The sequence below is a fragment of the Diceros bicornis genome, chromosome 35 (genome assembly GCF_020826845.1).
Source record: "Diceros bicornis minor isolate mBicDic1 chromosome 35, mDicBic1.mat.cur, whole genome shotgun sequence".
In the NCBI taxonomy this organism is placed as follows: Eukaryota; Metazoa; Chordata; class Mammalia; order Perissodactyla; family Rhinocerotidae; genus Diceros; species Diceros bicornis.
In genome coordinates this window covers 23,624,465-23,768,643 of record NC_080774.1, presented here as the reverse complement: position 1 = coordinate 23,768,643, position 144,179 = coordinate 23,624,465, and the positions used below count along the sequence as shown (strand labels likewise).

The 144,179-nt window shown below is 43.3% G+C and overlaps 2 protein-coding genes and 1 pseudogene across 2 annotated transcripts; 1 reads left to right on the top strand and 2 right to left on the bottom strand.

The window, feature by feature from the left end:
- Positions 1-5,490: 5,490 nt before the first annotated feature.
- On the top strand, positions 5,491-11,959 carry LIF (LIF interleukin 6 family cytokine). The gene is made up of 3 exons (XM_058531761.1): positions 5,491-5,565; positions 7,349-7,527; positions 8,257-11,959. The coding sequence occupies exons 1-3, from the start codon at positions 5,547-5,549 to the stop codon at positions 8,665-8,667; spliced, it is 609 nt and encodes a 202-aa protein (XP_058387744.1). The 5' UTR covers positions 5,491-5,546; the 3' UTR covers positions 8,668-11,959.
- A 55,710-nt stretch (positions 11,960-67,669) lies between these two features.
- Positions 67,670-143,067, bottom strand: HORMAD2 (HORMA domain containing 2). Its single transcript, XM_058532293.1, has 10 exons — positions 142,994-143,067; positions 137,218-137,359; positions 135,510-135,573; positions 134,952-134,988; positions 130,879-130,899; positions 130,153-130,179; positions 124,474-124,541; positions 121,280-121,431; positions 120,853-121,106; positions 67,670-67,971 (listed from the first exon to the last, which is right to left on the bottom strand). The coding sequence occupies exons 1-10, from the start codon at positions 143,042-143,044 to the stop codon at positions 67,867-67,869; spliced, it is 921 nt and encodes a 306-aa protein (XP_058388276.1). The 5' UTR covers positions 143,045-143,067; the 3' UTR covers positions 67,670-67,866.
- On the bottom strand, positions 97,841-98,474 carry LOC131398026 (Parkinson disease protein 7 homolog; annotated as a pseudogene).
- Positions 143,068-144,179: the final 1,112 nt, after the last annotated feature.

The following is a 144,179-nucleotide window of genomic DNA, read 5'->3' as shown; positions in this document are numbered from 1 at the left end:
GCCAGGCCTCTGGCCCTGCCACCAGGAGGGCTCTGTGGGCTGCTGCTTGCATTTCCCTTGCAATTTCTATCAGAGTTGAAGAAAAAATGCAGTCACTCTGATTCACCTCCAGGGGGGTGATTCCTGACGCAGACCTGGTTGGGAAATGTCAGAGTGATGCTGGGGGCAGCTGGCGGGAGGCCAGGGTGGCTTCTGGCTCCAGGGGGTATATCTGGTCCCTGTCAGAGATTTGATGGCGTGAGGGTAAGAAGGGGCAGACTATAGGCTCAGAGCCTGGGCCTCAAGAGCCCCAAAGACAGCTGGCTCTGAGGTGGGAAGCTCTGCTTAGTCCCCTGAGGCCAAGGCTCTGAGAGGCTGCCTGTTCCCCCAGGACCCACGCCACCCTCTGTGTACTGAGAGGACACAAGGGCTCTCCCTGGCCTAACTCTCAGACCACGGTGACGCACTGACCCCTGGATCCAGGCCCGACCCAAGCCCCCGACTGAGGCTGGGGTTCCAGTCCTGCCCGTGACCACCCAGAGCCCTGATTAGAATGGCCGTCGCATGTTGGGCACTTTATCTGTTTCCCCCTTAACATCCCCACGACAGCATCATGAGGCCGGCACTATAGCATCCGCACTTTCAGAGAGGACGTCGAGGCTCAGAGAGAGGAAGCCAGTTGCCTCAGGTCACACAGCTGGGAAGTAGTGTGGACAGGATTCGAACCGGGTTCACCTCTAAGCCACACCCTTATCCACGGGCACCACCACGAGCTGAGCCCCAGAAGACCCAAAGTTAACTTGCAAAGCTGAGCCACGGGCCACAGAAAAGTCCACGAGAGCACGTGGATGGCTCCGTGGTGCTGCGGGGTGGAGGGGGGTCCACAGGTGTGGCTACACCCTCATTTCTCAAGTGCTGAATAATGAGGTGCTTTTGCCTTTTTGGACAGGCCACCCAACTGCCAGGGCTGTGCCAGGAATTCCTGAGCTTCTCCCATCTCCTCTGGCTGCCTCTCACCAGCCCTGCTAGGCCACACCCTCTGGCCCCCAACTTCCTCCCCATCTGATTCCCCGGTGCTTGTTTCCCAGGTGGGAACATCAAGGCAAGCGGCTGGGCGGGTGCTGATGGCTAAGAGCAGCTGCTGGTTGGGTTTTCAGAGAACTGAGATCTTAGGTGGGCACAAGGGAAGGCGATGGTAAACAAAGGAGGGAGGCTGGGCTGGGCAGTGGGGGTTGCCCAGAGCACTCAATTTCTGGGTCACTGGTCTTGGGGAATTCCCCAATGCCCAGAGAGCTGCTTACCTGGTGAGTAACTGCTGCTGGCTGCCCACACAGGATGCCTGACTGTGAGGGGACCTCCCTGCCCACCCCTGCCAATGGCCACTGCCACGCTGCCCTCTCCCCTGAGTGCCCTGGGGGCCCGGGAAAGAGACAGACAGAGAGGCAGGGGGCTGGCCCCCGCCCCCGCCCCCCCCCACCGTGGGGCTCTGCAGGGGGCGGCTGGTGATTCAAGCCCCTTTGAGCTAAGCTGTGTCTCCTTCCTTCTCAGAAGGGGCCTGGGGGTGAATCAGCTCCTGGGGGCGGCGAGGCCGGGTCACCCGCTGTCCTCAGCTCAGGCCTGGGGTGGGGGTGGTCAGGGGCCAGGATGGGACAGAGGGAGAATGGGAACACTGCCATGCCAGCTCCCCACACGACCTGTCGGATCTTTCTGGGGCACCCCTGAAGCTGGATGATGTAAGGGTGTCCTGCCTCCATTATCCATCAAGAGAGGGTGGACGGGTTCCTTTTCTGTCCAGCTTTCCCCCTCAGCCCTGGAGTGAGCCCAAGTCTCTTCGTCTATAAAATGGGGACAAGACCCCTACTTCACAGGGCGGTGGTAAGGATGAACGCCGACGTGTAGAGGGCTTGCTGGGTGCCCAGAACTGCGCTGAGCTCTGAGCCCTCACAGCAAACCCACAGCGTAGGTGACATTCTTCCCATTTTACAGATGAGGAAACTGAGGCCAGGAGGTGCTCACTTCCTCCAAGTCACCCAGCTTATAGCTGGCAGAGCCAAACCTCCAACCTGGCTCTGACTGAGGCCAAAGTCCACGCTGCAAACCACCAGCCTCCACACCTCCTCTCCACAAGAGATTTGGCACAGGCAGCTTCTGGAAATTCTAAAATGCTTTTAGAAAGTACTTAACATCTACTCTGGTGTAACCCTGAGCCAGGTGCTGTCAAGAGTGCAAATGAGTATCAGATCCCATCCAAGCCCTCAAAGAGTGAGGAGTAAGACTCGTCCCCACCTGAAAGGAGAGTGGGCAGGACTAGGCAGACTCAGCCAGTCAGGGCTGTGGGAGGCAGGGAGGTCATCCTGGAAGAAGTGGCCAGAGTGCCCCTCACCATCCTTCCCCACCCCCGTGGCGTGAGGTGCTGTTGGCATCGCTGTGGCCTGCAAGCCAGAGGCCTGGGTTCCAGACCCCGCTCTAGTGTTAACTTTCTGTGTGGCCCTGGGCAAGTGCTTTTACCTCTCTGAGCCTCAGTTTCCGCATCCGAGAAATAAAACATCTGTGACATTCGAAGAGGGGCTTGTGGATGGCGGGGGAGAATCAGAAGAAGGGGGCTGGGTGGCTGCACACACCAAGGAGCCCTGAGGGGCCCTGGGAAGGTCCCAGGCCAGCACACGGGCTTGCTTCCTAGATGGCAGAGCCACCTGGAGACAGCACCCCCAGGCCCTGGCCTGGGAGCCCCTGGCCAGGCTGAGGGGGCTCCTTGTGGGCCTCGACTGTCCCCCTCACCCTGAGGCCGGTCAAGTCCCCAGCAGGCCAGTGTGCAGGAGCAGGACAGGCTGGGGATGAAGTCACCACTGAAAGGGGCCGGGCTGGGGCTGCCACTCCAGGGTGGGGCCTGGGGTCACAACCCCGGGGAACAGGCAGCCAAGAAGGGAGGATGCCTTCCGTGAGGAAGCTGGGGAAAACACACACACACAGCGTAGAGAGGGAGGGAAGAAAACAAACTCCAGGAGACCAAAGCCGGCCTGGAGTGCGGCCTGGGCAGTCGATTCTCGGGGACCGAGGCCACGTTGCAGGCGGCTCACGGCCAGCAGCTCCGAGACCCTGCCCGGCCTTCCCCCCAGAGGCCCAGCGCAGGTGGTGCCTGGACATGGACAGGAGAGGGAGGCTGGGCCTGGGGTGCCGAGGGGCCCAGAGCACTTGGGGAGCACGGACCAAGTCAGGTACCGTGAGAGGGGAAACTGAGGCACGGGAGGGGGCCAGTCAGGGCGGAGTTACGTGTCTTCTAGACTCTGCCCCACTTCCGGTTTCCTGTGGGGTGGGGCTGAGATTACACGGCGACTGGGGGTGGTTTATAGGGCTGCTGTAGGGTCTGGGGAGCCAGAGGGCAGCACAAGGCCCTGGAAGCCCATTTGTAAGGATGCAGGGGAGAGATGGGGGCAGGAGGGCAGTGGGACAGGGTGGTGGCCCCCAGGAGAATCAGGGCACTGAGTGGGAGACTTGGGGATGGGGGACAAGGGGATTGATAGATGGGCCACAGTGGGGCCCTGGTCGAATGGATCTGGGGTCCACATCAGAAGATGTGCGGGTGGGAGTGGAGGCTGATCCAGAGTTCAGTGCTCCGGGTGGTCAGGCCCTTGTGCAGGAGAGGCTGGGGGCGGGGGATTGTGAGAAGAGGGAGGTGAGCTGGGATGTCCTGGAGTGTGAGGTCGCCTGAGCCAGCCTGGGGTGGGTGGACCCCCAAGCAGGTGTAAGAGATGGGCAAGTGCCAGGTGGGGCCTTCCATGGCCCTCCAAGGAAGAGACAAGCTGTGGGAGGGCAGGGAGGAGGAAGGAGAGCCCGTCTGGGCTGTTCCAGCCTCCTTCCTGCTGGGAAGTGCCAGCTGGGATGGGCAGTTTTATCACCCCACATCCCAGGCCCTGCTGGGAGAGCATGGGGGAAGCCAGGCTGGATAGGGCAGGGTGTGTGGGGGGGGGGAGGGGGACAGAGCAGGCGTGAGGGCTCCTTCTGGCAAGGTGACAGAGGAACACGTGGCTGGGCAGGTCAGGAATGTGGCAAGATGAGGGAGCTGGGGGCATGGAGGATGGGTGAGGGGGTGGGCAGGGCATTAGGGGTCAGGGAAAGGCTGCAGGGGCTCCCTGGCAGTGAAAAACCAACTCTCTGACCTTGTTTTCTGGTGAAGGTCAGGCATGAGGGCTGCAGGGGGTCCTCCTCACCAGGGAGGGGAGGGGAATGAGACATCTCCCTGGACAGGGGGTGCCCCTGGCAACTTGTGGGATAGCATGGCCCCAGATATCCAGCCCTCTTCCATCTCATTTTTTTAAATGCTTATTACTGGGGAGGAGTCCCTACGCTCATTTTGCCCTAGTCCCCACCATTCCTTCCTGCCCCTCCTCACTCCTTTATGAATCCACCTGGCCACAAGAGACATCAGAATTTGTGACCTGCCTTAGAGACTCTAGAAGTATCTTTTTCCCATCATTTCCTGAGCCTGAGCCCCAAGGGGCTTCCAAGGCAGGTCTGGGAGGGGCAAGCTATTTCTGTTCTCCCCAGCCATCCCTCAGCATCCTGAGGAGGCAAGCTGGGTCTAATTTGCTAAATCTCTCTAGGTCTCTGCTTCAGGTGTCCCTCCAGAGTGGAGATGCTGGACCACCCACCCCTGAAGGGGGAGGTGGGGTTGCAAAGAGTTTAGGTAAACCCCAGCACACAACACCTTCCCAGAAGCTCCTCCCCAAGCTGTCCCCAAAGAACCCAGTCACATCAACACTCCCATCCTCCATCTTCCCAGCCCCCTCCCCAGCCTCACAGGTACCCGTGGTCAGCAAGGCAGGTTTTCTGATGGTTGTCAGGAGGGCTGACCCTGTGGGACCCTGGGCAACCGTTCCTTTGGAGCCCCACTTTGCCCAGTGGCAATGGGCAGTTGGAGGCCACCTCTGAGGTGGCTTCCAGCGCCCACGTTCAGTTCCGCTTTATTACTGTCTAAAGTCCGCACGGAGCCCCAGCCCCTCTTCCTGGAGCCTCCTTCTCAGCCAAGCCCCAGCCTGCCTCCTCCCCACAGCCCCCCAACCCCCGCCCCCATCAGAGGGCCACAGGTGCCAGCCTCCATCTGCTTGCCTAGTCTCAAGCCACTTCCCCAAACCCAGGTGAGTCAGGGCTGTCTGGGGTGCTCACTGCCCGGGGACCCCGATGACTCGGCCTGGGGACCCTCCTCCCTCTCCCCATCTTCAAACAACTCCCTGGGCAAGCCACTCAGGAAAACCACAGGGTGTTTTGTAGAAGAGTTCATTATAATTTTATCAATCAAATTCTTAGAAGAGGGAAAAAGTCTGCTCTCCCCACCCTCCCCCCTAACCGGCCCCCCCCTTCACTCTCACTTTCTTCCATTCATAATTTCCTATGATGCACCTCAAACAACTTCCTGGACGGGGATCCCTGCTAAATATAGCTGTTTCTCTCTCTGTCTTACAACACAGGCTCCAGTATATAAATCAGGCAAATTCCCCATTTGAGCATGAACCTCTGAAAACTGCCGGCATCTAAGGTCTCCTCCAAGGCCCTCTGGAGTCCAGCCCATAATGAAGGTCTTGGCGGCAGGTAAATCCACCCGCCCCGCGCCGACTTCCGCGCCCCGCTGCGGGTGCAGCGGCAACTTGGGGCACTTGGCGATCGCGAGCGGGACACCCACCCGCCGCAGACACACGGACGCTTGGGACGCCCGCGCAGCCGGCCGGGCCGCTGGAGGCGCTGGGTGGCGGCCGGGAGCGAGCGCCGGCACATGGTCCCGGCAGCGCGCGCCCAGCCCGCCCGGGGGCCAGCAGGTTGGCCGGCGAGGGAGGGGGCCGCCACAGCCTTCCTCCTGCTCCTGCTCCTCCTCCTAGCTCCTGCCACTCTCCCGTGCTGCCCTTCCTGCTCTGCTTTCTCCCGGATTCACCCTCCCTCTTTCTTTCTTTCTTTCTGTCTTTCCGCTTTCTCTTTTCCTACCGCGTCCCGGGCTGCTCTCTGGGAGGGGCGCCGGCCGCCGAGCAGCTTGCAAACTCCGGCCCGGGACGGGAGCAGGTGTCGCCTCCATCTGCTAGTGTCTGGAAAGCTGTGGTCTGTGCTAGGTGAGACGGGGGTGCGGGGCCCCCCCAGCCGTCCCGGGGACTCAGCACTGCCTGGGGAGGCTAGGAGGAACGGGGGACCCAGGAGAAGTGAACTTGACGCTGCCACTGCTCCAGCAGGAGGGATCCGAGCGGGAGGCTCTTGCGCCCCACCTCCCCACAACCTCACAGGTTCTCAGCCTCACTGGTCCTCTGACCCCGGCCCCTGCTGCTGGGCCACCTGGAAAGGCCCTTCTGAGGGGACCTGAGGGTGGAGAGGGGAAGCAGGCGCCCTAGGGGGAGGGGTGATCCGGGACAGGCCAGGACAGCTCCCAGCTCTCCTGTCACCTTTCACTTTCCTTCCTCCCCCACCTACCTGACTGCCTGCGACCTTTTCCCTTTTCTCTTTCCTGGTTGCACCATTCCCTCCCAGAGGCTCTGGGGGCCGGTGGGACCACAGGATTCTTCTTGTCCTAGCCAGGACCTGGGGCAAGGAGCAGAAGACAAGAGGGGGAGGGCATGGAGGTGAGGAGCTGGACAGAGCTGGGGGACAGGAAGTTTTGAATGACGATTTGGGGACCGAGGGGAGAAGAACTGCAGAATTTGGGGCAGAGTTAAGAGTCCTAGTTGGGGCCTGGCCACACTTGGAGAAGGAGAGCCACAGAAGACAGGGGAGAGGGTGGCAGAATTAGGGGGCAAATGGCCTAGGGAGCCAGGATCAAGTGACAGGTTTGGGAGGGAGAAGAGGGTCAGCAGAGGGGCCCCGTCCCTCCCTCCCCCTGTGGTCCCCATGGGAACCCGATTTGGGAGATTTGGGCTGCAGCGGGTCAGTAGGCATGAAGCAATGTTTAGGAATCTGGACCATCCTGGGAGGTGGGAAGATAGGGGCCTCTCTTTTCCCTGAGACCCCCTGGCCCTGGGGAGTGATGTCTTCCAACCAGAGCGCGAGGAGGCCTTGGGGGCTTTTTCCTTCCTGAGGGAAAGGGCTGGAGGGTTGGTGTCACCCTGGACCCAGCTTCCAGCTGGTGGGAACAGCACATGTCCTGCCCCTCTGCTGCTTCTCGGGAGAGAACAGGGAGCTATAAGAAGGTGGAGAGAAGCAGAGATCTGAAGAGAGGGAGACAGAGAGAGACACACGCGGTGACATCGTGAAAACTAGAACCGCCCAGGGGAAGACAGAGCTGGAGGTGGAGCCGAGGCACTGGTGTCCCTGCAGAGACGAGGCGCATCCTCTCCCGTGAGCCCCCTTGCCTGCCCCCATAACTCCGTACTCATGGCGTCTTCCCGCCTGTTCCTAGGAGTCGTGCCCCTGCTGCTGGTTCTGCACTGGAAACACGGGGCAGGGAGCCCCCTTCCCATCACTCCTGACAACGCGACCTGTGCCACACGCCACCCATGTCAGAGCAACGTCATGGACCAGATCAGGAACCAACTGGTGCAGCTCAACAGCAGTGCCAACGCCCTCTTCGTTCTCTATGTAAGTCCCCCCCAGGGCACCGAGGAAGGAGGAGGGCGGAGGGGGGTTTGCTGCACTGACCTGGGCCGGTGGGACTGGTCAGGGAAGGGACCTTTTGGAGCTGGGGGGAGAGAATGGGAGGGGGCTTGGGTTCAACCACACCAGACTCCCACAGCTTCCTCCCCATCCCCTGCCCAGGCTCAGAGACCAGACGCCACTTTCGTAGCATGCCCAGTTAGGTAGGGGCAGAGCTGGGGGTAGAAGAGGAGGCTGGCACTTTTAGTCTTGGGATTGCACTGCCACGTGGAGCGAGGGGCCAAAGAGAGACAAAGGAGAGAGACACAGTGAGGTGGACGGGAAGGTGCCATTGGGAGAGACAGTGGGCTGTGGGTATCTGGGGGTGCAGAGCCGCCCAGGAAGAGGGTGACTGTGGTGAGTGAAAGGGCAAGTGTGTGCGGTGCACCGCTGGAGGTGAGACATGACATTTTCCTTTCTGTTCCCATGTGGTCCTGATGATAATGGTGATGATAACCCCTTGCGTAGGCCTTGATTCTTTACCAAGTGCGTTCACATCCATGATTACTACTGGCTCTCATGACAATCCTGAGATGCCTTTAGGGCAAGTAGTTGGGGCCTCACAGCATAGATGGGAAACTGAGGCCCAAGAGTTTGCCCAGAGGCTTGGTGGCAGGGCTGGAACACCCATCCCTGGCTCTCACGTCACCTCCCTTCCTCCCCTCTGCCCCTCAGTACACAGCCCAAGGGGAGCCGTTCCCCAGCAACCTGGACAAGCTGTGCCGCCCCGATGTGACAGACTTCCCGCCCTTCCACGCCAATGGCACAGAGAAGGCCCGGCTGGTGGAGCTGTACCGCATCGTCGCGTACCTTGGTGCCTCCCTGGGCAACATCACACGGGACCAGAAGGTCCTCAACCCCAACGCCCGCAGCCTCCATTGCAAGCTGAACTCCACCTCAGACACCATGCGGGGCCTCCTGAGCAACGTGCTCTGCCACCTGTGCAGCAAGTACCACGTGGCCAACGTGGACGTGGCCTACGGCCCTGACACCTCGAACAAGGACGCCTTCCAGAAGAAGAAGCTGGGCTGTCAGCTCCTGGGGAAGTATAAGCAGGTCATCAAGGTGGTGGCCCAGGCCTTCTAGACGGAGGTCTTGAAGCATGCAGTGACCTGAGATCTTAGACTCAGGTGGCTCTCAAACTGCGGCCGGGGCCCAGAGCATCGCCAAACCCCAGCGGGGGCTGCTGGCAGACCTCGAGGGGTTCCTGGCCAGTCCGCTCCCCTTTGGGGTGGGCTGCCATGATTCTGAGCAGAGTCAAATCTCCCATAGGCAGGGGCTCTATACAGCGCCTAGAAGAAGGCGCCCCTTCCTCTGGGAGACTGCAGCCTGGCACCAGGCTGTCAGGCTGTCGAGGGGAGTGTGGGCTGGACTTCTGCCCCCACTTGTCCCCTCGGCCAGGGTCTTTGTGAGCAAACCGCACAAGTTGTCTCCAGCGACCCTGACCACAGGGCAAGACAGCAGGGGTTGGGGGAAATTTCCCCCTGTAGAATGACCACCATCAGTGCCTTTGCTGCCCCTCAGGTAGACTTCGGAAGGTTTGGTTGGGATTCAGGCAGGCCAGAGGGGCTGGGATGCCACAGGACTCCTTAGCCCCTACCAGTATGGTGATTGCAAGTTCGAGAAGGGAGCTCTGGTTTGAGATGCTGCCTTCTTTTGAGCATGACTGGAGAGCTCAGGCCTAGGAACTGTCAGGTGGAAGGTTCCAGAAGGAGGTCACTGGCATCCAGGCTCTTGGGGAGGGAAAGAGGCCACTTTCAGGCCTGAGAAGGAAAGCACTGGAAGGAAGAAAGGCCTTGAAAGCCTTGGCAGGCTCTCCTCCCTCTTCCCTGCAGTCTTTCCTGCAGCCTGGGATGGCCAGGGTCTGGTGCCCAGACCTGGAAGTGGGGTTTGTGGAGGTGGGCAGGTTGCAAAGTCAGACGAGGAGGTTCTGAGAGCACCCAGAGTCTTCCTTCTGGGCAAGAGTCTGGAAGGGAGGGGGCAGACAAGGTAGATCAGAGTGGAAGCTCACATCTGAGGCCCACGGAGGCCCTGTGAGGTCACACAAAGGTACTTGAGGGGGACCAGAGGCCATCTCTGGTCCCTAGAGTGAGAGGACAGCAGAACTTGAGGTCAGGGTCTCAGACAAGCCTGAGATCCAAGAGTGCTGTGTGTCTGACCCAGCATGAATGTCTATTTATTATGATGTCCTATTTATATTAACTTATTGGTGCTGTAAATGGCAAAGTTAACTCCCCTTTCCCTGATCCCTACCCAACAGAAATAATATGATGGCTCTCTCCGTTGGAGCCAGGGCCAGGCCTTAGCAGGGCCTGGTCTGGAAGTCAAAGATGTTACAACTGGGATAAACCTTACAGGTGAAGCTGAGAGAAGGGTCAGGATCTGAGAGAGCTGGTCAGCCTGGATGGGGGCAGGGGGCCCCGCTCCATCCCCCCGCCCCAAATGTGTCTCTGTTTTGCGGGTATGGGATCCTGGCTGCAGAGCATGCCAGGCAGGTTTGTGGAGTGGCCAGGGCCTTTTTTCCCAGGGCCGCCATGTTGCTTGGCTCCAGGGGGCTCATTCCACACTGTGTTCTCTGGCCCCCCTGGAATTGAGCTGCAAGGGGCAACATTCGTGGTGGAAATGGTGCCCCAGGACAGGGGGCAAGGCAGTCCTGGTGGCCCAGCCTGCCTGTCTCCTTGTCTCCACGCTGTGTCTAGACTAGCGGCGGAGGGGCCCTGAAACAGTCCTGCCCCAGCACCCAGCGTGCTCACACACGGGAGGAAGCTCCTTCTCGGGTGGCCCGAGAACACCCACAGAGGGGCCTGGCTGGCCCTCAGGAAGCTGGGGCAGTGCAGGGAGGAGCCCCCTGCTCTGGAGGGAGGACCACGAGGCCCTGGGACACAGACCAGGAAGCTGTGGTCCCTCCTGCCCCACCTCCCCCCACGCCCCCACCCATGTCTGGGCTCCCAGGCAGGGAATCCGATCCTTTCCTTTGTGCCGGGGCCAGGCTAGTGGAGAAACGCCCTCCAGTCTGGGAGCAGGGGAGGAGGGCGCAGGGCTGGGGCAGCTGCTAAGAGCAGCGTTCTGGCTTCTTCTCAAATCCTGTGCAGGCGGCAGTCCGAGCAGTTCAGCCAACGCGATTATGGTACATTGCTGTCACTTCGCACCTCGCTCTGTCTTCTCTAAGCACTTTACCCACGCCCGCTGATGGCAGGTGGGCAGGCAGCAGGCAGGACCCAGGCCTGGGGTGGGGGTGGGGGTGGGGGCTGGAGTTGGGAGTTGTCCCTCGCATTGGCGAGACTATTTTGTGGCAGGTGGTGGAGGAGACCACGAGGCTCACATGTTTTCTGACGCTGTCTTAATGTGGGTCACACTTACCCTGTCCGGGACCTCCGCCTGCTGCCCTGCCATCACTCTGCTTCTTTGGTGAGCGTGGTTCAGAAGGCTTGGGGCCGGCTGAGTATCCCATCATCTCATCACCCCGTGGACACGGACTCCCCATGCCAGTCCCACAGGGGAGCCTCTGAGGCTCGGGGACCAAGAGAATCTCCTCCCTTGGGCCCCACACAGCCCCCGGCTCCTCTGTGCTCTCGCTGCCCACGCCCACCCCTCCCTAGCCCGGCTCTGCCCCTCAGCACCCATCCTCAATGCTCTTTCTAGAACCAGTCTGGCAGATCGGCACCCACTTTGCACAGCATCCCTGAATGATGGAACCTCTGTGGAAAGAGCTTTGCAGGGCAGGAAGCTGTCCTCTTGCTCGCTTCTCATCTGCTGGTGTGGACCCACACCTGCATCCTGGGTCACCGGGAGAGGCCGTCAGCGGAAGAGGGGGTAGGGCAGTCATTTTGCAGTTTATCAAGAGAGGAGTTTTGGGGACCTTATTTATTTTGAAAATTTTTAAACAGGAAAGCACTGCTAGTTTATTTATCTCTCCTCCTTGTTGTCTTTCTCCTCCCCCTCTCCTTGATCCCTCCTTGGGGACCCTCCCACCCCAACAACAGAAGCAGTCCAGCTCTGCCCCGCTGGCTCTCCAGAACAGACACAGCACGTGGGGGGGGAGGCCAGAAGGGAAAGTTAATTTCCCTTGAGATGGTACAGATGGTCTTACTTTCCCATCCTCGCCAGCCCCCATCCCGATCCTGTACCTGGGCGTCTCTCCCGTCTACACTGCTAGCTCCCTGCCTCCTTCCCTGGTTCCCTCCTTCCTTTCTACTGGACAAGACTTGGCCTTGGGGACGAATTCCTCTTTGATGAATGTACCCTGTGGGAATGTTTCATACTGACAGATTATTTTTATTTATTCAATGTCATATTTAAAATATTTATTTTTTATATTGAAGGAATATCTTTTTTTTTTTTAAAGAAAAAAGAGAAATTAATAAAGAATCTGCTCTTGGCAAGCTCTCCAGAGTGTATTGATGTGGGGAGACGGGGCTGGAGGGGCTGGGACTGTCTCTGTCCTGGGCACCCCGCCGAGTGGGGCTCTGCTCGGCAAAGGGCAGTGGGGGCGAGAAGAGGGGGCGCTTCCACTGGGCAAGGGTGGGGCAGGGGTATGGGTGGGGCAGGTGGAACTTTGGCTCAGGCAGAGCAAGGTGGGTGGGGTTCCAGATCATGGGGTGCTGCCAGGAAAGGTGTGGGCTGCCCCAAAGTGGGGAACGTATTAGTTGATGTCTTAGTTCCTTCACTCCCAACTCCTCACTTCCCTCCCACTGTAGTCCCACGAGTCCCCAAGAGTCATCATCCCCATTTCACAGAAGGGGAAACTGAGGCTCAGAGAGGTGAAGCCACTTGCCCAGGGTCACACAGGCACAGTGTTTAGGGCCACCACTTTAGCTCTACATCTCATGTTCTTTCCCCTACGTGGAACTTCAGGGACCTAGAAGACAGCAGTTGCGGAGGCCTCTGTCCACGAGGAATGGTCCACTGACCATGCAAGGGGAGCTAAAGGGAACAGGCATGAGTGACTGTGCAGCAGTAAGTTTAAGGGTCCTGTCCAGAATCATGCAGGATGCTGGGGCCAGAACCAGGGCTTTTACATCGGGCTCTCCTGGGCCTTAGCAGCTCTCCTGCAGAGGACAGTGCCGTCCCTCCTCCTGCTCACACCTGGGGACCCCCTTCCACTGCAACCTTCTCCCCAGCCTCCTGGGCCCCCTTCCTTGGGGAACAAGCGGGGTCAGAACTGGATGGCCACAGACACAGGGGATCTGGAGCAGCCCCTAATGTCTCCCCTGTGCTTTGCTCTGGAGTTTGGGTCTGGGGCTCCCCCAGCCGAGATTCGTCTGGGAATCTGGGCAGTTTTTCTGAGAGTCACTTCCTTGCTTGTTCATGAATGTTTATAACTGTCAGGTCCTGTGTTGGGTTCCAAAGGTGAATAGGATACAGTCCACGCCTTCTGGAAGCTCACAGGCTCACAAGTGGGGACAATGAATAAGCAAATCCCAGAGGATGTGAGCGATGGAAGAGGCACACGGAAGGTGCGAGGCCAAGGTGGAGAGAGCGCTCACTGCTCCAGGCAGCAGCAGGGGCCTCGGCCGTGGTCCTCTCTGCTCTGTGCAATGAAGGGACTAGACCCACAACATCGGCAATGCTGGCCTCATCCGGGAGCTGAGCAGAAATGCAGAATCTTGCCCCCATCTGACCCCAGACTTGCTGAGTTGGAATCTGCCCTTTAACAGGATCCCAGGCGATCCATGTGCAAGTTACAGTCTGAGACAGGCCACCCCACACGCCTTCCATCTCTCACGCCTCCTGAGTCGATGAAGGCGCCAGGCGTAAATTAATCACCAAGGGCAGCCAGGCAGCCGCTTGAGAGGGAGAGGCCGGCTGGCCACCGGGAGCCCGACCCACGCTGGTTCGGACTCTTCCTCCCGAAGGCGGTCCGGCGTCTCATCCCCTCCTGGCTGGCTGAATCCCATGGCCAGGCCACACCCCATAGCATCCCCCACTCCTTCCCCCTCGCTCACGGGAGACAAGGTTGAAGCTTTTCAAAAGAAACGTTTACTAGGAAACTAGAGAAACAAAACAAATGCCAAAGCACAGAAATGAGGTTGGGTCCAGGGACGACAGGTCCTAACGGCTGTCCTGTAGGGCTGGCTGGGCGGCCCAGGCCCTTGTTCTTCCCTCGCCTCTCTGGGGGGGGGGGGGTGATCCGCCCCAAGGAGAGGGCAGGTGTTTTGTTCTCTGCCCTGCCCAGAGAGAACAAAGCACTGTTAATTGGTTACTGGGTCACTCTCCCAAAAAGAGGTGAAAACAATTCCTTGGTGGGAGGAAGGGAGGCCACCTGCTCTGCAGGGAGGGTTCTGCCCTTGAGGCCTGGGTCCTCTGGACCACGTGCAGCCCTGTGAGCTCAGCTCCCTTATCTGTGAAATTGTAGGAGCAATCGGTGATGAATGCTCTCCTATCTGCTTCACAAGGCTGCCAAAAGGAGCCCCCGAGCAGGGAGATGGAAATGCTGTGTGAATTGGGACCAGCCAGCCCATCCACAGGTGGAGATAGAGAAGGCAGAATGAATCTCAGACACTGGTGCCCTCTCTGCAGGGCAAAGGGGGGGTCCTTTCCCGCAGTGAATGCATAAGGGAGGAGCTGACAGCTCTGAGTCCAAGGCCGGGCGGCCAGGCTGATGGGGAAGGGAGCCGCCAGGGTGGACAAGCTTCCAGCTGATGCTGCTCTGACGGTGCCCTGAGCCCCAGGCCTAGAGGAGACCTGCACAGAGAGGCCTCCTGAGCTCAGCGATGTGGGGGAGCCAGGGGCAGCCTAGATACCCAGCTGAGCCTTCTCCCACCCCAGCTCTCAGCAGGTCAACAGGACAGGGAGGGGGACCTCCATCCCAAGAGGTTGACTGTCAACAGCAATCCCACTGGAGGCACAAGCCACGGGCTCTGCGATGGCCCTGCACTTCACAGTTTACAAAGTGTTTTCTCACCCATCGTTAGATCCTCCCAACTGTTCTGAGGGTGGGACTAGATTACTGTTTCCATTTTACAGATGAGGAAACTGAGGCGCCAGGAGGCTAAGGGACTATCCTGACATCCCTCAGCTTGTGAGACATGCTCTTCATGTTTGCTCGTCTTTGTGGTCGTCATCTGTCCACTTACCTGGTCAAGACAAGCAAGGGCCTCTGTGAGCCAGGCTTTATACCCAAGGAGCTCAAGGTTTAGTGTTAGAAGAAAGAGAATTTCCCAAGTCCTCTGCCCTAAATTCAGCTGATGCAGAAGAGGAATTCATTTATCATGCTAAACAGCCACATCTTCAGAAATAAAATTAATGTGATAATGGAACCATGATGTATTTATTTCCTTATATACTTCTTTGTTCTAAACAGCATGCAAAGCCGCTTACAACAGAAGGCACATAATAAAGGTACTGATAAAACAGATAAAGAGTATCAGCATCAGAGAATATATAAACAGAATGAGAAAACTGAGACTACAGAAAGAAAGAAAATAAATGTTTCATATCACGAAGGGTCACATAATTACCATGGCTGAGCTTCAAATTTGGCTCTGAGATTCCTGGCAGCTAAAGCAATAAGGGAAATGTGATCTGTTATGCAATTCTCATAGTCAGAAAGGATGAGGCTTTCTCAAGCCTCAGGGAAAGCAGAGCCTGTCCTGGGACTGGGTTGTGAAGGGGGTTTCTCCCTCGAGGCCCATGGCGGGTTGTGGGTGAGGCAATGGGCCCTACCTGCAGCAAGTGGATTCCTGGGGGTTGTTTCTGCAGTGGTCTTTGCAAAAGCTGATGCCCAGCATCCAATGCAGGGGATTCTACAAGGGCCAGGATGACACAGGGGCAAACTGGGGCTTTGGCCCGACCCGCAAGTGGACTTCAGAGTCCCAAGGGGGCAGCAGGGGCTGAATATGCCTCAGAAACTCCCCTTGTCCCAGGATTTTGAAAAACCTTTTTATTGATGCATAATATACAAAATGGGCAACAGATGACCTCCTTCCTCCTGGAGGATTCTGAGGGGCTGGAGTGACGGCGGGTGGTGCATGTGGGACGGGCGGGAAGGATGGCATCATGACGGAGGCAGGGATTCGGGGGTCAATGGCCTTACGTTTCTGTGTCTGTCTCACTCCAAGGCCACTTGGGTCCTCTGGGACCCAGCAGAAAGCCTTTTGCTGGCCACTGGCTTCAGCGTCCAGGACACTTCCCGCGCCCCCTCCTGCGGAAGCAGAGCCCAGCTTGAATCCATCCCTTTGACTGGGGGGAAGCACCGCCCTGCTTTGGCCTCACTTCAGGGGCCAAATATTTCAATTATGAGGACGTGGTCAAGTCCTGCCCACTCCAGCCTCAATGACGGGCGGCGAAGAGAGGGTGTCTCTGGGGGGAGAGGTGGGCGGGATGCAGAGGGAGCCGCAGACAGGAGAGGGGATGGGGGGCTGAGCGGGGGTTGGCGGAGCAGACAGGCCTTCTCTGCTGGCTGAGAGCAAAACCACGGGCCTGGAGGAAAATATGCGCGAGGCATTTTTGTAATTCCAAGAGGCTCGGTCCAGCTCTTGCCCAGACGGTCAATGAATCAAAGCTGGGAAAGGCTCTACCTGTCAGCAGGCTTTCTCTTGGCCCTGCTCACCAAGGCCCCACCCCTCTGGCCCCGGCAGGCCAGCTGGAACCCTCCCAGTTCCCCAGAAGGATGGTTCTTCGAAGAAGAGTGTGTCACCGGCAAAAGTCAAATGCAGGCACCCCACAGGCAGAACTCGTGGCATCTCCCTCTGCCTGTTCTTCTCTCCCTCTCTCCGAGAGGGGCGTGGCCTGCGTTGCCTGCTACAGTGGGTTGGATGGTGGCTCCCAAAAAGATATACCCATGTCCTGGTCCTTGGACCTGCGAAGGTGTCCGTATTTGGAAAAAGAATCTTTGCAGATGTAATTAAGTTAAGGATCTCTAGGTGAGATCATCCCAGATTATCTGAGTGAGCCCGAAATCCAAGGGCAAGTGTCCTTATAAGAGACACACAGAGCAAAGAGGAGAAGACCATGGGAAGGCAGAGGCAGAAGCTGGGGTGGTGCAGCTACAAGCCAAGGAACGCCTGGGGCCACCAGAAGCTGCAACAGGCAAGGAAAAATCCTCCCCTAGAGCCTTCGGAGAGAGCGCAGCCCTGCTGACGCCTTGATTTTGGACTTCTGGCCTCCAGAACCATGAGAGAATAAATGACTACTGTTTTAAGCCACTCACTTTGTGCTAATGTGTTACAGCAGCCCTAGGACACTAATACACCCATCCATTCCTCTCTAAGGGGCCCTGCATTTTTATTTGCAAATCATGTAGCTGGTCCTGCCCAACTTAACCTTCTCAGCTCACTCCTCACCCCAACTCCCCCTTCCTCTGGCAACGATGTGGCTTTGCGGTCTGTTAAATGTCACATCTTTTCACCTCTCCACATCTTCACTCTGGCTCTTCCCTTTGTCTAAAATGCCTTTCCTCTTTCACTATGTGAAAAAATTTTTTCTGGTCCTTCAAGGCCCAGCTCAAGCGCCACCTCTTCCAGGAAGTCTTCCTTGACTCCTTCAGTTTGACTCTTCTGAGTCCATTTTAGCTCCAATTACATGTTTGCACGGGGCTCTAGAATACACCAATCTCTTGCTATATGTGGTCATGTTTCACAGGGACAAGGAGACCTACCGTTTATTGAGCGCCTAGTCTGCACAGAGCATGTGAGAGGTACTTTCCACAGGTGTAGAAATAAGAGCTTCCACTTATTGAAGGCCCGTGCCAGGCACTTGACCCTGTCACCTTATGCAAAATGAGTAGAGCACAGACCAGCCGCGTCCACAGCCCTGGGAGCTAAGAAATGCAGAATCTCGGCCCCACCTCAGACAGGCCGAATTGGAGTCTGCGTTTCAGTGTGATCCTCAGGGGATTCTGTTCATTGGAGTCTGAGAAGGGCTGACCTACAGCACCTGGATAGCGCCAGGGCTCTGAATGTGCAAGTTCTCTCTGCCTCCCCCTATCTTGCCCACAAAGGCCATCCATTCTTGATTCATTTCTAGAACTTTCGAAAGCCCCCCAATGTGGTGACCCTCCTAAGGAAACCTCAGATCTCCTGGAGGCAGCAGAGCAGGTTTTGGGGTGTAAGGGGGCCTTTCCATCTTCCCCAAGCCTACCCCTGGCCCTAGCTGAGACCTCAGTACCCACCCCCCCCCTCAGTTCAGCCTGCAGCATCCTCTGGTTACCGTCCCTCCCCCCGTGACCCCCGGGAGGTCCTGCTTCCCAGCATCAGTGAACCCCCGAGGGAGGTGCTGGAGAAGGGGGAGCCGGGCATGAGGTCAGACCCACGTCAGCCCCTCTCACTTTCCTCGCCGTGGCTGGGAAGAGGCCGCTGAGTGGGTGCCAGCCGTGGGGGAGGTCTGTCCCCTGCTCCAGGGCCAGACCACAGGCAGCCACACTGGGCTGCAGCCAGGCGGGGGGAGGTGTTCTCAGCCCCCAAGCTCCTCTCCGTCTGGCCCTGGGGATCACTCCCCGACCCCAGATCCAGCAACCGCCAAGGGCTCTTCCAAGCAGGTGAGGTCATTCTCTCCACCAGACCGGCCTGATGCAAAGAAGTCAGCCACCCACATGGCAGGATTCCCGCACCCCCAAGTCCTCTGTCCAAACCTTTTCCCCCAACAGCAGCCGGGGCCCCCAATTCCCTCCACTTCATTCCCTCCGAGGGCCCTGAGGAGTTGGCTCCAAACACCTGTCGAGGAGTGCGGCCGGGTGGGCTGAGTGGAAACACAGGACAGATGCCCCGGCCACCCTCCCGAGTCCACGTGGTCCATGAGGACAGGCCGAGTGGGCCTTTGAACAAGCTCGGGGTGCTCTGGTGCACAGACAGGTTCGGGAACCTCTGGCTTCAGGCATCAGTGCTGCCTACAGAGCACAGGCTGCACCCACTGGGGTTCATTCTGTGCTCGCAGTGACTTTCATCACAGCTTGGCCAAGACAAACCCTTTCTTCTGCTTTTTAGGGTTTCCCAGTGGTACCATTCTGGATGCCCAGAATGCTTTTGCCGAAGGCCCGGGGAGGTTCGTGGGCCTCTGGAGGGTGGGTGAGTACAGGTTCCCCAGGGAGACCCCGGAGGAATCAGTAGTTCTCAGCTGGGGGTGATTTCGTCCCGACCCTCTCCTCCCTGCTCCCCGGAAGTTTGGCAAAATGTCTGAAGACCCTATTGGTTGTCACACACAACCGATGGGTGTGGTACTTACTGGCATCTGGTGGGTAAATGCTGGGGATGCTTGCTACAACGCAGAACCATCAGCCCAAATGGCGAGAGTGCCGAGGTTGAGAAGCCTCCGTCAAAATGAATCCATCCGTTAACCCATCTTCTCTCCGCATCCAACCTGCTCCCAGACAAGATCCAGCCCTGCCCCCAGGAATTGACTGGATCTGCGGCTTCAGGTTTTGTTTGTGTGTGTATGTGCGTGTGTGCAATGTGTACACACGCACACACACGCACACAGGAAGTAACCTGAGAGGTCAGCAACAATACAAGTTCATACACAGAAACGTTGGGCGGCCCCTGGAAAGCTCGGAGGACGGGGAGCCAGGAAGCCTCGGTCCTGGTTCCGGGCAGGCCTCCCCAGAATTACTGTGTGCCCTGGTTACACGCCACTTCCCCTCTCCGAGCCTCGGTTGTCGCATCACAAAACGAGATTGGCTTAAGAGAACACAGGCTTTTCGGCCAGGCTGCCCCGGGTTGGCTCCTGGCTCTGTCCCTGACCAGCTGTGGGGACCTGGGCTCCCTACTTTCCTTCTCTGGGTCCCCATTTCCTCGTGTGTAAAGTGGGGACCCCGCGTCTAACCTCACCGGGCTGCTGGGAAGATAAATGGAAACAATAAATGGGAGGCGCCCAGCGCGGTGCCACCATGTGGCAGGCATTCCGTGACGGTTCTCCTCCCTGTCACTTCCGAGGTTCACGCCAACCCAGAATCTACGCTGGGGTCAGCACAGTAAGGCCCACCAGCCTAGGGTTGCAGATAAAATACAGGACACTGAAATTCACGTTTAACTGGGTGTCCTGTATTTGTATTTGCTAAATCTGGCCTGTTGCTTGCTTTTGTATGTAAAGCTTTATTGGGACACAGCCATGTCCATTCATTTACACATTGTCTCTGGCTGCTTTTCATGCGACAATAGAGTCAAGTATCTGCAAAGCCTAAAACAGTTAGTGTCTGACCCTTTACAGAAAAAGTTGGCTGAGCCCTGGTCTATCTCAGGAAGTAATTGCCTCAGGGGCGGGGGGCGTGTCTAGATCCCACAGAGTCACTGCCCCCGCTTTTGGGCAGTGGATAGAGGAGCAATGTGCAGAGGAAGGTGGCACTCTCGATTACCCTGGGGACACAGCCTGGAAGATATTAGAGAGAGCCCTGGCCTGGGGAGACGAGGGCCTGAGTACTAGACCCGGCCCTTCGCTGACTTTCTAGTGACCTTGGCAAAGTCCTTTTCCCCTCTGAGCCCAGTCCTTAATTCCTTCATTTGTTCAACAAATATTTATTAAATGCCTGCTATGTGCTAGATGCCGCTGGACGCGGGTCCCTGTTCTCACGCGGCTTCAATCCAAGCTGGGTGAGAGAGGATGAACGAGCCCACAAATACGTAAGCTGGTGTCAGCAGGGAGGAAACGCCCCAGAGGAAGTAACGAGGATGCTGTGGCAGAGCTGGGTGGCCGGGGAAGTGACATTTTCCTGGAGATCTGATAGAGGAGGAGGAGCCTCGGTTTCCCCATCCGCTACCTCCTCAGGGCTGCCCAGGCTGCTTAGGGCAGGAACGGGTCAGCTGTGGCCAAAAAGCCACATTTCTCCTAAACCCCTTTGCATAAGACCCCTAAGAGAGGCGACGTGTGTCTCGTCCCCTAGTCTGGAGAGGAGGGGCCCGCAGGGCTGCCACCTGGTGGGGGTGAGGGTGGGGGTATGGGGAGGAAGAGATTCGGGGGAGGAAGGCCCCAAACTTGACTATGGCCAGCAGCTACCTCCCTTCCTGTTTCCCTGCACCTGCTCTCAGGAGTATCCTGTCCGGAGCCCACAGCTGGCCTATCTGGCCTGACCCCAGCAGCCAGGCCAGAGGACCAGGAGGGCCGTGCTGGATGGGCTTCCTGCAGAGCGCAGCTCAGATCACCCCCCGGGCCGACCACAGCCCTGGGCAAAATGGGCCAGAGGCTCGCTCCCAGATGCCTGACCCGGACATCCTGGGCGGTGAGGAACATGGCCCAGGCCTGCCTGGATGGGAGCGGTGTGGGGTTGAGGGCGGCGGTGTGACCGCAGTCCAGTCTAGTTTACAGCCACACCCCTGCTCCCCCCACCCCCAGGGCCCCCAACAACATCGCTTTATGCCCCACGTTCCCTCTTCCGCAGAGAACCTCCCAGTTCTGAGTTCTTTCATCTGGACCCGTTTTCTGGACTAATCGGCTAGACAAATTGCCAATGATGATGGCACGATGCCATGTCAGGGGTGCTGGTGGCTCCATGGAGACACCACCAGGTCACACGTTTACATTTTATTGGGGCCTTCAGTGCCCTGAGGCAAACGAGTGACTAATGGTGGAATTTTAGGCACATGGTGTGTCGGTGGCAGGTAAGGCCCCTTGGATTACAGTGTACATAAAAAAATAGTCCCTTCAGGTGAACAGGGCTATAAAGTTTACTAACGTTAAACTCATCTCAGAGGCATTCACAGACATTGACTCGTGTATTCATTCAGTGCCTGGCCCTCTACCGGGCTCTAGAACCCCAGGGTAGAAACACAAGCTCCTTATACAGAGAGGTCACGTGTCGCTGTAATACAGAAGACAACCCCTGAAAAGGAGCAAGGAGGGCATGGAAGCTCAGGGAAGTGGTGGGAGTCCCTGCAGGATTGACTCGACCCAAGCCTTCTGACTCCTGGTCCCGTGCTCCTTCCTTTGTACCAGTGTAGCCCAAAGTGGGTTCCACTGCTCTCCTTTCTCAAGGGAAGCTCATTGGTGTTCAGAGAATAAAAGGATTTTGCATCAAAAAAGTTTGGGAAACACTGGTTTAAACAAAATTAAAAAGATGTCTTCATTGGGGGACTTCTCAGAGCCTTTAGGACAGTCAAGTGGGGGTGGAGCATGCACTGTGTCCAGGGATCTTCCAGGACCACATTCCGTGGACACGGTCCGGGAAACGTTGATCTGCCCACATCTTTTAATGTCCCATTGGGCATCTTTCTCAGAGGCTTACCCCACACGAAAGCTGGTGCAGGGCTGAACTCTGTCTGCAGACCTTTCTCACTGCAGATTGGAGCATGACCTGGGCTTCTGGAGCAGAAGGGGAGAGGGAGGGGGGGCAGCTGGGTATAGGTCCTCCTGCCCTAAACCTCGGCTTCATCTCACACCTGCCAAGCCAGGGACAGGAGCTGAACTCCAGGTGCAGGCACACGGCCCCCTCAGGAGATGCCCCATCCACTCCCAGCCACATGAGGCCTGGCCCAGGGCCTGAGTCAAGCTGGGCCCCTGGTAATTTCTCTAAATCACAAATCGACCAATGTAGCTCCTGCTTGAAACCCTCGGTGGCTCCCCAGGACCCTCAGGATCAAGTCCAAAGCCTCAGCCTGTACTCTGCCCGCCCCTCAGCCTCATTCCCTATTGCGTCCTGCTTTATGCTCCACCAAAACCAACCTGCTTGCGGTCCCCAGGATCGCCACGCTCATTCCTGCTTCCCTGCTTCTGTGCATCCGGTCCCCATGCCTAGAACACCCTTCCCATTCTTTTTCCTCTGGATGATTTCATTCATCCTTAGGGAGCCTCCTAACGTGGGCCTGTTCTCCTGTAAGAATTCTCCCCGCACCCCCAGCTGGTGTCTCCCTCACACTCCAGGAAATGATCTTGTATGTGTCTATCACCCCAGCTCATCCCAAGACCCCTGTTCTATTCCCTCAAAGCCTCAGAGCCGCCCGGAGGCCCATTCCATGGCCGGCACTCACAAATGTATCAGGAGACACTTGGGGTCCCAGGTTAGAGTGTGGGGCCCACAGACTAGCTGTGTGGCCTTGGGCAAGTTCCTAGACCTCTCTGTGCCTCTCTCCTCTTCTCTAGAATGGGGCCACTCTGAGTTGATGGGTGCACAACATAGAACAATGTCTGGCCTGTGCTAAGCGATATGTGTGTTATGCTATGATGACAATGGTGGCATCAGTACCAAAGTCCTGTGCCAGCTCTGTCACTGACTGGCAAGCTGTGGGCAAGCGTCTTTTCCTGGCTGAACCTCAATGTCCCCAACCTCAAAACGAGGCTGTGGAATGGTTGACCCCTGTAGTGGGTTGAATGGTGGCCCCCCCACAAATATATGCACATTCCAGAACATATCAATGTGACCTCATCTGGAAGAAGGGTCTTTGTAGATGTAATTAAGTCAAGTCTAGATGAGGTCATCCCTGATTATCCAAGTGGGTCCTAAATCCAATGCCAAGTGTCCTTATAAGAGAAAGGCAGAGAGAGATCTGAGACACACAGAGGAGAAGGCCACGTGAAGACAGAGGCGGAGACTGGAGTGACACAGCCATAAGCTAAGGATTGCCTGGAGCTGCCTTCTGGAAGCCACCTGGAAGAGGCACGGAAGGATTCTCCCCTGGAGTCTTCAGAGGGAGTGTGGCCCTGCCAACACCTTCATTTCAGACTTCTGGCCTCCAGAAATGTGAGCAAATAAATGTCTATTGTTTTAAGTCACCCAGTTTGTGGTAATTTGTTATGACAGCCACAGGAAACTAGTACAATCCCTAAAGGGCTCTCCTAGCTCCAATGAGAACTGACTCAGAGATTCTCCCAATTATAAGACATGTTCCCCATGGGCAGCCCCAGGGTCCCTGAAGAATGAGAATCTGACTCTAGAAGGAGTACCCTTATTCTTTCTCTGAGATATTGATCCTAGGACATCTACTCTTCCTCCATCATCATCACTTAATGACCCACCAAAGTGGTTAGAGCTGGAGGAATCCTTCAAGATCCTCCCTCATGCCTCTGCGCCTTAGCATAGGCTGTTCCCTCTAGGGGAAATGCTGTTCCCCACTGCCTTCATTTGCCACTTGACCACTCAGCCTCCAAGTGAGCTCAGACATCCCCTTCTCGATGAAACCTTCTCCAAACACTCACCCACCAGCTACCTGGTAGAGTTAACCGTTGGTCCCTTGTCCCTCTGATGAACAAGGGCCAGGTTTTTATTCATGTCTCTATTATCAGCATCTATCTCCATCCTCAGCCCAGAGCGATCACTCAACCTGCGTGTGTTGATGGGAAGGCCCACTCCAGTCCCACACCCCCAGTTTCCAGGTTAGGAGACCAAGCTGGGGTTGTTCACCGCCACCTGGTGGATGTGTGGGAGGCGCCTGAGAGCGGAGCTGAGAACTCTGGCTTCAGCCACCTGCCTGTGACTCTACCTCTCTGAAAGTCAATATCTTCATCAGTCAAAAAGGGAAAAGAATGGACGGCAAATCTCAAAGGGATGAGAGAGTGCGTGTGCGGCATTCAGTCACAGCCTCGTGACGGCTGCTCTCTCAGGGCGATGGCCGCTGCTGTCAGGCTGGGCCAGGCCTGGGTGTCTCCACGCTGGGCTCCGTCATCCAAACACAGCAGGGCCTGCGGGTGTGCTTATGTCCTTGGCCTATAACCCTTTCTGGGCTAATGAGTTCCATAAGTTTATCTTTGCTGGGTACTGTGAATTCCTGTTTATCCAGGGACCCACAGAAGTAAACAGAATACTCGGATGACAGGAATTTTCCATCTCAGCATGTTCAAGTCACAGCTATCCCCGGGCCTGCAAGACCCTGAGGGGCCTTCGAGTCACCACATACCGCCCCCCTTTGATGTCCAATCGCATTTCACCATTTGGTGGGTTAGTTATAGAGCTGCAGACCGCGGAGCTAGACAGGCCTTAAAGAAACCTCGTTGGTTTCAAACTGGGCCCTGGGGGGCCGTATGGGGCGGGGAGTGACCCAGGGCTCTTTTGGGGTGGGGTGCGGAATGGGGCACCCCAAGAAGGAGAGCGCACGGTTTTAAATGTTGGGATATGACATGAGAGTTTCCTTTAAGGGGGGGGGGGCTTCTTTTGCTAAAAACAAAATAAAAACACCCACAGAAGCTCAGAAACCACCAATGTAGTTCAAATCTTCCTCATTTCACAAAAGAAACCTCTGGGGCCCTGAGGGTTGGAGCAACTTGGCAGAGGTCACCCGGCTGACTGCGCGCTGGAAGCCCAGGAAGGGCGGGGGGCTTCCCGCCATCCTCGCCACGACTCCCCCTGAATCTGGACACCTGGTTAACAGGAGGGCCCTCTGCCCTGACCATGCCCCGGCCGGGACTTGACTGGGCTTCCCTCATTTATCCCAAAGTCACCTCCCTCCAGCTTGGAAGAAAGGCACCCGCTCGGGGACCCAGGGTTTGCTGAACAAGTCTGTGGTCACTGTCCCTATCCAGGTCATCTCCTCCTGCAGGGGAGGGTCCTGCCCACAAGGCCCGCCTCTCATCTTTCCTGTGGAGCCCGCTGTCTGGACACCGGCTGGCGTCTGGGTCAGGGGCCTGTGCTCAGGAGGAGCCGAGGGGCAGCGGGGCAGCGGGTGGCTTCCCGAGGGGGCGTTCAGGGCTCTGCGGGCAGCACACCCGGGGCGGCCGGCAGCTCAGGCTGCAGACTCAGGCAGCCCCGCTGACGGCCGGGTTGGTGTTGTGCTGAGCGGACATCTCCACCTTGCTCCCTCAGTGCATATGTGTGGGGTCCCCACTGTGTGGGACCCAGGGGTGAGCAAGACCCGGGGCCCTCCAGCAGCCTGACGTCCAGCGAGAAGACGGACATGGAGGCACTCAGATGCTGTGCTATTTAGGGGAGAAAAGAGGTGCTGGAATATAATTAAAAAGGGAGTGGGGCTGGCCCAGTGGCATAGTGGTTAAGTTCACGTGCTCCGCTTCGTCGACGTGAGGTTTGTGGGTTCGGATCCTGGGCGCGGACCACTTGTCAAGCCATGCTGTGGCCACATCTCACATACAAAGTAGAGGAAGATTGGCAACAGATGTTAGCTCAGGGCCAATCTTCCTCACCAAAAAAAAAAAGGAGGGGGGGGGACACGACCCAGACAGGGCAGGGAGGGACTCCAGAGGGAGTGACACTTAATGTGGGACATAAGGAGGAATTGGAGTGGGCCAGGCAGAGGCGTGGGGGAGAATGGTGTAGAAGACAGACTGACCAAAGCAGAGCACGATATTAAATGAGATGATGCATACAAGACTCTCAGCATCATGCAGGCCAGAAGGGGCTCTAAAAATGACAGTGATTCTTGTGGTTCCTTGTCTAGAATGGTCTAGAATGGCAGAATCATAGGATCTCAGGGTATCTTTTTTTTTTTTAATTTTACTTATTTATTTATTCCCCCAAAGCCCCAGTAGATAGTTGTGTGTCACAGCTCCACATCCTTCTAGTTGCTGTGTGTGGGACGCGGCCTCAGCGTGGCCAGAGAAGCGGTGCGTCTGTGCGCGCCCGGGATCTGAACCCTGTCCACCAGCAGCAGAGCGCGTGCACCTAACCTCTAAGCCACAGGCTGGCCCATCAGGGTATCTTAAAGGTCATCTAAGCCAGAGGTTCTCAAAGAGGAGCGGGTGTGATTTTGCCCCAGGGAACACTTGGCAGTGTCTGCAGACATTTTTGCTTGTCACAAGGGTTGGGGAGGGCGGTGCTGCTGGCATTAGTGAGCGGAGACCAGAGATGTTGCTGAAAACCCCACAGGTGCAAAGGTCAGCCCCTGCCCCAAAGAATGTCCATCGTGTTGAAGCTGAGAAGCCCGATTCTAGGCTTGCCTCTCTCAGAAGCCACTCGCCTATGAGCTGTCTCCACTAACTGATTGTCAGGCCTGCACCTGAGCACCCCCATGACAGGGCGCTCACTCCCCTTCAGGCAGCCTGCTCCACCTGTGAGCTCAGAGCATCCACAATGCTCCCTTTCACAGTGCGCTGAAGCCCCTTCTCCACATTCCTAGAACCTCCAAGCTTTTGTCCCAGTTCTGCTCCTGGAGCCAGCCTAACTCAGCGTCTGCGTGAGAGGCCTTCAAATATTTGAGGACACGTTTGTGACTCTTGAGGACGTGTTTGCGAATCCTCTCAAGCCGAATGCCCTCCACGTGACCCAGGAAGTTTGACCCGGTCCCCTGCCTGTATGAAAAGCCCAAAGATGTCACCATCCCCGCTCAGGAACCAACAGGGCCACGGAGAGCAGGGCTGGCCGGTGGTGAGGTCCAGGCCCGAGGAGCCCCAGGTCCCCCGTGTGCTCCTGCCTGCTGCACCATGCTCTCAGTCATGCAGCTTCTCTGAGCTTCAGTCTCGTCTCCTGTCAAGTGGGTAGAAGGACACCCTGGCCTTGCTCGGTGCTATGAAGCTCAGAGGAGGTCACAGACGGGAAGAGGCTTTGGAAAGATGAAAACATGGCAAGAACATATCAGAGGTTAATTTCCTCATGCCCACGATTCATCCTTCCCCTAGATCTGCATCGTTGACTATTTTCACAGATGTGACTGTCCCCTTCTCCTAATTCACTGGGAGCAGAGGCAGAGCAGCAATGGTCACCCCATTCTACAGATGAGCAAATTGAGGGCCCGAGACCACAATTAAGACACAGCAGGACCAAAAGCTGAACTCAGATCCTCTGGCTCCAAATTCGGGACCGTGGTGGCTGAGGGAGGCCACGGCAGGGAGGAAGGGGCATGTGTCAGGGGCTGAGAGGAGGGGAGCCAGGGCCTGCTCCTTCTCCATACATGCTTTTTTGGCCCCTTCGAAGCTGCCAGTAGTCGGGTTCACCCGAACACGACCGGCAGGGTGGCCGTGGGCCACGTGTGCGTGGGCCGTGGGCCCACACCCAGGGCACCTGATTCTCTCTCACATCCCCCTCCTCATCCGCTTCCTCTCGTGGCTTGGGTTTCCTTCCTCCCTTCAAAGCTTGCAGGTTCTCTCCTCTAGAAGCCACTTTCTTTTCTTTCTTGGAATCTGCCCCGGGAGAGACACCTGTGTTTCTGTTTCGATTTCTCCTCAGGCGCCCATGTTTCCTGGGGAGGTCTGGGCGGGGGGACGTGGCTGATGGGCAGCAAGTCATCAGCTGGCTCCGCCAGGCTGGGAAGATCATGTCTGAGAGGCCTCGTCTCTCTCTTTCCAGGCCCTGACACCCGACACCCCCTCTCCTCCTGCCTCCCTATCTGTCAGCAGTTTGCCCTCTTCACTCCTGTCGCAGCCTCAGACTCACAGCTTCAGAGATGGGAGGGGTTTTGTGGGAATCCAGGCCCAGAGAGGGGCAGGGGCTTCCTGGAGGGGACACAGCCAGGTAGGGGCAGATGGGAGTCCCCTGTCCTTCCTATTATGCCAGACAGGAACTCTCTCAGCCTCTCCCCTACTCCCACGCAGCCCCTGAGGACATTCCCTGAGTGTGCCTCCGGCCCCTCCACCTGTGATTTCTTTTTCTGCCCGTCACTTTCTTGCCCAACTCATTCTTCAGGACTCAGCCCAGTATCGCCTACTCCAGGAAGCCTCCCTGGATTGCCTCTCTCTTTGCCCCAGCTTCTCAGGCTGAGAGATGTTCCTCTCTCTTCCCACAGCTGTAGACTCACATGGTCTCATGTGGAAAACTTGTAACTTTCACACTAGGACCCCAGTGACTGTTCTCAGCCAGCCCTGCCCACCAGGCAGTCCCCTCCCCTCACCCGGCCTAGGATTGCCTGTGTCATGAATGGAATTGTTTGCTTCTCTGCCCTCACTCACTTGTGAGTTCCTTAAAGTCTGCACCTTCAATCTTTTCTTTTTAAACAGCTTTATTGAGATAGAATTCATGTGCCGTACAATTCACCCGTTTAAATGATTCTTAGTGTATTCACAGATACGTGCAACCATCACCACAGCCAATTTTAGAACATTTTCATCACCTCTAAAAGAAACCCCAGAGCCAGCCCTGATGGCCTAGTGGTTAAAGTTTGGCACTCTCCACTTCAGCAGCCTGGGTTTGGTCCCCAATCACGGAACCACACCACCAATCTGTCAGTAGCCATGCTGTGGTGGCTCACATAGAAGAACAAGAAGGACTTACAACTAGAATATACAACTATTTACCGGGGCATTGGGGAGGAAAAAAAAAAAGAAACTCCATACCCTTTGGCTATCAGCCACCCTCAACCCTGAGCGCTAACCTCCTTTCTGTTTCTGTGGATATCCCTGTTCTAGACATTTCATATGAGTGGGATCATATAATCTGTGGACTTTTGTGACTGGCTTCTTTCACTTAGAATAACGTTTTCAAGGTTCATGCATGCTGTAGTATGTATCAGACTTCATTCTTTTTTTAATGGCTGAATAATATTCCATCGCTGGGATAGACCACTTCTGTTTATTCCTTTGGGTTGTTTCCACCTTTTGGCTGTTATGAATAATCCTGCTATGAACATTCGTGTACAAGTTTCTGTGTGGATGTGTGTTTTCATCTCTTGGGTAGACACCCAGGAGTGGCATTGCTGGGGCAGACGGTAATTCTATGATTAATTGTTTGAGGAATGGCTGACTGTTTTCCAAAGTGGCTGCACCATTTGACATTCCTACCAGCAGTGTATGAGGGTTCTGATGTCTCCACGTCCTCTCCGACACTTGTTATTACTTGACTTTTTGATTCCAGCCATCCTGGTAGGTGTGAAGTGGTGAGCCTTACATCTCCAGTTGCCAGGCAGCAAGGCCTGGGGATGGAGCCCTGGAGACATACCCGGAGCTGGAAGCCCAACTCTTCACTTCTGTTGGGTCTTTCCACCCTGCTGAGCCTCATCATTCTCTTCTGTGGAATGGAATAATAGTATATGGCTAAATGAATGTGAATATAAAGTGTTTAGCATAGTTGTTGGCGTACAACATATGCTCAATGAATGTGAATTACAATAACATCTACAATGATCACTCCCAAAGCTTTGCACAGTTGGTGGCACACTGTGGGCCCTCGTGGGTGTGGGTGGAGCGAGTGATGGCAAGTGCGGCCTGGGGAGGGCGCCAGCCGAGGGCCTGGGCAGGACTCGAGGGGCCCCAGGGAGGTGCTCACAGCCTCCCATTCAGGGGCCCCTTGGCCGGAGCCCCGTGCAGGCCAGCTCTGGTCTGGCACAGGGAGCAGTTTTCTTTCTACGGGCGTTTTGCGACTCAGCACATGTAAGCCTCCTCCCGATGGTTTGAATTAGAAAGCAGCTGATGCCTTCTGGAAAACCCAGGGAAAAACATTATTGTTGGAGGCCGGTCTCCTCATTGGCAGAGCAGACTGCACTGGCCTGGCATTCCGGAGCACAAAAGCCTTCGCTGGCAAAATTGGAGCCTTCCCACCGGGGGCTCCCCTCCTCCCCTCCCTTGCTCTCGTCCAGCCGTGGCCGGGCCTGGCACACGCTGGCTGCGGGATGGGAGTCAGGACAAGAATCCTCTGGCTGTCTGGGCCCATCCACTCCAGCAGCACGTTGGTGGACCGAGGTCTGACTCAACTCCCAGCCTGGCAAAGGCCCGGTGTCTGGTGCGCGGTAGGAAGGTGGTGACCACTGGAGAGGGAACAGGGCCAGGAGGAAGGCAGCAACAGGCTGGTTGGACGCTGAGCTCGGACAGGGAGAGACGGTGTTACTGCTTTCATGGGACAGATGAGGAAACTGAGGCTCAGAGAGGTGAAGTCACCTACCCACAGTCACAGAGCCAGCAAGTGGTGCCTGAGGACTGGTGCCTTTCACACTGAGAATGGGAGAAAAGTGCTTTGTGAACCAAAAGGCACGGTACACATGGGAGGGGTTTAAATATCATTCTTACTGCTGTTTTCCTGGGGAGGTGGTCAGAGCTGATGTGGCCTCCCTTCCAGCCGGCCATCGGCCCTGCTGTGGCTTCTGCTTGTCACCAACAGTCAGAGCCGCATGACCGGGGCTCCCTTATCTCCTCGAGGGCGGCAGCCCCTGCTCCCAGAACCCCGGCTTCAGATGGGCAGTGCGATTGTCAAGATCTGCAGGGCCCCGATAAAGCTGCTGCAGCAGGGGACAGACGGACGGAAGGTCCCCTTCCTTCCTTCCTTCCTTCCTTCCTTCCTTCACCGGCAGGTATTGCCCTGGCTCCTTAAGCTCCTTCCCCTTGTGTTCTTGTGAGGAAGTGGCCACACTGGAGCTCAGTGGGTTCAGGCCCCAGTAACCCGCCCCCATTTCCGGCAGCCCCCCTTCACGGCACTGGGTGATCTTTCCAAACCCTGCCCCTCCTGTCAGGGCGGGTCCGAATCTCGCCCTCTGCCCAGGCTGTCCCAGACCTCCTCTGTCCTGTAACCTCTCTGTGCTTCCTTCTCACAGCACTGGACTTGGCCCCTGCAGGGAATAAAAGGATAGGAAGGACGCCCTCTGATGGGTGCAGCAGGGCTATCCGGGTGCTGAGCCACAAACGACTCACATTTTTCTCCCGCTGTGTGTGTGTGTTTGCGTCCCATCTTTTCTCCATTGCACATAATCTACTTGTATAATTAGAAAAGAATCCCAAATAAATGCTGCTGTCGAGAAGGATCTGCTCCACTTGGCGGAAAGCTTCATCGAATGATGAGCCTCGTGTCTGTCACTGCTGTGTTGCCCATGGTGGTCCAGGCAGTGGGTCTCACACCTGATGCCCCATGCACACGCACTCACGTGCGACGTGGAGCTGCAGTTCAAGGCCCTTCGAGTGTGACCTTCACTAACTCACCAGCCTCACCTCTGTCCACTCCAGCCCTGAGGACACCCACCACTAACCCTCTGGGGTGTCCCCGGAGTCCTCGCCCACTCTCCCATTTCTGAGGTCCAAGCTGCTGTCACAGCGCAGCTCAAATTCCATCTCCTCTGGGCTTCCCCAGCCACACCTGCTCTGAGCCCGGCTCCTTCTCAGGTGTTTCGCTGGCTGCCCCAGGTGGCTAATTAACTGTCTCCCTAGCTGGACCGTCAGTTCCTTAGGAGCAGGGGACACATCCTGCACCTCCCTGCCTCCCAGCACCTGGCAGGGAGGCTGGCACACAGGAGAGCAGGGGCTCAGGAAGAAGCCGAGTGCAGGAACCTTAAGAGTAATGATTATGGTTATGATGATAACGATGGCAGCCACTGTTTCCTTAACAGTGACCTTGGGCCTTCACTGCTCAGCTCTTTACCTGGATTATGTCACGTAACCCCCTGGCAACCCAGGGACTCAGGTGCTGTTAAGTGCATCTTATAGAGGAGAAAAGGCCACCGTAAAAGGAAGGCCTGGACGTCAGACTGCGTGCTGGAGGCGCGGCGCTGGGGAGGCTCGCCACCTCCTCCTGCCTCAGTTTCCCTTCCCGTAGGGGGCCTGACACCTGCTCTCCTTTCCTCCTTCCAGGTGGCTGTGAGGGTCAAACAGGACAGCGAGCATGTTGTCACGTGCAAACAGCTGCATATATGCACTCGTGGTGGAGTGAATGCTTATTGGAGGACCCATCCACACCCAGCCGGCCAAGGGAGAAGGGGAATTTTTAACGCTTCCTTTCCCCCTTGCTCTCTAAGGATAAGAGCAAAAGTAAGGACGATTACAGTAGCCCTGGTTCCGAATGGGAGGACTCAGGTGCTGGGCAGGTCGGCCCCAGCCCACGTCCCTGGCACCCCCCACCCATCTCCTTTCCTCCTCCCATGCCAACTCCAGCCACACCTGCCATCTTTCCATTCTGGTCAGAGCCAAGCTGCTGTCCAGCTGTGCCCTCTGCTTGGAATGCTCTCCCACTCCGCTCACCTGACCCTGACCCACCCTTCAGCTTTGAACTGAGATGTCAGCCCCCCGGGGCAGCCTCCCCAGCTCCCAGCCCTGGTCCATGCCCATAAGAGGCTGGCAGAGCCCTAACCTCCTCGGTGGCACTCATCTTTGCTCGAATGAAACAATTAACCACATAATTATGACATCCGCCTCTGCTGCCAGGCCAGTGGCTCCATGGGGCAGGGAGGGCCCTGTCCTGTTCGGGCCATGTCCTAGGGCCAGACACTTGGCCGAGCACACAGGTGGAGCTCAGGGAAGGCTCGCTGGCTGACAGAATGAATGAAGGAGGGAATGCGTGGACATTTCATCCAGTCCCATCCCTCACCAAGGCTCAGCCCATCTGTGCTGTGAGCCTGTTGGGTTCAGCTGAGGATGCTAATTGGTCCTAAAATGTTAGCAGCGTGTGGTTTATGGGCTCTGGAGCCAGATGGAGTCTGAATCCCAGCTCTGCCGCTTCTTAGCTGTGTGATGCTGAGGAAGTGCTGAAACTCTCTGGGCCTGACTGTAAAACTGAGACAATAACAGTGCCTCATTGCTATTGGTATGAGGCTTATATGAATTAGAGATTACAATGAGCATGACTGTAATTATTATTATTATTGCTGGTAATGACTCAAAGGATTCCTCCTCCCAATTAATATCTTCGTCCTGTAACAGCAGGGGCCCAGGTTTTCACAGGGTTGGAAAGGCCTGGGAAGGGAGCCAGAAGCCCGGGGCTCCAGCTCAGCGGCTGGGCCATGTGACCAGGAGGAAGTCGCTCCATCTCTCCCGCTAGCCAGATGACTAACACCGGCAGCAATCATATTTCCTAATTTGCTCCCTCACAGGGTTGTGGGGGGAAGATCAAATAGCGACATGAACAAGAAACTATTCTCTCTGCAAATATTTGTTGAATACCTACTGTGTTCTGGGGCTCGAGGAGGACCAAGCAGTGAACAAGATCCCAGGAGCCAGAAATGTAGGGATTCCTACAAAGCGAGCAAGTTCCCTAGAAATGATTGTTCTGCTTAAGGGGGTGGGGGGGGCAGGCAGGTGGCAGCCGGGGCATCTCTGAAAGTCCGCAGTACAACTTAACAGTTCAGTGGAGAAGTACCTCCCTCCCTGCGTCCCTCTAGAGATGTGATCTGGGCACCTCCTTCCTTGTTGAAGCCTCTGAGTCTTCGTTTATGGAATGGGCTTTGAGGTGGGCATAAAATACACCTTCCTCACCATGCTGGTGTAAGGATGAAGTGAATTCACACTCGTGAGGGCTTAGCACTGAGCCAGACACTGCTGTCTCTCACTGGATGGTGGTTATTGTCAACACCGCGACCTCATCGCCTGGCCCTGAGCTGGCATCTGGGGTCTGTGAGTGAGAAGCAGATGTGACACTGTCCTCCAAAGACAGAGAGAGACCAGGAACGTGGCTGGCGCTGAGCACCGCATTCCCTTCCCACCTCGAGGCCGACTTTTGTTACAAGCACATACACGATTGTAGAAGAACATCAAAAGGTTGAAATTATTCCAAACTGTTAATAATAGAGGATGGGACATCTACCAATTATCTTTTACTTAAATATTATTTGAACAATAGATTACTTTTTCGGTTTGTGTTTCTTTATTGTGATAAAATATACATACTATAAAATTTACCATTTTAACCATGTTTAAGTGTACAGTTCAGCGGCATTAAGTACACTCACATTGTCGTGCAACCATTACTACCCTCTATCTCTAGAACTTTTTCATCTTCTCTAACTCAAACTTTGCACCATTAAACACTAACTCCCCACGCCTCCTCCCTCCAGCCCTGGGCAATCTCTATTCTACTTTCTGTCCCTATGATCTCGACTGTTCTAGGGACTTCATGTGAGTGAACTCATACAGCATTTGTCACTTTGGGACTGGTTTATTTCATTTAGCATAGTGTCTTCAAGGTTCATCCATGTTGTAGCCTGGGTCAGAATGTTATTCCTTTTTAAGGCTGAATAATATTCAATAGATTAATTCGCAATTGGAAAAAAAATACAGATTTAAAAAAACCAACAAAAAGAATGGTTGTATGAATGACTGAAGAAGGACCAAGTGGGTGCATGTGGGGGGCCTCCCAGGAGTGACTTCAACTCTGTGAATTCGGATGGGGGTCAGCAGGTCAGCAGGGTGATAACTGGGGAAAGCACCCTGTGAATCATCCCTGGGTTTCCTCTATCATAAGAGGAGGGTGTCAGGTCTCCCGTCAGGGGTCCGGCCCTGCTGTCCCCACGGCCCGGTGGACAATGAAGACACTCAGCCTGCCAGCCAAGGGCTGTGACTCACAGGTTGTAAGGCTGGGCAGGGCCCCCGCGCTCAGCCCCCAATGCCCCAGCCATTCAACCTGGGCAGCGAGCAGCTCGGAGTTCCCAGTCCCCTTCAGATACCGGCCCTGCTCCCGGGCTCTGGGGACGACCCAATGGGCCCGGTGAGTAAGGAGACTCCAGACAATCCCTCCTTTCATAAACCTCCACGGCTGACTAATGCCTGCCAGTCACGCTGGGCCCTTCCACCCCAAAACCAGTCCCTGCCCTGGAGCTAGCCCTGCGGGGTTCTGAGGGAGGCTCCTCTCTCCTCACTGGTGCTGCCGTCGTGCCCTGCACCCCCCAACCTCTGGGCCCCGCTGGTCAGCCTTCTCTCTCCAGGGCCAGTTTCCCTCTCTTCCTCCTTTCTTCCTGTCATCCCCAAGCCCTCCCAAGCCCTCCCGGCTGGGCCTTGCTGTCAGACTCAGGTCGGTCCTGCCATAATCAACCCTTTGCTGAGGGGTTCTTGTATATCCTCCTACCCATGCCTGGCCTTTCCCATTAGAAAGAAGCCCCTGGCAGCCCAAGGCTGGTGTCACCAGGAGATGACTCCAGTGGGGGGATTTCAGGCACTTGGCAGGCCGGGGAGGGGGTACTATTTCTGAGCATGCATGCAGGGGCATCTTGAGACGCCTCCAGCTCCCTCGAGGTGCACGGAGAGGCGTCGTGGGAAGAGATGGGCTTTGGAGTGAGACCTGAGTTCAAATTCTGACTCTGCCACTCATTAGCTGGGTGACCACAGGCAGGTAACTCAACCTCCCTGAGTCTCAATTTCTACATCTGTTAAAAAAAACGGAATGGGAGTGGGATTAATAATCCATCCCTTCCAGAATAGATAAGAAGCACCTTCTAGAGAGACTCTTGAGTCAGCCTGGGTGGAGGTGACAGTCCCAGCAGAGAAGCTCAGGAAATGGGGTTGGGATGCCTTGGGGAACACCTGCTCCCCAACGGGAGGCCTTGGCCAAGGATTGTGTGGCTGGGTAAGGGACAAGTTGGGTCCCTCTGACACCTTGACACTCATGGTGGCCTGATTCACCCGCTGAGAAATGGCCTCTTGTTCTCAGGGTTGACAGGAGGGTGAGCGACATTCTTTCATGACACCACGTGAGGGCAGAGAGCTGCACCCCTGGAGGAGAGCCTGGCATGGAGAGTACAAGACAACGGATGATGAGAAAAACTACCCCTGCTTGGTTCTGCAATGGAGTCTCTTTCCTCTTTTGTGAGGTGGTGGGAAGGCAGTGAGAAAGGGCCATGGCCAGCTTCTCTTACTGACGAGGGCAAACGGAGGCGAATGTGGAAATGACTTGGCGGGATCTGAGAGGCAGTTTGGAAAACCGGGAAAAGCTCCGGCCTGGGAGGCAAGAGCCACGGGGCTGTCCCAGCTGGGCCTCCCACTAGCCGTGTGGCCGTGGATGAGTCACAGCCTGTCCGGTGACACGGCCCTTATCTACAAAGGGAGGAGGTGAGATGTGAGGTCTTTTCAGGCCCTTCCTAGCTCTCAGATTCTGTAACTCTGCAGCCATCTCTTTAAAGATGAAGAGCAGAGATGCTGAGCTAAAACAGATGTGGCGGATAAAGCCAAGATAATCAGCCCCGCGGTTTCTCTCCCTCCAATGCCCTGCGTCAGCAAGGCCTTGGGTGAATTCTGGCATTTGCACATTTCGATAGGTAATCAAGGCAAATCTGTGGGCCCGAACTTCCGGAAGAGGGGCTGATCAGACAGTTTTTACCCAGCCCTTCCTCCTTCCTAAACGTCATGTGTGTGTGACACGGACCTTCTGAATCCACAGGGCTCCAGGCTGGCCCGAGGCACCGAGTGTTTCCTAATATGGTTTCTTTGCTCGGACCCCCACGTCCTGCCGACCTTCCACAGTCAGCGGAGTCTGGGGATGCCCATTCCCTGAGGAAGTGTGTCTCCCCAGCGTCTGGCACCAAAATGAAAGGTTCTGAGGCATGTGTTTCGAAGGGAATTCCCACACAGCGCTGGTGTGTGAGATAACCACACTTCCTGGCCCTAAGGGGCTCCCGAGCCAGGGAGAGAGATGAGAAGGTGGTCCAGCATCCACAGGGCAGAGCAGCGGAGCAGTAGCCCACACTGGGCCCTGGAAAGGTGGGAGGAAAGGGGATCCCAGAAGGGAACTGACATGAGCTAAGGCAGTGAGGCAGGTGATAGATTTTAGGCACACAGCTCTGAGGGTTGGGCTTTGTTTTAAAGTAACCCCCCTCATTTCCATCCTAGACCTTGTTGGTTTCCTTCCTCACCTGGATGAGATTCTGCGATTACAGATTCACTTGTTTGTTATCTGACACCCCCTCTCTCACTCAGAAGGAAAACTCCAAGAGGGAGATACCAACGCATCCTTATTCACCACTCTCTACCCAGTGCTCGGACAAAGCCCGGCACAGAGAAGGTGCTGGATAAGTCCATGTGCTAGGCACAGAGGCGTTCGAGCATGCAAGTGACAAAATCAAAGTCGTGTTTTCAGGATGGCGGAGTGGCAAGGCCAAGTCAGAGTTGGGCAAAGAGGTTGAACGTTCCGTCATTTAAAAGCCTGGGACGTTTTTTTCTTCTTGCTTCCCAACCAGCGGTTTCTTGCCCTTCACGGGAGCCCGGGGCATGGTGCACCCGGGCCGGGACGCGGACGTGTGTGGGAGGGATGCGAAACTGTGCCGGCAGCCCCAGAAAAGAATCAGGCTTTGTCCTCATCGTCGCATGCACCTGTCATCCCAAACCCTTGACAAACATTGTGTCATTCACCTTCCAAACCGCTCTGTGGATTCGGCCCTGGGGGCAGGGGCAAGGGGGTGGGGAGGCGGGAGCGCAGGGAGCGGCATTCCACGCATTCTTGCCTCCTGACAGCTCCTGGTACCACGGCCGTGAGCCCGGGACGTCCAAAAATTCCAGCTGACTCATCTGTGGGTGAGCGAGGCCAACGCAAGGGACGGGTGGAATCTCCTGGAGCTCTGCCTGTCGAGGGCCCCAAGTCAGAGGGGAAAGCAGGGTGGAGAGGAGGGGGATGGCCACTATTCAGGCCGTTTCTGCTTGATTGATACTCAGGTGTCACTTGAGGTGCCAGGAAGTGGCGACAGGTGCATCACGGTGTCGTGGGTGGGAGCCTGCGCAGGGACGTCAGGTGCCTGGATCTGAGTTCTGGCTCCATCCTTATCACTTTTGTAACCTCTTCAGTCCTCTCTGGGCCTCAGGGTCCTGGAGTGGAAACAGGGGTGGATAATGGTTCTGACCCCACAGCATAGCGGTGAGGATGAAGCAAGAGAGCGTGGGTCAGATACTGAGCACAGTCCTGGCACACAGGAGTTGCTTAACAATGGTGACTTGTGCTACAATGACACCCTTTTGATGCAATGATGTGCGACTCTCTTCCGGCGGGGCAGGTGAGTGTGTAATGGGCCCTCACTCAGTCCCACAGTCCAAAGGCTGCAAAATGGCATGGCAGAAATGTCCCTGCCCTGCTTTGGGATTCTGGGCAGAGCCACCCCCACTCTGGAGCTCCCCCATCTCGGCCGAGCATCCCGTGCACAGAGAGCTGTGATGGCACTCAGGGAATGAGCCCACACTGGACAGGCAGTGGCTTTTCTGGTCCTCACGCAGGCCTCCAGATGGCTTATGAGCGGATCCCTGCCAAATTCCTCTTACCTCCCCCTAAGACTTGTTGGATGCCAGAGCATTTCACAAAAGGGGGAAATACAGCCCTGTCGTCACCACCTCATCACTGCGTCACTAGAGCCTGGGGCTCGGCCCCACCTTCCAGCTGTCTTCCCCGGGGGTGTCTCAGAAGGTTTTTCCCCAGCTCTGTCCAGGGGCTGTGGGACAGAATGAAGTCTGGGAATGAGGATGGGATGCAGGGGGAGACGTGACCTTGGGCTAGTCGCTGGCCTTCTTCACTTTCCCGGTCAGCTGTGAAACCAGGAGACTGGCTGAGGTCATCCGTTTCCGGCAGTTCGGTCCCAGGGGGTTCTGGCTCCTGAGTGCGGGGGAGAGCCAGATGGGTTAACACTTGTTCCTCTTCGGTGGGAGAGCACGGGGTTAGGAGACAAGTGAGCTCTGGGCTCAAATCCTCACTTTGTCCTTTTGCTAGCTCTGTGACCTTAGGCAAGGCGCACAACCTCTCTGAGCAGTTATCCTACCTGTAAAATGGGCATACTAATCGCCACCTCCAGGGTTGTTGTAAGAATTAAGTGAGATGATGCATGCACAGAACTCAGCACAGTGTCTGGCACTCACAATGTTATATTTTTACTTTTTTCCCCAGAAATATGGGCTTGCTCATCCTCACTGAACTGCTTGCTTACAGAGTGAGAAACCAAGGCCTGTGATGGTTGGTGGGAAGAGAGTTCAGACCATGTTTCCATGTTTCAGCCGCCACACCAGGCCAGCCTCAGGAGGCTGCAATAACTCAGGGAAAAATCCCACAGTGTCTGCTCCAGCTCCCTCAGGCGGCTCTCAGAGCTGGTGCCAAGAGATGGCTTGGCACCAGGCTCTTTTCCTTCTTGCCTATTAGCGTATTTCCAGATGTTTCAGGCAGCAGCCTGTGGAGTTCTTTCAGGTTCTGTTTCTTTAGCTCTCCTTTCCTGTAGCTTCTCTTTCCTCTGCTTTTCCCCCCACTGGCCATCATAGATTTATAGATGAAAAACGACATCTTTCTCATCACCTTCGAAATCGCCCAACCACAGTCCCTTTCTCAGAAGATCCCCGGAGACATTTTGGCCAGCTGGACTTGACAAAGGGAGGGCAGGGCCCGCTGGATACCTTATAAAATGCTCCTTTTACCAGCAACAACATGAACTGCCTTTAGTATTTTGCAGTTGGATTTCATTAGTTCTGTCCCACATATGCCAGAGTCCCTGGGAAATAGCGGCTTGGGGAGTTCTGGTGACACAGGGCAGCAAAATGGAACAAGCTCTCTCCTGAACACCTACTATGCATGGCCACTGTGAGGTCAACTCGATCTTCCAAACCCCACTAAGGAGATGATATTAGCCCCTCGTTTTTTTAGATGAAAAACTAAGACTCAGAGAGGCTATATGACTTGTCCAAGGTCACCGAGCTACTGAGAGGACCATATTGGCCCAACTTCGAAGCCCTGGCTCTTCCCATGACAGACGGATGGGAGAGGCACGCCTGTGTGGCCTGTGCATGACCCAGGCTCTGGGCCTTTGCTATTAGTTGTCTGCCAACCTGGGTCCCAGGCCATGAGCTTCAGACTGAAATCTGGCCCAGTTAAGAGGTCATTGGCCTTGCCTCATCACAGAGGAGAGAGTCAAATCAGCTGCTGGAGAAGCATCAGCAAAGAAGGGGTGTGTGTGTGCAAGGATGAGTGTGCAACCATGTGTGAGGGTGTATGTTTGTGTAAGGATGTGTCTGTGCATGAGAGTGCATGTGCATGTGTGTGTGTACATTCAAGAAGATTGAGGGTGCGTGTTTTTGTATGGATGCACAGTGTGTGTTTGTGTGTGAGGATGTTTGAGGGTGCACGTATGTGTGAGGACATGTGTGCTTTGTGTAAGGATGTGTGTGCACACGTGTTTGTATGAGGATGCACACGTGAGGGTGGATGTGTGCACACTCATGTATATGCATATGCGTACATGTGTGAGGATGTGTGCGTGGAAGGGTGAGGCCTAGGGTGAATGCATGAACATGGGTGTATATGTGCATGTGTGTGCGTGCACGTGCATGCATGCGTACACATGTGAGGATGTGTGTGGAAGGGTGAAACACAGGGTGAATGCATGCACACTAGTGTGTGCACACATGTGCATATATTCGTGCATGTGCATACACGTGTGAGGATGTGTGCGTGTGTGTTCACATGCATTGGAAGCGGAGAACAGATGGTCGGTGGGGGCGAGGAACACTGTGATCTTGACCAGATGGATTCTTGGTTTTGCTAGACCTCCTTGGTGTTGAATACCAAGCATTTCCCAGCACCGACGACAGATCTTTTTAAAAAATGTATTTATCTTCTCGCATGGTCAAAGGGCAGCATTCAAGCAAAGAGGGGGTTTCTTTTCCTGGAGGACCAGACCTGCTCCCCCAGGCTTTGTGGACAAAGGCTTACCAGGGCCGTGTGTGGACTTGGCAGACCCAACTGCCTGGGCCCAACGGTGCCCGGGGCCCACACTCCCTCTCCACCTCAGGGTGTGGCTCCCCCTATCTCAGGGCAGCTTAACTTCCCTGGCACCAGCTTTGTTTTGGCTCATTAAGGAGGAGCAGCCGCTGAGAGCGGAGGCCTCTCCCTTCCACCCCCGGGCCTGGTTCTGCTGAAAACCCTTGATTTAGAGCTCCTCGCTTTGCTTTCCCTGGCTGGGTGTCGCGGGCAGAAGGGGAAACACCTAGGGCCCGGGCCGTTTTGTCTGCTGAGATTGGGGAGAGGGATTTGGTTTCCCCACTGAGGTGGCTCCAGCAGCGCCGGAGGGTCTGGGCTGTTTGTTGAGCATCTGTTCCTCAGGGTGGGCGGGGTAGGGCTGAGAACGCTGTAATGGGAAGCAGGAGAGTGGAGCCTCAGCCTTCTGCAGATGAGTTCTCCTCTGCGGGTGGACATGCATGAGGGTGCGAGGGAGCCTGCTTTTCTGCACGTGTCCTGCCAGGGAAAGCCCCTCTGTGTTCTTTAAAACCCTTTCTTAATTTTTTTCTTAAATTCATTCCACCCCCACATCCCACCTGAAACCCCTGCTTCCCTTTACATGTCAGCTTTCAGGGATCATAAAGACCATAGTGCCTTAGCTCTGAAGGGACGCAGTGGTCATCGGGCCACACCCTCTCCATAGTCTCCTCCATAACTTCTCTGAACATCATGCCCGCTCAGCCTGTCTGGACTCTTTTGGGGCCACTAGACTGTAAGCCTCCTGAGGGCAAGGGCTGTATGTGTCTGGAACCTGTCACTGCCCCAGCATCTGGCCCAGTGCCTACTGCCTGGCACTTAATAGGCCTCAGTATGTATTTGTCAGATGGGTGAAGGATGAGGTAACTTGCTGCTACTGCAGATAGACGGCCCTTGGTAGACGGCCTTAATCCAAAAATCCCTTGGATCTTTGAGTCAAATTATTTTGAGCCAAAATTTGCTTCCCTTTGAATGCCACCTCTGGAACAACACGGATTAGGTGTACTGCGAAAGCCCTGTAACTAAGTGAAGGCAGACATTATATTCCTCTAAATGCCTCCAGGATCCAAGCTGAATGTAGTTCCCATAACCATGCTTCATATCACACAGAGATGAGCAATTTTTTCAATGGGCATCTTTAAATATGGTTCATGAGCTGGACCCAATTCTAGATATAGCCTGGTCAGAGACAAGCACACTGGATGTTGTAGGATTGTGCCCCCCAAAAGATATGTTGAAGTCCTAACCCCTGGTACCTATGAATATGACCTCGTTCGGAAATAGGGTCTTTTTTTTTTTTTTTTTTGGTAAGGAAGATTGGCCCTGAGCTAACATCCGTTGCCAATCTTCCTCTTTTTGCTGAGGAAGATTGGCCCTGAGCTAACATCTGTGCCCATCTTCCTTTATTTTGTATGTGGGTTGCCTCCACAGCACAGCTTGATGAGTGGTACGTAGGTCCATGCCTGGGATCCAAACCGGCGAACCGCAGGCTGCCAGAGCAGAGCACATGAACCCAACCACTATGCCACCGGGCCGGCCCTGGAAATAGGGTCTTTGCAGATGTAATCAAGTTAAGATGAGGCCATATTGTATTAGGGTGGGCCCTAAATCCAGTGACTGATATCCTTACAAACAGGGAGATTTGGAGATATACAGACACACTCATGGGGAAGAAGTCTGTGTGAAAACAGAGGTAGAGATTGGGGTGCTACAGCTACAAGCCAAGGATTCCCAATGATCGCTGGCAACTGCTGGAAGCTAAGAGAGAGGCCTGGAACAGATTCTCCCTCAGATCCTCCAGAAGAAATCAACCCTAGTGACACCTTGATTTCAGACTTCTGGCCTTCAGAACTCTGAGAGAATACATTTCTGTTGTTTTAAGCCACCCAGTCTGTGGTAGTTTGTTATGGCAGCCCCAGGACACTAATACGCTGGACCACTATCCCCCTTGACTTGTACGTCAATACAAACATCATTCTTTGTAACCCTGTAGATGTATCCTTAAAAAACTTAAAGGGACTGGCTAAAAACTACTGGAATTAATGATAAAAAGATTCAGAAAAATGGCTGGACACAAGATAAACACACCAAGGTCAAAGCATTCTTGTGTGCCAGGAAGCTACTGAGAATCCTGATCACCCTGTTCCATTCACAGTAGCACCTGACGCCAGAAACCACTTCGAAGTAAACCTGCTAAAGAACACTACACAATTTTATTGGGAAATTTTAAAAGAGATTTAAATAAAATAGGTGTTAATAAATGGGAAAATTCAATTTAGAAAATTTCTTTAGCCCCAAATTAATTTGGTGGTTCATTATGATTCCAATCACATCCCCAGAGGATTCATTGATTTTTTTCTTTTAAATAAACAAATCCATATTTAATGAATGAATGAAAATGGCAAAGACAATTCTGAAAAAGAGGAGTGAGGTGGGGTTGGGAGAGGCCTGTCCTACCAGACATTAGAACATATTATTATTATTATTTTTTAAAACAGTCTTAGACATCACTTCCTTTTTTTTTTTTTGCAGGGGCAGATTCACCCTACACTAATATCTGTTGCCATTCTTCCTCCTTTTTTCTTCTTTTTCCCCCCAAAAACCCCAATATATAGTTGTGTATAGTTGTAAGTTCTTTGGTTCTTCTATGTGAGCCACCACCACAGCATGGCTACTGACAGACAAGTGATGTGGTTCCGTGCCTGGGAACCAAACCCTGGCAGCCAAAGCGGAGCACGCTGAACTTTGACCACTAGGCCATCAGGGCTGGTTCAACATATTATTAATTAAAAATACTCACAAGCATGATACAAAATAGTACCATAAACCAACAGATGCTGCTTCAATGTCTATTACCCCTTTCCAGAAATGAGCTCAAAGTGAGAGGCGATGGGCAAGATGGGGCTCAAAGACGACAAAATGGCAATATCAAGAATTTGGGGCAGTTGGGCACTTATACAGATTGAACTGTCTACTATTTATGATCTACAACGTGGAGTTTATAACCCCATTAGCTAAGTTGCTTTCTTGGTGGAAAAGGAAACCCCCAGTCGTACTTCTGCAATGACATAAAATGCTTCCCTCCCCTCCCCCAGGATGCATATCTGCCAATAGCTACTGCATTTCCTAGGCTAATTCTGCTACTTACTGCGTTCTCTGAGAGGGGGTTTTGTAATCACCAGTCTTTTCTTTTTTTCAATCCAGTCATTTGAATTTTGAGAACCAAATGAGGTTGGGGAAGCACCCTGAATTTGCAGACTTAATATGCTCAGTTTCATCAGAAGTTTGCCGTGAGCATGTATGACATGCCAAGCTCTGTGCCAGGCCCCGGGCCCTGAGGTTTATGACATGTAGTTATTTGTGCCTTGCACAGGATGGGTTTGCACCGGCCCCTTAGGAAGCTGGGACACGGACCAGCCAGAGGAAGGTTGCAGCCAGACGGTCAAGTGCCACTTAACACAGCTTGGTGTTGCTCACCTCATCACATAAGAATGACCGGATGCATTACAAATATAGGCATTTTTATTGAGTGTGAAAGAGTGACTTAGAATGTTAAATTATACTTGAGGGCATTTTGGGGAGAACTTTTTTGCCACCGTGACAAAAAATTTTTGGCGTTCCACAAGGAACGCCAGATCCCAGATGCTGAAGCCTGGGGTCTGAAGCCAGGGTTAGGACCAGGCAGAGGAGAGAAGCGCCAGTGCCCCAGTAAGAGAGATGTTGTGCAAGATGCTGGCAAGTTATGGCTGATCTTGTGGGCCAGTGGAGGGAGGCTGGGTTAGAGGGCTGGCCTAGTTCAGTGGGTGGTGACCCCGGATACACATTATAGTGACCTGCGGAGCTTTAAAAAAAAATCTGTGCCCAATTTATACGGTGACTGACAAATAATAATGTACAACTGAAATTTCAGTTATAAACTATTATAACCTCAATAAAATGTAAAAAAAAATCTGTGCCCAGATCCTAGCAGCCCAATTAAATCAGAATCTCTGGGGGAGACACCAGGCACTCAAGCATTTGTGTCTTGTGGCTAACGCTCTGCTGGTGACTCTAATGTGAAAGCAGAAAAAATAGAACTCGGGCCAGGAGTGAGGTTGCCCCTTCTTGCTGAATTGTACCTGACCTGGTGCAAATGAAAACACACACACATATGTACATACCTACACTCATGTAAAAACTGTGGTCAATACTGCCATTTTAAACAAAAAAAAATCTTTAGTCTAGATGCTGTCCGGTGTCATCATGACTCTTGTGGATGTGTTGATGAAGTCGTATGCAGAAGACAATTGTGATGGTATTTCAGCCTTAGGCTAATCTCTAGGGCTTATGCACAAGTGCTTAACTATTTTCTTTTTTCTTTAACCCATTATTGATTTCTTTTTGGATGTATAGGAAAAAAAGATTCTGGAGATACAGAACCAAACAAACTAGGGCTTTCTCATCCTACAAAGTCAGTATCCCTGTCATTCACCTCTTCATCATTCTTATCTGGTTTCCTCTCACTAAAAGTAATGTTATGAACCCCTTCTTTCTTTGAGGGTCTCTCTCTGCCAGTCTCTTGGCTGGGGGCATCAGCAAAAAGTTGAGAAGTTTCTTCTTGTGCCTTTTTTTAAGAGTTTGCCTACAGAGTATCTTGTGAGATGGGGGAGCCTACAAGGCTTTTTCTAGAAGTTTCTATCCTTCTCAGGGATTTGCTCCCATGGAGGGTAGGGTCATGGTTCTGAATTAGGCATCTTCTTGCTGATGCTGGTTAGTCAGACACGTTCTGACTTCAGAGTCCTAGCCCCCTGTTCCCAATGAGCTGGTCACCAGGTGATGTAGCCCAAGAAAAAAACATCATAAGGTTTGGGGATGGGGCTTCCCTCTCTCTGTGTGCAAGAAACAAACCTCGATCCAGATTGGAATTGAAAAAACTGAAACGAAAAAATCCAACCCTTTTCAGAAGCTCCAACCCTTCCCTGTCCCTGGGTGACCCTTAGCCCATCACCCAGTGTTACCTCCAGGGAAAACCCTGCCTAAAACCCTGGTCCTAAGAAAACCCCTACTCTGAGAAGGAACCTGGGCAGCACTGTTGGGCCACAGCTGTTCTCATGGAAGGAGCTAGTCTAGGGATGACAAGGCAGGCCTCTGAAATCTTCCAAGGAGGTAAGGAGAAAAAAATAAAGATTCCTCATTTACATTGAGAGTAAACTTCCTGCCCTATTCAACAATGAGGCATTCAAAATCCGCCTGAGTAAAAGTCCCCTGATGCAACTGCAAGGGTGAGCAATTTCATGTCAGGCTGTTGTTATGGGGTTTATACATGTTCTAGCTAGGGCTTGAGGTGAAAATCGGAGCCAAAAACAATAGCCCTAAACCCCACATGCACAGAAACCTCATTCCAGCCAAGTTTCCTTAAGAGAGAGCACAGCAGACTTTTCACAAACAGAGTGACTTCAAAGGTAGGCTTGCATCACTCGCCTCCCCCACTTGACACTTCCCCTTTGCCCAGACCTGGCTCTTGTGTTTCTTGGTTTACTTTATGAGGTTCTCACACACACATCGCAAAGCAATTATCCGAGCTCGCAGGCCAACAGGAAAGTAATTGTAACTGAGTACTTCCTTTGTCAGGCGCTGAAGCTGGCCCCTGCAATGGTGACAGAAGGTGTGCCGGGCAACTAAGCACCCAGCTACCGGCAACCCCTCCCCCTACAATGCTCTCAGACTGAATTCCCCAGAGAGGAGGACGCCAGTGGGATGGGGGAATGGGGGAATTTTCTTACATCACTTGACGTGCTTGCTTTCACTCCCAAAATCCTGAGTCATGCCTGAAGCCGTATTGCCTCGGGTCTCTGGCTGAAATCAGAGGTTATAGATTTGGAAACCTGACTCCATCAGCTGACTCTTGGCCAACTCATCAGAGGAAATGTGTATTATTTTAGTCGCCCCTCTTCAAGCTGAAATGCCTTCTAATTGAGGGGATTACGCGAGGAAAGTGGCTCTGTAGTGGCTTAGTAAGCCGATGCCACGCTAGTGAACAATATTTGACGTTTGGTGAGTTTACAGAAAGGGCAGTCTCTCTGTTTGTTTAAACCGAGATTAAGTGAAAGGAAAAGTTTTTCTTTCCCATCCCAGGACAAATGTGAAACACATGTTTTCCCTTTTGACTTTGTAGTACAAGCCTCACACAATTCTCCCCACCCCCCTCAGCTCTGAGTTTTCAAGGCTGGTAGAATATTTCCTCTCTTTGGCAGCCAAAGCCAATATAAGCCTTTGTATTTCCAGACAGTGGAGACCATGGTCATGGCCCAGTTGATTCCAGGTAACTGTGTGGGGGATTTTCCTGGGCCTACCATTTTACCGGTAGGCGGGATGGTAAGATCTAGTACAAGGAATCCTGTGTTCAAGTCATAGCTAGGCCTTTGCGTGTGTGACCTCCCTGAGCCCCACTTTCCTCAGCTGCAAAATGAAATTTGTTGAACTTGAAATGTCTCCGGTAATTTCCAACTCTGGAAAGACTGTTGGTTCAGGTTGGTTTTTCTGGTACGTGGGAGACATTCCTAGTTGAGGGCACCCTTAGCATGGGCTTGGGGCAGTGTGGGAGACCTCAGTCAAGGAGCCTGCCCTGCCACTGACTCACCGTGACCTTGAACAGTTCACTGGCCCTCTTTGTGAGTCCTTCTCCTTATCTGAGAGAGGAGGTTTGACAGTTTTGCCCCTGACATAGCACTTCAGATACGTGACAAGCCTGAATGAGATGAGGGTATAAAGTACTTTGGGTTCCTCAGACTAAAAGGATCATTCATCTTGGAAGATAAGTTTAAAAAAAAAATGCTAGCCCCAAAATATTTTTTGTATTATCTCAAGAATAAAATAATGAAAATCAATATTCTTTACTCTTGGCTTTCCTTCAATAGCTAGCTACTGGTTCAGGGAATGCAAGCATCAAATGACCGATGTGGGCTGTGAAAATCAGGATTTCTCCCCTCTATGTTAGCCAAAGCAGTGTTTTTTATCATGTTACTACTCTGCTCAGAAACCTTTGAGATTCCTCTTGCCTCCAGGATTCAGTCCAAACTGACATTCAATTCCCATTATGACCTGGCTTCAACCTGCATTATTTATCACCTCTCCTTCCTAAAATCCTAGAATTCACTGGAATCTCCACAATGATGCCAGAATCGCCGCTGTAAACCTCTCCTCGCAAGTGGGCAGCCAGTTGCTGCTTGGACTTAACGGAGGAGAGAAGCCTCTGATACTCAAAGCAATCTGGCCTTTTTCAAATCATCCCTAATCGTTAGAAACTTCTCCCCTATGTTGAATCAGAATCTGTATCATCATAAATCCCAGCCACTCATAGGTCCTCTAGGAGCTACTCCAATTCAGCGTCATTCCTCTTCCTCAGTGTCTGAAGACAGCCATCATGCCACCCCAGAGAAATCTCTTTTCCAGACTAAACAACTGCAGTGTCTTTAACAGATTTTCATTGACTTGGTTTTCCAATTCCTAAATGTCATTGTCCTTACCTTTCCCTGGACTTGCTTCAAATGGTCAATGTCTCTTAAAAAAAAAAAAAAGTGACGCTTTGGGGCCAGCCCAGTGGCATAGTGGTTAAGTTCACGCACTCTGCTTCAGCAGCCTGGGGTTTGTATGTTCGGATCCCAGGCACGGACCTATGCACTACTCATCAAGCCATGCTGTGGCAGTGTCCCATATATAAAATAGAGGAAGAGGGGCACAGATGTTAGCTCAGGGCCAAATATTCCTCAGCAAAAAGAAGAACATTGGCAACAGATGTTAGCTTAGGGCTAGTCTTCCTCACCAAAAAAAAATGTGACCCTTTGAACTAAATGCAATGTTCTAAATGTCAACTGGCTGGTGGAGCTAGTTTCTCCTTTGTTTTTATAATAGTTAGGTTAGGTAAGAGATGTGACAATAATTCAGTGGCTTAAAGAATATAGAATGTTTTTTCTCTCTCAGGTAACTGTCCGAGTTGAGTGATCCAGGTTATTGAGTGGCCCTGCTCTCTGCAGACATTCAGAGACTCAAGCTCCTTCCAGGCTCTGCTATTCCATGAGGTATTCTGGCCCAAGAAGGGTTGTTGCCAAGTCCCAGATGCAGCCAGCAAGAAAAGAAAAAGCACAAGGAAGGGGTGTGCCCAACTCTTAAGGACCCCAGCTCCCAACACAGACCATTGGTCAGCATTCCACTAGAGAGAACTCAGTCCCATGGCCATAGTCAGCTGCAAGGGAGCTTGGGAAATGTAGCACAGACAGGCAGCCCATCACTAAGGAAGAGTGGGACAATGGATGTTGGCAGCCACAGATATGGACAAGCCTCATTGGTCTTTCCAGGAACACAGTTTCTTCTACACTCAGGGCCAATGCACTCTCTATCCTGCCTGGAATGTTCTGCCTCCCTCCCTGTCCTTCCCTTCACATGGCCTCAGCTTGAACGCCACTTTATCAGAGAGGCCCACCCTGACCACCCCAGGAAAAGTGGGTCCCTCCTCACTCTCTTTCCAACCTTCATTTGTGTCCCTCCAGGCTCCTGTTGCAAGTTGTAGTGATTTTTTGTGTGTTTGTGTCTTTCCCCTAGTAAACCCCAGGCTGCACGAGGGCAGGAACTCTGCCCATTGTGTTCTCCAGTGTGTTCACTGACCAACCCAGTGCCTGACACATATGGAGGGCTAACTAAGGATTTGTTGAATTAAAGAATATAAGACACTGTATGTTTACTAAATACAGTCATATTGTGGTAGACTAAAAGGTCTCTTTTCACCTCAACTATTGCTGAGAAATATTTCTCCTGCTTCTTGAGAAGTCAATTTTTTGACCCCGGATACAGTAGTTTACATTTATACCTAATATTTCAGCTGCTTGTTTTGTCCATCATTCTAGGCCAAAGAGATGTCTTTTGATATATCAACTGATACATTTATTTTTCCTTTCCAGTTTCATCTTATCTGAAACACTGTTAGAGGCATCCTGTGTGTTTCCTTATGTCACTGGCAAACATCGATGAAGATGGAAAAAAGAAACGGGCCAAACGTGGAGCCCCTGTCAGTCCTAGAGCCCACCCTCCATCCTACCGTCAATCCATCAACAGCTCTCTCTGGGACAAACGTTTACTCAGACAAAGCATGCTCTTGACAAGAATCTCACTGAGGCTAGCTCTGTCAGATGCCCTGCTGAAATGCGATGCACGTAGAATTCAGGGCCTTCCATTCCACTCCTGTTCAGGACCATAGAAATTTCCAGCCAATCACAAGAATCCCTTTGACAACATCCTCTAGTTTACCAGTCTAGCAACCTTACAAAAAACAGGAAATGACTAGTTCTTGGTGAATCCATGCTTAGTGACTCGTAACAATTATTGTTCTCTCATAAGTGTTTACAAATCTTTAATTCATAATTTCTCCTGAAACTTTTCCAGGATCTACCTTCCTCTCCTTTCTGGAAACCCTGCCACATCAGTCTATTTTCTGTTTCCACACATCCCTCCATCCTCACACCTCTGAGCAGTCCCTCCTCTGTTCCTCCTGGGAGGAAATGCTCTTCCTACCTAACTCTGAATATCCAGATTCTGAGCTCCCCTCAAGATCTAGCTCAAAAGTCACCCCCTTTGTGAAGCTGTCCCTCACCACTCCAGGCCTCTCTATGCTCTGGGTCCCTGTGGTATTTGTTAACCCTATCCCTCCTCAGGGCGTGGCGCTGCCACTCGGGCAGACTTTCTGAATGGCACAGGCCTTCCTCTCCTGATGCCCATCCTGTGCCTTGCACGGAACCCTGTCCCAACAAGGTGTGTGGATTGAGTTGACCACTGAAAATCAGCATCCACTTATGCCCAGAGACTAGCTCTTCATTAAAACTTCAGCCTAAGCTGTGTTCAAGGGCCAATGATGTGGTCTTCCAGTGTGACTGGAAATTAAAAAAAAATTTTTTTTTTTGGTAAAAGAAAAATTTGGTAAAGTATTATAAAGTCTCAAGGAACCTGTAGAATTATTAGATTTTTCACACTAAGGGAAAACAATCTGTTTGATGTAACATTCTGGGAACTCAAGATGGGTAGTGAAAGATGATTAATCTAAACTACAACATTGACAACATCCTGAATGTTCCAGCGGCCGAGGAGACAAATCAAAATTCAGAGCTACAAGCAAAATATTTTCAGAAGGTTTACTTACCTTTCAGAAGCATATTTAGATTTACAAAAGATTTCAAGTAGGGCTTCTTTACCTTTGTAGATTTAAAATGATTTAATTTCCATATAACTTTGGAAGAATAAGTCAATGTTATAAATGCAGTCCACCTGCATTTACCTTCCCTCAAGTGGCATCAGAATCTGACTGAGATGCTGATGCCACAACCTACCATATTTGAGAGGAATAAGTTAGTTCTAGAGCCAGCCCTGATGGCCAGGTGGTTAAAGTTCAGTGCTTGCTGCTTTGGTGGCCCGGGTTTGCTTCCCAGTCGCGGAACCATACCAGCTGTCTGTCAGTTGCCATGCTGTGGCAGTGGTTCACATAGAAGAACTAGAAGGACTTACAACTAGAATATACAACTATGCACTGGGGCTTTGGGGAGGAAAAAAAAAGAGGAAGATTGGCAACAGATGTTAGCTCAGGGCGAATCTTTCCCAGCAAAAAAACAAAAAGAAAGTTAGATCATTGAGTCCAATTCCTCCCAACTGCAATTGAAAACTTTGTACCCTGGAGGGGAGGGGGCTCAGAAAGGAATGAATCTGCCACTGCTAGATCCCCTGGACCTGCCACAGCTCTCACAAAAGGAGCCCCCCCTCTTCCCAGCTTCCCGGGACCTGCCACCTCCCTCAGACCAGAAAGAAACTTTCCTTTCTATCGAAATGCCGATGACTCTCATCATAAAAACGTCTCATTATAAAACCCCTCTCTGCTGCTTGCTTTCTGAGCTTTGATAAATCCTGGATTAGTATGAAAACCACCCAGGCACTGACTCTCCACATTTCCCAATGAGCTGTCTGGAGCTGGCTTCTTCTTCATGAGTAACTTCCCCAAATGTTTGGAAAATTGCCCAATGCCATGAACTTACGACCACCAGATAAACTTCTCAGAGCCCGGGGAGAAAACTCATCACAATGTCAGTCTCGAAAGCTCGCTCATTTCTTGTTCGCTCTTTCTTCACTCTCTCTTGCTCACGGCAATTCATGCCCCTTTTATTCACTAGGAATGGAATTTGAGTTTCCAGCTATCACCAAGAACTTACACCAGGTGGCTTCTCAGCCTGCTCTTAGCTTTGCTCTTATGATTTTTCTGTGACAGGACATTCAGAGATTAGGAGGAAGCCGATTTTCCAGTTATTTCCATTCAGTGCTTCACTATCTTCAAACATGTCCATCCATATTTGTAGGAACTTGCCATGCTGCAGCTGTTCTCACAAAAGGGCCACATTGAAGTTTTCGATCTTAACACTTTCCCTGGCTTTTACTTCATCTGAGCTCGGGGCCTCTTTCACCATTTCCAGAGTTTCTTTCCAGCTTCCACTTTTCCTTCCCTCATTTCCTTATGCTCTTCTTTCCTCTGGGGTGAGCCTCCATGACACGAGCGCCTCAAGCCTTACTGGAGTGAGGTTGCCTCTGTTACCCCCTTAGCAGGTATTAGGCTGAGACGTGAACAGAGCAACGTGGAACTTTATAGCGGCATCGAAAGGCAGCACCATGGGAGTGGCCGCAAGAAAGAACCTTTCTGGGCTGGTCAAAGGCATACAGTTAAAGCAGCTGGGTGAACTTAATGTCCAGAACCCACACCCAGAAGCCAGCTGATTTGTAAATGTGCCTTCCCATCTACAGAATGGTAAATGAAATCTGCCTGAAGTGTAAAGAAAAATTTGATTCTTTTTTCTTATTGTGGTAAAATATATATAACATAACATTTTACTATTTTAATCATTTTTAAGGATACAGTTCTGTGGCAATAAGTACATTCACGTTGTTATACAACCATCACCATCATCCACCTCCAGAACTTTTTCATTTTCCCCAACTGAAACTTTGTACCCATTAAACACTAACTCCCATTCCTCCCTCCCACAGCCCCTAATAATTACCATTCTACTTTCTGTCTCCATGATTTTGACCATTCTAAGTACCTCGTATAAGCGGAATCATACAGTATTTGTCTTTTTATGACTGGCTTATTTGACTTAGCATAATGTCCTCAAGGTTTGTCCATGTTGTAGCATATGTCAGAATTTCCTTCCTTTTTAAGGCTGAATAATATTCTGTTGTATGGATATACCACATTTTGTTTATCCGTTCATTGTTGATTGATTCTGGTTTTTTATAATAGTGAAGTTTGTATTTTAACAATTGGGGAGTTGGAGAGGCAGTGAAGTATGGTGGGAAAAGCATTGAACTAGACATCGGGAAACCTCAGTCTTAGTTCTGGCTCTTCAGCTAGTGACCTTGGACTGATGGTTCTCAACAAAGTGGGTTGGAGGAACCACTACATCAGAACCAGCTGGGCTACCTGGGGGGATGGCAGACTCCTTGGATCCATCTTTGGGAAGGGAGCCCGAGAATCTGCATTTCTAAAAAGCTCCTCAGGTGTTTTGCATATTCAAGTTTGAGAACTACTGCTCTGGGCCTCATTCTTCCATCAGGGCTAGACCACAGACTTTTTGAACTGGGCTGCACCCTTGCTCAGAAGAATGCCAGGGTTTCATAGAGGGACAGTGGGGACTCTCAGGTGGACGGGTGTGAGGCCCAGAGCGAAGGGGACTCGGGTCCCCGCCCCTACGTGCTTTGTCTCTTTTGCCTCTAAGAGTCCATAGAGGTCTTAAAAGCAAATTTAAAACCAGTAGGATCAATATTAAAAACCACTTCTACTGAAATTAAATGAATTTCAAAATTACTAAATGTATTTTAGTAATACAAAATTACTACAAAATTACATTTAGTAATTCAAAATTACTAAATGTATTTTTGAAATTATCATTGAGTTTTAAACATGATTGTTGTATAAACTTAACTGGTTTTGAATTCTCTTGTTTGAGATTTAACATAAGGTTGTTTTAATTTCATTGTAAGCTCTGGCAAGTGTTTCCATAGAGCTTTGGCTGTCCCTCCTGCCCAGCTGCCGATCGGCCATCTCTGTAAATGAGCATTTGGTGTGTACATTTAGTTCTACATGTGCACTGTAGAATATATATTTTGGTCCATATGTCATAACTCTGCCTAATCTCAATATTTCTGATTCTTGATTGTAAAACATGATTGCAGACTTGAGGGCAAAGCTGGTGTCTGACTCCTACCAGCTCATCATGGCTCCACTTGGGCCTCGGTTGCTCGCAGACAAGTCCCTTAACCTCTTTGTAGGGGACCCCTCTCTTTGGGAAGAGCCCAGCCCCACTCCTCATGGCCGCAGGGTCAGGGGAATGGGCCCCTGTGCAGTGCGATTCCCACCCCTGCCCAGTCACTGCAGTTGCACCCCCACCTGACTCAGCTGGGCCATCAGACCATCTCCCCTGAGGACCTGTGCCTGGTCCAACGGACAGCCTGTCAGCCTCCTCCTGTGCCTGGGCCTGTGACTGTTGGCCTTGGAGCCATGGGCGGCCATCTTTGGCCAAGGGACTGGGTATCAGAAAGAGCCATTATGAAGAGAGAGAAGAATGAGTTGTATGTGTGGGAAGAAGCAGAAACATGAAACCCTGGCTTTCTAAAGCCTTGGCAGCTTCTAGCTCCAGTCCCTTTCCAACAATTGACTACACGCCTTGGGTTCCATGAGACATCCCTGCACAGTTATAACAGATTCTCATCCTCTTCCTTTTTTTTTTTTTTTTTGCTTAAGCTAACCCAGCATGGTTTCTGCCACTTGCAATTGTAGAGTTATAACTAATATACCCTGTAAAGTATGAGTCCAATCCAGTTCATAGGAGTATTTTAAGAATAAATTGAGATATTTGTATGAATATGCCATAGAAATATTAATGTGAATTATCTTATGATATTATTATTATTATTTTATTATTATTATTATTATTATGAGTTCCCCTTTTCCCCTTTGGAATTAAAAAATACCATATTCATCGGCCAGACTTAATATTCCAAAGTTACTCTTTTATTTGGAATAAGACATTGAAGGCTGAGGGGATTTTGAGATGCAAAGAAGAGGGTGGGGATTTTGAAACGCAAATATTTTCAAGTAAGAGTAACATACTTAAATAATTGAGCACTTTATGTGTTTCAGGAAAGGTGCCAGGAATATTCCTTCATTCCTTTCTTGCTTGCCCTGAGTCAGGAGTGGGGCTAAGGATCTGTGTGGTTCAGGCCCCCAGAGAGCTACCAGCAAGCAAGGGGTGGGCAGCCAGCAGTTACAGTGTGTTCCAGGTGCTGGGATGGGAAGGAGGACAGGGGAGGGCCACGGAGGAAGGCATCTGACCCGACTCAGGAAGACTTCCTGGAGAAAATGACGCTTAACTAATGAATGAATAGAATGAAAAGAATGAATAGAAATTAGAAAAGCCACTGGGAGAGAGACTGCTGTAGAAGAGAAAACAGCCTGCTCAGTGCCCTGGAGGTAAAGGAAAACGTGGCCCATATGTGGCCCACATGCAGCACTGAGCCTTGGGGACGCCTGTGACGTGAGCAAGGACCAGAGCATTCAGAGCTCATGGGCCACATCAGGGAGTCTGGACTTGACTCTGAGGCCCTGGGGAGCTACTGGAGGTTTTAGGTAGGGGATAAATCTGATCATACTTGTACTCTGGAAAGATCTCTTTGGCTAGGGTGGAGAATATGTGGTGGGGACCGGATCTGGAGGCAGAGAGATTGGTCAGAAGGCCTCTGCAATAATCTGGGCAAGAGAGGATGGTGGCTTGAAATTTGCTTTAGGAGATAAAGAAGGGTTTAGGGGGAAGAGAAGGAATTCAGGTGATATATATAACATTCCGAATGATTTCACTTGATCCTCATTTGTAAAGAATTATTATCTCCATTGCACAGGTGAAGCTCGGGGGGGCTGAATTGCTTGCCCAAGCTCACATAGCTAATAAGTGGTCCCGAGGGGTTTGGGGTATTAGACTATTATGTCATTGCCAGCTCTAAGTCTCTTAGCACAAATTGGCCCCCTAGTAGGACTCAGAGAAATGAGACACAGGGTAAGTGAGTTTAATTGTGGGAGAAAAGGTCTAGGTTCAAGGCACAAGAGGTTATCCAGGAGAGCAGGCCTGGGTGTGGTGTGCCTCAGGGAGTCCTGGGAGAATGGGAGGTAGGGGGACAGTAGGCAGCAGGACTCTTAGGAGAGGAGCATTCAGGACAAGGTAGAGGGACACCAGGACCAAAACGTTGACTATTTAACAGAATCATTTAACTGATCAGTAAGCCTTGGAGAAAGATAGCCTTTGACGCTATGTGGCGCTACATTAGAGCTGGACAAGGTGTGGAAGAGGGGGTCTAAGAGCGAGGGGAGAGCAAGGCCATGGTTCGTGTGTCACAGCACTCAGACCCAGGTCCTGCATACACTATGTGATTCGGGGAAGCCATTACACCTCTCTGGGCTGTGGACACTGGTCACTACCCACCTCTTGAGGCAATTGTGAAACTTCAACGAAGTGATATACATTAGAAGCACTTTGTAGATCCTACGTAAAGGATTCTACATTGTCCTGAGTGGTAGTTATTATTTACTCAAGTCCTCTCTGGCGACAGGTTGTTAGTCTGGTCCTCGCCACTCACTTTTCCTTGAATCTTCAACCCCTCCCTGGAAGGAGTCTCTATGGAATCTGAGAGAAGTGGTGACTCTCAACAGATAACAAGCTATTGGTTGGATGACCTGATTAGTTCCCTGTCCCAGTGCCTTGTCATTCTCCCAGGACTAGAAGACTCAGAAAGAAGTAGAACTAGTTTTCAAAACACTTGCAACAGGAAGAAAGAGAAAACAGATTTGACTTTAGTTTTAGGATCAAAGAAAAACTTCCTGTTATCCATTTGGCTGCCTGGTATTGCATCTTAAATTTCAAACAGCTCCTGCCAGCAGCAGCTCCAAGGGGACCTAGGACCAGCGACTGTAGACAAAAGGTAATTTAAAGGGAAAAAAAAAGAGGAGGTGGATTTAGGGGCTCAAGAATTCTGGTTTCCAAAAAAAGCCAAGTTTGACTTAGCAATTGAGATACACCTGATTTTCTGGTAGCACAACTCAAGTTAAAACATTGGACAGGAAGCTTGAAAGAGCAGCTCAGTTGCATGCAAACTCCAGGAGTTGAGTTTCTTGTGGATATTTATGTGCATGAGAAAGGCATTCCCGAGAGGGCCCTTTAAGAAGGTTGGCCCTTGGCCCCCCTCTCCACTTCCTCAAGTGCAAATGGGTAAAACAGCTTGAGGAAAGAGTGAGGATTGATGCAGCTGTGTTTCAAATGACTCGATGACTTAACGTTTTTTTTTCAGAGGTGGCGGTCATTCTTTGACTTTCCCTTTTGAATATTGTTTTCTGTTTCTGCCTCTTTAATTAGAGCTAGAAATTCAGTTAACAAGGAGGAAAAAAGAGAGTTTTCAAGTCAATTTCCTTGTGCTCCCAAGAGGTTTTGAGGTTAGGTTAGCACATATCTGTGCTATTTACCTCTCTGGCTGTTGACAGGATGGTATGTGACTTGGCCAAAAGCTGTCACCGGGCGTAGCAATGACCACTACTGTCTTGGCTTCAGAAACTGCTCTTTAATGTCTTGGCATATAACAATTTTGTTTACCAGGTAACTGGTTTTTTTCCGAACACTTATAATTATTATTTTTGCAACACCTATCAAAGAAAAGAAAGCAACCATGCCAGCATATGATTAGAGGCCACTGTGCTGTATCAAGGACTTCAGGTTTCCTGTTGACTAGCCTACATTTTGATTTGCACCAAGACTCACCCCCTCTGCCCCGCCCCTAAGAAACTGAACAATATGAAGTGGACGTAACATGACATGCTTTGAAGGGAAAAGTCACGCTATGTTTCTAGGCTACAACACTTTTTCAGGTCGCTTAAAAGAAAACAAGCTGAGTCCATTTTCAGGGAAGCTCTATGAGCTCAGGAAAATAAGGCATCAATTAAATCAGCAGGCCCACACCCCACCCCACCAATCATAAGTGTTTACAGACTTGGCTGGGCTGCTATTGACAAACTAGACTAAGACAATTGTTTGAATGTTTAATCAAATTAATATCTTTCTATGGGAGAATGTTCATAAGGTATAGCTAACTGAAAAAAAAAAAAGAGAGAGAGTCCACTAAATTAAATGCTTTTGTGTACACACACACACAAGGGAAATACACCAAAACGAGTGGTGGGACTATGGGTATTTTTTTTTTCTTTATACTTTCCTTATTTTTCCAAATGTTCTACCATTAGCAGGTATTATACTGATGGTAAAGCATGGTGGTTAAAAAGCACAGACTTTAGAGCCAGATTGCCCGGTTCGAATCCTGGCTCTACCACTTCCTGTGGTGATATTAAGCAAATTACTTAATTTCTGGGTGCCTCATTTTCCTCATCTCTAAGATGGGGATAAGGATTGTACCTATCTTATAGGGTTGTTATGAGAATTAAAGAGTTAATATGTATTAAGTCCTTAGAAAATGTCTAGCACTATCTAGCGTTTGCTAAATGAAGAAAACAATTTTTAATTTGGTCAAATTATAATTAATTTTCTCTAGAATGCTACTGGCCATATTTCTATGGCATTCATATTTTATGATACGTGTTGCTAAAGAGAGGATACATATAACCCAAAGCATATGTTTGTCCTCAGCTAATATAGTGAGGGTGGATGCAAGACATTCGATGGGTGGCTAAAATTCTTAGTTACTTGCCAGGTCATGACAAAGACCAGGGATTTCTCAAGGGTATACTCTGACCGCCCCCCCCCCCGACCCCCCTGCAGGCCATTTGGTCATAGCTGAATTACGGCAAGCCTAATTCCCTCTTAAACCACAAGTTGTGTTATCATGATTTGATTCATGACGTTCACAGGACTGGAAGGATCCTTGCCCTTTGGTAAATTATGCCCCCTTGCCCGGGTTGAAATGCCCTGTGTAAACCTGTGTTCGGTGATACGTGCTTCACTTCCTCACGTAGGCCTGGGAGGAGCAGAGGGAAATGAGAACCGGCTTTGTGGTAGATAGTCAAATAATTGTGAAATTGTTAATGACTGATAGGAGAAGATGAAGGATATAATGACGAAGCAAATGACTTCGGAAGGATCTTTTCCCAACATTGAGAGTATCTACACAAAAGCAAATCCATAAATATATACTTTATGTTGTCTTGCAGACGAAACAACTGAATGAATGAGCTCAATTTTGTAATAAAAAATGAGTTGGTGAGGTGTAGCCCAAGAACTGACAGAAAGAAATAAACTGAAAAAAAAGGAACAAAAGTGGGAGAGGATTGGGGGGTGGGCGGGGGGGGGGGGGGTAGGTTATGCCTCCCGCCTGGGGGATGGAGGACAAGATGGCACTGAAAATCATTTAAAACCACACTGATGCTGTTTCCTTTCAGCCAAGGGAAAAATATTTTAGAAAAAGGAAACTCCAGATCTCTTGTTTACCCAGCTGTCTGTACAAAGTGAATTATTCATGATTAAATGTGAATAATAAACCTATGCAAATATTTGTTGTATTCTCAATTTTGAGGAGGTTGGAGGAGCAGCAGGAAATGAAGTTACTTTAAAGTGATTTAGTAAACTATCTTCTTTAGAAATATATTGAGAAAATAGATTTTGATTGTTATTTATATATACCCCTCCCCCTCAAAAAAACAGGTTGTTTTCTCTTTAGGAGGCTATGTCCTATTGGAAATGACAGTCTAAAGCTTTTCTCTTAGTATCATGACCTTTATATAATTTCCTTAGAAACTAATTGTGAAAGTTTTTTTTTTTTTAATTTTCTGACTTTAGAGGGTTAAAAAGCTTACAGCAGAAGTTCTTCTATAATGAGAAACCTTAACTGACAAGTTTCCAAGTACTTGCTGCTTACTGTAAATTCTTACCTATAAATTTCAGTTATAGGTTTTTGATAAAGGGAATATTACAATAATACTGATACCTGGCAGTTTTAAGCTGTTTATCTTTTTGGTTACAGAATTGGTTTAACAGTTTCCATCAGAACTGTTAGACTTTTAGCTAGAACTAGGTTAGATTTTATGTAGCTTGTCCATTCTAAGAAACACTTAAAATCCAAGCAATAGCAAGATAATGAAAAATATTTTATCATCTTGCAACCTCTGTAACTTTTCACAGTCACTTTACATAATATATCATCACCATAATCTCTTAAGAGTTTATAGCATGCAAATGATTGTTCTATGTATACTGTAATTGTAAATAAGTTTGATTAATTAAAAAAACAACTTTCCCCTGGGTCCCATCCTTAAGGCTGAGTTCATTCTGACTGAAGCCCATGTTTCTGTTAACCATAGACTAGGTTCAGATGAATCTTGCTTTTGCTCAACTATAATCTCAATGTCTGGAAGAGGGGCCAGAGAACTGGTCTGGTCCCCCCTGGCTCCTGGGGGTCAGGCTCTCTCTGGAACCACTGATGAATGGGCTCTCCATCCTTCCTGCAAGTGATCCCAGAGCCCAGGCAGAGGGACTCCAGGCCCCACGCCAGATCTAGAGTAGACTGTCTGTCATCACCCACCACTTCTACCTCCTGGTGGTTAACAACCCTAGGTGGGTCACCATCCACATTTTGCAGCTAATGAAACAGGGGAAGAGAGGAGATAAGTGACTCTTCCAGAAATAAAGGGAGAACCAGGATTAAGATTAAAATCCAGGCTTTGATAAATCTCTAGTAAATTCTCCGCTTTACACTACCCTGCACCACCATCTAGAAACCGAAGAATTGGTGGTTTACCAGTAACTAGCACAATCCCTAGCACTACAGTTAATCTTCTGCCATTATCTTTTTCTTCTGCTATTGTCATTTCTGGAGATTTGGACAATGTGAAAACGGGTCATACAGAGGAGTCTACCCCTTGGCTTTGGGCAGCACTGCGTTGAAACCGATCTAGACTTCCAGAAAAGATAATTCTACCACCTTCTTTCGAATTTGAATGCTGCCTAATGCATCCTAAATCCTTTTTCTTTAATTCTATGTTGACTGGACATAACTATTTTCTTATTTAAAAAACACATCGAAATTGCATTTTAAGGTTAATTGGCAATATTAATAAGTGGCAAATATAGGCCTCAAATAAGAGGTGCTAATAAATAATTTGAAATGTTTGGAAAAATATGATCTATGTTTAATAAAACCCCATCAGTGAGTGAAAATTGGTTTCATCATTCACATTTTCATTATCCTGTTTCTCCTAGGGTCTGCAGTTTTACCTTAGCAAACTTGCCTCTCACTTGATAGGAATTTGTCTCCATTATGATTTAGTTCAGTGGTTTCTTTCTCATACCATTACAGCTGGGGAGCCATTTCATTATGCTGGGAAGTTTCTGAACCTGCAATGTAATTAATTCCCTTAATAGGCTCCTCTTTAGGGAAGCCCCATTAGCAGACATCACTATGAATTAACATCTTAGTCCAGGAGAAAAGCTCTTTGGAGGCAAGAGTGGAACAGATAAATCTTTGTTGAGAAATGTGACCAGGGGACTTAACCACATTCCTTGTGGTTTCAGAATGACATGTGTATTCTGGGACCCATAGATAGGCAGAGATAGTTGTCATTCTCAGTAATGCCCTGACCACACCAGTTCTGTAACATAAAGAGATAGTTCTAAATGTTATAATTTCTTAGAAGAAAGCAGGGTGGCTGGTGTGCACGTTGAAGGCGAGGGAATGAAACTCTGCCTGCTTGACTGACTAACACCTGTGAAGCAAGGCTCCCAGCCATTTAAAGCACACTTGAGGACTGGTGGACAAACCCGTTATATATTAACCTACTGGGATGTTTTTTTCCTCCCTTGATTGTGTTAAATAGTAATGAAGTCTTTCTGTTGGTGTTTGAATATTTTCTTGATTATTTTCACATATAGTCTCTGGAAGCAGGTAGCTTTGTTCAAAATTCTGGCTCTGCTATTTACTAGCTGTGTAAGCTTGGGTAGGTGATTTAACGTCTCTGTATCTTAGATATCTCATCTGAAATTGAGATAACAGCAGTACCTGCCTCCTTTGGTTGTGGAGAGGATTAGATGAATGAGCACATGTTGGTGCTTAGTAAAGGGCCTGGCCCAGAGTAAGCACCCTTGATGTTGACTGATGCTATGATTAGCTCTGCAGAGTGGAGGTCCCACCATGTCACGTAGGCCTGAAACACAGAAGCCGAAAAACTCTGACAAAGAGGAGTGGGTGTGTGGGCCCGGGTAGGGGCACTGGCTACAAAGGGACATGAGGGAACTTCCGGGGGTGACAGAAATGCTCTGTATCCTGGTTGTGGTGGCGGTTACCCTGGTGTAAGCTTAAAAAAAATCATTCAAACAATTTCCCTGATTACCCTCCCTTAATATACCAGTCCAGGCCCTAACCACTTTACATCTGGATTAATGCAGAAGTCCCCTGGTCGATTTTCTGTCTCTGAGCTCTTTCTTCTCTAATTCCTCCTTAGCGTGTCCATGCTCACCCCCACTTCTGGGGCCATGTCAATAAACATGCCTAGACCAGAATATGTTGCCATTTGTTTAAAAAGGAGGGAAAGAAACAAATGTGCATATACTAGTATGTTTACTAATTTATGCCTAAAATAGCTCTGGAAAGATATATGAGAAGGTGGCTATGGTAGTTACCTATGGGGAGGGGACCTGGGTGGCTGGGGACAGTGTGGGAGGGATGTTTTTCACTATATAGCCTTTTGTTCCTTTTGAATTGTAAATCATGTGAATGTATTACCTAATCAAAAATAAATAAATAAAATGTAGGAAATAATAAGAACCCTGCCAAATTCATCTGTTCATTCAACAACATTTACTGGGCATCTACCGCTTGCCAGGCATACAGCAGGGTTAAAGAGTCCACAGCCATGATTGTGTTTCATCAGCAGGATCCTTCATAAACTGTGCGTCACAGGCCCTGTCTGCTTGTTTGGCTTTAAAGCTTGCTTACAGGAGATAGAAAGTGCACTGGTTAATTACAATGGCCATGGCTGGCATATGATTTAGGAAAAAGCAAGGTCAGGGTCAATTATGCTACAAAGGACCTTCTTCCACATTATGAAAAGACGTAAAAAGCTGTAGAAAGGCAAGGGTATCAGATAATATCTCATAACTAACATGTATTGAGCATTAACTTTCTATGTGTCAGGCATTCTTCTAAGGGCTTTACCTGAGCTAACTCATTTAGTTCTCACAACAACTCTGAGGAAGACACTATTATGGCCTCCATTTTACAGATGAGGAAACCGAAGTACAGAGAGAGAACTTACCCAGAGTCACACAGCTAGTAAGTAGGATGACCACGTTTGAACCCAGACAATGTTTAACTCCAGAACCTTCAGTTTTAACCACTTCACTCTACTGCCTTTTGGGAAAAGGACTTATAGAATGTTCCTTTGCTCCAAAATATTTCTGTTAAAATTCTACCATTAATAGAAGTGTTATAGAATTTTACAGCTGGAAGGGACCTCAGTGTTCATTTGATTCAATTCTTATCCAAAGGGACAACATCCTGGACAACTCAACTTGAACACCTCTAGTGACAGGGAACTCATTATGGCCAGAAGCAGTCACCAGCTGACAACTCGAATTGCTAACAAAAACATTCAAATGTTGATCACCTTCCATGTGCCATACTTTGCTAGAGCATGGGAGAGAAATTCTTCAATATGTTGAATCTGAATCTGCCTCCCTACAACTTCTTCCCACTGGGTCTGTGTTCTGCTCTTTGGAACAACACAAATTGTGTCTGTGGTTCCCTGCAATTCATGACAGCCTCACATATATTTGAAGACAGCTACAAAGTTCTCCTTGGAAGTTCTTTTTCCCTGTTTATTCAATCTCTTCTCATATCACCTTCCCTAGGTGAGATTCATTTTTCTTATTAACAAGCTTCTGTTTTAAAATGCAAACGTGGGAGGGAAGCACATTAAGCTTAATCTGATGCTTCCCTTCCATCAAACTGTCTGGAGGGAAAGGGAGTTTCGATTTGAGGAAAAGAGTGGGGAGGGTACTCAGAACAGAGGCAATCAGGAGCATGGTCCAAGTGCTGGCCCAGGCTTGGAGAGGGTGTTGATGCAGGCTCTTTGGGTAGGCAAAAAGCAGCTCAGGGATCCTGAGCTCCTGAGAGTAAGGAAGAAGATATGTCAAGAGTTAAAAAATAGCAATAATGATGAACATCTGTTGGGCACTGACTATATGCGTGCTGGGCAGTTTGTCTAAACTGCCTCGCTTAATCCTCACCACAGTGATACTAGGTAGATACCGTGATTATCCAGGTTACAGATGGAGTAAACTGAGGGCTAGAGAATTCCTGACTCATCTAGAAAATGGCAGTCAGGTTTTGAAGCCAGCAGCCTAGGCTTTTCTTACTCACCTCGCTAAAAGGAAAATGAAAACCTAACTTGGTCCTCTTACCCTAGAGCCAAATAGTAATTATCCAAATGGAACCTAGATACCCCAGACTTCTCCAGCCCTTGGGAGTCCTGCAATAGCCAAATAATAACCCTGCAAAGTCCACTCTTCTACCAGGTTTCTGCCCCTAAGTATTTGAGTCTCAAAGGAATGTTCCATGCTCCACCAGTCTGTCTTAGATGTTTTTGGCTGTCTCAATCAGCCTGCCTCTCCATTCCTGCCACGCGGAAATTCTTGCACTGCTGAGCCTCACGGCACAGTTAAAGACCAGACTAAAATGTTTAATGAGACTTTTTCCTAGGGTCCCCTATTGAGCAAATCTCACGTGCAACTTCCGGCCAGGCTGCAGGGATCATTTTACCACCGCCCCCCACACAGTCTGCTAGCAGTCCTTGTGAGCCCACCACCTCCTACAAGAGTCAGTCTCAACAACTATGACACTTCCAGGAGGTAACACTCTATTTGCAGAGATGCAGTGCACTCAAGGGGAAGTTATATGAGCAGATTAGCACCTCAAGTCTCTCCATTTCTGGATAGGGTCTTGGCTTTACCATTGCATAACCAAAGGGCCCATTAATTGAGGCCCTCAATGGTGCCCTCATCCTCTACAGAAACTGAAAACTGTATAGCAAGTCTCAGCCAGGGCCTCATTACACAAACACATAATCACACTTAAGATATTACTTTTTTTTCAATATAAACTAATAACTTCTAAAGAGGATGCATTTGGGACAAACAAAGGCATTTTCTCACTTCTCTAGAATCTAGAATCATACAGTGGGAGGATCTTGCCTTAACTCTTACAAGCACAGTGTTTTAAGTCTCATTTTTTCATCTGAGTCCTCCTTCTGAATGATGATAATTATAACTGAGAATTATTTTTACTATAAGAATCTGTGGAAATCTCTAAAGATCCAATACTGTTGGGTTTGAAACCATAAATTGACAATTTTAAAGGTATTGAAAACTGGCTCTAATGGTTACTGTTATTTTAAAAACACATCCACAACTTTGAACTTGTATGAGTGCAACTTTGACACTGATGAACATTTCCAGCCTCTTCCTGGCAGGGGTGAGCTGGAGAATGAAAGAACCCAGACACCAGAGGGACCTGCGAGAGGGGAAATGAAGGTGCGGTTTCGGTGCCTGGCTTCAAAGGCTGGAGGCAATCAAGAGCCTAACCCATCTCTCTCCAGCTAGGCCAACTTTCTGTAAAGACAGAAAAACCCCAAACAGCTGAAGTCAAATTTCCCCTGCATGATTTTTAATTTAACAGTGTCCCAGTTTCCAAGCTATCTTCATCTGATCTTTGTAGTCACACCGATGAATAAGCACAGTCAGGGTCAGGGAATGGCTACTGTGGCACAGCTCAGGCTCCCCAGCTCGGGGCCAATTTCTCATTCTTTTCACTGAAGTTCCAGCTCCTTGATGAACTTGTGTTTACTCATTCTATTACTATTAAGGACAGAAATGAATAGACTAGAGAAAGGATTTTTTTCCTCCTAATGAATCATTCAGTAAATAGAATTGAATACCCTCCAATCTTGATGGCTGGTTGCATGTATGAGCTCTGCTGTGTAAAATCAGCTAGTTCACATTTTCATTGTTCTCAGATCCTCTTGATAACAGATCTCCTTCCCAGTGTGCCCAGCCAAGGGCATAAGCCCAGCAACTTCTCTCTGCTGCTTCATACACACACTGCATCAGACATACACATTCCACCTATTGGCATCGATAAAAGACTGTTCCATTGGGGGACAGGGGTGTTAACTGAGACAATAAAATCACTATAGAAAATTTCTAGACAGACTCAGATTCTAGACTTTGACTTAGAGGAGCTGCAACCTTATGCTAAGTTTATGAAAATTGTAAATATAGATTGAGAGCTAAATTTCTCTTTTAAACAAAATGGTTCCTTCTGAAATCCAGAGTGACTAATTACTCCACAGAATCAGTTTGCTTTGAGAGTCAAAGACTCCTAGAGTCTTTGTAAAGCTCCTTTGTGTTCTGACACTGGTAGTGAGGGTACGCTCGCTATCTTACAAGGCAGCCCATTTCAAAATTTTGACAGCCTGAGGAATTAGACAGTTCCTCCTTATCCTGAGCCAAATTGACCTCCTGTAGCTTTCACCAATTTGGTCTTAGATCTACCCTCTAGAGAGACACAAAATAAACCTAATCCCTCTACTAGACAGCTAATCTCTTTATATGATTCTCTTAAAAGAAATTGTGGTGACTCAGGCTACAATTCTATCAAGGATATAATAAACCCAATACTTTTCCCCTCCTTCCCCTTTCAGTAGCAGAGCAAGCTTATGTGAGTATACTTAACATGCTGGAAGAAGAGAAAATGCTCCTCCCTGGCAGGCCCTGGTGCTACAGCCCAGTTCAAGACCCCAGTTTGTAGGCTGCCTATGTGCAGTCAGAAATGGATGAGATTCTGGCAAAGGGTGGTGCTGGACAGGCAAGCTCCCTCAGATTTTCCTCTCTGTTACAGTAACACACAGCCTTCTGCTGACTTAAGCGCATGTCTGGCTCCAGAGATTCTCTTCTTAGTCTGGGTCAGAGGTCCGGGTTCTCAATCTTTTGTGTGCATTAGAATCCAGGGAGCTTTCCACAGGGCCCCACCTTTGAGATTTGGATTTAATAGAAATGAGGCTGGCCCAGAAATATGTATTTTAACAAGCACTCCAGGTATGATGTTCTTACTACACTTGCAGAAACACTGATCTAAGTGAAGAAGAAAAGACGAGCAAAAAAAATACCTTGCATTTTGGTTTATTTAACCAGAAAGCATACACACTTAACATTTAACATATTGGTTCTATACGTTTAAGTTAAATTATTAAATTCCATGTTATATAAATGACAAAAATAACACTTTAGTCATTTACTATTCATTCGATACTAATCATTAAAGCTATCAGAGTTCTTCCAGAATAAGGAGGGGACGAGTAACATCATCTTCAGGTTACAGACTGATAAACTGAAATGCTTGGTGGGAAGCATTCAACATGGGCCTTAAGACAGGTGCCAGGCTCCTGCACTGCAGCCTATTTCCTAGTCTCGGGTTGGCCAACACGAACAGGGCCTAGGGCCAGATGTGAGGAACTTGACAGGGAGAGTACGTTTTGGTCTGACACTTAGCTGATCAACCTTGTGATTGAAGTTAACACAAAAATCACACCTGGATAAGCACCACCACACACATCCTATGCAATTCTGTGGGAATTCCAATAAAGCTATAGAGGGATTCCAGTACACAGGTTACAACAAGTTAAAACATTTCACAGTAGTCTAAATACCTGGGGAGTTTAATTATGCAAAGAAAACCCTCTCTCCTTTGAGAACAACAGCTTATTTCTTTTCAAAATAGCTACTGTGGTTCTTTTACAAATATAAAGGATGTCTCATCTCTAATTCAGCCTTGAAGTAATGCTATCCCAAGGCAGCCCTGGTGACATTTTTTCCTTGTGGCAAAGTGAACACAAGTCCTACTGGGTAATTTAGCACTTAGTAAATTGACTAAAAAAGTTGAGCAACAAATTGAGTAAAAGGTTTTGGTGATAGAAACTTACTTTCCTACTAAGACACTTCATGCATGTTTGTTGCAAAATAAAATTATTTTAGCATAAATGTAATGAAGGGATCTAACTTTCATTTTCTGTCAGGGATGAAGACTTTCACTGGTTCGCTGACCTTCCTCTTCTTCCTGGAGCTCTCAGAACTTTGCTGACTGCACACAAAATTCATTCTTTGAATCTGTGAGAATCACCAGAGAGAGGCACAATTCAGCAGGGATTTTGACATCTGCACAAGGCATATACAAGACACGTAGGCCAAGCGTTAATCCCACCAGCTGTATAACGGATCCAAACCTGCTTTCCTATGGGCGGTTTGGCCCTGCACAGAGGCCCTGCTGCCAGTATCAGAGGCTGGTATTCCAAGTTTCAGGAGCTGATGTCCTCTGAGGGCAGCCAGTTTCACGGACATTTTTTTGGCTCTCTTTAGTGAATTCAGCACATCCAACTCTTGAGGGAAGAGTTATCAAGGTGTGGGGCCAACAAGGAGCAATTAGGGGTCAGGAGAGATCTAGGCACTAATGGCTTTAGAGGCAAATAGAATTTAAGTCCCAATTTGAATTAGCAGAAACATATAGCCTTATCTTTTCCATCATGGGTTCAAATTAATGAATTAGGAAGGACCATGGTCCTTCTTTCTGCTTGAAGAGAAGTAGATTTTATTGATTAAAGGGAAGTTGATTAGTGAATCATCATATAGATGTATTTCTCCATTAGGCTCAGCTTTGGCAAAGATTTTAGAACTTCTTTTTGCTTAAGTGAGTGAACAACTAGATGTATTATAATCTTTCAGACAATCCCTAATGCTTGGAATTCCAAGAAACACATAGAGGACATTTTTATATTTTCCAGCCACTAGATGGGAGGAAAGGTTTTTCTATGTTCTCTGTTCTTTCTTTGGTAGGAAAATGGACTAAGATATATATGTTTAAGCAAGACTTGTCAGAATATCTAGTAGAGGTTCCAACATTATCCTTTTATATTTTGTTATAGATACAGATTATTAGCTATTATCTATTATTAGATAATATCATATCAATAATCTATTATTATTGATATGATATTACTTCAAAACAGTGGGAAAGTCAATAAAGCATTTAATTACCATTTCAAACCAAAGATTGGATCTGCAAATGGTTAATGTAATCACTAATTTTTTTTAGTTTTAGAAACCAGTTGAATTCCTGATCTCAGAAACCATAAATTCCCTTTGGCTTAAACTAAGAAACTAACTATACAGAACAGTAAAACTGTGAGAAAATAAATGGAGCTGTTCATCAAATAACCGGTTTGCTTAGATATGTAAAAGTTTGAAATGGTCTGCTCTAAAGGAAAGGAAACAGCAACATAAAAACCCAAAGCACAAAAACCAACTTCTTTATCTAGGAGATGAATTTGTTACATTATGGCTGTAAGAAAAAGTACTTGGTAAAATCCAGCTTTTCTAGAAATGTTGCTTGGGCATGCTTTCCATTCAAACAAACTTATCCTCACTTCTATCAAGTCTGGATACATTGAGAAGAAGAGAAAAGGGATGTACAAATCCTCAAATGACAAGTTGGCCTGATGGTTTAATAGTTTTGTTCTCTTTTTCTTCTTTGCTCAAGTAAATCAGAGTCTTCTTACAAGTTAGAACTGTAATTTTATTATAGTAAGTTAATCAAAACATCTTTAATAATGTATACAATCTGAAGGAAACCAGTGAGGCCTGGGAACTCTCAATGGTTTATAGAAAACTAGTGGGTTCAAATGATCAGTTAGGGGACAATTCCTAACATAGATGAATAATCTATATGAACTATATAAACCAACAAATTTACCCATACAAAGGAACATTTGAGAAACATTTTTCAGGTGTATTCCAACTGGCTGAGTTTGCATATTTGATGCTAAAGCCAACCAGGCAAGCAAAGGGCCAGCAATCAGGCAGGCTAGACAATTATCTGGATGATTTGAGCAACATCGAATGATCATCAAATGATTTCCAATGCATGTCTTATTATATTTTAAACAGATAGTTTTTAAAATGTTTCTTGAATACAGCCTAACAAGAGGCTACTATGATCCACTTACCAACAGAGCCTCAGGAGTAGAGTATCTACATATATGTCTGAAAAAAGCCCGGAAGATATGCTTTCTTCTGGATGACATTTCCCTCCTTTCCATTTTTGGTGTGGTAACATATTCTCCATTTGAGAAGTCAAAGAGCAGGTTTTGCCTTAAGCACAGATAGGATAGCTGGCTGACTTGGTAGCAGTATCTGAACAGCACTGGAAGGGGTCCCTTTTTCTAAACTACTCCATTTATCATTAATTTATTTATTTGTTCATTAAAAAAAAAATTGTTACTTGAATGTTCTCCCAGAGTTCTGTCTTTGGCCATCTTTTCTCCTTATTCTCCACACTCCCTCTGAGTGATCTCATCCACTCCTAGGAATCAGTTACCATTTATAAGCAAAGACCTCCACATTGATGTATTCAGCCTAGATCTTCCTTTTGAACTCCAAATCCATGTGTGTAATCAACCACCTACTAAAAGTTTCCACATGGATGTCCAAAAAATCTCAAAATGAAATGTGTCCAGAATTAGAATTTATCATCTGCCTCTCTAAGGCTGCTCTCAATCTTTGTTCTCACTCTCTGTGATCCCCCTGGAGGTGTTCAAGTTAAAAACCTGGGAGTCATCCATGGCTACTCCATCATTCTCACCCTAACATCTAACTAATCATTCATTTCTGCTGATCTTTACTTCCTTAATATCCCTCAAATCCATCCATTTTTCTCTAATGCCATTGTCTCTACTTTAGCCCAGGCCAACATCATCTCTCCCAATTACTGGGTCTCGAACTCCCACTATTACTGCTTCTCCAATCTATTCTCCACTCTGGAGCCTAAGTAGTCTTATGCGTAAATCTGACCACATCACTCTTCTGATTCATCATCTATCCATTAATGACTTCCCATTGTCCTCAGGATAAAGGCCAGGCTCTTTATGGCCCTGGCCCATCTCTGCAGCTTCATCTTGCCTCAGACTGACTTAGCCACTTGCAAGTCTCCAAAAGGACCCTGCTTGCTCCCCTCTGGACTTTGCCTTCAATGCCCACTCCCATGCTCTGCTCCTCCCTTCATCACCAGGCCCAGGGTCAGCCCTGGAGTTTCCTCTGCCTACTGGCCTTCTCTAACATCCCTAGGGCTGTGTTCCATTCTTACACCTTTTGTAGCATTTACTACATTGTATTATCAGGCCTACTTACAAGTCTTCTCATCTAGAGTATAAACTGCTTGAGGTTAGTGACAATATCATAGTCATCTTTGTATTCCCAGTTCCTGGCATCTGGTAGGTGCTCTTAAATTATTGGCTGAATGAATGAATACATTTTGAAATTGATTTTAAGCCAGGCACTGCTCTGGGCACTAGTACCGTATCTCTAGTAATATAAAGATGAATAAGACACAGTCGTTTTCAAGGATTGAGTTTTGTAAGGGAGAGGTATTAAGCACATGATTACAATATAATGCAATACAATGGACATTCATTCAACAGCCACAATAGACATTCATTCATTCAGCAATTATTTATTGAGTGGCAGCTCTATGCATGGTACTGTTCTAGGTGCTTGGGACACATTAATGAACAAAGGAGATAAGAATCCTGCCCTGTAGATCTTATAATCTGGCCATGTTACTTTTTGGCTTAATAATATCCAATGGCATCTCACTGCTTTTAGGAAAAAGTCCACAGTCTCTGCCTTGGCTTTGCATGCACCATCAGTGGTTCTTTACATTTCTAGGGAGGGAGAAGGGTCACAGATTAGCTGTAAGACCCTGAAAGCTATGAAAGCTATGCACTCTCTCCTCAGAAAAATGCTCACACCTCCACTCACACACTCATCCACTGTGGCAGGCCATTTGAGGAGGCTCCTAGACCCCCTGAGTGCCTCCCAATACAATCACTACCCCACAAGCCCCGTCTGTGCCCAGCGGCACCAGCCTCATCTCCTCTACTTTACTCTCACTCTCTGCCCTCTCAGTTTTCCCATACCTTGCTTCTTCCTGATTCTGGACCTTTGCACACGATATTCCTTCTGCCTAAAATGCTTTTTCCCCTCCACCAATCCTCTCTTGATCTAGTTAATTCTTACTCATTCTTCATACCTCAGATGAAAAATTATTTCCTCAAAGAAATATTCCCTACTCCTATTCCAATTAAGTTAGGGCCCCCAATCACATGCGCTTAATGGAGTTCCAGGAGATCAGGAACATGCTTGTCCTGGTTGCAACTTGCACACAGTAGGGTCTCAATAAATATTTTTTCGTGAATAAATGAATGATTCTTCAAAGACCACTCTGCCTGCAGTGTAGAAATGTATTGGAGGCATCAAGTGGATGCAGGGTGATGAGTCACGCTATTGCAGCAGTCAGGTGATAACTTGAGTGGCAGTGCGGACGGAGAGAAGTTAACAGTGAGAGAAATATTTAGAAGGTGGAGTCAGAAGGATGGGCAATTGGATATGATGATAAAGGAGAGGTAGGTAGGTCAATAATAACTCCCAGTTTCTGGTTTAGCTAACTTCATGGATGAAGGTACTATTCTCTCAGGTAGAGAACAATTGGAGTTTTGAACCTGCTGAGAACCTGCGAAAACCCCAAGTGGACATATTGAACAGGCAGCTGTATATGGAAGTCTGGAGCTCAGGAGAGAGGTCTGGTTGGAGATATAAACTTGAGAGTCATCAGCATGTGGAGGTTAATTAATGCCATGGGTGTGGAAGAGTTTGCCTATTGAGCGATCAGAGCGTGAGAAGGGAAAGGGGCCAGGACATAGCCTTAAGGAACTCCAACATTTTAGAGATTAGGTGAAAGATGAGCCAACAAAGGAGATTGAGAAAGAGAGAGAAAAGAAGACTAGCAAATTGTCATGTAAAGAAAGCCAAGGGAAGAGAATTTTAAGAAGAGGGAGCGGGAAAAAAAAAAGGGGAGGGTGATGGACGTGGTCAATAGAGTCAGGTGTTGCTGAGAGGTCAAGGAAGATGAGGACTGAACCACTTGATTTAGCCACATGGAGGTTACTAGGTGCGTTGGATTGGTGGGGGAAGAAATCACCTTGAAGTCAGTTGCAGAGTACATTAAAAAAAAAAAATTGAGACAGCAAGTATACAAAGTTTAATAAAAGTCAAGAGGGAGTGACCACCTCTGCCTGGGGAATTTAGAGAAGGCTTCTTAGCAGGAGAGGAACGTTGAGCCAGGTCTTAAAGAATGAGTAGGAGTTCACCCGACTGGAGATGGTGGTAGGGGTGGTGGTGGTGGAAGAGGTCATTCGAGGCAGAAGATTCAGCATGTCTAAAGACACTGAATCATGAAAAGACATGGAAGGTATGTGGGACAGCAAGAAATGTCCCTTTATTAGATTGGTTCTTAGGGTTAGGCATTATGTATCCAACACCCTTCTGTTAAAAATGTAAATTCCTGGGAGCCGGCCCGGTGACATAGCGGTTAAGTGCACGCACTCGCTACAGCGGCCGGGGGTTCACAGGTTCGGATCCCAGGTGCGCACCAATGCACCGCTTGTCAAGCCATGCTGTGGCGGCGTCCCATATAAAGTAGAGGAAGATAGGCACAGATGTTAGCCCAGAGCCAATCTGCCTCGGTAAAAAGAGGAGGATTGGCATTGGATGTTAGCTCAGGGCTGATCTTCCTCTCACACACACACACACACACACACACACAAATGTAAATTCCCCCAGAATTATTATTCAGTATGACGTTAGTGTAAATTAACTTATCAAATGGTCTTCAAGTGGCACTGCAAGCAGGCCCTCAGAGGCTTTCCAAAGAAGACAAATAAGTCTGATACAGAAAAAGCAGTTCAGGGCACAGTACTCACTTTGCATTAGGAGGTAGATCTGTGTGGGGAATCAAGGGGAGGGGGTAGCCCCAGACAACCAGGAAATATTGTGCGTATTTTATATGCCTGAGGTAAGAGTGCAGTGAATTTTGCTTACTTCAAAATTATTTGTCAGGTCAGATCTGGCAAAATGTTTTCTCTGTAAAAAACTAGTCCCTACCAATACAGATTTATAATCAAGTGTTAAGTATGGAATTTTTGGATTTGGAAGTTCCCAGATCAAGGAATTTTATGGTTCACAGAGGGTCTGTGCCTGTATAAGTAAGTTATAGTAGTGATCTTAGTTTTGATTCCTCTCTTTTATCATTTATCTTTTCTGCACAATGAAAGGTAGATCAACAGCGATTAAAAAATAAATGCTATTAGCATAAATGTAGCTCATGTTAACATTGTGATGAATGAGCAATAAGAAACCAAATACTTAAAGAGAACACTTACCTCCAACACCAGTGGAGCTATGAGCTCTCTGATATGTTGGGAAGTGCCTCACGTTTTACTGGAATTTATGAAGAGTTTGGCCATTCATTTACTTTCTTGATTTTCTGTAGTTTCTGACCAGGGTTCCGGACCATGGCTATTTCTATTTAGGAGGTAAATATATATTCTCCTTAGAGTCATAACCAAATATTTCCATTAATCTCCAAAAGTTATTATATTAATTCTCTCTTCCTGCATATTCTCTAAGGCATCATATGGCCTTAAAAGTTCTATAATTAATTCATTTATTCAACAAATGTTTTAGAGCACCTTCTCTGTGCCAGACATTGTGCTAAGCACTAAAGATAAAAAGCTGATCAAGACACACTCAATGGCCTCAAAGAGGGCCTAGTAGAGGAAACAAACTGGTTACAGATGAAATGATAGAGTCATGTCTAGGGTACAGCAGGGGTTCCAAAAAGATCTTATCAGCTCTTCCTGGGGAGGCCTGGCAAGGCTTCAAAGGGGATGTGAAGCTTAAACTAAGTAGTGCAAGATGAGCAGACATTCACCAGGCAAATAGCATTAGGAATTGAGGTTGCAGAGAGAACATTCTAAATAAAAAGAGCAGAGGTACAGGGATATAAAGCAGAGTACCTCTGGAGAATTGAGAATAGTTCAGTGGGACTAATAGGAAAGGCACTGGGTGGTGGCCTGGGTCAGACAGTGTCATTCTCCCAAGTTTGGACTTTGTGCTGTAATGGAGTGCCACCAAAGGGTTCTAAGAGCAGATTTGTTTAGAAAGATCCCTGTGGCAGCAGTGTGAGGGCTGGACTGGAAAGGAGTGAGACAAGAAGCAATGAGGCTAGCTCAGAAGAAAAACGATTTGAGAAAGAACAAGAGCAGCAGTGAGGTAAGAGAGGAGAGGACTAATAGGGCAGAGGGCTGAGGAGAGAGAGAATGAATGCCTGAACCAGAACCCTAACACAATGTCATCATTAATTGCAATAGGCAATGGGATGGCAAAGGAAAGAAAGGAGTAAAAATCACCCAAGTTTCTGGTAATGCCACTGACCAATATGGGAAATAGAGGAAGCTGAGGGCCTGGGTGGTGGGAACATGTGGGGAGGATGCATGGAGAAATAACTGACTCCATTTTCAAGAATCTGAATTGGAGGTGAGCTAGCCAAATGAAGATATCCACCAGGGCATTGACTATGTGACCGGTGCTCAGGATGGAGGAAATTGCATCACGAGCACATAGAGAAAGAAATATTCACTTTGGACAAAAGATGGGATGTTACTTGAGGTCTGGAAAGAAGGAGGTAAAAGTGGTTATAGATAGAGGTACATCTTTAAATATGGGGGCAGGAAGCTGAATGATTCACATTTGACAGCCTTAATTATTTCTATGAAGTAGAGTTCAGGTCATCTTCTTAGAAAGGGAGGGAATTGGTCTTGGGTGGTGCTTAAGACACTTACGTGGTGAAAGTATGGACAATGCGAAAGGGAGCCAATGACTTTTAAAACTAATGTTAACTATTGCTTAATATCCACAGAGCTTTAAGAAATATCTTCACATTAAGATATACCTTCAAATTAAAATACTTAAGTTTGACATTAAAAATTTTGCTCTTCTTTTTACAAACATTTGAGTGCTTACAACAGACCACATACTGTGCTAAGCACATCACAAGTGTTATCTCATTTATTCCTCACAATAATTGTGTGAGGGCCAGGAAGGGGGTTTTATTCCTCTTTTACAGATGTGGAAACTGAAGCACAGAGAAGTGAAATGACTTGTCCAGTTCACACATTTAGTAAGTGGCAGTCTTGAACTCAGCTCTCCTGATTTCAAATTTAGTATTCCTCATAATTTGCTTCTTCAACCCAAAGAGGAAAACAAAGATAGGAAATTGTAGGCGAGGCAATCAGAACTCTATGTAGGGTTCATAGGCTTTTATCTGGGGTTGACCCTTTTTGGGCATAGCTTACTGGGACCTCAAACTAAACAGCCAAAGCTGAGTTCATTGTTTTTCCTTTGTAACCATTTTTTCCTCATGACTTTTAATTTCTGTTAATCACTATTTCCCAGTCATCAAAGGTGGAAAACATGGTTACCTCAGATTCCTCTCTCACCTCCTAATGCCTACACAGAGATCTTGTAATGAGTAAATGGAATAGCACAGATAGGGTACCTGGTACATCTCACACGTGCAAGTCATTCAGTGACTGATGGCTGTCATTTTTCCTACTGCTACAGGTATCCCTACTCCAGGCAAACTGGATCCCTGTGGTAAGCTGAAAAACAGGCCCCAAAAGATGTCCACATCCTAATCCCTGGAACCTGTGACTGTTACTTTATATGGCAAAAAAAGAGGGGGAGTTCTTTGCAGATGTGATTAAGGATCTTGAGATGGAGAGATTACCCTGCATTATCCAAGTAGACCCTACACTTACTCACATGTATCCTTAGAAGAGGGAAGCAGAGGGAAATTTGAACACATACAGAAGAGAAAAAGACAATGTGACCACTGAGGCAGAGACTAGAGTAAAGTGGCCACAAGCCAAGGAATGCCAGCAGCCACCAGAAGCTGGAAGAGGCAAAGAACAGAATCTCGCCTAGAGCCTCCAGAGGGAATATGGCTCTCCCTACACCTTGATTTCAGCCCAGTGACACTGATTTCGTACTTCTGCCCTCTAGTGAGAGAATACATTTCCGATGTTTTAAGCCCCTAAATTTGTGGCAATTTGTTACAGCAGTCCTAGGAAACTAATAACAGTTACAATCCCCAAACACATCTCATTCTTTTCCTTCTTCTCTATTTCCTTCACATTTCAGAAAATAAAAGTGTTCTATTACTTACTCTCTTTTAAAATTTTGAATAATTTCTTCAAGGTCAATCTTTAAAAGTACTTCATCCTCAAAGCCTTTCCTGTTCCTTTAATCTGATATGAATTTTCTTTCTTGAGCAAATCCCCACAGCACATTTTTGTAATTATGTTTTTCTGATAGCATAAATATTTGTACACAATTTGTCCTTTATCTGAGACTAGGTTTTAAGTTCTTTAGGAATCATTTGTATTACTATTATGCTCTTTAGGCTCTCTGCAATGCATTACAGTCTTTCACACAGTAGATATCAATGATTCTTTTGCTACCCACCTCTACTACCTACAAAAGTGTTCAATTACACAGTTATTCACATATCCTAAAGCTTCACTGTATTATGGTAGCCATTAGCCACATGTGACTATTTATACTTAAATTAATCAAAATTAAATAAAATTGAAAATTCAGTTCCTCAGTAGCATTAGCCACATTTCAAGTGTTCAGTAGCCATATGTGAGTGTTCAATTCAAATGTTCGATAGCCACACATTAGACATCACAAATATAGAACACTTTTATCATCACAGAAAGTTCTACTGGACAGAATTTCTTCACAGAGGCAATCTGGGTATAATCCAAGTAAACAGAAAGTTTCCTAGGGACCGTGGTGATAACAGGAATACAGAAACTAGAAATAATTTTTCCTTAAAATGCAAAGACTTATTATTGTAAAAATGTCAATTTTCCCAAGATTATTTTATCAAGTCAGTGCGACCCCAATCAATATTCTAATAATATGTCTGTTGGAACTTATTAAGCTGATTCTAATAACCACCTAGAAGAGAAAATGTACAGGAAAATCTTAAAAATACTGAAAAAGAAGAACTATGAGGTGAAAAGAGTTGCCCTTCCAGACAGGAAAACATAATATAAAGTTAGAGTAATTAAAACATGATAGCAGTAATATAGAAGTAGACATGTGGATCAGTGAAAGAGAATAGTGGTCTAAAAACAAACCTATGTATCTATAGGTTTTTAATTTATGATAAAAGTGGCATTCAAATTAGCAGGGAAAGGGTAGATGATTCAAGTGATACCAACACAATGGGAAAATGTTCTCACACCAGAAAAAGAAGTCCCAACTAGCTTAAGAAGCCAAATGTAAAAAGCAAAACTACAAACTTGTAAGAAAATATAGAAAAATTTGTTTATAACTTTAACATCGGGAAGACCTCCTTAAGCAAGATATAAAATGATAAAACCATGGAAAGACATCTCATGTTCCCAAATTGGAAGACTTAACATTGTCAAGATGTCAATACTACCCAAAACAATATAGAGTCAATACAATCTCTGTCAAAATCCTAATGACATTTTTTGCAGAAATAGAAAACTCCATTCTAAAATTCATATGGAACCTCAAGGGGCTGTGAAATGCCAAAACAATCTTGAAAAAGAAGAACAAAGTTGGAAGTCTCACACTTTCTGATTTCAAAACTTACTACACAGGGCCGGCCCCATGGCTTAGCGGTTAAGTGCACGTGCTCTGCTGCTGGCGGCCCGGGTTAGGATCCCAGGTGTGCACTGAGGCACTGTTTCTCCGGCCATACTGAGGCCGCGTCCCACATACAGCAACCAGAAGGATGTGCAGCTATGACATACAACTATCTACTGGGGCTTTGGGGGGAAAAAAATAAATAATTAAAAAAAAAACTTACTACAAAGCTACAGTAATCAAAACATGCAGTACTGGCCTAAAGACAGACAAATAGACCAATGGACTAGAATAGAGAGCTCAGAAATAAACCCTCACTTATATTGTCAAATGATTTTCAACAAGGGTGTCAAGAGCATTCAATGGGGAAAGGAAAATCTTTTCAACAAATGGTGTTGAGAAAACTGGATACCCACATGCAAAAGAATGAAGTTGGATCCTTATACTACACACAAAAATTAACTCAAAATGGATCAAAGACCTAATCATAAGAGCTAAAAGTATAGAACTCTTAGAAGAAAACATAGAGGGCAAGCTTCATGACATGGGATTTGGCAAGGATTTCTTGGATATGACACCAAAACACAGGCAACAAAAGAAAAAATAGATAAATTGGACTTCATAAAAATTAAAAACTTTCATGCATCAAAATATTAACAAGAGAGACAACCCATGGAATAAGAGAATATATTCGCAAAGCATATACTGATAAGAGATTAATATCCACAATATATAAAGAACTACAATTCAACAACAACAAAAACAACCTGATTAAAAACTGGGCAAAGGACTTGAATAGGCATTTCTCCAAAGAAGATATACAAATGACCAATAAGCAAATGAAAAGATTCTCAACATTACTAATAATTAGGGAAATGCAAATCAAAACCACAATGAGATATCACTTCACACCCATTAAGATGGCTATTATTAAAAAGAAAAGAAAAGTAGTGGGGATGATGTGGAGAAACTGGAACCTTTGTGCATTGCTGGTGGGAATGTAAAATGATGCAATGCTATGGAAAACAGTATGGCAGTTCCTCATAAAACTAAAAATAGAATTACTATATGATCCAGCAATTCCACTTCTAGGTATTTACCCAAAAGAACTGAAAGCAGGAACTTGAACAGATATTTGTACATCCATGTTAACAGCAGCATAATTCACAATAGCCAAACCGTGAAAGCAACCCAAATGTTCATCGGTATATGAATGGATAGACAAAATGTGGTATTTACATACAATGGAATATTATTTAGTCTTAAAAAGGAAGGAAATTTTGATATATGCTACAATATGGATAAAGCTTGAGGACATTATGCTAAGTCAAATAAGCCAGTCATTAAGGACAAATACTGTATGATTCCACTTATATGAGGTACCTAGAGCAGTCAAATTCGTGGAGACAGAAAGTAGAATGGTGGTTTCCAGGGGCTAGGGAGAGAGAAGGGGAGTTTATATAGGGAGTTACTGTTTAATGGGTATGGAGTTTCATTTTGCAAAAATAGAAAAAGTTCTGGAGATGGATGGTGGTGATGGTTGCATAACAATATAAATATATTTAATGCTACTGAACTGTACACTTAAAAACAGTTAATTAAAATGATAAATTTTATGTTAGATATATATTTTACCAGGATAAAAAAATGAAAACAAAATTGGCACATGATAAAAAAAAAAAAAGAAGAAGAAGAAGAAACTGTGAAGGAAAACACATTTCCTACGGTGGTATAGTCTTTGAACAGGACAATCTGGAGGATCTACAAAAACTTCAAATGCACATATCCTCGAACCCCCAGGCCTCTACTCTAGAGAAATGCTTCCATATGCACACAGAGTTAGTTCAAGAACATTCCCTGAAGCACTCTTCCTAAGGAAAAGTGAAAACAACTTGAATGTTCCAGTAACAGCAGAAAGTTGAAACAAACTAGAGCACTTGACTACTAAGGAATACTATGCAGTAGTTAAAAAGAATGAGGTTAATCTAAATATATTAACAAGCAAAAATCTCCAAGACATATGTTAAGTAAAAAAAGCAAGTTTCAGAAAAAGACAATATTATCCCATTTATTCTTTTAAAATGTCCACAAATTAAATATATGTATGTGTATGTATATATATACACACTATATATCCATATATATCTATGCATATATATAGTGCAGTCCTATAGAAATAGAATGCAAGACACAATTATAAGCCATATATATAACTTTAAATTTTCTAGTAAATATATTTAAAAAAGAAACAGATGAAGTTCAATTTTTGTGTGTGTGTGTGTGTGTGTGTGTGTGTGTGTGTGTATGTGTGTGAGGAAGATCAGCCCTGAGCTAACATCCGTGCTAATCCTCCTCTTTTTGCTGAGGAAGACCAGCTCTGAGCTAATATCTATTGCCAATCCTCCTTCTTCTTTTTCCCCAAAGCCACAGTAGATAGTTGTATGTTATAGCTGCACATCCTTCTAGTTGCTGTATGTGGGACACCGCCTCAGCACGGCCGGACAAGCGATGCATTGGTGCGCGCCTGGGATCCAAACCCGGGCCGCCAGCAGTGGAGCCCGTGCACTTAACCGCTGAGCCACGGGGCCGGCCCCAGATGAAGTTAAATTTTAATAATTATTTTTATTTAATCCAATATACCGAAAATATTTCAATATGTAATCAATATAAAAATTATTGAGATATGATACATTATTTTTTTTCATACTATGTCTTCACAATTCAGTGTATAATTTACGCTTATAGCACATCGCAACTCGAATTGGCCACATGTAGCTAGTGGCTACCATAGTGCACACTACATCTTGTGTGTGTGTGTGTGTGTGTGTGTGTGTGTGTGTGTGTGTTTTCAATACAAAGTCAAAGATATGGAATATCCTTATTGGTAGTTTTTTAACTATCTGTGAGAATGTAGTCACATGTAACTTGTATAATTAAAGTTATATTAAAAACATGAAGTTCCATGTTAATTTTCTTATTAATTCTGTTAAAATTATGTCTTTTATTACTTGATATGTTTATAATCAACATATTTATTACTTCATTTCTTTGTTTCCCCTTATTTCCATTTTCCAATTTTTTCAATGTGACAAAAGTTTTATTATGAAACCATTTTTATTTGTGAGCTAGAAAGGTAATAGAAGAATTTGAAAACCTTAAAGTTTATTTTGCTTACCTTACAATTATAAGATATTCTAAAATATTATTAGATACTTTTCAATAGAAAACTGTCAGTTACTTTCCTACTTTCAAATGCCTGAGTAAGCAATGAATGTAAGTAATGAACTCTGTGGTAGCTAAGGGAAGACATATAAAATACATATAAACACACTCAGCACATACTTGAAGAAACTATAAAAATGAAAAAGTTGTTTCTTGGTTTGTGGCATGCAGGAGGAAACCTATAGGCAATGACATGATGGTGTTATTAGATGTACTAAACTTGACACAGGTTTGCTGATTCTTCAAAAAAGAGATGAGCAGATAATAGATACAGAATTGGAAATGTGATACCCTGCTTCTCATAGTTGCTATGTAGGTCATTTGTTTGAATCTAGGTCTCTATAAAGTGCTTCAGCAGGTGTTGAAAGGAACATAGTATAACTGTAAGTACAGAAATGACTATAGAGATCGGTCCCATAAAATATACAGAAAAGACCACTCTGATATGGAGACTGTCTGAGATAGAAGATCTCTATCAATGTGATATTCAAACCTTGGGTCATAACTGCCTACTCTCCCTGGCAGGAAGGAGAGGGCAAAGCAGACAACACTTAGCAACTCTGGCACCCCCTGAATAGTTCTTCCATACAAGGTGGAGACAAAGTGGCAAAGATACATTCACTAAGTCAGATTTTCACTTTAAATTGGCCCTAAGTTCACTTGAAGAGAAAAAGAAAAAGAAAATCCTAAAGAGAAGTAGTTGGGTGTTTAGAGTGAAAATAAGTTTTATATGAGGGGCAGACACCTAAACTTAATTTTTATTTTACTTTTCCAGGAAACAGTGAAACATTTTCAAAATTTCTAATTCAAAAGGAAAATAATCATACCTCTCTCACCAATCTACTTTTATTTTTAAATATATTGGAATCCTTTCCTATAATTAACAGAATTTTCTATGGCATCAATTTAGTTCAAGTCTAGTCATTTAATTGCCTGCTTCCTTTTTCGTTGTTTTATTTATCTATTTCAATAGCTAATACAGTCACATAGTATGAAATTCAAAAGGTAAAATAAAGGTATACAGTGAAAGTCTCCCTGCCATCCCAGAGCCACCTAACTCCCTCCCTAGAAGGCAACCTCTGTTACCAGTTTCTTGTACTGTTCTTCCAGAAACCGTCCTGTTTTCATTCTGAAATCAGCTGCACCACTAAAAAATTTAAACTGCTATAAAATTCCCAATATTATTCTCTTCAAATTGTTTTACTAAAGCTGGACCAGGCCTGGCCACAGTAAGAGTAAATGAGGAAGTGGAGGGCTGTGACCAAGTAACAGACCCATCTGCAGGGCCACTCCTAGTCTCATACAGCACGAAGGTGGACTTTCTTCCATTGCCTCCAGTTATCCTCCCATCTAGAGAATACATGTTTTCCTCCTGACTAATGGAAATGAAGGAGAACCAAAGAGTGGAAGGCTAAAAGAGGAGGGTCAGGAAAGCAGAGATTCAAGGTACCACACTAAGTGCTGTGGTGGTGATGAGAGCAGCAGGATGGCAAGGATGGGCAGCAGAGTGTTTCAAGGTAGTGAGGGACACCGATGTGTAAACAGTGAACTCTAACCAACATCCAACACTGGTAAGCTGCAGTAACAGCTAAATAAAGGTAAAAGCAGTATGCTGTAGAAATGTAGCGGAAGAAGGAGAATGGGGGGAGAGACTTCATACATTAGCCCAGGGCTGGTAGAGCACGTCTGACCAGCTTCTTCTCAAACTGCACACGTTTTTCCTGACTCATGAAAACCTAGAGCTGGGAGAAAGCCAGACCAGTGTGCTGAAGCTCAGTCAGTAGAGAAGTCTTTTGGAACCAATATGGAGAGGAAAAACTAAGAACTTTGCACACACAAAAAAACATAAGGAACAATAATAAAAGGCCTACGGCAGTTCACAGCTGATCTTCAGTTGTGAAAAACTGAAGAGAAAAAACATGAGCATTTTCAAAAGCTTTGTTAGTTAAGATCAGGACTGTCAGGCATTGCTCACCTCCAAGGGTCACCATTCACCTTGTTGTCTGTGTTTTTAGGTATCCCTGGAAATTGTACAATGCACAATCAACACAACCATGCATGGCAACCCAGCTAGGGCAAACATCAGTTTTTTGACTACCACTTTCTAAGTTTCCCCATCGCTAAATTTTTACTCGGGATACAGGGTACTCCCCTTGGCTGCTATTTCCTATGACAAGAAAAAAACAAACATTTAGAATGTTATGAATATATTTTCTTAAAAACTCACAGTTGTTGAGTATAAACTGCAGCATAGCTATGCTACAGAATATGGCTAGATTATATATCTAAAGTATGACATACTGTACATATTTTCCAACCTATAAAGATTTTCCATGATGGGGTAGGGCTGCTCAGTTTCAAATTAAACACTATTTATTTAGAAATGTAGGACTATTTCAAATCAGGCTGGGCCAGAAAGCAGAGTGGAGTAGTATTATTGTTTCAGGGCATCTGGCACATTTTTACTCTGAGGCTTTCAGAATTTAATGGTTAAAAGTTGAAAGTTTCTCCTTGTTTTAGAGGAGTTTTTCTCATTTTTCCCCAGTATCTCTCTTTTCACTGACATTATCTAATTCAGCAATGTACAGATATCCACCGATTCGGAAAACAACATGACAGTGGGTCATATAAAGGAATTAAAAAATGAGATGTGAAACTGATTTTTGTGAGTGTTTAAAGTTATACCATTGTAGTTCACAATTCCTGGTTCTGATATTCCTGATTAGGAAGTGTTTAAGTGAAATCTAGAAACATTTGTCATCATTAGATATGGCTATGTTTTGTTCTCTTCTCTATGCTTTGCATTAATTGTTCAGTATGCAGTAACCAATCTTTTTTAAGTTTTTTTTTTTTTGCTTTGTGGGTATTGAGCTAATTCCTGGTGGTTTTTTGAATTTACCCACATTTTCCCTTTTTGTGGAAATATTTACACCGGGGATTTCCACTAAGGGAATTAGAGTTAATTGAGCTCTTTTTTTTTTGTGATATAGCAGCTGAGGCCATATTTCTATTAGTGCTTTTTTTTCTTGCCCTGCTCTAAGAGAGTGTTTCCATGCACATAAGACTTCATCTAACAGGTTTTCATGGAATATTACATATGTAAAATAAGACCAAGTATTTGAAAATGTTTGCACAATATGTGGTACATGTTAATCACTCAGTAACAACTGGTTATATCTAGTTGAACATTACCCGATTTTGGTGAATTTGTGGTTGCTATAAATGAAATGTGCCCTGAGCTGGCATGGGGATTAAAAAAAAAATCTAACTTATCTTGGGGTATGAGAAGTATAAGGGATCTCTGAGTGATAAGTGAGATTACATATTCAATAACAAAGTCTTTCACTTCAAATTTCAGCTACAATCTAGTGTTCCTGTAAATGCAACAGTGGAAGATGAACTACATATGCTTGGAAATGCTTAACTTAAAATGAAGACAGAAAAGAGGAGCGTAGAAGCTAGAGACACTGAAAATTGAAATGCACACAAACTGAGACATCCTTTCAAATCCCACCCACGAAGCGATGAATAAGCTTGAAAAAGTATTCATCTGTTTTTTTTTCATGGTATAGCGCACAGACTGAGAACCAGGGGGCTGGGTTTCATCACTGACTTGCAAGTTTCCATCACAGTAAAAAAAAAAGGGAGGGGGATAATATTTGCCATATACCAAACAGCGATGCTTTGAGGATTAATGACATAATGTCTGTAAAGAGGTCGGAGCTCCGTGGAAAAAAGTCACTACATAAATATAAAGTAGCATTAATATTTAGGCTTAGTCCACAATGTGAGAACTGCTTTCTTTGGTTCATGAGGTCATCAGCAGTTTTGTAAAATGTGCTCAAACACCCACAGAGGAGCCTTGTTAGCTTCCTTGTAAGTGGACTGTAAAGCTAATCTGACCCACCTGGTCGGAGCAGTCATGGAGTCCCTGTTCTATTTTCATGGTCTCTGAGAGGATATAGATGGAGATGCTTGACTCCCTAAAGGAATGAGACATGGCCAAGAGAGCACTTTAACAGCATTTAGGGCTTCCCAGGAATGCAGTGGGAGTTTGGGAATGTTTTGGCTTAGAATTAAACAAAAGTGCAGTCATATCATATCTTGATTTAGAAGAAAGGCTAAATTTGCCTTTCTCAGACAAAGAAAATTTGGAGTAAGTGTAGGAACGAGAAAGCTACTTCTTGGAATGGTTAGTTGATATCTTTAAAGGATTTGGACACAAACTTGGGTATTTTTGTCCTGGGAAAGTTGTAGTCTCCAGGAGTTGTAGTCTGTTTGATGGCAACATCCTGACTCCCCGTCAGAGCTTCATCTCCGTGAAACGGTTATCAAGGGCAATCTTGCAGAGGTTTTAGTTCTAAAGTTTCAAAGGATAATCAATTCGGTATAGACGTTGCCTTGCAAAGTCTTGTGGTATAACTGAATGACAGTAATGTTATTGTGACAAAATATTTGCATTTCTCAGTTTTAAAAGATAAAATTAATTTTGATTCAAGGGCCTCAGGCATCAGAAACCACCTCTTCAAAATGTAAGGTTAATGAACTTATCATAAGCATTAGTGTTTAATAGTGATCTGAAACTGTGTCCTAATACCAAAACATTTGAACAAAAGATGGAAAAAATGTGAGGGAATCTTTCTTTTGTATCTGGATGTCTTGTTTTTACATTGCTCTAGATTGAGTGTTCTTTGAGAAATGATTTGGTTTCTTGTTCACTGATTGCTATGGTATTTCAGACTGATTGATATTGATAATATATGCTTTTTTAGGGGAAAGGGAACAGAAATGTTACAGCCATCTCAACTTGTAGTCAAATCTACACTAACTAGAAAGCATTTTCTAAATAAAATATTGACCTTAGCCCTTCTCTCTCTTCCCATCCCTTGATGAACAGTTCAGTCCTAACACCAGTGTTATGTGTGGCAGAGCAAGTTAGGCGTCTGCACGGAAGGGTGTCAGAGTCTGAGAAGAATGAGGAGGGCATCCATGTGGAGGACAGGACTGGCGTGAGGAGTCAGAGCCTGAATGGAGTGAAGAGGGCCTCACAAGTATGGGTGATCCATAGTGGGGTGTCAGAGCCCCAGCAGGGTGAGGAGGGCATCACATCTATGTGGGGAAAAGATCCAAGGCAAGAGAGTCAGAGCCCTAGAGGAGTGAGATGGGTATCATATGTGTGTATGGAAGGTGGCAAGGATGGGAATTTGGTTACATTTGAGGGGACTGATAAAATAAGTAAATATGTTAAGTATAATGGGAGCCAGGTTTCTCAGTGATAGAGAAAGAAATTACAAACATGGAAAGTGAGAAAACTAGAATGACCTCTGGATGGAATTGACGGTATAGGTGTGAACTCATGGATTTCCATATAGAGACATAAATATAGATGTATATGTGTGTATGTGTGTGTGTGCATATATTCAGACATATGTTCTCTAGATCTGTCCACTGAGAAAGCCCACATCTTGGCTGCTAAAAGGAACCACTAAAAACCAGGGGTTCTTGGAGAAATGGCTGATTCCGGTACTGGGACGAGGAAAGTACAAGATGAGCCTGGAACAGCTTATTGTGCCAGAATGTAAGAAAATACTCCAAGAAGTAAGGGGACATGTCAAAGAACACAGAAGCCAACCTGAAGGGGTTACCACTGGCAAAATCTGAGACAATGAGAGCATCAAAATAAATAATGATAGTAATGGATAAAATAAGCACTCATGAGTCTATATTGATATAAATAAATAATGAATAAATGGGAGGTTTGAGGAGAAACAGGATAATTTACATAGTTTCAAATTACTTCCCTACAAACTACTTATTAATTACAAAGGAAGAGAATAACTTTATAGTAGAAAAGTCTGACAGAAACTACCTTAATCAAGTGACCAAAATAAACATCATCAGTACTGGGACAGATCAAAATCATGTGTCACTTGACAGGAAGCAATGAGTACTCGACACCACTTCTGTGGCATTCTTGAAAAAAATGCATACCCTGAAATCTAATCATGAGGAAACTTCAGACAAACCCAAATTGAAGGACATTCTATAACATAACTGGCCTATTCTGTAAAAACATGTCAAGGTCATGAAAGTCAAGGCAATACTGAGGAACTGTTCCAAGCCAAAGGAGGCTCAAGAAATTTAACAACTAAATGCAACACGTGATCTAACCTGAATCCTTTTGCTTTAATGGACATTATTGGCACAACTGGCAAAACTTGAATGGAGTCTGAGGGTTAGTTGATAGTAACGTGTCAAAGTTAATTTCCTAGTTTTCTTGGTTGTATTGTGATTGTGTAGGAGAATGTCCATGCTTCTAGGAATTGCATACTATAGTATTCAGGAGTGATGAAGCAACTGGTTCAGAAAAAACATTGTTTTTGTTGTACTTACAGCTTTTCTATAAGTTAGAGAGTGTCTCAAAATAAACATAAATTTATACAAAATATTATTTTAGAAAAAGAGATTGTAAATTTTCTGTTTTTTCCCCTTGATATAATATAGATTTTACTGGCAAATACTGTAGAAACTAAAGACATTTATTCTGTTCAAACTTTTCTAGTGATTATTTTGAAATGTGTCCACGTGTGAGTGAGGTGTCAATAAGCTTGGCTTGTTTTAGAAACAGAAAGAAGGTCAAAGAAGCTGGAGATGAAGGAGCGAGGAGAAATTGGCAGGAGCTAACGTCAGAGCCTTGGGCTAGAGTAGATCAGGTATGGCCTTGCAGGCCGTGAAAAGTGAAGTGACACGAGTAGATTCATATCTTTAAAAGATGATTCTGGATGCTTTGTGTCAAATAAACTATGCAAGAGCAAAAGTGAAAGCAGGGAGACCACTGCAGGGGTACTGTTTACTTGGGCCAGAGGGGTAGCAATAAGATAGTGAGAAGTGGTCAGGTTCGAAATGTATTTTGAAAGGACAGCTCACTGGACTTGCTGATGTACTGGATGTAGGTTATGAGGGAGAGGAATCAAGGATGGCTCCTAGGGTTTTAGTTAGAGCAACTGGGTAAATGATGGTGTCATTTACTGAGACGGGAAAGACTGAGGAAGTGACTAATGATAGGAAAATAATACGAATCATGTATTGGACAGTGGAGTGGTGAGATGAACACCTGATTAAAGTGGGTTAAAGAGAACAGAAAGCAGGGAAGTGAACACAGCAAGCATAGACATTCTCTTGCAAGATGGATATGATTTGGATCAATGGAAAGAAGAAAGGCATTCCAGGCAAAAGAAAGTATATTTGTTAAGATATGGAGGCAGAAATGAACTTGGCTTGTTCTTGTGACAGTGAGGAGACTGACCTAACTCAAGGAAGGGGAACATGTTGGGTAATAGTGGGAAATAAGACAGGTAATGTGGAGCCAGATCATAAGCAGCCTGAAAGCCAGGTAGAGGTGTTTAGACTTGATGTAGTGGGAAATAGGAGTCATGAGATATTTTGATTAGGGAAGTGATATGATGAAATAAAGAAGATTAGACTGGCAGCGGTATTTGGGATAGAGCAGGAGGCTGTGGGAGAGCCTGGAGGCTGTGGCAGTTAATTCAAATGCAAAAGGATAAAGGCCTGGACTCAAGTTTTGGCAGTAAGAACAGACTGGAAAGGGAAGGCTTGAGGGAATTTTGACACCTGACTAAATAAGGAGAATGATTTCAAGATTCTGAATTTAAGACATTGAGAGGATAAGGTGATGCTGAGAGGCAGGGAAGCTGGGTAGGGAAAGTTGTTCTGGGTATGGAAGGGGGAGGGCACTGGTGAATAAAATGATGAGCATGCTAGATTTGACATGACAGTGGGACATCAAAGTGGAAATGCCCAATAGAAGGTTAAAGACATAGAACTAGAGCTCTGGGGCAAAGTCAAGGCTCAAGATAAGAGTTGGGGAGTCAACAGCATACATGTGATGCTTAAAGCCCTGAGAATGGATGAATCCTCCAAAAGAAAGTACATAGAGCTTGAAGAGTATACGGTCAGAGACCTTGGAGATGTTGAGGTTTGTCTACAATTAGAGGTGGGAGGAGAAACAAAAGTGACAGAGAAAAATGGATGACACGTCAGACAGATGGAAGGACAATGAGAACAATATAGTATCATAGAAATAAAAAGGAACATTTAAAAGAGAGTATATAGTAAACATCATAAAGTAGGTCAAGAAGAATGAAAAAAGGAGTAAAGACTGTAAGATCTATCAATTTAAAAGGCATTGTTTATTTTGAAGAGACTAGTTAAGAACGTGAAGATGAGTGAAGAAGGCAGCTTTCCAAGTCAAAGAGCAGTGAGGAGGGATGTGGTAAACAGAAAGCATCTTGTAAGAAATTTGGTAAAGAAAGGAAGGAAGCAGCACAGTAACTAGAGGAGTAATCAGGATCACATGACAGCTTTTTCTACCTAACGTTTAGACCAACTCAAATTTTCCTCCTCTCCTTCTACTCCGAGAATTTCAAAGACTTGCTTTTGAACAAAGTCAGGATTATGACACAAAGCATCCAAAACCAAGTGGAGGAATTTGATCTCTCTGTATGTTCTTACAAATTAATAGGAAAGTATCTTTGTCAACTTTCAAACTACGTTTTACCAATATTTTTGTCCTAAATTGAGACTACAGATATTCTGGCAGGCTCTGAAAAGATACAGTATGAGGAGAGATAAAAACATGCAAATATTTTTAGATAATGTCATTATTATATTTAGTGGCCCTCTACCCAGCTGAAGTGTTTATTTTCAAATGGGAGACTACAAGCTAATATTCTCTCCTGGACGATTTAGGCTTAAATTCTTTAAATATAATATTGTCGTATTTTGATAGTATTATGAAGTGTTTTTCATGTTAAAATTATTAAGCAATACTTTAACAATTCTCATAAATCCTGTACAAATCAAGTAATATTATTTTTATTCTTCAGACCAAAATTCTTAAAGAAAAAAATGCATTGCTTTTCCTATAAACTAATTCTTGACACATTTATTTTTTTAGAAATATATTTACTGATTTCTGGGTAAAGATGGGTAGATTGACACACACATTTATTTAGCTTCCTCCTCAAACCCTACTAGAATGACAGTAAAGAGATTTGTTTAAAGAGCAGAAACTCAAAAGGACAGAAAAAAATAAGAGAAAAGACAACAGCAGTAAAATTTTGGGAGCTAGAAAGCATATGGATGACAGGTAAGTAAGGTAGAGACCCAAGAAACTTAAACTAGCAGTGGAGCAAACCAAGGACCATCCAAATGTACATCATTCTAAGGAATTTCCAGCCTCAGGTATTTTTAGAAGAGGGGATAAAGAGGGTGGGTAGAGGAGATAAAATAAGACAAAACTGAAAGACATTTATAAAGCACTTGGAATCCTCAGATCCCTTCCCCAACTTTGCAGAACCAAACAGTTGCCCTTCACTCATCTGAGCATAAAATCAGAAGTTTATTCTCTGGAGCAGGTGGTAGAGGTCTTTGGATAGTGGGATACAAAGCACAGTTGAGGCAGAGTTATGGTACCAGAACTGAGGAATTAAGTGAAACTATGCATACAGAATGTGAAGACCCTCAGCCCTCTGTCTCTAGTTAGCTCCTAAAACACTGGTGGCCAACCTAGACTCTGAGGAAACTGACCAAGAAGAAAGATTTAAAAATACAGGTATTGAGAATTCCCCCAAAGGCCTGACCAGATCATTCTACAATAAAGCCCACAATCACAATCATCCACAAGCTCAGAGCTTTCTAGTCCCGTCACGCTTAAATATGAGCAGACAACCAAGGACTACCAGCCATCTTCGAACTTCTGAGGAGAGAGAGGTAAGAGAAGTAGACAGGTGTAGAGGAGGAAACAGCAAACAGAGGGAACAAACACAGATATACAGAGAGAAGAAATCTATCTAGAGGTAATTAATACCCTTTGAGATAAAAGACAATTCTGTAATCATGAACAAGAATAGGATGCCATAGCAAGGAACGTTCAGAGAACAACAACAAAAGGCTCTTGGAAATGAAAATACAATCGCACAAATGAAAACTCAATAGAAGAGTAGAATTATGTTGAAGAGTTATTCACAAGAGCAGAACAAAAGCACAAAGACAAGGAAAATTGGAGAGAAAAGATTTTTTAAAATAGAAGTACCTGTACAGGAGGTCTACTCTCTAAATATTAGGAGATCCAGAAAGAAAGAACAGAGAAATTTGAGGGGACATAATTTTCATCAAGGAAATAATTCAAGAAAATTTCCCAGAACTGAAGCAATACCTGAATTACCAGATTCATATGGGCCACTGAATGACAAGTGCAAATAATGAATGAAAATAGACCTACATCAAGGCACAACACGATGAAATTTCAGAAACCTGAGGAAAAAAGCTTCCAGACAGGAAAAAACAGATAATATACAAAAACTCAGAATCAAAATGGCTTGGAAATTCTTAATAGCAACACTGGAAGCTAGAAGACAAAGGAATAATGCCTCAAAATTATCGTAAAAAATAATTGTCCTCCTAGATTTTTATTTCCAGTCAAACTCTCAATCAAATGTAAGGGTAGAATAATGATATTTTTAGGGCATGTAAGATCTCAAAAACTTACCTCCCATCAACTCTCTCTAAGGAAGTTACCAAAGGATGTACTCCACCAAAAAGAGGGTGCAAACCAAGAATAGGAAACAGGAGATCTAACATAGGAGAGGCAAAGAATTCCCCGGAAATTGGTGAAGGGAGATTTCAGGATGAGAGTCAGGCACCTGGCAGAGAAAGCAATCATCCAGATTTGGTCAAAGTGGAAAAGCTCCAGGAGTAATTTCTCAGTGAGGATGAAATAGTTGTTTATGAATATTGGACAGGAAATTTAGACCAGCACTGTCCATTAGATCTTTCTGTGATGATGAAAATGTTCTATAGCTGCACTGTCCAATAGAGTAGTCACTATCCAGAGCACCTGAAATATGGCTAGTGTGACTGAGGAACTGAACTTCTCACTTATTTTAATTAAAATTAATTTAAACTTTAATAGCCACGTGTGGTTAGTGGCTACCATTTTGGACAGTGCAGGTTTAGATAATCAGCAGAAAGTTTGGAGCTGAATTAGGAATAAGTATAGAGAAAACTAAGCAAATGAAGAACAATTGTTAACTGTAGGGAAAACAAAAACATGCAAGAAAGGAAAAGGAATCATGGCTTACTATATAACTCAGCTCTGTATAGAATTATATAGTTATAATAATATAAGCACAAATTACTGACATAACCCAAACCATATTATATATTGGGAGGCTATTAGGTGGCTTGTTTATTTTACCTTCATTTACTAAAAAAGTACAAATATTTTCTCCAGATCAATAATATTATTTCTCTAATATGTTCTTAATGGCTAGATAGGGCTTCATTTTATTGGTATAACAAAATTGAACCAATCCTTCATTGAGGGACATTTAGGGTGTTTCCAATTTAGGACAATTATCAACAGGGCTTTAATGATTAGCACTGTGGATCACTGCTTTTTAAACTTTAACTGCAATGAGGCAAAATTTACATACTATTGTATGTACTACTGCATCTATTTTAAGGGTATATTTCTATGAGCTTTGATAAATATATATATCCTTGTAACCACCACTACAATCAAGATAGAGGACATTTCATCGCCACAAAAAGTTTCCTTATGCCTCTTTGCACTAAATCCCCACCCAACCCACCCCTAGGCAAACACCAATTTGTTTTCTATCATTACAGATTAATTTTGCTTCTAGCATTTCACAACAACTAAATTATACAGTATGTACTCTTGTCTGACTTTTAAAAATTCATTCACAGTTTTGCATGCATTAGCTGTTTGTTCTTGTTTATTGCTAGTAATAATTCCTTGTACAAAGACACCACAAGTTGCTTATCCCGTCACCTGTTGACAGGCACTTTAGGTTACATCCAGTATGGAGCTATTATGAATAAAGCTGCTATGAACATTTGCGTATAAGTCTTTTTGTGATTATATGTTTTCATTTCTCTTGGGTAAATACTTAGGAGTAAAACTGCTGCACCATGTAGTATGTGTATGTTTATAGGAAATTGACAAAATGTTTTCCAAAGTGGTTGTACGATTTTACATACCCACTAGCAAAGTATGAAAATTCCAAAAGCTTTACATCATTGACAACACTTGGCAGCATCAATAATTTTCATTTTAGTCATTCTTGTGAATGTGTACTAGTATCTCATTTTGGTTTTAATTTGCATTTCCCTGATGACTAATGACATTGAGCATCTTTTCATATGTATATTTGGCCACTGGTACATATTTTTTGTGAGGTGTCTGTTCAAATTCCTGAACATGTTTTAAAATGGGGCTGTCTTCTTATTATTGAGTTGTAAATAATCTGTATACATTAAAATTATATATTCTGAATACAAGTTCTTTGTCAGATGTATGTACCAAGAATATTTTCTCCCAGTCTTTGGCTTGCTTTTTCATTTTCTTAACAATGTCTTTGGAAGAAAAGTTTTTAATTTTGATGAAGTCCAATTTATCAATATCTTGTCTTTTATGGTTAGTGCTTTTAGGGAATGAAGTCCAATTTATCAATATCTTTTCTTTTATGGGTAGTGCTTTTAGGGAACTGCCTAAGAAATCTTTGCTGAAAATTTTGTTTCCTTCTAGAAGTTTTATAGTTTTAGCTCTTACATTTAGGTCCTTACTCTATTTTGAGTTTATCTTGTGTGTGATGTGAGGTAACGATTAAGGTTGATTTTTCCCACATGGGTATCCAATTGTTTCAGTACCATTTGTCAAAAAGGCTATCTTTTACCTTTAAAAAAAATCAATAGGTTATATATATATATGGGTATACTTCTGAACTCTGCATTCTGTTCCATTGATTTATATGTCTATCTTTACCACAATGTCACCCTATCTTGTTTACTGTACTTTTACAGTCTTGATATCTGATAGAGTAAGTTCTCCAATTTTGTTCTTTTTCAAAAGTTTTATAGCTTTTCGAGGCCCTTTGCATTTCCACTTAAATTTTAGAGCCAGCTTATCAATTTCTACAAAAGAGGCCTGTGGAGTTTTGACTGGGATTGCATTGAATGTACAGATCAACTTGGGGAGAAGTGACATCTTAATCAAGTCTTCCAATCCATGAATGCAGTAAATCTTTGCATTTATTTAGATTTTATTTAATTTCTCTCAGTAATTTTTATAGTTTTTATTGTATAGGTCATTGCATACGTCATAAATTTAGCTCTAAGTATTTTATGAATTTTTATGCTACTGTAAATGGTATTTTTAAATCTAATTCTCCAATTGTTCATTGGCAGTATAGAGAAATACATTAGGTTTTTCTGTATTGACTCTGTGTGACCTTGTAAAATTCATGCATTAGTTCTGGTAGTGTCTTTCTTGCAGATTTCTTAAGATCGTCTATGTACACAATCACATCATTTTCAAAGAAACTCCGTTTTACTTCTTCCTTTCCAATCTGTATGCCTTTTATTTCTTATTTTTACCTTAATTCGCTGACTAGGACTTCTAGTACAACATTGAATAGAAGTGTAAGAGTTAATATCCTGTCTTATTCCCTATCTTAGGTGCAAAGTGTTTAGTCTTTCACCGTTAAGTATGATGCTACCTTTAGGTTCTTTGTAGATGTCTTTTATAAAGTTGAGGAAGTTCTCTTCTTTTTTTTTTTTTTTTATAATTTTATTTATTTTTTTTCCCCCAAAGCCCCAGTAGATAATTGTATGTCATAGCTGCACATCCTTCTAGTTGCGGTATGTGGGACACGGCCTCAGCGTGGCCGGAGAAGCGGTGTGTCGGTGCGCGCCCGGGATCTAAACCCAGGCCACCAGCAGCGGAGCATGTGCACCTAACCGCTAAGCCACGGGGCCGGCCCGAGGAAGTTCCCTTCTACTCCTTGTTTTCCAAAAGTTTCTTTTTTAAAAATTACAAAGGGATGTTGAATTTTGTCAAATACTTTTTCTGCATCTATAGAGGTGATCATGTGGTTTTTCTCCTTTATTCTGTTAAGATGGTGAGTTACACTGATTTTTAAATCTTAAACCAACCTTGCATTCCTGGTGTAAACCCCATTTAGTCATGATGCACTATCCTTTCCGTATATTGCTGGACTCGATTTGCTAGTATTTTGTTAAGGACATTTGCATCTACAGTCATGAGGGACATTGGTTGGTCCAGAGTTTTCTTTTCTTGTAATGTCTTTGTCTGGTTTTAGTAACAGGATAATGCTGGCCTCATAAAATGAGTTGTGAAGACTTTTCCTCTGTATTCTTGAAGAATTTCTTTAAGATTAGCATTATTTCTTCCTTAACTGATAGAATTCACCAGTGAAGCCATCTAGTCTGGAATTTCCTTTGTGTGAAGTCTTTTAATTATGAATTCACTTCCTTTAAACAATATAGGATTATTAAGTTTATCTATTTCTCCATGTGTCAGTTTGGTGATTTATGTCTTTCCAGGAATGTGTCTATTTCATCTAAGTTGTTAAATTGATCAGAATACAGTTTTCACAATATTCTTTTATTTTGTTTTTAATGTCTATGGGATTTGTAGCAATATCCTATCTCTGATGCCTGATATTAGTGATTTGTGTCCCCTCTCTTTATTTCTTAACCAGTCTGGCTAGAGCTACCAATTTTATTGATATTGTCAATATTTTGCAAATTTGTGTATAGTTTCCAGATATCACACTGTTATTCATTTCTAATATAATTCCACTCTGATCACAGAAATACTCTGCATGATTACAATCCTTTTAAACTTATTGAAACTTGTTTTATGACCCAGCATAACGGTCTAACTTGGTGAATGTTCTACAAACACTTGAAAAGAATATGCATTCTGTAGTTATCGAATGGAGTGTTTTATAAGGCTAATGAGGTCAAATTGATTGTGATCAAATTGATTAAGTCTTCTATATCCTTACTGACTTTCTATCTATTTGTTCTATGATTGAGAGAGGAGTGCTGAAATCTTCAACTATAATTGTTGATTTGTTGATTTCTCCTCTAGTTCTGTCAGGTTTTGATTCACGTATTTTGAAGCTCTGTTATTAACTGAATATAAATTTAAAATGGACACCTTTATTATTTTTTAATAACCCTCTTTATCTCTGGTAATATTCCTTATCCTAAAGTCTGCTTTGTCTGATATTAATATTGTCATTCCAGCTTTCTTACAAGTAGTCTTTGTGTGGTATATCTCTTTCCATCATTTTACTTTTAACTTATCTGGCTCTTTATATTTAAAACCTGTTTTTTGTAAATAGCATATGTTTATTCATTTGACAGTCTCTGCCTCTTAATTGAAGTGTTTATACCTCTTACTTTTAATTGAATTATCTATATGATTTTAATTAGATTATCTATAAGTCTACCATCTTTCTATCTGTTCCTATTTGTCCCCTCTGTTCTTAATTCCTTTTTTCCTGCCTTTTTTTGGATTCAATATTTTTCTAATATTCCATTTTATCTTGTCTACTGACTTATTATACCACTTTTTAATGATTGCTTTAAGGGCTTATAAAATGCATATTTGACTTACAGAATTTACCTGCAAATAATATTATGCCACTTCATACACAATCTTATAACAACATACTCCCATTTCCTGCCTCTTGTCCTTTGTGCTATTGTTGTCATATATTTTGCTTCTACATATTGTCATTATTATCATTTTAAACAGTAAATTTTCTTTTCTTTTTTTTTTTTTTGCTAAATTCCCTGTTTATTCTGCAATCAAGGTTCAGAAATGTGGGGACACGACTGTAGGTTGAGGAATCTTTGTGTAGTTATCATTTCACAACTATACTTCATGAGGGCAGTGCTGATGGCTTCTCCACACACTAACCACCCATTTTTGTTTTAAAGTGAACACAGTGAAAATGGATTAAAATTGGCATATTTCAGGCCGGCCCCGTGGCTTAGTGGTTGGGTGTGCGCGCTCCACTGCTGGCAGCCTGGGGTTCAGATCCCGGGCGCACACCGACGCACTGCTTCTCCAGCCATGCTGGGGCCGCGTCCCACGTGCAGGAGCTGGCAGGATGTGCAACTATGACATACAACTATCTACTGGGGCTTTGGGGGAAAAAAAAAGGAGGAGGATTGGCGGTAGATGTTGGCTCGGAGCCGGTCTTCCTCAGCACAGGGAGGAGGATTGGCATAGATGTTAGCTCAGGGCTGATCTTCCTCACACACACAAAAAAAAATTGGCATATTTCTTGAACTCATTATCAAATATTTCTGCTCTAATCTTTAAGACAAGTGGAGCCTTCAGTTGACCAGTCATCTCCTTTCTGCTCAGCACCTCAATAATAGCAAGAGTAAACTCAAAGCTGATTCCAGGACCTCAGATTGTAAGGATCAGGCCATCCTTTTCTATACAATTCTTGGAGTAGCTGTAATGACTTCCAGTCACCTTTTTGTCTTTAGCAAGTGGATGTGTTGCAAATTTGCTTCCAAAACCTATTTCATGAGCCAACAGAGCTGTAGGACCTATACAGATAGGGGCTATAAGGCCCTCCCTAGTTTCTTGTTCCTTAAGTATCTCTTTCACAGCAGCAGACTCAAATAAATTATGTGCACCCAGATTATCTCCTGGCAGAACCACCACATTAAAAAATAAGGTCCTTCTTTTTTTTTGCATCTTCCAGACTGGTATCAGGACAGATGATAACATCTCGGCTATATTGTACTGGGTCTTTTCCAGCCAGACCCCCAATCTTGACCTTAATTCCAGCTCATCTCATGATATCTACAGGGATGACCATCTCCGTCTCCTCTGCTCCTTTAGCCAGGATGACCAGAGCTCTTTTTGAAGCCATTTTTATGTTGTATTTTTTAAAGACTGAACCTTGCCTTTCTTGCCACAGATGCGGCACCTTGGCCCATTCGGCTGCACTTCTGCAGTGGGGATGACTGAACTAGAACCTGACTAAATGGGGACGCATGCGAGCACGTGTCCTGTGCTGCCTGGCTCCATAAATTTTCTTTAAAGAAATTTAAAAACAAGATGCAAGCTCTTTTAATTTAACCACATATTTGTGTAGATCCAAGAATCCATCTCGTATCATTTTCCTTCAACTTGAAATTTTTCTTTTTCTTTTATATTTCTTATAGTTCAGGTCTATTAACAACAAATTCTTTCAGCTTTTGTTTGCCTAAAATGTCTTTCTTTCACTTTCATTTTAAAGGATATTTTTTCTGGGTATAGAATTCAAGGTCGAAAGTTTTTGTTTTTCAAGCACTTTAACCATGTTACTCCATTGTCTTCTGGCTTGCATTATTTCTGATGAAAGTGTGTTTATAATTCTCAACAAATTTTTAAAATTTACAGGCATTATAATTTCAACCCTCACACAATTTCTGTGATTATAATTACACATAGATTAGACTGCTTGATGTTGTCCCACAAGTCACTGAGGTGCTATTCTTTTTGTTTTGTTTTTCAGGGTTGTTTATTTTCTCTCTCTATGCTTCAGTTTGGACATTTTCTATTGCTCTATCTTCAAGTTCACTGATCTATTCTTTTGTAGCTTCTAATCTGCTGTTAAACCCATCTAGTGATATTTTAAAATTTCAGATATAGTACTTTTAAGCTGTACAGTCTATTTGCCCCCACTTTTAATACTTTTCATTTTTCTCCTCATTATGTTCATGTTCTTTAAATCCCCTCTTGAGTATATTTATCATAGCTTTTTTCCATTTGTTTTACTGTATTGTATGTATAACTTACATACAATAAAAATCATCGTTTTAGGTATATAGTTCTATGAGTTTTGACAAACATATATACAATAACAATATAAAACAGTTCCATCACTCCCTAAAACTCCACCATGCCCCTTTGTAGTCAAACCTCACACCCAGTTCCAGAACCTACTGATCTATTTTCTTTTCTTACAGTTTTGCCTTTACAAGAATGTTGTATAAGAGATCAATTTCCAGCATGTTAGTATGAGGAGCTCTGCAGATCTGATCCCCAGGAAAACTGATGAAAACTATTCAAAAAAATTAAAGTCTCTGGAATTGTCCTAAGGGCATAGAACAAATGAAGAAATCTCTATTCAAGAAAATTTACTAAAATTTGGTAAGAACAACAAAAGTCTGTGGTATTTGAACCAAAACCACTCCATTCACCCTCCCAGCTCAGTGAGACTCCATTCCGCTCCACTCTACTCCAGACTGGTGCAGCGAAGAACACACAGCTCCCTCTCCCTCTATTTCTCACTCAGAGGGCTACCTTTACGAGAGGAGCAGGACATCAGCATTTCTCACCCTGGTCCTAGCTACATATTGCTGAGGCTAAATTCTGTATCAGTAGAGCCAAGAGTTGGGGGCTCCCTTCTTCTACCCAGTCCCCACTGGTAAGACAGAGGTTCTACTTTGAGTGCAGCACTGCTGAGAATGACAGGCCCTTAATCACTCTTGTCCTGAATCATAAAACTGGTTCCATGCTGGCAGGGACAAGCTGAGACCTGAGTCTAATGCCCCTCCTCTACCTAGCACGCAGCTCCTAAAGTAGGAGTGTCACTCAGAGAGATGCATGCCATTGTCCCCACCCCCAGCTCCAGAGCTGTGACCCAGAGATTTTACCAGGGAGTAGAAGCAGGACATAAAACAGATAGCTCCTAATCTCTTCTAAAGTAGAGTGACTTTATTTGCAACAAAGCATGGATAAGTTTAGGGCTAAGGGTACTCTCAAATGTATTGGCGGTGTGTTGAAAGGCAATTGAGGATATAGACAGATTCATTGGAGATATAGGCTAAACTGTAGGCTGGCTAGTTTGCAGGAGAGAATCAGGAAAAGAGACAGCTAGGAGGAGCCCTCCAGAGATCAGAACAAATCTCAAACACTGACCTCAGAAACTATCCCTTCAAAGGAGCCCGAATTTGATTGGACTAGTCTCTAAAGCAATGTATGCCTGGAGCACTGTTGAAATCAATACAGCAATCACCAGCAATGAGTTGAGTTAACAGCTGAGTGTGGTCAGGGAAAGAGACAGTCAAAGAAAGCCCTGATAAAACCATCATCATCCCAGGGTGACTGTGAGCATACTCAAGCCTGTACTATCTGAGTAACAACATCAGAGGCTTAATACTACAGGGAAGAAATAGACTTTGCCAAAACTAAACAGTCACTAAACAAAGAAATAATAACAATAAGTCCCAGGGGGTGATGGAAGAACCAGAACCAGAGTTTCTATAATATATTATCTAAAATGTCAAGTTTTCAACAAAAAATTATGGGATGTGCAAAAAAAACAGGAAAGTATGACCCATACACCAGAAAAAAAGCAGATAACAGATAATGCCTGTGAGAGCAATCAGATATCAAACTTAACAAACACTTCAAAATATCCATTATAAATATGATCAAAGAATTAAAGGAAACCACAATTGAAGAAATAAATGAAGGTATGACGACAGTGCCACATCCAATAGAGAACATTGATAAAGAGATAGAAATTATAAAAAGTACCAAAGGGAAATCCTGGAATTGAAAAGTACAGTAACTGAAATGAAAAATTCACTATAGAGGTTCAGTAGAAGATTTGAATCAGCAGAAGAAAGACTTAGCAAACTTGAGAGAGATTGATAGAGATTATGCAATCCAAAAAAGAAAAGAACAGAGAAAAGAGAATGAAGAAAAATGACAAGCACCTGAGAGAAATGTAGGATACCATCAAGTGCACCAACATACACATAATGGGATACCAGAAAGAGAGAAGAGTGACAAAGAAATGTTTAAAGAAATAATGACTGAAACCATCCCAAATTTATTGAAAAACACTAATCTACACATTCAGGAAGCTCAACAAACTTCAAGTAAGATAAGTGCAGAGATCCATAAACAGACACATCGAAGTAAAAATCCTGAAAGCCAAAGACAAGGTGAAAATCTTAAAAGCAGCAAGAGAAAATGACTCATCATTTACAAGGGAACCCCAATAAGGCTAACAGCTGACTTCTCAGCAGAAACAATGGAGGCCAGTTAGGCAGTAGAATAACATTTTCAAAGCGCTCAAAGAAAAACTGTCAATCAAGAATTCCATATTAAGCAAAGCTATCTTTAAAAAACACAGATAAGGGGGCTGGCCCAGTGGTGTAGCGGTTAAATTCACACACTGCACTTCAGCAGCCCAGGGTTTGCAGGTTTGGATCCCGGGCGTGGACCTACACACCGCTCATCAAGCCATGCTGTGGCGGTATCCCACATACAAAGCGGAGTAAGATGGGTACGGATTTTAGCTCAGGGCTAATCTTCCTCAGCAAAAAGAGGAGGACTGGCAATGGATGTTAGCTCAGAGCCAGTCTTCCTCACAAAAAAAAAGAAAGAAAGAAAAAGATAAAATACAAACATTCCCAAATAACAAAAATTGAGAGAATTTGTTGCTAGCAGACCTGTCTTACAAGAAATACTAAAGAAAATGCTTCAGGTTGAAAGCAAGTGACCCCAGAGGATAATTCGAATTGACATGAAAAAACAAAGAGCACTGGTATTGGTAACTATGTCATTATGAAAGGCAATATCAATATTTTTTCTCCTTTCTTCTCTAACTGATTTAAAAAGCAATTGTATAGGGGCCGGCCCGGTGGCGAAAGCGGTTAAGTGAGCACACTCCGCTGCGGTGGCCCGGGGTTCATACATTTGGATCCCAGGCACGCACTGACGCACCGCTTGCTAAGCCATGCTGTGGCGGCATCCCATATAAAGTGGAGGAAGATGGGCACGGATGTTAGCCCAGGGCCAGTCTTCCTTGGCAAAAAAAGAGGAGGATTGGCAGATGTTAGCACAGGGCTGGTCTTTCACACAAAAAATAAATAAATAAATAAATAAATAAAAATAAAAAGCAATTGTATAAAATAATATTATATAATGTATTGTTCAATTTATAACACAGGGAAATATAATATATTTGCCAATAACAGCACAAAAGAGGTAAGTGAGAGCAAGCTGTATTGGGCTAAGGAAATGACTACAGATGGTAAAGTAATAATTATAACAATATATTATTGGGTTTGTAACACTAATAGACATCAGATCTATAACGATAATACCACAAAAAGGGGGAAAGGGAATAGAGCTATATGGGAGTAACATTGCTACATCTCCCTGGAATTAAACTAGCATAAATCTGAAGCTGATTCTAATGAGTTAAGACGTATATGATAAGCCATAGAGTATCCAATAAAATATATATATAGTGAAAAAAATCATTAAAGAAATTTAAATGCTTCACTAAAAATATTTACTCAGTGCAAAAGAAAGCAGGAGGAATAAAGGAACAAAAAAAGACATGAAACACATGGAAAACGACAAGTAAAATGGCAGTCATAAAACCAACTATATCAATAATATCAATGTGAACAGATTAAACAATCAAAAGGCAAAGATTTTTACTGGAGATGATAAGGGACATCTTATGATGATAAATGCATCAATCCATCAAGCAGATAAAATGATTATAAACATATATACATATGTACACCCAATAATAAAATAGAAAAATATATGAAGCAAAAACTGACAGAAATGAAGGGAGAAACAGGCAATTCAACAGTAACAGTTGGAGACTTAAATACCCCAATTTCAGTAATGAACAGGACAACTAGGCAGAAGATTAACAAGGAAATAAAAGACGTGAACAAGAGTATAAGCCAACTAGACCTAACAGACACCTATAGAACACTATATCCAATAACAGCAGAATATACATCCTTCTCGAGAGCACATGGTACATTCTCCAGCACAGACTACATGTTAAAGCATAAAACAAACCTTAATAAATGTAAAAGGATAAAAACTATAAAAAGTATGTTCTCTGACCACAATGGAATAAAATTAGAAATCAAGAACAGAATAAAATTGAGGGAAACCACAGATATGTGGAAATTAAACAACACACTCTTAAATAACCAATGGGTCAAAGAAGAAATCAAAAGAGAAATCAGAAAGTACTTTGAGATGAATAAAAATGAAGACACAACATAACCAAAATAACATAACGCTGTTAAAGAAGTGCTTAGAGGGAAATTTATAGGTGTAAATGCCTATATTAAGAAAGAAGAAAGATCTCAAATAAGCTAACCTTCTACCTTAAGACATTGGAAAAAAGAAGTGCAAACTAAATCTAAAACAAGCAGAAGAAAGGAAATAATAAAGATTATATTGGAAATTTATGAAATGGAGAATACAAAAACAATAAAGAAAATTGATGAATCCATAAGCTGGTTCTTTGAAAGATCAACAGAATTGACAAACTTTTAGCCAGATTGACCAAGAAAACAAGAGAGAAGACTCAACTTACTATAATCAGAAAAAAAAGAGGAAACATTACTACTGACTTTACAGAAATATGAGAAGTATTATAAAGGAATACTATGAGCAGTTATATATCAATAAATTAGATAACATAGATGAAACAGAAAATTCCTAGAAAACACAAACTACCAAAACTGACTCAAGAAGAAACAGAAAATCTGAGTAGATCTATAACAAGTGAAGAGATTGAATTAATTTAAAAACATACCCATAAAGAAGATCTCAGCCCCAGATAGCTTCACCACTAAATTCTACCAAACATTTAAAGAAGAATTAATACCAACTCTTCACAAACTCTTCCAAAAAGTAGAAGAGGAGTGAAGACTTCCAACTCATTTTATGAGGTCAGTGTTACCTTGATACCAAAACCAGACAGAGACATCATAAGAAAACCACAGATCAATATCTCTTATGCATATGGGAATAAAAATCCTCAACAAAATATTAGCAAACCAAATCCAGCAACATGAAAAATATATACCCTATGACCAAGTGGGATTTATCCCAGAAATGTAAGTTTGGTTAAATATCTGATAATCAATTAATGTAATATATCATATCAAAAGAATAAAAAACAAAAATCACATGATCATCTCAATAGATGCAGAAAAAGCACGTGACAAAATCCAACAGCCTTTCATGATAAACAAAAAAACACTTGGGAAACTAGGAGTAGAAGAGAACTTATTCAACATGATAAAGGGCATCTACAAAGAAACTATAGTCAATAACATACCTAATGGTGAAAGACTGGATGCTTTCCCCCCAAGATCAGGAACAATACAAGGATGTCCACTCTCACCACTTCTATTCAACATTGTAACGTAAGTTTTAGCCAGGGCAATTAGACAAGAAAAAGAAATAAAAGGGATAAAGATAAGAAACAAAGAAGTAAAAGTGTATCTATTTGCAGATGACATGATCTTGTGTATAGAAAATCCTAAGGAATACACTAAAAAGCTATTAGAACAAGTTCAGCAAGTGTATTAGCCAGGTCCTCCAGAAAAACAGAACAAATAGGATGTGTATAGAGAGAGAGAGAGAGAGAGAGAGAGACTTATTATAAGGAATTGGCTCACGTGATTATGGAGTTTAGCTAGCCCAAAATCTGTCGTGTGGCAATGGATGTTAGCTCAGAGCCAGTCTTAAAACTCAGGAGAACTGATGAAGCAGTTTCAGTCAGAAGGCCAGCAGCCGACAGACCCAGGAGAGCCTAAAATACAGATGAAGTCTGAAGGCAATCTGCTGGAGAATTCCCTCTTGCTTAAGGAGGCTGGTCTTTTTCTTCTATTCAGGCCTTCAGCTGATGGGATGAGGCTGACACATTATGGAGGGCAATCTGCTTTACTCAAAGTTCACCTATTTAAACATTAATCTCATCAAAAAACACCCTTTACACATAAAATGAACCATCACAGCAAGCTTGCAGGATACAAAATCAATATACAAAATTCAATTGCATTTCTACACACTTGCAGTGAACAATTCAAAAATGAAATAAAAAAACAATTTCATTCACAGTAGCAATAAAAGAATAAAATACTTAGGAATAAATGTAACAAAACAAGTGCAAAACTTATACTCTGAAAACTATAAAACATTGCTGAAAGAAATTAAAGAAAATCTAAATAAATGGAAAAATGCCCCCTGTTCATAGATCAAAAGGCTTAATATTGTTAAGATATTAATAATCCCTGAATTGATCTACAAATTCAATATAATTCCTATACAAATCCCAGCTGACTTCCTGTAGAAATTGACAAACTGATTCTAAAATTTATATGGAATTGCAAAAGACTCAGAGTAGCCAAAACAATCCTGAAAAAGAACAAAGAAGGAGGACTCATACCTGATTTCAGAATTTACTACAAAACAACAGTAATCAAGACAGTGTGGTACTGGCATAAGGATAGAAATATAGACTAATAGAATAGAATTGAGAATCCAGAAATAAAACCATCTGTCTATAGTCAACTGATTTTTGACAAGAGCACTAGGACCATTTCAGGGAGAAAGAATAGTCTTTGAACAAATGGTGTTGAGACAACCAGATATCCACAGGAAAAAGAATGATGCCAGTCCTTACCTCACCATACAGAGACATATCTCGTTTTATTGAGCTTCACTTGATTGCACTTTGCAGATATTGTGTTTTTTACAAGACCCTCCACCAGCGATGATGATGGTTAGAATTTTTCAGCAATAAAGTATTTTTTAATTATGTACATTTTTTTAGACATAATGCTATTGCACACTTAATAGACTACACTATAGTGTAAACATAACTTTCTTTTTTTTTTTTTTTGAGGAAGATTAGCCCTGAGCTAACAACCGATGCCAATCTTCCTCTTTTTGCTGAGGAAGATTGGCCCTGGGCTAACATCCGTGCCCATCTTCCTCTACTTTATATGGGATGCCGCCACAGCACGGCTTGACAAGCAGTGCGTCAGTGTGCACCCGGTATCCAAACCTGCGAACCCCAGGCCGCTGCAGTGGAGCACGCACACTTAACCGCTAAGCCACCTGGCCGGCCCCTAAACATAGCTTTTATGTGCAGTAAGAAACCAAGAAATTTGTATGACTCACTTTATTGCAATATCAGCTTTATTGCAGTGGTCTGGAACCAAACCCGCAATATCTCCGAGGTATGCCTGTGCAATAATTAACTCAAAATGGATCAAAGATCTAAATGTTAGAGCTAAAACTATAAAATTCCTAGAAAAAAAGAAAGGGGTAAATCTTTTTTTTTTTTTTTTTTTAAAGATTTTATTTATTTTATTTTTTCCCCCCAAAGCCCGAGTAGATAGTTGTATGTCATAGCTGCACATCCTTCCAGTTGCTGTATGTGGGACTCAGCCTCAGGATGGACGGAGAAGTGGTGCCTCGATGCGCACCCGGGATCCGAACCTGGGCCACCAGCATCGCAGCGCGTGCACTTAACCACCAAGCCACAGGGCCGGCCCCGAAAGGGGTAAATCTTAATGACTCAGATTTGGCGAAGCATTCTTAGATATGACACCCTCCAAAAAAGTATAAGCAACAAAAGAAAAAAATGGATAATTTGGACTTGATCAAAATTAAAAACCATTTGTGCTTCGAAGGACACCATCAAGAAAGTGAAAAGACAACCCATAGAATGGGAGAAAATATTTGCAATAATATATCTGATAAGGGATTGTACCCAGAAAATATAAAGAATTCTTACACCTCAACAATACAAAGACAAAACAACCTAATTTTAAAATGGGCAAAAGATCTGAATAAACATTTCTCCAAGGAAGATATATAAATGGACAATAAGCACATGAAAACACGCTTGACATCACACTAGAGAAATGTAAATCAAAACCACAACGAGGGGGCCAGCCCTGTGGCTTGGTGGGTAAGTTAGTGTGCTCTGCTTTGGCAGGCTGGGGTTTGCAGTTTCGGATCCTGGGTGCAGACCTACACACCACTTATCGAGCTATGCTGTAGCAGGCATCCCACATATAAAGTAGAGGAAGATGGGCACAAATGTTAGCACAGGGCCAATCTTCCTCAACAAAAAGAGGAGGATTGGCAACAGATGTTAGCTCAGGGCTAACCTTCTTCACCAAAAAAAACAAAAACCCACAATGAGACACCACTTACTTCATACCCCATTAGGATGGCTAGAATCAAAAAGTGAAATGATCGGGGCCAGCCCCGTGGCATAGTGGTTAAGTCTATTGTGCTCTGCTTCAGCAGCCCAGGTTTGTGGATTTGGATCCCAGGCACGGACCTACACCGCTCGTCAGCCATGCTGTGGCAGTGACCCACCTACAAAATAGAGGAAGATTGGCAACAGATGTTAGCTCAGAGGGAATCTTCCTCACCAAAAAAAAAAAAAAAAAAAAAAAGTGAAATGATAACAAGTGTTGGTAAAAATGTGGAGAAAACTGGAACTCTCATATACTGCTGGTGGGAATGTAGAATGGTGCAGCCGCTTTAAAAGACAGTTTTGGAGTTCTTCAAATGATTAAACATAGACTTACCACATGACCCAGCAATGCCATTCCTAGGTATATACCTGACAGAATTGAACATTGGTGTTCAAAAAGAACTTGTACACAAATGTTTATAGTAGCATTATTCATAACAGCCAAAAGATGGGAATAACTCAAATATCTATTACCGATGAATGGATAAACAACACGTGGTACAGTCATGCGTGGCTTAATGACAGGGACATGTTCTGAGAAATGCATCGTTAGGCAATTTCACTGTTGTGCAAACATCATAGAGCATACTTACACAAACCTATGGGCATAGCCTACTACACATCTATGCTATATGGTACTAATATTTTGGGACCACTGTCATATATGCAGTCCATTGTTCACTGAAACATCATTATGTGGTGCATGACTGTACATCCATATAATGGAATATTATTCAGCCATAAAAAGGAAGGAAGTACTGATACATGCTATAACATGGATGAATCTTGAAAACATAATGCTAAGTGAAAGAAGCCAGGCACAAAAGACAACATAATGTATGTCTCCATTTGTATGAAATATTCAGAATAGGCAAATCTATAGAGGCAGAAGATAGATTAATGGTTTCTTAGGACTTGGGGGAAAAGGGAAATTGGGAGGTGATAGCTAAAGGGTATGGGGTTTCTTTTTGAGGTGATGAAAATGTTCTAAGATTGTCTGTGGTGATGGTTGCACAACTCTGTGAATATACTAAAGACCACTGAATTGTACACTTTAAATGGGCGAATTGTATGGTATACGAATTACATCTCAATAACGCTGTTAAAGAAAGAAAAAATGTTGTATGTAGGCTTTTTTCTCTCTCTTTTTTTTTTTTTGTGAGGATGACCAGCCCTGAGCTAACATCCATGCCAATCCTCCTCTTTTTGCTGAGGAAGACCGGCTCTGAGCTAACATCTATTGCCAATCCTCCTCCTTCTTTTTTTCCCCCAGAGCCCCAGTAGATAGTTGTACGTCATAGTTGCACATTCTTCTAGTTGCTATATGTGGGACGCGGCCACAGCATGGCCGGAGAAGCAGTGTGTCGGTGCGTGCCCGGGATCCGAACCCGGGCCGCCAGTAGCGGAGCGCGAGCACTTAACCGCTAAGCCACAGGGCCGGCCTTGTAGTCTTTCGATTCTGGCTTCTTTCTCTTAGCATAATGCATTTGCAATTGATCCATGTTGTTGCATGTATCAGTAGTTCGTTCCTTTTTATTTTAAGTTTATCTATTCCCACATTAAGGAATTTTTGGGTTGTTTCCAGTTCTTAGAGATTACAAATAAAGCCACTATAAACATTTGTACACATGTGTTTGTGTAAACATAGGTTATCATTGCACTTGGTATAATAGCTGTTTTAAAGTCCTTATCTGCTAATTTTATCATTGCTGATATTTCTGAGTCTGCTTCTACTGACTGGTTTGCTTTCGTTACGGGTCAATTTTCCTGCTGCTTTCTATGTCAATAAATTTTTACTGGATTCTATACAATAAGAATTTTATGTAGTTGAGTTTTTAGATTTTGTTGTCTTCCTCTAAAAAGTGTTGAATTTTGATATTTGCAAATCATATATCCGACAAGGGGTTAATCTCCATAATATATAAAACACTCACACAACTCAACAAAAAAAAAAACAAAGAACCTGATCAAAAAATGGGCAGAGGTTATGAACAGACATTTTTCCAAGGAAGAAATACAGATGGCCAATAGGCACATGAAAAGACGTTCAACATCACTAATCATCAGGGAAATGCAAATCAAAACTACACTAAGATATCATCTTACGCCCGTTAGAATGGCTATAATCACTGAGACAAAAAATAACAAATGTTGGAGAGGTTGTGGAGAAAAGGGAACCCTCATTCACTGCTGGTGGGAATGCAAACTGGCGCAGCCTCTATGGAAACAGTATGGAGATTCCTCAAAAAATTAAAAATAAAAATGCCTTATGATCTAGCTATCCCACTACTGGGTATCTAGCCAAAGAACCTGAAATCAACAATCCAAAGAGGCTTATGCTCCCCTATGTTCATTGTAGCATTATTCACTATAGCCAAGACATGGAAGCAACCCAAGTGTCCCTTGACTGATGATTGGATAAAGAAGATGTGGTGTGTATATATATATATATATATATACACACAATGGAATACTACTCAATCATATAAAAAGAGAAAATCGTCCCATTTGCAACAACATGGATGAACCTTGAAGGTATTATGAAAAGCGAAATAAGCCAGACAGAGAAAGAGAAACACTACATGATTTCACTCATGTGTGGAAGATAAACTAACACATGGACAGAGAGAACTGTTTGGTGGTTACCAGGGGGAAGACAGTTGGGGGTGAGCACAAGGGGTGAAGGGATGCATTTGTATGGTGACTGACAAATAATAATGTACAACTAAAATTTCACAATGTTATAAACTGTTATGACATCGATAAAAAAAGTGTTGAATTTGGTTTTGGCAGGCAGATAAGCTTGATCCTTTCAAGGCTTGTTTTTAAGTTGTTAAAGTTAAGTTTGGCGGCCTTCACTAAATGGTTGGTTTAGCCCTAATGCTAAGGTGTAACCCTTCTGGAGTTGCTACTGAATGTCCCGAGTGTTCAACAAGGTCTTTCCACGTAACTGGTCATTATGCAAACATCTCCCAGTCCCATGAGAGCTCTAGAGCTCTAGGATTTCCCAACAGTTTTCTTTGTCCAACATTGTGGAATTTCAACCCACACCTGAGAAGCTGAATATTCAACCAAAGACTCAGGGGACCCCCTATGCTGATTTCTGGAGCTCTTTCTCTCAATAGGTCTCTCCCTTCTGACACTCTGTTTCCAACTGCCTCAGCTTCCTCAAACGCCAATCTCTGTTTCTTCAACCCAGCAACACTGCGATGTTCTGCTTGGGTTCCCCCTCCCTGTGATGGTGGTCCAGAAAGTACCTCCTGAGAGAGAGTCAGGGGGATTCTAAGGCTCATTTTGTTTTTCTTCTCTCGGGGATCACAGTTCTGCAATTCCTGTTGTCTAACGTCTGAAAACTGTGGCTTCATATATTTTGCTCAGTTTCCTACTTGTTTATAGCAGGAGAGTAGGTCTATTACATTATTCCTTCATGACTAAAAGTGGAATTTGATCATTCTATAGGGTTTTTGCTCTCTTGTGGGATTTTTCACGTTGTTTCACATTGTAAATGAATGAATGGAAGGTTTAATCAATTGAGTATGAGATTTGGAGCCAGAGAGACCTGGGTTCAAATACTGATTCTGATGCTTTCTAGTTAGCCAATGTTGGACATGCCACTTAATGTCTATGAACTTCTATTTCTTCAGCTATAAAATGTTATGCAAAGTTGTTGTGGGGATTAACTGAAGATATGTATATAAAGCACTTTGTAGGCACTTAATAAATGGTGTTATTGTTATTATGATTTATATAAAGCTATTTATGTTTCATTTCTCCTAAGCAATTTTGAATCAGGGATTTGGCCCATTTATCTTGGTGTACACCGCCTTTGTACAGAGACTCAAGCATGATAGACTTCAATAAAAATTTGTTGACTGAATAAATGTTTATAACTTATAGTTGATTAGAATATTTTAGAACATTATTTTGAACTTTCTTAACGATGAGCTTTGTGTAGACATTTCAATATCAAAATAGTGCCATTGGCTATGACATTTCTGTTTGTTCTGAATTTGGTTATCAAAGCAGAAGGGCCTCTCCGTCACGCAGGAAGAAGCAAATTTGAGGTGGCTGCATAAAGGATATATATACTTTTGTTTCTAGCTCTTCTTTACCACTATCTATCTGAAGGACTAGTCTTCTAAAGTCTTAGATCTCAATTTTGAGATTCTAATATAAATGCTAAAAGAATTACTCTCCCTACAATGCCTAGATCTGTTACAAACCACAATCTCATCTGTTTACCAATAGATAATTAAGCTTCAAATGGAAAACAAGAAGCACATATAACAAGTATTAGAAAAACTGGTCCACTGAATATAACTCTAGATAATTAAGTAACATTATCATTATATTTTTTCCAATGTGCAAGTGACTAAATCTCAACCAAGTCTTCATTTTGAAAAAAATCCAAATTTAAATAGAACCTAATATTACACTGGTTTTAATATAATGATAACATTGTATTATTTCAGACTATTACATGCATCTTTTTTTTTTTTAATGAAACAGGACATTCTCAGTCTTACTCCTTTTTTTTTTTTTTTTTTAACAAAACTTATTTCTTTTAATGCTAGGATTTAACAGTAACATCCAAAATGTTCCTAAGATTAGTCACTATGCTCAACTTTTCTTCTGCTGTAATACATATCAATATACTCTTTTTTTCTTTATGTAAGTGAAACATACACAGATCACCGGTGTGGCTCTTCACACTCACAATAGGAAGGAAATAATTCTCTGATATGTTATAGAATGATTCATATAAAAAAAGAAATGACTTAAAGACTGATGGGAAAGGCAACCAACTTTCATTCCTCTTTTCATGATTAACAAAGGATAACAATTACATTCTGTAGTGCAAAACAGAAAAATTAATTGAAGAAAATTTCCTATTTGAGAAAAAGAAACTTTCTGAAAAAAAATGATAGCCCCATGATAAAGAGAGAATGATGTGCGGTTTTTAAGTCTGAATATTTTCTGTAGATAATGTGCCTCCTCCAACGTTTTCAATAATCAACTCTACTTCCAAGAATCTAAGATATTCTTGCCAATACTACATTGTATCAAACAAGACATACATGCTTCATGAGATGTGATGCTATGAAAATCATCAGACTATACCACAAATATGCAAAACTTCAGTTCTGAGTTTGGTGGGAGAAAATAGGTTTTGACTGAAAAGGCTCTTGTTTTAATCCACTGGCTGGAATACAAAGCAATTGTAAAGAATTCAGAAAATATCTTTCTAGTCCACACTTAAATGGTACCATTTACTTTGGCACCAATGTAATTTACATTCTAATTTCTCAAAAACAAATCACTTGCAATTTAATCAAATGTGTTAGCACAAAAGAGTGAGAAATGGACTTCACACATAAAAAAAAAAAATGCATCCAGGTAAGCCATATATTGTTATATATGTATTCTTTTGTGGAATTCATCAAAATTTTAGGAAAACACTACCTCAAAATATTATTATTAAATTGAAATGAGACACTGAAATCCATGCAAAATGCAAACCAATTTTTTACCACACTTGGAAAATAGTAGAATATGTAGCATAAATGTTTGGACATATGCTTAAAAAGCCAACTGTTCATTGTAACTAAACCAAATGATAAACTATTGAATTGGTTCTTTAGAAATGCTTGTGACCCTTATAAAAAAACAATATTCTCTGCCTTTAACTCATCCTCAAAAAACATCATTTGTATGAATTATTTATGCTTCAGTTAAATTAATGTTACAGATGAGAAAAATATACCATTCTGGATCAAGATTCCTAGGTACAAAGGAAAGGACTAGAAAAAATCTATATAGAGTATCTAGCAACTCTTTCTAACATGGAGGTACAAAGACTCATAAGGATCTCAGAAAATTAGAAAATTACAGCATATGAACCCCTACCTAAAAATTTGATAAAAATATGAATTCCCAAAGAACTGTAGTGGCTTAAAAGTAGACCTAGGTATCGGTCTCCAAAGTAGACCTGGGCAACATTAGCTCTCCATCTTTTTATACCTGTCTATATGTGTCAGTAATTACTAGTCTTTTAAGGGGCCTGGGTTAATTATCTCTATTAGAAAGAAGTACTTTTCTCTCAGCATTTAAACTTAACATAAAATTTAAATAAGATTCCACATCCAATTCCAGAACACGTGTTGATTGTCACCATAGAGGTGAGTTCTTTAAAGAAGTCTTTCCAGAAGTCTCTCTCTAGTGTATATGTTTACTGCTATTTGCCCAGTTGACTCAAACAGAGAAAATGGCCCAATTCCCCAGAGTATTGTGAGGTGCCATTGTGTTTGTCTGGCCTTACTAGCTAGGTCTTAAGCCCAAACTACCCCATTAGGAATGAAGACCCATCCCGAAGGTGTTGCAGAGGCAGATAAAATGATAAGGACACATTTAGGATAGGGTTTTTTTCAGACAGTTCTACATAACCCTATTTTGTGCTGGGATTCCTTGGTCTCTTACTTGGGTTCCATGTCCTATTTTCCAAGTAGAGTTAGATTTTAAGAGTTCTCATAATTTAAGAATTTTTAAATTTCAAGTTTGTGTGCTTTTATCATTTCTGAATCCATTGCCAAATTACAATCTCACTTTTGCATTGTTCCTCAGATCTTAAGGATCACACCAGAAAATAAATGGCACAGATATTGAATAATTTCAAGTACTGGTAGAAATTTTTTTATATTTGTCTTTCTGTGACCAAGATAAAGAATAACCTGAAAAAGAAAATTGTATTGAATTTTTTTTCAATCTTACAAGTCTCATAACAAGACGATGATGTTAAATCACTTCTTTACTATGGATCACTGGTGAAAAAGCAGTATAAGCTGTTCGATCAAGATTTTGTAAACTTCCTATTTTAACAGAAAAATTTTATGATTTAAAAATGTTTTTAAAAATCGTTGAGCTAGAGGTTACCAAAAGTAGAGATTTCAACTAAGTCATGTAGGATACAGGGAAAGATATGGAAAGTACAGTATTGGAATTCCCAATCACAGAGACAGAAGTTCTGATGTTACCATACTGTACTTTCCAACTTGCCTGGAATGTCCTCCTCCTTAATCTCTGCCAATCAAAATATGATTCACCCTTAAAATCACCAACTCAATGAAACCTTCCCACACAGTGCCAATTTATCCTTATTTCTGTATCCTAAGAGCATAGGCTTTGGAGTCCAACAGCCTTGATTTGAATTCTGGCCCTGCTGCTTAATCACTGCATATGTAGCCTTGGGCTAATTTCTCTAAATCTCAGTTTCCTCATTTGTAAAATCAGGATAATAATAGAATCTACCTCATAAAATAGCTGGGAAGATTAAATGTGATAATACATGTACAGCCCTGAGAACAATGTTCAATATTGTTAGTTAATATTATTTCTCTCATTCATGTACTCTCCAGTATTATTTCTCATTAGATTATGTAGATATAGTCTCTTCAGCCAGAGTTCTCTAAAGGTAGGAACTATATTTTATATGTCTTTGTTTTCCTCACAGTGCTTAGCAGGGCATTATACTCTTAATAGGAATTCAAAAAATATCCCAGAGAATCTTAGCTTGGAAGAGATCTCAGAGGTCAATCTAGTTCAACCTTCCCTCTAAACCATGATTTTCTCTTGTAACACCCTAGAGACAATCATCTCTACTCTATTTTTTTTTTTTTTTAAAGATTTTATTTATTTATTTTTTCCCTCCAAAGCCCCAGTAGATTGTTGTATGTCATAGCTGCACATCCTTCTAGTTGCTGTATGTGGGACGCGGCCTCAGCATGGTCAGAGAAGCACGCCCGGGATCTGAACCCCGGGCCGCCAGCAGCGGAGCCCGCGCACTTAACCACTAAGCCACGGGGCCGGCCCCATCTCTACTCTATCTTGAACACAGTATATACCTACACTTGAACACAGCTGGTGACAAGGAATGCACCCTTCTCAAGACAGCCAGATTTATTAAGTAGTTGTCATTGTTAGAAAATCCATGCTGAGGAGTTGAAGCTAGTAGCTTCTGGAAAATGATTTGGTAATACTCATTGGAGAGCTATACAAATTTTCAGGCTCTGTAAATTTCACACCTGATACTATATTCTTAGAAAATAAAGAAAAATTCTATCATACATACAAAGGTATTTATTACAACACTATTTATAATAGCAAAATCAGGAATTAACCTAAATGTTTAAAAGTAGGGAAATGGTAGAGTATGTACCTAAATGAAACAAAAGGTCATTTAAATTAAAAATATGAAGATTAAGGTGGGACACATTTATAAAATTTATGTTAAGTATAAAGGTAAAACAAATTTATATATACACCACAATTAAAACCATATACAATTATATATATATCTGTGGAAAAAGACTGGAGGGGATAGAACATAAAAAAATAAAAACAGTATTGATAGCATTGTAGGACAGTTGTGAAGATTTGCGTTGCTTTTTAAATTACTTTAATGTCATTGTAATATTGCTTTAAAATTTTTTAAGAGAAAGTTTTTCCTTCTATTGAGCCAAAATCAACCTCTTTCCCCTCACACTGTAATTTTCATTTACTGGCTCTCATTCTGACCTTCGAAATTACACAAAATAAATTAACTTGAAATATTTGAAAATGATCATCATAGTTTTATTACCTTTACTCTCTGCCACTCTGGAAGACAGATTAGAGAGGCAATGCTTACATCAGGGAGGCTCAGGAGACTCAGCTGTCATTCACAAAGAACAACGATGATGGGCTGAATCAGCACAATGGCAATAGGGCCAGACTTGAGAAATATTTTAAAGGCAAAACAGACAGAAATGGTAACCAAAAGGATATGAGAAGTGAGAAGAACACACAAGTTGAACACATTCCTGGTCAGGCTGTTTGGTAAAGTGATGGTGCAACACCAAGATAAGGAACCTGGGAGGAGGAAGAGCATGTTTGCTCAGAAGTTGAAATTTCATTTGGAGATGTTGAATTTGAGGTACGTGTAGGATATATGTCTATATCTTGATGGAAAGGTAAATTTGGAGTCAGGGAGACAAAACCAAACCGGAGAAACAAAAGAAGACAAAGATAAAAGCAAAACATGAACAAAAAATAAAACAAACAAACAAAAAAAGATGACTTTGAAAAGAGTAATAAAAAATACTGATTTTTGGCCAATATAATTAAGAAAAACAAATGGGGCACCAAAAACACAGCACCAGATATTAAAACATGGAAATAACTATACAAGCAGAAGAGATTTTTAAAATTATAAGACACCTCCATGAATAACTTCATGCCAAAATATATGAATACATGAAGGTGGGGGAGAGAAAAGTCAAGTATTTATATTTTTTGGTATGAAGTTATTCATGGAGGTCTTTTATAACTTTAAAACTCTCTTCTGTTTCTGTCGTTATTTCTCCTTTTTAGAGAAACATAGAGCTAAGCACATCTCTGTAAACTTTATAGCAGATAAAAAATTTTTAATAAAAGCTGCCAAATATAGCTGAAAAGATTGATAAATTGGACTATATTAAAATTAATATGATATTCTGTTCATCACAACACACCTTTGAGAGAGTAAAAGGCAACTCACAAAGTTGAAGAGATATTCACAATACAGTATATGTATCTGACAAAGGACTTATATGTAGAATATACATGCAGAAGTACAAACCAATAAGAACAAAAGATAACCCAGTAGAACCCAATAGAAAAAAATGACAAATGACTGAAAAGACACTTCACAAAAGAGGATATCCAATATGGCCAATAGATATATGAAAAGGTGCTCATCTTCATTAGTCATCAGGGAAATGCAAATTAAAACCACAATGACATACCACTACACACCCACCAGAATGGCTAAAATGAAAAAGATGGAAAATGCCAAAGGTTGGTGAGGATGTGGAGTAACCACAACTTTCATACATTGCTGATGGGAGTGTAAATTGGCACAATCACTTTGGAAATTATTTTGTAGTATCTATTAAAGCTAAACATACACATATCATCTGACCCAGCAGTTCTACTCCTAGCAATTCTATTCCCACTAGAAATTTATACATATTTCACTAAAAAAACATGTTCAGAATGTTCAGAGCAGTACTATACATAACAGTCAAAAATAGGAAATCACCCAAATGCCCATCAACACTAGATTGATAAATAGTGAGAATGGTCTAGAACAACATGCAAGAATATGGATAAATATCACAACATAATGTTGAGTGGAAAAATGGTTCATACTTTACAATTCTGCTTCTATAAAATAAACAAGAGAAACTAATCCATGCTAATAGAAGTCAGGATAGAGATATTCTTGTTGAGTAGAACAGTGACTGCAAAGTAAGACTGTGTTTTCTGGAAGCTGGTAGTATTTTGTTTCTTGATCTGGGTGCTGATTTCACATGTTTACTCAGTAGGGCTGGGACAAGGGTGAGGCAAACAAGATACCTAGGGAGAAAAACTTAAAGAGGCACTCACTCTCACCTTGCTTGCCTCACTCTTGTCTCAGCCCTGGTGCTCAGTTTGTGAATATTTATTGAGTCGTATCAATGCGATGTGTGTATTTTTCTGTATGTATATTATACTTGGATTAAAAAATTTGTTAAAGGGGTCTTGTCTACCTCACACCACAAATAAAAATAAACTCCAAGTGGAATAAAACCTAAATGTAAAAAGTAAAACCTTTAAACTTTTAGAATAAAATATAGGAGAGTATTATAAATGACCTCAGGTAAAGAAAGTTTTCTTAAGAATATCCAAAAGCACATATTAGAGGAAAATATTTGACTACATTAAAATTAAGAACTTTTCTTTATCACAAGACATCTTAAAGAAAGTGAAGACAAGCCACAACCTAAAAAAATATATTGCAACAAAAACAAATGAAAAAGAATTATTATGTAAAACATACTTTTTAAATCAATGAGGAAAAGATAAATAATCCAATAGAAAATGCATGAAAGACTTCAAAGGTTACTTTATATATAAGAAAACCAGAATGGCAAATATACATAAAAAGATGCTCAAATTCACTAATAATCAGGGAAATGCAAATCAAAATCGTGAGGTATTACCATTTCACAGCCAGCAGATAGGCAGAAAACATAAACTCAGATAATACTAAATGTTGGTAAGAATGTAGGGTACTTTTCTCCACTATTGGTGAAATATAAATTGGTACAACCACTTTGGAAAACAGTTTTGCATTACTTAATAAAGTTGAAAATGTGCAAGCCCTAGGACTCTTTGGTATATTCCCTAGAGACACTCTTGCATATGTGTACTAAGAGGTGTGTACGCGAATGTTTATAATAATTAAAAAGAAAGAATGTCTGTCAAGAGTACAATAATCTAGAGCAGTGAAAATTAATGAACAACCACACACAAATGGATAAATCTCATTTTTGATAGTCAAGCAAAAGAAGCAAATCATAGAAGAATACCTAGAGTATGATTACATTTATATAAAATTTTTAAACAAGTGGATATACTCATAAATGGTAAAACTATAAAGAAGAGTAAGGGAAGGGTTATCATAGAAGTTAGGAGAGTGGTCACCTTTGGAGGAGGAGGGGATGCAATGAAGAAGGGGCACATGGTGGCTTCAAAGGTAGTGACAATGTTCTACTTCTTAGCCTGAACGGAGGGTATATGGATGTTCTCATTATTCTTTAAACTTTTCATACTATTTCTATATACTCTGCTGTATGCATGATATATTTCAAAATATAATAATTTTTAAAAGCAATAAAGGGTTCTATATATGTATATACGTGTATGAATGTGTGTGCTTGTGTGTGTATTCCACGAAGGAAAACAATGGAATTCCTACAGGGAAAATGTCAGTAAGCACTTCACTAGACTTACTAAATTCTCTTATATGATTGGCTGGCTGAGAGAGGAACTTGAATTGACTGAGTTTACCACAAAGTTCCGATATTTGTATACATCATTCCTACTAAATGTATGCTTGGAAAGTGTTATCACATGTCTTATTTAATCTATCAATTGAATTATTCATTCTCAAGTTGTCCTGCTTTCATTGTACTTGGTAAAAGAGAAAGAAATTCTTAATTTTAAAAGATAAAAATCCAGTTCAAACATGCTCTCTCTTTTCTTAACCTTTATCTTTTTAAAACCAATCTATGTTAGCTATATCTTCCTTGAGTAGAATCAGAAGAAAGTTGCATCAAAATCTAAAGCCATTATCATTTGTGACATTGTGAAAATACTTACTAAAAAAAAAAAAAAAAAAAATCACGTTGTTTGTTTGGTTGTATTATTTACATTAATTGAAGTAAGACTTCTTTTCAGTGTATGAAACATAACACAGAGTTAAAGAATTTAACAGTTTTAAAGAATTTAAAAGTTACCAACTGCAGTCATTTATCTTTAAGTAGGACTCAAACTATCTCAAGCAAATAAGTTAGCATCCTAATCTTAAAATAGCTCCTGAAAAGATTTTAAAGCATCTCTTCCCACTAAGCAGTATGAAAATTCTTTATGTCTAACTCAGAACCCTTTTAATACAGTGTTGGCATACAGTAAACTTTATTATCTAGACAACAGGGTATAGATTTACCTAGGGTACAGTGGGGCCTGAGAAAGTACTCAACTCCAGGTCTCTACTGGAGAGAGTAGGAAGGTAACAGGCTCAGAGCCCTGCCTATTTGGCTCCAGTGGCTCCAACCCCAGCCCCATGGCTTTCCTCAGGGACCTAGACCCAAAGCTTGTCTCTTTTCACATAACCGAGAGTTGGCTATCATTTTGTTTTCATTCTGACTTGAGTTTATCCATAACTTTTTTCTCCCTCAACCCTCTTCCACCCAATTGCCTCAGTAATTAAGAACTTATTTATACTTCCAGTGAGTATGAATAAACACCTAGAATATTTTTTAAACCCTAAAAATACATTAATTATAAATGAAAGAAAGAAAATCCCAAATTTTCTAAATTCATGGGTACCTTTTACTAAAGAAGTATATTGGAAAGTCTTTTTCTTCCCCTAGTCATGGACAATTTCATCTAACAAAGTCTTGAAGACAGTACATTTCTAGAATAAAGACTCCTTGAGGTCAGGGCATAGTTTTGTTTCAGTTTTTATTCTTGGCACACTCTATTGGACCCTGTTACTGTGATACGACCTGTGTAGGAACTGAAAAATGTCAAACGTATTTAACTGAAGCAATGGAGGATCGCTAAAGCTTTGCCTTACGTGATCGTTGCATTCTTCTTCTTCCTCGTCACAGTCTAGACCCTGATGCGCAATCTCGGTAGTGCCATTCTCCTGAAAGAGATTGTTCTCCAAATCAGACACTCTGGTGGCCTCAGTTGTGACTTTTACTTTCATGCTATGAAAGCCAGTGGAGACCAATCCCACTTGCAGGTTTATGGGCTCTCCCTCGAACAGCAGGAAGTGTGAGTTTACCCCTTCTTTAAAACCGGGGGGTTGGTAATCATGTGGGGTCACTGCAAAATGAAAAGGGAAGAAAACTGTGAGTTTCAACAGAACAAGTCAGAATAATCTTTCATGTGCAGCAACAGACATCTCTTCCAGATGCTTGCAAAATCCTTCTATTTATATAAAATATTACTTCAAGACTTAAGAAGAAGAAGGAATTTGACTAGAGGTCTCCACCTACCTGCATTATAGTAGTGGAGTTTCATAGTAAGTATAACATCATTAGGAAGGGGTCCAAGGTTCTGCATCAGTATATACAATTTACGGATCAGTAGAACACTGGCTTTCTTAATATCCTCACTGTTTGTTCCACTTTCGAAGCTTGTACTACTACTATAATCACATAGAAAAACAGCATACTTATCAATCACACACAATACTGAAAATCTATTTCAAAAAGAACTTTTTACTGTATGATCAAACAAATATAAACTAAACATCAGGACACTTGAGACTATTTTTAGAATGTAAATTAAAGGAGTGATTGTACTTTTTGCAGTGTATATACAAAAGATTTCTTAAGTAGCAAGTTCTCTTAAGTCACTTTAAATATGACCTGATTTTTAAAATTTTTGATTTACAAATAACCACATGCCATAATAGGGAGAACAACTGATTTGGAATTAGGAGACTTGACATCTAATATTGGCTCTGCTGCTAACTAGTTGAATGACCTTGGTCAAGTCATTTAGACACTCTAGGTCAGTTAGCTCATTTGTGAGATAAGCTTGCACACATATCTACACCTCTCCAAGTATAAAATCAATCATCAGCTCTGGGCCTTTCTATCATCTGGTTATCTCTCAGAGGCATCGCCTCCCCACTCTTACATGGATTACAACAATAGCTATCTATTCTTCCTGTTTTTCTTCTTGTCCACATTGCAAAACATTCTCCATATCACTGCTGAAATAACATTCCTAATAGGAAAATCCGGTCATGTCACTCTCTTGCTTAAGATTCTTCTATTATATCCATCACCTTTCAATCAAATTCAAGAATGGTGTGTCAACAATGCCTTTCACGACCAGCCATGCCTTCATCTCCACCTTCATCTGCAACTACTACTCAGTTTCTTCTCGCCCGTGTGTATTTGCATATGCTGTTCACTTTGCTTGTATTGTGCTTTTCCCACTTTTCTTCCTGACTCTCCCAAATTTATTCTTTAATACCTAGCTTATGTGTCGCCTCTTCAAAGCAGTCTTCCCTGATAATCCCTACACCTTACCCCTGTTTATAAGTGTTTGTATGTCCCCTTCTAGACTATGAGTATCTGTATCTTTCATCTCCACAGTACTAAGTTTGGTGCCCAGCAACAGTTAAGTACTCAATAAACATTTGTTGAATGAATGAATGAATAAACAAGTTGGACTAAACTACCTTCCAACTCTAAATATCTTTTATTTCTCTCCAAAATTTTCTTCCGCAATTAGTCTCATATTTGAATAGTTTCCAGGAAGGACTATGACCGCAATATATTTGCACAATGACTTTCACGTAGTAAGAATCAATACCGAAAAATAATCTTAAGTAATTGAACTACTAAAGGCAGTATGAATTCATAAAACAAACATTATTAAGCAAATATACATTTGATCTTTAAATTTTGAACAACTTAAACTTTTGTCTACCAGAATTCAACCAATTTGAAATAGGTAACCAGAGTGAAGGGCTATAGCCATGTAGCTCATGGGATCCTTCAGTATACTTCATATTCACAAAATTATATTCATGTAAAATCACATTCAAGACTCCTTTACATTCTTTTAAAAGGGAAATTATCTGTATTATGGAAGAGATGATAAGGTAATTTCATATGAACGATCATTTGAACAAATGCCTACCTTTGGTATCTAGGAGATTAGTAATATGCATTACCTTCTTTCCTCCTTAGTAGCTGAAATATTTGACCATTTCTGTTTTACTGCTCACTTCCTGGCATATATGCCTTCATAGCAAAAGAGATTCATCTGGTTGTCAGTAGTACTTATATTTGAATTTTAGAGAGTAAAAGGCAACTGTTTTATGTGAGAGAATATACGTAAAAAGGGCTGTACAATCTATACAGTGCTGTACAAATGTTAGCTAATGAGATTATTTTAATTCGCATTCCTAGAACTTACTTCCTCTTCACATCCTAGTGCTGTCTGTAAGTTTTACAAATGAGAGGATAATTAAGGAAGTGAATCTTGGAGAGAAATCCTCAAACTTGCAGGAAATGATGAGATAGAGCTAATAGTAGAGAAAATTGAGAATTAGGCCAGGTTTCTCTTCAGTCATTCCTTTTAGGGAAACTCATCTCCCTGACATGGAGCTCTCTACCACCCAGGGCTTTGCACCACCATCCGCCCCCTCCACTTCTATTCCATCTCATCAGCAATACTTACCTCTATCTGAATCCAAAGGCTACTGGGAGGGGAATAAATGTTTCTCCTCAATGAAACATCTCCATCTGCACTAAGGACCTTCTGAAGCAAATATCCTTGTCTTTGCTATTTAACCCATTAGTATATCTAAAACTTGGAATTTTAGACTTGATAGGAAAATGCAGTGCTTTCCAGACTTTTCCATACAGGGACACATAGAAAATTATATTTGTATGGCATACTGGGGTAAGCAGATGAGAACATTTGTGTCTATAGGCAAATAGTTCAGGGGTTTCATCTACCCCAGGTCCGGTCTGGCTATTTTGAGGGCACAGAGTATCAACATCTTGGCATAGGAATTGAGAACCTTTGGGTTAGTGGCTAGATAGAGCCTTATGGAGTTCTTCAATCAACCCATGAAGACAGCCTCACTAATATAATTTCTACTGCTGTGCTGCCCACCAACCACCACTGCCTCCAAGGACCACTACCATCACCACCACCACTACTAGGTACCATCTACGAAGTGTCTATTATATGCCAGTCATAAGCAAAGCTTTATGTATGCATTATAAATTAATAATCACAGCAACCACATGAAGTGGTTATTATTAACTCCACTGTGCAGATAAGAATACTAATATTTAGGGAGGTTGAGTAATCTGTCCCAAGCTATATAACCAGTAATAGTCAGAGCTGGAGTTCCAAGCTAATCTTTCTGCCTTAGGAATTGAAACTCAGCCACTAAACTTAACCCCTTTAGACCCTACTAACATCACCTATGAAGAGAAGAGGGAGAGAAGCAAAGGAAGCCTCTATTATCACCAGCTCCATCCATGGATTTCAGAAATTTAAACGATTATTACAGTCCCTTTTTACAATAGTGGCTTTTTGTAGGATTGTTGGGGAAGTTACAGTGGAAGTATACAGACTATGTCTGGACTCAAAGAGGCTTATGTTTACCTCAATCCTATGTATTTCTCATGTTCATTAAACAATTAGATTCTACCTGTCAAAATCCATAGTGGCTCCTTCTTTTGTGTATTTGAATTTGAACTGGTATATCTCAGTCACTTTCTAGAAACATCAAAGGGAATGAAGAAAGAAATTACTTCAAAGAAAAATCTGGAATCTTATCTGATAATAGGTAAGGAATATTTTCATTGTATAGCTACTATACTTCCTATATACCTGTTTGTTTCACAGCATTACATTATCCAGGAGTAATATTTCAAGATTTAAGATGATAATTTTTCTCCTCCATGCTTAAAATGAGTTAGATGGCAAATTCTATTGTGACCATTTTAAAGCTAGAGAAACTAAGGCACAGAGTCAAGTATCTGACCCAGCATAGGTAAATGACAGTGGAAGCAGTTGAGAAACTACTCATTCATGTAACAGATATTTATTGAATGTCTACTTTGTGTCAGGCACTGGAGTTACAGTGGTGAACATGACAGAAAAGGTCCCTATTTTTCTGGAATATATAGCCTGGTGGAAGACATAGTTAATAAATAAGTAAACAAATAAAATAAGATAATTTCAGATAGTAGTGAGTGCTGTGAACAATATGAAGCAGATGCTGTGACAGAGAATACAGAAGCGGAGAGGTGCTGATTTGGTTTGGAAGGGCCCAGGAAGGCCTCGTGGAAGAGGTGATCTTTGAGCTGAGCCTCAGTGACAGGAGGAATCAGTCATGTGCAGATCTGGGGGAGGGTGGGGCGCCCCAGGCAGAGAGAACAGCAATGCAAAGGCTCTAAAGTAGGAAAGGAAGCCTCTTCCAAGATCAGAGAGGAGGCCAAGTGGCTGGTGATGAGTGAACAAGGGGGAGAGTATAGGAGATGAGGTTGTAGAGGAGTTTGTGGGGCCTCATTGGCCATGGTAAGGGGTTTGGACTTTATTCTAAGTAAACCAGAAGTCCATTAAACGGTTTAAGCATGGGAGTGATTTGCATTTTTTAAGATCACCCTGGCTATTTTAAGAGTACAGAGGCAGGGCCAGCCTGGTGGCATAGTGGTTAAGTTCTCGAGCTCCCCTTCAGCGGCCCGGGGTTCACAGGACCGAGGCACCGCTCATCAAGCCTTGCTGTGGCAGCGTCCCATGTACAAAATAGAGGAAGATGGGCACAGGTGTTAGCTCAGGGCCAATCTTCCTCACCAAAAAAAAAAAAAAAGAGTACAGAGGGGAAGAAGCGGAAACCATGAAAGCAATTAAGAGGTTACTGTAGTAATTCAGGGAAGACTTGAATGGCAACAAGAAAACTAGAAAAATTAGAAAAGGAACCAGGATCTATGATATTAGGTCTTGTTTTTTTGATCCTGCACTAAAAACTAGATACTTCTGCTATCTGCTCTCCTCACTGTTAAGAAAGCTAGAAATAACAACAAATTTCCTCATGAGAGATATACTACATTTGAAATAAAATGATTATCTAGCAGTTGAAGCAAACGTTTGGCCCAGATACATTGCAGTTTGTTCACAGAGCTGGAGAGATGCTCAAGACAGGCAAAGGGTATGAGTTTAAGTCAGAACACAAAAAACACCCTTCATTCATCTATTTCAGTATTTGTTCCTTGACAATGTGGGAACGAGGATGTTTGATCAGAAAAAGTCTCAGTGTTCTTGTTACTTTTCTCTGTTCTAAGATTTGGTAGCCCATTAATCACAGGTGATCAGGTCCTGGGGAAATTGGTTCATGCTGCTTAAACTTCAAGAAAATTGATTTGTAATGGAGTTAATTTTAAAACAGAAAAATATTTTTCTAGCAAGAAAGTCTACTTGAGAAATCAAACCAAGTTCAGAAGGCTGCTTTGTGAGTACAGTAAGAGAGGTACGTGAGACTAGAGGTGCCTACAGCAGCAGGTTCACTCCAGACAGGCAAGACACACAGCCTCCTCTCTTTGCTCATGTTGGGTGAAATTGCCCTGTCAAGCAAACAACGCCTATTCTTCCTGCCTGCCCATGTTTCTCAACCAACTCTAGCTTTTTGATGCTCTGAGCTATGTTTTATTTTTTAATTTGTATCAAGAGTAGATCCTTTAGTAGTTGATAATTTTATTAACACTTTATTATTTGGTCCCTGAGGCAGCTAATAAAAGAGTTATGTTTGTAATTGTATTACAGAAGATGCTAATCCTTAATAACTTCAATCTGACTCTGATCAAGGAAGGCATATTTATAGCAGGCACTAGCATCTTCTTAACACCTCATAAAACATTCTCCTGCTTTTCAGACAAATGTGTTGCCTAATAAATATGAGCCTTTAAACTGCTCATCAATAGTTTCTATTAATCATACTGAATATATCCACATAGACCAAAGCGACAGCAACATATACAGCCTTTCCTTCTCCCTCCACATTTCAATCCATTGGCAAGACTTTTCAGGTCTATCTCCCAAGCATATCCCAAGTCTATCTGATTCTCTTCATCTTCATTGCTACCACCCTATCCAAGCCACCACTATCTCTCTCCGTCTGATCTGCTTGCTTCCACTACTCCTCTTATAATTCATTCTCTGTTCTATAGTCAAAAACAGCTTTTAAAAATACAAATCAGACCATGTCACTCCTTTGCTTAAAACTCCCCAATGGTTTCCACTGCCCTTAGAATAAAATATAAAATTTATCTGGGTCCACAAGGCCTTACTCATCTGTCCCCTACCTACCTCTCTGACCTTATCTCAATGGCTCTTTTCCTCCCACTCACTAAGCTCCAGTCTCAGGGCACCCTCTGTCAGTGAATATACAAAATGCCTTCCTGCCTCAGGGCCTTTGCACAACTATACTCTGGAACATCATAACTCCAGTTGATGATAATAATGATAATATTCAGGCACTGCCCTAAATGCTCTACATCTATTCATTCTTATGTAACCAACACTCTGAGGTATGTATTATGCTCATTATAGGTGAAGCTAGTAAGTGGTAGAGCTGGGATTTGACTCCAGCACCTGCAATGTTAACTACAGTGTTCTTCTGCCGGTCACATGCCATTGCCTCTCACAGACCTGCATAGGCTGACTCCTCTGGCCACTCAGTCTCAGCTCAAACAGTGGCCCCTCAGGGAGGCCTTCCATGGACTGCCCTCCAAGCTCTCTTCCTCCATTCTCCATCTCAGCACTCTCCAGCATCCCACCTTCTTTTATTTTCTTAACAGCATTATGACTATATGATACTGTTTTGCTAATGTTTGTTTACTTGTTTACTGTTTATCCTCCTTCAAAAGAATGGAGGCTCCCAGAGAGCAGCAACCTTGACTATCCTGTTAACTCCTGTGTTTTTAGGCACATAAAGGGAACCCAATTAATATTTGCTAAATGAATAAATATTCAGCCAGAATAGAGTTCACGCTCAATTACACTTTCATCCTACAAGGATTTTTTTTTTTAAACAAAGTCTCTAAAAGCATATTGCGGCTAGAAACAGGGACCATCTACAGTTCAGTTCCTGAAGCAGTCTATTAAAAGTAGGTATTTTCCAATAGGCACAAAAGAATAGATGGTGAAACAGTAAGATTTGTGTCCTCCCAACGTTCATATATAGTAATTCTTTATGGATCTATCATGGGTTAAGTTGTGTAAACTTTTCTGTAATATATTTACATTTTGGCTTACACATCTTATTCATATCCTTCACATATTTTGTGGTGTGTGTCTATAGAAAAGCTACACTATCCCTTGTAACTACTTTAGTTACCTTTGTCAGTTTATCTCTTTCATGAGATGGAGCAACCAGAATAAAATTTCAAGTGCAGAAGCACCACAACTTTGTGTAATGCTCAAAATTCTGTTGGCCTCCGGACTGAGTAAGCACATTTATTTGATTTAAGACAGAGGTTCTCAACTGCTGTACCATGACAGATTCTTCACAAGAGTGCTGCAAATTTTAATCCACATGTAAAATATATTTTTGCTTAAGGTAAATATTATTATTGTTATTTGTGCAGTTTTGTTTAGGGGAGGAAACACTTTTACGGATATGAGTCAAGAAGTATGGCACGATACCTGATAAATGCCAAACAACGACTGTGTTTATGTGAGAATGCTGTTTTTTGTGAGTATATGAGAGAATGAGATCAGGGAGGTAAACAGTTGTATCAATGACTTGATGCTAAATAGCAACCATAAAACAGTGTAACCCCATGGATGCTTTTAGGCACTATGAACACTGCTATACCATAGTTACACTGCAATTATTGCTAACTTATTTGGTGTTCTTTTGAGTCTTTTAATACCCTCAACCATGCCACCAAAACTTCTAGTATTCAAAAGTCTGCTATGAACACACAGAGTATAGGGATCACTGCTATAGGGATTGTTATCTGTAAGCGATCAAAATATTTTTTTCTGGGTCGTAAATGATAGCTCAGAACTTCATGTAATAAGCTTTTGTTTCCTAACTTCATTATTGTATATATTGCCTGTGTCAAAGCTCATTCAACAGTTTTCTCCCCACTCGATAAGATTTTTCTGTAGTTCAGCCCAATTTGCTCAGCATTTCACTACCTCAAAACCACTGGTTTCAGATTAGTTTTGCATGCATAAGAAAACAGAATTTATTGCACTAAGGAAATGACCAATTTATTAACAATTTATCAGGAAGTTTTAGTTTGGGAAACTTCCCCTCAAACCTACCGGAAAAAAAGCACTTTGAAACTAAACAAGAGATAAATATTAAAAAGAGGTAGTTTGGGCACTAAGGAATTGTTACCCACTTGTACGCACCAGTTTTCTTCTGCCTTGCTCAAACAGCCATTTATAATCTTGTCAAGAAAGGATATTAAAGACTAAAAATGCTTAATTTAGTCTTGAACATCACCAGTTAGGCTAAATCCATAGGCTTAGAGAATGAAAATTGAAAGCAAGAAAAAAGGAAAGGGAAGAGAAAAGAAAGCTAGGAGGAAAATAAAGAGAATAGAATGAGAAGAAAGAAGGGAAGGCCTCTCCCTCCACTCAGTGCCACAGCCACAGCTGCCATTCAAAGTAGCACAAGCAACTGTTATGCGTCCAGGACTATGATATTTACTCTGGGAGATAGAAAACAAGACGCTTGTCCTCAAGAATACAATCTGGTTGGGGAGATAAAGTAATCTATATGAATCAATTGAGGGTGTTAAATTGTGGGGTCTAGCTGGAAAAGGAATTTAGAAAAGGAAGAAATCACTGTAAGCAGAATAGGCGAAAAAGCTTTCATGAAAGATTTAGTCATAAGTTGACCTTAAGGATAAGTAGGATTCAATCAGCAGAGGGAAGAAATTTAGAGGGAGAAGTAAAGAGTTAAAGCTCTGAAAATCTACGAAAAGGTCAAAAAGGAGAGAATTTAGTTGGCAAAAAAAAAAAAAAAAAGTTTAGAATTATGCCATATCTTCCAAAAGGCCACAAACAGAAAGGGTTCAGAATCAGTTAAAATAAATTTTAAAATGTGGTTTTTATATAAGCAGAGATTCTTAATGTTAATATGTTAGGGAATAGGCTCAGTTCTACTCAATGTTTTTTTTCAACACCCCAAGTTTTAAAAATCTCATAATAAAGAATTGGTGAAGTTTATAATAAAACACATTGAAAGAGCTCACTACAAGTTACTTTGTTGTTATGGTAGTCTAGTAACATAACCTATAGCCTCAACCCAGGTAAACATATTTAACTATAATATTATATATATACTGCTCATCTCTTTGTGTGTTCTTACCTCAGGTTCCTTGGGATTTGTGTAAAGCTGTTTAAGGAAAAATAAACAGCATTTAATTTCTGAAATTTACTAAATTACTCCTCACAGAATACATATTCTATGTGAAGAGCTCAATTTGTGCTCTATTGAGTATTGAGATATACATACACATATCCTAGAGATAGAATAGGCTCTTATTTTGTGAACATAGAGAGTCTAGAGTATTCTGTGAACACTGACTATAAGGAAATTGATAACCACATTTTTATGATTACTGTGACTGAGCTACAAATAAATTCTAAATAATTTGTTATTGTTTAAAAATTTTTAAATAAATCATACATCTAAGACTCTCAATGGTATCTTCTCATTTTCTTTCTATTATTAACTACATGGTAAATGTAGTTATATATATATAACATGGTAAATGTTATACCCAGAAGTATATACAAAACTTCAAAAACAAAAAACTTCGAGACTGTAGAGTAACTCAAAAAAGAAAATCTTGATAGCCAATAGATGAAGCAGATAGTATATCCTATATATTTTCCAATGTATTATAATATACCAAAGAAATATACAGTTTGTGATCTTTTATTACAACTTCTGGTAGATTCTATTTTTTTAATTCCAAAATGTCATAGGACAGATAAAAAATTCAGGGGAGGGGAGAGTACTGTTTTAACGTTCCACTTGCCAAAAGACAATGAAGTAGAGACAAGAGCTTGGTCTTTAATGTGTACTTACTGTAAGCACTGCCATGTGTAGCTTCAAGAGAAAAGAAAACTATTGTTATCATATACTTGCACCTATATTATTGTTATTTTCAATAAAGACTAATTAAAATATGATTTTGGAGAGGTTCCAAAGATTTGGGTAGAAAAAAATATTATTCAGAATATCAGAAAAAGTAATACTAATTATTCATTCATTCAAGTGAGTGTCTATTACATACCCAGAGTTCTGCTGGGGAGGAAAGGGATACAAAAGATAACTAAAAGAAGATAACTATCCTTATTCTCTATAAGTTATATTCTAGTTCGGGAGGCAAAAGATATATAAAATAATTTATTATTACTAAAAATTAAATATGCCACAAGTATCTTAAAAAATTGTGTTTTTGAAACTAAAGTAAAAAATTTACAGTCTGATATAAATAAGCCTATAAAACTCTTACCCTCCCTACATATACATTACTATAAACAGATTCTCTCTGCTTGAAAGAGTAATTGAATATTTAGATATAGAGATAGAGATATAATAAATCCTATGATAAATTTTTAAAAACTAGAATACAAATGAGAAAATTTCAGGACTATAATTTCATACCAAATTATTCACCTATTTCACCCAAAGGACTAAAACTTTAGCGACACTATGTGGCTATTTTGGTTACTGCATACAATTCATTTTAAGACTACATAGTGAAACTCTAATTTATGTTAATTTTCCAATTAACAGTTCATCCATTCATTCATTCAAAAATAGACATGGCTACTGATCTCAGAACAGCAGGGGAGAGAACATTAAACAAAAAAATCACACAGATAGGTGTTAATTGTGTTAATTGCTATGAAGAACCAACACAGAGTTCTTGAGAATACTACATAGATGGACAATCTAGGCTGGGGGAGGGGGAGGTATCAGGGAAGACCTCCCTGAGGAAGTAAATGTTTAGGCTGAGACCTGAAGGATAAATTGGAGTTAGCCAGGAAAAGTGTGTTGGGTAGGAAAGAGAATTTTCCAGGCAAAAGGGAACAACACGTACAAAGGTAAAAGGCACTTGGCATGTTATAGAATCCTTCTGTGGTTTGAACAGGGTCAGCAATGGTGAGGGTGATGCCTTGGAAATGCAGACAGGAACTAGATCGTATAGGCCTTGCAGATCATGTGATGGATCCTGAACTTTACTTTAAAAGCCATGGAAGGGGCCGGCCCAGTGGCATAGCGGTTCAATTCCTGTGCTCCACATTGGTGGCCCGGGGTTCACCAGTTCAGATCCTGGGCCTGGACCTACTCACTGCTCATCAAGCCAGGCTGAGGTGGTGCCCACACAGAAGAGCTACAACTCTACAACTATGATACACAACTATGTACAGGGGCTTTGGGGAGAAAAAAGAAAAAGAGGAAGATTGGCAACAGATGTTAGTGCAGGGCCAATCTTCATCAAAAAAAAGAAGTCGTGGAAGATTTTTAGGCAAAAGAAGGAGATGATCAGACTCAGGTTTCTGAAAGAATAGTGTGGACAATGGGTTGGAATATAGGGGATTGAGAATGAGAATAAGGAGACAAATTAGGAGGCTATATACAATATAGTCTCTTTTTTACAATAACTATATAAAAATACACATACATGCTTATTTTAAAGAATTCAAGCATAACATAAAGTACAAAGAAAACTAAAGATCACCCAAAATTTCACAACTAGAAATAATCATCATCTTCAATAGGAGAACATCTTCCAAGATCTCTAAATACTCTAACTGGACTTTACACAAACTATTTTTAAAACATTAACTATTTCCTACTAGCAATGACAGCACCCTGGGAAAAGTATAAGATCCTAACAACTGAAAAACAATATAAATATTGTTTACTTAAGAGTCAAAGACAACACCCACCCAGTGTTGTCTTTTAATCTCCCAAAACAGTAAATTCGATTGATTCAGTTATACAGGTAGTCATTTAAGTAAAATAAATCCATCAAACTAGGTAGATATTCTTTTTACATTACCCTGTTATTTTAGTACACGTAATATTGTAATTACTTAAGAAGTGACTCTCTCTACTAGACTGGGACTCCCTTGAGTAGAGGAATCACATGTTTCTCTCATTTTTACTCCATCCAGTACCTAGGCACAATGTCTGGCACAGACTAAATAGGCAAGAAAGGAAAGAAGGAAGGGAGGGGAAGAGGGAAAGAAGGAAAGAGGGAGTGAGGGAGGAGGGATGGAGGGGAAGAGAGAGAGAGAGAGAAAGAGTTAACACTTACATAGTGCTTTTATGTGCCAGGCATTGTTCTAAACATTTTAGATCAATGGTTCTCAAAGCATGGTCCCTAGACCAGCAGTCTCAGCATTACCTGGAATTTATCTGAAATGTAAATTCTTACATCAGAAATTCTGGGGTGGAGCCTGGTAATGTGTATTTTAACAAGTCCTCCAGGTGATTCTGATGCAAGCGAATGTTTGAAAACCACTGTTTTAGATTACTAACTCATTTAATTCTCAACCTTAAGAAGTAGGTTCTATTATTATCCCCGTTTTGTATGTAAAGAAACTAAGGTACCAAGAGGTAGGTTACTTGCCCAAGGCCACACAGGTATTAAGTGGTAGAACTGGGATTCACTTCACACTGCCTGATTCCAAAACTGGAGCTCTTAACTATATTGTACTGCCCCTTAATGATGGACACTCAGGAAGTTGCCAAACGAATGGATGAAGGAGAATGAATGAGCACTGTTCAGTATGCTCTCAAGCTGTCCAGAAGTCATTTTCTCCCAAAGATTTCCCTCACGCCCCTCAATGGATATAACCTCTCCTTTTGCATACTTCCATTGCACATGATCAGTTATCTTTCCTTTGGCATCCATCACTTCCTAATGAGTATTATGGTTATTTATACTAGTGATAGAGGTGATAGTCAAAATATGATATGAAAAAAATCAATATTTAACAGCCTAATATGGCACAGGTACCGACCAATCAGAAAGGATGCAAACTTATCCCTGGAGCTGGGTTCCTGGAAGCTCCCCTGCCCCTGCCAGGTGTTAACCCTTTAGTCACTAGATTGTGGAGCCATCTGGGGGGATCCCAAAAGAGACACTGGTGGAGTGGGGGGGGACATTGTGGGGGTCACTTGGGGCCTCAGAGAAGCAGCTATTTCCCGCCAGATACAGAGTATTTCAATATCTTAACAACAGGTACAGCTGGGCCGGTGTGTAGCAGCTGATCATCATCCATGCATATGAATATCATTTATCTTCTGCCATAGTCTATAAGCTCTTTGTGTGCACAATCTCATATCTATTTTATTTTTGTATCTCTCAGTCCCCCAAGTCAGTGTTAAATAAACCATAAGTAATAACTGTTCAATGAAACAGGAAATGTATGAGTGCAACTAAATAATCCAATGTAAGGCTTATTCACCTCAAGATTTCTTAAAGGAATAGGAATTGAGAAGTAAAAAGAAGACACAGAGGGAGAAAAGGTATGGAAGCAGTGGTAGAAAGTTCATTCATATACATCTTGTCTCTTCAACTTGACTAGAGCCTCTAATTTTTACACCCTTCATAGCTGTCTTGGGCAGCAAGAAAGATCTGATGCATTTAAAATTCAAGCTGCATTTTTTTAAAAATTCAAGCTACAAAACTAGCTATTTTGAGGGAACAGGTTACATACATGCAGAAACTTTGTTAACAAAATAACTAATATAGAATAAAAACCCATTATTCAAGTCCATTTTTTCCTCTCATATCTGCGAATTGAATCGCCACTATTTTGAACATTTTCAATGTGCTAAGTGCCAGATTCTTGTCTCCTCTGTCTCACATCCTGTGGATCTCTTCCAGTGACTTCAGAGGAAATTCTGTGGTCAAAAAGATATGAGTATGTAAAAGAGAAAAATGAGAGTTTCATTTCTAACTGATGTAAATGAGACATCAATGGGACAACAAAGACGTAAAATAAAAAGAAACTGGTTCATGAATGCGAATCTAGGCACCGGTACACTGTTAAAACACAACAAAATAAAGGCTGAACTTTTAAAAAGGGATAAAAGATGAGTATTTGATCCTGGTGTAAATTTAAAAACATTCTTACGTATCTCTTTTCCAAAGCATCAAAACAACCTTGAATCCTGTCAAGAAATAAATGTTTGATGTCAATTTGGACCAAATGCAAAGCCAAAAAAAATTCCAAGTACAGAATTGATTTACCTTTTTTTGCTTTGAAGTAAATTAAATTGATATTCATTTACCTTTCCCATTTAATCATTTTTTTAAAACTCCCAGTATCTTTTAATATATTTATAGAACTTTATAAGTAATAGGTAAGCAATTTTGAGGTAGGGAACCACATCTTATTTTTATTTTTGGTTCCCATAATGTTTAGGATACTGACATGCATATGAGTAATTAAATTTTGATTGATATTTTTCTTTCTTTATACAAATCTCTTTTCTTTAAAAACAAAACTCAGTATCGTAAATAATATTGAATGATTGTTACAAATTTCTAAGAAATTGTAAAAAAAGAAAAAAGAAGACAGAAAGAAGGAAATGTTTTTAAGGAAATGATCTTACCAAATAAAGGCTTATAGGTAATTTCAGCCATGATAAAAATAATGTTGTTCAACTTTTGTGGAATTTCAGTTACTTACCATTTGATAATATGCAGTGACCCAGGACATTTTTTGTCTTCTCGGAGGATTTTTAAACTGAGGTCTACAAAAATAGAAACACAGTCTATTTTCATCTACTAAAAGACTGCTGTACTAAAATTGTCCATGCTAAATAAGGGTATTTTATTTACATAACTTAAACTTTTTTATTTACATAACTTACTTAGTTTTATAGCTTATAAAAACATTCTGAATCTCTAAATATTTATTTTAAAAATAAATCCTATGTTGGGCCGGCCCCGTGGCTTGGCGGTTGAGTGCGTGCGCTCTGCTGCTGGTGGCCCGGGTACGGGTCCCGGGCACGCACTGAAGCACCGTTTCTCCGGCCATGCTTGGGCCGCATCCCACATGCAGCAGCTGGAAGGGTGTGAGGCTGTGACATGCGACTATCTGCTGGGGCTTTGGGGGGAAAAAATAAATAAAATAAAAATCTTTAAAAAAAAATAAATCCTATGTTGATAATTGTCTTAATTCCGATTTTGATTATAGTTTAGCAGTCTCCCCTTCTACAATATAGCACAACTGAGTTGGATACAAAATCAATTTGTGTCACTTCTTTGCTCCCATTGAGTTCTAAGTAATTATAAAGCAGTATTGAGACCACCTCCTTTAACCAGTTTAAAACATACACTACAATCTCAAGTCACTTCTCTGATATTTCTCTCTCTTTCAATGAAAAAAAAAAGGATGAACATATTTTCCATGGATTATTCTCAAATATGTACAAATGAGGTTGTCATGATTACAAATATCATGCTTTTGTGTTTACCGTACACATGCATTTCATTGATGCTTGTGTAGAGAATCAAATGTTGTTTAAGAAAATTAAGTTGGAATGAGGCCAAGGTATCATTAAATACGGATGTGAGACATTTAAATTAAAATTAGCTTTTGAAAAATAACATCTTACAAGGAAACTGGTAGCTCTCTATATTTATTTTCCAAATGATAGTTCCCATTTTAGTGACAAATCAGCAAGATTTTCTAAATTATTATCACAATTCAGCTTTTTAAACAAATAATAAGATTTTGAAAAATTGAAGAGTCATAGGTACATTTTTTTCAATACAAGAGAGAAAGGAGCCAGAAACAGCTTGTAATATAAGGAAATGAGATCATATGCTTAAGGATACAAGAAACAAAAGGAAGGAAAGTAGAAGACCTGGTAACTGAGAAAAGAATGGAGCTGGTTAGAATAATAATTGTCTAAATATCCACGTTAATCAACAAATGGGTTTGGCATGAATATGCATTTTTTCCAGCATATTTATACGTGCTAACAGGCAGAAGAGTTTTTCACCTGGCTCCACTATACTTCCTCAACGCCAAAGTATACGTCAAAGAACAAATTCAATTGAGGCACAAAATAGTGCAAATCTACAGCAACCAAAATAGATTTTGATCTGGCTGCTGCTTTTATAGGTATAGTTTAGAATTACTAGGCTTGTCCATACAGATTACTTTTCTCCTCAGTCTGTCATTTGGTATCTAGCCAGGAACTAATGGTTCCTATAAGTAAAACCAGTAAACATAGTGAAATTAAAATGGAAAATGAATTAGCAAATTGATCTTGAAGAACGGGCCCATGACTTGGAATTAGCATACTCTGTGAGAAATTAAAGGTTTACTCCTGCCAAATAGAGAAAAGGGCTACAACAGCCAAAGTAACCACTTAGTTAAATTTTACCATCCAAATGGCGTTCTCCATAAGAGCTCTCTGGAAACAGGCCCCTTAGATACGTTATACATGAGATAGAAGTAGCAAAAAGTTTCTTCACCATTATCAATGATTCATGCTCATTAGTGATTTGGGATGGGAAAACTGTTTCCTGGAATAAAACAAAGATGAAAAGATTGATATTCTTTAATATATTCAGCCCATCACAGCATTGCCACAGATATGATGGAAAGATTTTTCAAGACTTCAAATCTGATACCTTTATAGGTAATCAAAAGGAAACAAGGCTTTGAATATTGCATTAAATTAGATCTCCACACGCAAGGCAGAGCAGAAAGGCAGAGACAGTTACCCAAGTAATTCAAAACTATTCATATGATTTATTTCACAATGATCCATGGATTTGAGGCAAAACTAGACTTTTACTATGATTATATAATCTCCTTCCCTTTCACACAGTCCTCAGAATCCACTGCAATCTGTCTTTTACCTCCTCCCTTTCATACGTTTCTCCCCCAAGTCACCAAGTACATCCTATCATTGACCTCTTCTGTCTTCATACTATGTATCTTCTCTGCTGTGTTTGATACTGTGCCCACACTCTCCCTCTTCTCTCTTAGCTGCCATAACATTATTTTCTTTTGGTTTTTCACCTATCTTTCCATATCTATGTCAATCTCTTTTATTTTTTCCAGTTTATCTGCCCTTTAAGTGGTGGTCCCATCCCAGGATTCTGTCTTAAGTCCTTTTCTCTTTTCATAGCTCTCTCTTCTTTGGTAATCTCATCTTGTCTCACCGCTTCAGCTATAGCCCATAGAGAGAAGACTTTAAGTCCTTATTTCTGTTCTGAGTTACATTTCTGTATTTCTGTTTTCTGAACATCCGAACCTAGACCACTTTGTAAACCCCTCAAACTCAGTTTATCTCTATCACCCCTGACTGAAACCTCATCCCAAGTTCCATTCTCAGACAAATGAATCAGCATCCACTCCAATCATCCAGGCTAGAAGTAGAGTCATCTTTGGCTTCTCTCTTTCCTTCATACCCCATATCCAATCACTAAATCCTATTACTTCTTTCTAAAAGAGTTCTTAAGTCTATTTTCTCTTTTCCCTTCTCACTGCCACTTCCTTGACTTAGGACATACTCACTTCTCCCCTTTATTACTGCAGTAGCCCCCAATTTCCCCGCCAACAGTTCCTTTCATTCAATCTGTCCTTCTTATTGCTACCATTATTACCTCTAAAGAATACAGATCTTCTCATGACACTCCCAGTGCTCATACAGGATGGTATTCAAGTACCTTAGTGGGGCATTTGAGAACTGTCAAAATCTTAGCCTTGCCTAGCTCTCCTTCCTCATCTCCCACTCCCTCCTCCCTGCCACTACTCCCTTATCCTTTCCTACGCACGCTACTCTCTAGCCATGTGGAACTACTGTTCATCTACTATTCTACTACCATGTATTTCCACACCTTTGTGCTTTGCTTAAGCTAGAGTTCTGCAGAATACTAAAATTCTTTAAGATGTCAGATGATGTTCTACAAAAAGTATTATTGCTAACAATAGTTTCCTTCTAAAGTTTACACGTGTGTGTGTGTGTGTGTGTATGACATACTAAAGGATTTATACAGTTCTTTTTTTTTCAATAATTTTATTTATTTATTTATTTTTCCCTCAAAGCCCCAGTAGATAGTTGTATGTCATAGTTGCACATCCTTCTAGTTGCTGTATGTGGGACGTGGCCTCAGCATGGCCGGAGAAGCGGTGCGTCGGTGCATGCCCGGGATCCGAACCCTGGCCGCCAGCGGCGGAGCGCGCGCACTTAACTGCTAAGCCACAGGGCCAGCCCTATACAGTTGTTCTTAAATGACTGGATAATCTGCCTTAAGAAATGGTGTGCCATATTAGGAATGTCATAAGAGAGTGACAGATGCATGAATTTTACATCAGTATGTAAGAAGTGTCTAACAACTAACAGTCATCTTACATACAGAATATTTGCTGATAGTTTGTTTTATATCTTTAGCTATCACTTCAACATATGTTGTCATATCATTCAATGTTTATTATATGTATTAATGTAAAAATAAAAATTTGATCATTTTTATCACAATTAATTAGTCTACAAAACTTCTTTTGGCTGTCTTCTTTAAGAACAAAATGTCTCGTGAACTCCAGCTGGTGTCGTGTCAATACATTATAATTTTTAAATATTTTCCAAATATTGGTGAATTAGACTATATTAAACTTAAGAACTTCTGTTCATTAATACACTATTAAGAGGAAAGAGGCAACTCAAGACTGGGAGAAGATATTCTTAGTACATGTCTCAGTACAAAGGACTCATATCCAAAATGTATAAAGAACTCTTAAAATTCATTAAGAAAAAGATAGACAGCTGAAAATAAAAATGGGCAAAAGACTTGAACAGAGGCTTCACAAAAGAAGATATCCAAATGGCCAATAAACAAATGAAAAAGTGCTCAAACTTCATAGGGAAATACACATTAAAATCTATGATATAACACTACACACCCACCAAAATGGCTAAAATTTAAAAAGTCAGAAAATACCAAATGTTGACAAGGATATGGATAAATTAAAACTTTTAAACATTGCTTGTAGGAGTGTATAGGGGTACAACCTCTTTGGAAAATTATGTAGTGGTATCTACTAACACTAAATATGCACATATCCTATGACCGATATTCCACTCGTAGGTATACACCTGACAGATATGCATACAAATGCTCACCAAAAGACATGTATCGGAATGTTCATAACAGCATTATTCATAATACCTCCAAACTGAAAACTACCCAAATGCCCATCAATGAGAATAGATAAACAAATTGTGGTATATTCCCACAATGGAATATTATATAGCAATGAGAACGAATCACCCACAACTATACTTAACAATATAAATGACTCTCACACATAACGTTGAGCAAAAAAAACAGATACAGGAAACTAGACTTTTGGTGGTAAACATGATGTAGTCTACACAGAAGTCAAAATATAATGATGTACACCTGAAATCTACATAGTGTTATATCAATAAAAAAATAAATAAATAAAAGAAATCAGATACAAATGCGTACTCCTCTATGATTTCACTTATATGAAGTACAAATGCAGGTGAAACTTATCTATTCCATTAAAAGTCAGGATGGCAAGTCTCTTATTTCTTCAAATTCAGGGGTCTTTTTACTATACTATACAGTTTCAACTGTTGAAGTTTTAATAATTCTGTTACTTAGAGGCGGGTACTACCCACAAATATGTCTTTAAATGAAAAAGAACTCCCAAAAAGCTTTTCTATCTATAGATCCGGTTCTAGAATGTTTTTTTGGACATTCTAGATATGACTTTGCTATATAAGCTTGCCTCTTCTTTGGTACACTATATGGTGGACATGAATTATCAGTTCATCCTTTTTTTGAGCCATATTATATGCAGTTGTTAAAAAGGTATATAATAACACTATTACCCCTGCATGTATGATGTGCTGGTATGTATGTTGGGGGGTGTGTGTGTGTAAAATTTTACAGAAAATTCCTTTTTGTACCCATAGATCCTGAGAAATTGAGGTTCTTTTGGGTAATTGGGTAATAGCTGGCACGGCATGCATATATAGTAACTTATTGAAAACATGCCAAAACTTAGAGGCAATACTAGAGTAATAACCATTTGTAAAATTAAATAACCTTGAAGTATAAAGACATTTACTTTAAATATAGAATCTAAAAGGCCATTTGTAGTAATGAAGATCAATGTTTGGAAAAGGCCTCTAGAGTTATGTTACTTCTCTATACTCCAGGGATTTTTTTTTCTCAGCTCAGCTGGTCTAACACCTCAAGGGTTATCACTGGTGTTTTTATAAATGTCTTATACATGAAAATACTGTGGCTTGATAATAGAAAATACTAGTATAGGGCCGGCCCCGTGGCTTAGCGGTTAAGTGCGCACGCTCCGCTGCTGGCGGCCCGGGTTCGGATCCTGGGCGCGCACCCACGCACCGCTTCTCCGGCCATGCTGAGGCCGCGTCCCACATACAGCAACTAGAAGGATGTGCAGCTATGACATATAACTATCTACTGGGGCTTTGGGGGGAAAATAAATTAATTAATTAATTTTAAAAAAAAGAAAATACTATTATAAAATATTTTAATAAGATAGTGTGCTTATGACATTAAGTGATGTTTGACAGCTTAGCTGTCAAATTGCATGACCTTAGGCAAGTTACTTTACTTCTCTGAGTTTCAGTTTCCTCCTTATTGCAAGGTTTTATTGAAATAATAATATAAAGCTCTTGGCGCAGCGCCTGGCACATGGTAAGTGCTGAATAAATGTTAGCTTCTATAGTTATTATTATTGTTGTTTTAAGTATTAAATAGCAAAATCATACAGTTACTTAAAATTTACTGGGAGAAGTAGCTCATGCAGTCTAAAATACAAAGATCTGTTTATATCAAAAGGTCAATTTCTTAATTTACAGTGAGAAAAACAACTGCCAAGCTGTTTGCAATTCATATACCCAGCTCAGCATTTTCCCCCCAGGAAGGAAGCACACTTAGGAAACCACCCATAAGATCAGAAGTCCACTTGGTGAGTACATTGAATTTGAGCCAGAAAGATGACTGCTTTCTCTCTGCCCTAATTCTCCTTCAACTTCAATCTTCCTACTTCTGCTATAGCTTAATATTCCTAAAACAATTATTTATTTACTCTCCTGATCACACCCGCTGACTTTCCATTGATTGCAAAATAAAGCATAAATTCTTTAGCATAGCTTTTAAGATCCATATTAATTTGTCCCCAAAGTTCCTATTTAATTTTATTTCCTACTTCTGTCCAACATGATGACACGCCACTCCAGTTAGGATGGTTTCTTTGTTATTCTCTGAAACATGCCATGCTCACTTCTTATTCCAAGCCAAGGCATATGCTAGGTTTTCCTCATAGAATCCTCTTCTCTCTCCTCTATCCAAATCCTTTTCATTATTCAAGGCCCACCTTAAGTTCCATCTTCTTCATGAGGAATATACAGACCATCCTAGCATATACAAAAATTGCTAAATTCCTACAATTTGTATTGCCTTATTCTTTTTCACATATATATATATAATATATATTATATATATATATAATGCATATACTGCTTTGTATATTGACTTAACTCCTATAAATCTTATTTCCCTAACCAGATTATTAACTTCTGGAAGATAAAGATCCTTTTTTTTTTTAATTCTCTCAGAGAATAACACAATATTACAAATATGTTATATAACATTGAGCTCTCAATTAATGAATGTCATGGGACAAGATAAACTTGCCCAGGTGAACACAGCAAGGTTGCCTGGCCCTAGCATGCTCCCCCAGGGTCCCAGCATCCACATTTCCCCAGGGCTCTTTCCTTCAGTTCTTATAATTACATCATAGTGTGCATCAGAAGTTTCCCAACTGCTTCAGGAAGTGAATGTCTAACAAAGAACCAATCTCTTTAAACATCTTTTTTGTTTCTGATTTCTTTTACTCTAGAAAATCTAAATATATAAACATGAAACAAGCACCCAATAAGTTACTTTGTAGGAATCTATTCTAATTTTCTGAACAACCTCAGTCCATTAGTCAGTTAAAATGCAGACATACTCTGCCAGAATATTATATACCAATTAACTGATAAAACTGCTGTTTAAAAAAAACACCAAAGATTAAAGTCGTGATTGTGAACTAGCTCATTAAATAGTCATAGATTTTCTTTAATTCTTAATAAATACCTTAGATGCCTTATGAATTCTGATGGAGTGAGAGAGCTGAGCAGTGGCCATTATAGGAATGTATCAGGATTCTTTCAACAAGTCTAACATGAAAAAAAAAAATTAGAGACCTTGCCTTAACATAATCTTTATTGTGAATTTTCCAATGAAGAACTATATAATTAGCATTTGACCATATTCTTTGGAAAAATAGTTTAATAAATATTTTTATCTTCACTACCAATTTTCTATAAATTTGGCATAAAGTCTCTGTATTAGTTTTTCCAACCACTCAATGAAAATTTAAGTTAATTTATTTGTTCCCAAATACACTTGGAGGACAAAAATAAATTGTAAATCACCTACAGACTCAACAATATATTTTACTCATCCTTGTCTTTTTTTTTTTTTTTCGTGAGGAAGACTGGCCCTGGGCTAACATCCATGCCCATCTTCCTCTACTTTATATGGGACGCCGCCACAGCATGGCTTGACAAGTGCCGCGTTGTGCGCGCCAGGGATCCAGGCCAGCGAACCCCAGGCGACCACAGCCAAGCACGCGCACTTAACCGCTTAGGCCACCGGGCCAGCCCCTTACTCATCCCTGTTATTCCCTTAGGGTGTAACAGTGCTCTGTATACAGCACAGGCTCAAAAACATTTCTTGAATTAACATCATGTGTAATTGATTTGCAAATTCAACTCAAAAGTTAATGTTTACACTTCACATCCATTAGGATGGCTATTCCAAAAAATGAAAGTAACAAGTGTTGGTGAGAATGTGGAGAAACTGGAACCCTTCTGCACTCTTGGTGGGAATGTAAAATGGTGCAGCCACTGTCAAAAACAGTACAGCAGTTCTTCAAAAGGTTAAACAGAATTACCATATTATCCAGCAATTCCACTTCTAGGTATATCCCCAAAAGAATTGAAAGCAGGGATTCAAACAGATACTTGTACACTGATGTTTACAGAAGTATTATTTACAATAGCTAAGAAGTAGAAACAACCCAACTGTCCATCAATAGTTGAGTGGATTAAAAAAACATGTGGTATATACAATGGAATATTATTAAGCTTTAAAAAGAAATGAAATTCTGATATATGCTACCACATGGATGAACTTTGAAAACATTATACTAAGTGAAATAAGCCAGACACAAAGGGACAAATATTGCACAATTCCGCTTATGAGGTAGAGGTACCTA

Excerpts from the sequence above, each read along its gene's own strand:
- HORMAD2 (XM_058532293.1), bottom strand. The coding sequence starts at position 143,044 with ATGGCCACTGCTCAGCTCTCTCACTCCATCAGAATTCATAAGGCATCT. Across the intron at positions 137,360-142,993 it reads GAATTCATAAGGCATCTAAG|GAAACAGTTTTCCCATCCCA; the intron begins GTATTTATTAAG and ends GTTTTATTCCAG. Across the intron at positions 121,432-124,473 it reads GCCACTATGGATTTTGACAG|TAGTAGTACAAGCTTCGAAA; the intron begins GTAGAATCTAAT and ends ATGTGATTATAG.
- LIF (XM_058531761.1), top strand. Across the intron at positions 7,528-8,256 it reads ACGCCCTCTTCGTTCTCTAT|TACACAGCCCAAGGGGAGCC; the intron begins GTAAGTCCCCCC and ends TCTGCCCCTCAG.